The 144179-nt window shown below is 39.1% G+C and overlaps 1 protein-coding gene across 3 annotated transcripts; it reads right to left on the reverse strand.

The window, feature by feature from the left end:
- Positions 1 to 1289: 1289 nt before the first annotated feature.
- UTP20 (UTP20 small subunit processome component) lies at positions 1290 to 96634 on the reverse strand. 3 transcript variants are annotated; one of them, XM_007165813.3, is made up of 62 exons: positions 96407 to 96634; positions 95420 to 95500; positions 93364 to 93430; positions 93108 to 93240; positions 92464 to 92652; positions 89102 to 89183; positions 88294 to 88431; positions 87517 to 87672; positions 86810 to 86956; positions 86591 to 86725; positions 84952 to 85029; positions 83070 to 83248; positions 77623 to 77778; positions 77391 to 77479; positions 75335 to 75440; positions 71850 to 72000; positions 71123 to 71185; positions 70157 to 70315; positions 68963 to 69039; positions 68121 to 68200; positions 67633 to 67876; positions 58143 to 58328; positions 54667 to 54757; positions 53499 to 53584; positions 52791 to 52916; positions 48937 to 49103; positions 47056 to 47264; positions 42163 to 42306; positions 41486 to 41565; positions 38402 to 38619; positions 37742 to 37886; positions 36422 to 36509; positions 35405 to 35548; positions 35158 to 35208; positions 34901 to 35053; positions 33421 to 33576; positions 32955 to 33095; positions 32228 to 32365; positions 27706 to 27845; positions 27370 to 27452; positions 24219 to 24508; positions 22855 to 22994; positions 22485 to 22641; positions 18885 to 18983; positions 17971 to 18138; positions 16494 to 16660; positions 15658 to 15799; positions 14736 to 14852; positions 13301 to 13471; positions 12935 to 13066; positions 12412 to 12522; positions 10503 to 10582; positions 10000 to 10069; positions 9683 to 9865; positions 8827 to 8958; positions 8316 to 8448; positions 6251 to 6438; positions 5422 to 5493; positions 3638 to 3901; positions 3308 to 3434; positions 1899 to 2044; positions 1290 to 1618 (listed from the first exon to the last, which is right to left on the reverse strand). In XM_007165813.3, the coding sequence occupies exons 1-62, from the start codon at positions 96449 to 96451 to the stop codon at positions 1463 to 1465; spliced, it is 8346 nt and encodes a 2781-aa protein (XP_007165875.2). In that variant the 5' UTR covers positions 96452 to 96634; the 3' UTR covers positions 1290 to 1462. The 3 variants fall into 3 exon arrangements, with proteins under 3 accessions (XP_007165875.2, XP_057411869.1, XP_057411870.1); XM_057555886.1 differs by having other exon boundaries at positions 24219 to 24535; XM_057555887.1 differs by lacking the exon at positions 77623 to 77778 and having other exon boundaries at positions 24219 to 24535.
- Positions 96635 to 144179: the final 47545 nt, after the last annotated feature.

A 144179-nucleotide genomic window follows, 5' to 3' on the forward strand; every position in this document is an offset into this window, starting at 1 on the left:
CCTGTGTCACCCTCAGGTAGATTATTTAATCCGACATGAGATTCCTCATCTGTAAAATAATGAGTTTTAGGAAGCTCTCAGGAAGACTATGAGAGTTAAATAAAATGTAAAGCATAGTATAGATTCTTTCATCCCCCTCCCTTCCAAATATATTGGGCACTAAAGGATATTGCTTCTACATCAAGTGTAGAGAGAGGCAAAAGATATGGTTGAACAAGATAATGCCAAATTGTTTTCCAAAGTGGTTTACAAGAGTGCCCTTTCCTCCACCATGCTTGCCAACATTTGGTATTGTCAGCCTTATAAATCTGAAGGGTTCAAAATGGAATTTCATTCTGATGTTAATCTGCATTTTCCTAATTATTAATGAGGCTAAATACAGGAGGAGTGACTCAAAAAAATATTTAACAAGTAGACATAGCTGATGCAGGAGGACCCCTACCAGTCCAGGTATTAGTCCTTTAATTTCTGGTGTGGGGAGACATGGAGTCTAGGGACTCATATAGACAGGGTGGCACTTGGGGGGGGGGGTCTCAAGATAGTGACTACTTACTAACCAGTACATAAGTACTTTAATATCTAATATTGGTATAGCCATGTTTGCTAAATGTTGAGCTTTAAGGGCCATTTATATTTCCTCTGCAATGCCTATTTCTCTCTTTTGCCACTTTTCCTACTGTATTATCTTTGTTGATTCATAGGTATTCATTATATAGCCTGGGTGCTACTAATCCTTTATCAGTATATGGTACATACTATGTCCCAGTTGTGTCTTTTTGTAAGTAGACGGTCTTAATTTTAATGAAGTAGAATTTATCACATTGTCCCTCCACAGACAGCACTTTTGGTCTTATTTTTCATATCTGAGAGGGCAAGCCCCTCACCCTATTCTCCTTTTTTAAAAGCATCATGGCTAATCTCGATTTACTATCTTCCATATAAATTTTAGAATCAGCTTGTTGGGATAATATGAAGAACTCCTTTGGGATTTTGCTCAGATATGCATTTACCCAGTGGGATCCAACTGGGGATGAACTAGCAACTTATGATACTGAATCTTCCTACTCATGAACATGGTTATACTTCTCCATTTGTGCAGATCTTTCTTAATGCCTTTTGATAAAGTTTTATAATTTCCTCCATAAAGGTATTGCAAATCATTTGTTTGATTTATTCCTAACTTCTACATGTTGTCTTGCTATTTTAATCTGTATTTTTAAAAAGAAAAATACATTTTAAGCTCTTTATCACTAGTGTCAAATGCTTTTTAGACAGTGAAGATACAATAGTAGTATGAAATATTTTAATTAAAAATAAGCACGAATTATATTAAACTGTATAATATACAACCTATGCCAAAGTTTAAATTAAATAATAAAACCTATGATTTTAGACCAGCAGATACACTAGAAAGTTCATGTTTCAGGGTAAGTTGGGACACTGTATTAGCACAGGGAGCACTTTACTCCACCATTGCTAAATCTTTCAAGTTGTGGCTCTTTTGTCTCTTGGCCTTATAGCCTGGACGCAGGAACTCGATCTTTCTCTTCTTTGCTTCACTTTTATTTTTGTGTTTCTTCAGCTTTTTCTTGGCAGCGATATCAGGATTAGTTACAAACTTGAAAAAAGAATAGAAATGTTATACTACTTTTAAAGTAAATGTTAAACCAATAAAAATCAAATGCAGAAATGGACCATTTTGTTCACCTTAAACATCACAAATGCAATACATGCCCATTAAAGAAAATCTGGAGCCCCAGTTATAAAGTCCCAGTTCTCAAATACATCCAATTCCTCTTTCCTCCCTGGGTAAGTCTGACACACATGCATGCACACACCCCTGGTTAAAAATAGTTAAGCCTAGTGAACATGCCAATTTTTTCAAAGAGCAGGCCTACCTCCAAAGCCTTCCTCTTTTTCCGGAGTGCCCTTTTCTCAGTAGCCTGTTTCTGTACAGAGGCAAAGGCTAAGGAGAAGCTCTCGAGCCCAACCAGCTTCTTCAGTAATTCTATGATTTCCTGGGATAGATTCTTCAGCGAAGGATCTAATCACACACACAATAATAATCAGAAACACGTAGGAAAGGACACATTTGAATATGTACAAAATTAACAACACGCAAAATTTAAACTCCTGAGGCTTTATCACTTTTATCACTTCAACATTAGACACTGATCTAAAACTAGCCTCTCTGTTTCTGAGATGGGAGAAGAAGCAGAAGTGCTGGACACAGCACTCTGGGCCACACCTCATCCAGGATGCAGCAAGAGATCAGAGACCATGAAGCAACTTCCCAAGGGAATCCCGGCTCAGAAGACATTAAAGTAATTTGAGAACTTGACAAATGTTTTGGGTTACCTTTTTTAACCTCTCAGCTCTGTGCAGATGGGGGCAAAGAAAGGTAATTGTGTTTCTCTAATTCCCAGGTCATAGAGGCTTGGCTCTGGTTGTATCCTCTTTTTTTGGATCAAAGACTCCTTTGAGAAGCTGACAAAAAACCATATTCTCCAACCCTTCCCTCTCTTCCAAATGCAAATAGTCCAGGATTTCTGCATTCAATTTCAGGAAAGCTCATGACACCTACTGTAGATTGCAAGTTTCTTGAAGATGAGGACTGGGCCTTTCCCACCGCTGAACCCTTATTAGGTGCTCAATAAATGTTGGCTGAGAACCAAAGTCAACCTGACCTCTAAGAAGGAAACTCTCTCTCCAGGACTAAAACAGCTTCTGTTTTGACATTCACTTCAATTTTTGTTTTATTTAAAATTCTTAACATCCACTTTACCTCCTCTCTTTCCAACCCCTAATTCCCACTTTTCCTAATATCAAAAGAGATAACTTAGGATCAGTGAGGGAAATGTACCAAATGTACCAGGTAAGAAAAAAAAATTGGAAAATTTAAAATATTTGAACTAAAAACTATTATTTGAACTAAAAACTATCTCATATTTTTGCCTTGTAATTTTTGAGAATATAATGACATTTGTTCATTATTTTTCACAGCACTATAAGGTTTAGAACCACCCCAAATTATTTTTCTTTGAATATTTAATCTATGCTTAGGAGTAAAACATCATCTTTTAGGAGAGAAACATTCACTCTTAGACACAAGAAAGCATATAGGAGAAGACAGTCAAAAATAACACAAATATGCCTTATTTGCTTGCTATTAATTGCTTAATAATTAAGCAAGTTTTCTTTCTTAAACTCTGGCAGAGAGGGAGGACAGAAAGGACGAAGGAAGCATTCAGGAGAGAAGACAGGAATCCTAACATGCAAGTATTCAGAAGAGAGGCCACAGAATTACCCTGGTCCGAATAGGTGCTGTTCAGTTCTCGGAACAAAGGAGCTATGATCACTGGGAGGTACGGCTTCACCTTGTCTATTCCAAGATCCATTGCTACAGCTCCGAGAAACTTAAAGATGCATGTTCTCTGAAAGTACAGATCATTTTTCTTTTATACTTGCAGCTACACAGGGTTAATTTAGAAAACAACGTCTATTTGGGGGCAGATGTTATTGCTGCAGTTCTGGGTTCAAAAGTTCCTAGGGACTTAGGAGGATAACTAAAACCATTAAAATACTTTAAAAAAAAAAAAAAAAGACTACTTTCAGTCATTTTGCACATGCATCGCACCTTTAAGGGGTTTCTAGGTGAATAAGCAGCTTCCAGTTTTGCGATCCGGGACAACTTCTGGATCAACCAGAGCAGTGTGGCTGGCTTGCTCTGCTTTTCCTTCTCATCTGCACATGCCTTGTGTTCTTCTACATCCTCTCTGGCCATGCCATCACCTAAAACTTCCTGTTCTTCCATGTCTTCTTTTATGTTACCTTGCTTATCCCCAGAATCAGGTTCCAGTAAATATAAGACTTTGGCTACAAACAACAAATTCTTAACAACCTTAAAAAAAGGGGGAGAGGGGAAGGGTAAGAATTGGACTCTGATTTTGAAATAAATATGGCTCAGTTAAGCAGAAGCTAAAATAGGTATCCTACAATTAGAAAACAGAAAACTGGGTATTGCACTGTTAAATTGATGATCGAGCCTTTTTTTGGATTATTCTTCAGTTTACCTTACAGTGTGTCCAAACCTATTTCCATGTAACTTTTATCCATTTGGCCTACTTCTATTCTTTAAGGTTCCGCTGAGTAAATAATTTCATTCTGGACCATCCATTTACATTTTTCAAGAGAGCTTTGATCCTCATTCCATTAAATTCCTTCATCCATTCTTCACCGAAATAACAGTTTCCCTTTATTGATCCATTTACTGAGCACTGACTAGTTGCCTTGTATACAGCGTTCCAATTCAACTTTAAAATATCCCTATTAGGTACTATTATCAGGAGAGAAAACCAAGGCTCAGAGCTGTTAAATCTCAGCCAAAGACAAAGTGAGTGGTCAGTCAGGATTCAAAGGTCTTTAGAATTCCAGCCCAAGTTCCTAAACACTGAGCTCCTCTTTCCCGCATATACCATCTGATCCAATTGCCCAGGGGTGATTTTTTAGTCTTATAATAATGGACCCATTTATTGAGTCCTAACTCTACAACATACATGAAATCTCTGACGTGGGTATTTCACACCCGTTATGTGAAGGAGGAAACCAATTTGAATTTGATTTCCTTCACCATCCTGGCAACTCTGCTGGAGGAGCTGTGTACCCAAAGTTCCCCCAAATGTGGTACTCAGAATACCACACACTGTCCAAGGCTAGCCTGGCCATCAAGAGTTAATGCCGGGCTTCCCTGGTGGCGCAGTGGTTGAGAATCTGCCTGCCAATGCAGGGGACACGGGTTTGAGCCCTGGTCTGGGAAGATCCCACATGCCGCGGAGCAACTAGGCCCGTGAGCCACAATTACTGAGCCTGCGCTCTAGAGCCCGCGAGCCACAACTACTGAAGCCCGCGCGCCTAGAGCCCATGCTCTGCAACAAAGACAAGACACCGCAATGAGAAGCCCGCACACTGCAACGAAGAGTAGCCCCCGCTCACCGCAACTAGAGAAAGCCCGCACGCAGCAACTAAGACCCAACGCAGCCAAAAATAAAATAAATAAATAAAAATAAATTAATCAAACCCACCCGCCCCAAAATCATTGTCCTTCAAAGCTTCAGTTGCAATGTGGAGTAGATATGTTAAAACTGAAGACGAAAAAGATAAACAGCCAGCCTCCCACTGCATCATCTTTATTGGGAATTTTAAATGGAGCCAGGAGTAATCCCGCTATGGACACCAGAGTCAATTAGATACATGTGCCTAATTGAACAGGTATTTAAGTGTCTGTTTATATTTCATTTAATTCCCCAAGCTTTAACTAGGGAAAACCAAACCAAACCAAACCAAAAACCAAACGTGAGCTTACTCCTATAATGTTGGTAGAGTAGGTCCCTTCTATTTAACTGGGAGGCTTACGATACTTACCTGCTCTCCTAGAGACTGATCCAAGAATTTGGAGTGCAACTGATGGCAAGAGGCTAGGGAGATACTTTTCATCTGTGAAAAGAAAATGGACATTGGCAGACACAATGCAGGGTATTTCTGACTGTTTTTAAAAACTCCAAGTAACTACAATGATACAACTAAGGTAGGAGATTTTGCTCTGAATGACCACCTGTGTAGATCTGGAGAGGGAGGGTTCATGACCAGAAATTGTGTAAATGTTCCCTTCTATTTGCCATAAGAATTTTAGCTCAAGGACATGGGGAGATATAGATCATAATCCTTTAGATTATTGGCAGACAACTTTACAACATTCAAATACTTTTCCCCCCTGTCTTCTTCCCTTCCACTCTCTGCTCATTCAATGTTTATGGAGATCCCACTATAAGCCAGGCGTTGTGCTAGGCCCTACGAAATCGGAGACAGATAAAACATGGTCCCTACCTAACATTTTCAGGAACATGATCTCATTAAGTCATCAACAAGGTTATGGAGGCAGGACAGAAGGAGGCAGGACAGACAGTATCTTATTTGCCAGTACTGATAAAGAACTTAAATATATGATGGAAGATAAATATGCTAAATAAGCAAATCAAAAGTCTGACTAGATCAATGGTCTAAAAATTATCTTTGAAAAATCTTGGCCGTGAGGGTGACCCCTCTCTAGTTACTAACACTCCTATGGATCCACATGTGCATCAAGTTGTTGACTGGAAGAGTTTATCCCAAGGCCAACCCCAAGACAGTTACAGGAACCAGAATGAACATCTCATGTAGATGAGAGAAGGAAAAAGTCTTAGAGAAAACTTACCTTTTGGTCAAGGTCACTTGTTAGGAAGCTGATTGCTACAGGTTCTGAGAGTTTCTTTTTAGTTTTTTTGACATTCCGTTTTCTGATAAGTTCCTCTGGTTGGCAAGAGGCAAAGAGCAATCCAAAAATCTGGGCTGCGGTGAGCCACACCCAGTTGTGCGGATGTCTCAGATGAGAGTGCACGTGACCTAAGGGAGCCAAAGTGCATCCTCAGACGTCAAGGTTTTCCTGACTCTGTGGTGCTGAGCGTGACTAATTCAGGCATTCCTTGAGTATCTATTATGTGCTTGGATTTAGGAATCAAAGATGAACAAAATAGTCCCTGCTTCCCAGAAGTGACGTGGAGAGACTGGAAACAACTAGAGAACCAACTCTACCATGGTAAATGATACGAGAGAGGTTCGAGTTAGCCTGAAAACAGACCGGTTTCATAAGAACTAGCTGAAGACTCAAGGAGATAAGGTAGCATTAACAACTACAATTTCTAAACTAAAATTAAGGTAAATATGTACATGGGTACATACTCTTTTCTCATAACTATTGAAATCAGTGGCTCCAAGTAGCTGACTGGAAAGGTATCATTTATTGAGGTGTTCTAGGTGCCAGGCATAGGCTAAACGTGTTACACATATTACCTGATTTAGACCTCACAACAGTTCTGTGAGGTTGGAACTGTCATTCCCATTTTATAGTTCCAGAGGGAGCTAAGTAACGTGCCAAGCTGTAACAGGCAGAACCAAGCCTGGGCCACAGCTTAATCTGGCCCCAAAGCTCATATTCTTAAACACGACCCCTTAAACTATCTTAAGGATGAGCCGTTAAAGATCACACTCTTGGCTTCCCTGGTGGCGCAGTGGTTGAGAATCTGCCTGCCAATGCAGGGGACACGGGTTCGAGCCCTGGTCTGGGAAGATCCCACATGTCACAGAGCAACTAAGCCCGTGAGCCACAACTACTGAGCCTGCGCGTCTGGAGCCTGTGCTCCACAACAAGAGAGGCCGCGATAGTGAGAGGCCCGCGCACCGCGATGAAGAGTGGCCCCCGCTTGCCACAACTAGAGAAAGCCCTCGCACAGAAACGAAGACCCAACACAGCCAAAAATAAATTAAATAAATAAATTAAAAAAAAAAAAAAAAAAGATCACACTCTTATGCTACAGGGCCATTCTCCATATACCACACTTGGAAAGTACAGTAGAAAAGCCTTGTGGTTACAGACTAAAATGCTAAATGAGCCATCTCATATCTGAGTTTTAGTCTCTGCTGCTTTATTTCATGAAGATGGTTTTACTTTTTTTTCTATATGAACCTTTGCAATTATCTCAGTGGAGCCATACCAGAGTAGGCCATAGAGTAACTTAGTAACTGGATTATTTCTCATAAAATCATATGAGTTCTCTTAAAACAAGTGGGTATTTAAAACATTCATTGCAATGTCTATTTCCTACTGATTAATCAAAACTAAAACATTAAATTAAAAATTCCAGGATCTTATTTTTCATTTAAAGAAATGAATTTTATTTCATTTTATTTCATTTAAATAATATATAACTTAAATATTCCCACAGAAGTGAAACGGTTTAGTAAATTATGGCGCATTTACACGATGGATTATTTATAGCCATTTAAAAGGATATCTACTAAGTATGTTATAGTACTATAATATGCCTACTTAGGTATAAACAGGATATAAAAGTTTATATGGAATTATGCAACCTCAAAAAAAAACAAAACAAAAAACCTATGGTTATTTGACAAAAGGAAGACTGGATGGAAATGTATAACAAATAATCATCAAGTGGCAAGGAGGACTTTGGGAAATTTTTTCCTTTCTTTTACTCCTCCATAATTAATATTCTTTCTTATTTATAAATGAAATATATTATTTGTGAGGATACATATATACATACATATATTATTTGTTTGTTTTTTCCCCCAGAAAGAAATATTTTCACTGTAATCAATCTGCAAGGGCCTTTTAAATCTTTTTCTCATGGACTTTTCCCCTGACATTATATATTTCTAAAGAGTTTATTTTTAGATTTAAATAAAAAGGAAATACTTACTCCAGATTTTACTCAGAGTCTCAGAGGGCTTGATAAACTGAATAATATTACATCCCTTGATGAGTTTACTTATCAGTGTAAGAAAACTAAACAGAAGGCGATCTGCAGCTTTTTCTTCAGTCTCTTCCATGATCTAAAATTAGGAGGGATGTTAAATCAATTAAGACAATAATTTCAAAGTATTTGATGGACATTTTTACTCCAGGATGTACATCTATACCGGGGTTTCTCAACCTAAACACTGCTGACATTTTGGGTCAAATAATTCTTTGCTTTGGCAGGCTACCCTGTGCACTGGAGGATGTTAGCAACACTCCTGGCCTCTACCCACTGGATGACAGTAGCATCCTTCTACCCTCCAGTTGTGACAACCAAAAATGTCTCCAGACATTGCTGTCTCCTGGGGGGCTTAAGAAACTTTGATCGTCATATACTATGGAAGATAACTTACTTTAATCTTCACTTTAAAAAGAAGATAAGCAAGAGTTTTACTCCCTAGCAAATAACTTACATTTGTAAAGTTTTCAGGATCAATTTCCTTTTCAATCACACGGAGAACAGTTCCAAGTCTTCTCTCAAAAGCGACTCCTTCACTTTCCACAAACAAGCCACAGATCAGGGCAGCTAGCTGTCTATTTAAGCTCTACCGAAAATAAAACCATCACAAGACAATATCAGCACAACTTGGGAAGCTGTTTCCAAAATTGTAAAATGAAGGTGGGCGTGACTCTGCCCTCAGTAGTTCTTTATGATACCAGAAATCAATAGAATGTGGATTTTTGGTGGCTAACATGAAAAATATAGAGAAATCTTCACCACCCAGAACAACATTAAAAAAAGTGGTATCCACTGAATAATACATTTTTTCTCATTTTTAAATTTAAAAAAAAAAAAAGGAAGAAGTTTCAGCCCCCCGACCCCATTCTGATTTTAATACTTAAAGCCAATATTAAGTTATGACGTGTGTTGTTTATATTCCACAAAGATGGGCCAGTGATGATGAGGGTAGAGTCAGCAAGTGGTTATAATTATTGGCAAAAGTTACATCCTATAAATTGTATAAGCAAAATTGGAAACAAAGATATTCATCAATGGGGATTGGTTAAGTAAATTATAATACATTCATGTACAGTAACTGGGTGACATTGACCTTGTAGTGGGACTACAGGTGATATTTGTTTCTCTCTGTAACTTCTTATATTTTCTGAAATTTTACTGTAAGAATATATTATTACCATAATCAAGTAAAAACAATAAAGCTATTTGGGAAAAATTAATTCAACAATGTATAATATGTATTCCTATTTAAAGTATGAACACCAAAAGCTCAGACTTTTCTTTGCAATATGACTAAAAGCAACCCTAACCTTCTTTGCCCCAAACCAGGTGGTAACCATATCGAAGAGCCAATCTTTTTTCTCAAGGCTGATTTTACTGAGTAAGGATTTGATTGCCATGGATGCCATCTTTTTACACATGGCAGAGTCATCATTCACCATCATTAGACAAAGAGGAATAAAGAACATTCCACAGTTCTCGTGGAGCAGTCCCTGAAAGAAAACAGACACTTATGAGCGCACTCAGACTGGAATTCTCACAGATGTCCTACAAACAGAGGACCCTGGGCTCCCGGGAGCCACAGCTTGTTAACAAACACAGAGTTTGTCTTTGTGGTTCACGGTACCTGAGGGAATGTGTCAAAGAGATAAGCGATCATTTCCAAGGCGGACTCTCTCCCGGTCTCATGTTCATAACTAGGGTAAGAACATTAGAAGGACTTGTTAGTAACTTTAAAATTTACCAATAATTATTTTTAAGAATTTAAAATGTTGTCTCAAGGTGCCAGTCTATTTCTTAACAAGTGGAAAAAAACTCCATTTTCCCAATTTTAATACATGTACTTACCATGCTACTATGCAGTTATAAATGTAATTTTGTTAGATTTTTACTGTTCTCCTAAGTGGACTCTAATGGCAATCGATGGTCAGAGTGAACTGAAAAGCAGCTTGCAGAACTGCTCTATGAAGCCATGCCCAATGCTTGACACTCAAGTCAGTGATTCACAGGATAGCATCCTCAAAGAACGTGCCATTACATTTCGGCTTTGTTCTTTGCAAGACAGTCCACACGTTAAAAGGAGAGAAGAACCTACCCCACTGCCTTGTGTAGTTTATGGCTTCAACTTACTTCAGTTGAGCGAGCATGAATTCCAAGTTTGGTCGCAATTTGTCACCCAGGGGATAGTCAAGAATGTATTTCAGAAAAACCTAGGAACAGAAGTCGCACAAGAGATTATTTGGATCCTGTCCCTCCAGGATTCCTCTTTCCTAAGCTGCTTTCTGGGACACACTGGTCGGCTACAAAGACCTTTCAGAAGGGTGATCAGTTAGGTGAAGTCCACCTCTTGAGTCAATAACTGTGCCCCTCCTCTCTCCTCCCACTGCACTTCCTCAGGTCTCGCCTGATCAAGCGTCAGGTCCCGGCCCACCATTAGCATGGTTGTTAAGGGCTCCAAATCTCAGCTCACACACTGGCAGCACATCTCTGCGATAGGAGGCTGTGCTGAACTGAGTATGGACTGTGGTTCAACCCTGTATTTCCCCTGAAATAAGAATAACAATAATAGTGATACTACTACTAACTTTTGCATTTACTAAATAACTTCTTTGTGTTAAGCACTGGGTTAAGTGTTTCTTGGTTGGTTTTCATTACTTCCTTAGGAAGCAGGTAATATGATCCCATTTTAAAGATGAAGAGAATGGAGTTGGCACAGAAGGTAAGCAACTTGCTCAGGTGACACTGCCAGAATCCCATGCCTAGCCTATCTGCATCCAAAGGCTCTGCTTGCAAACTACTGTATTATTCAGCTTCCTTTGTTAATAAACTGTGAGAACTAAGCACATCATTTAACTTACCAAGGCCTGTTTTTCCCCAACCATAACACGGTGGTACTGTTTCTTTTGAAGGATAGTTACAAATAGAAGTCACGTATGTAAAATGCTGGGCATGCAGCTAGTGCTTAATAAATAGCAGCTGACCCTCCTTCTTCCTAAATGAGTTAACTTTTTCTAAAGATGGCCTCCGCAGCCCAAGCCCTCCTTTAACTCCGAGTTCATATTTCCAATTCAGACCCTTCCATTTCCTGGGTTGATATGCACTCATAAGATCAGGACAAATTTACGAACACAAATCTGCTAGTGTCACTCCTCTGTCTACTGATTTCGCTGGCTCTTTGTTATTCTTAGAACAAAGCCCTACATCTTTAACAAGACCACAAGGTCTTGCCTGATCTGGCCCCCTGCCCTGTCATTCACCTTCAACAAGCTAAGCTCTTACCCACTTCAGGGCTTATCTTCCTTAGCCTGCAAGGTTCAGCCTTATTCTTCCTCCAGACTTTGCTTATATGCCAATCCTCAGGAAAGCTTTCCCCCACTATCATACTAGGGTGGTCCTCCACCATGTCATATGCTCTTATCATATGCTCTTCCATACTTTGTCAATTTTAAGAGGCACAGTTTTCCACATTTTAACATATCTGAAATTGGGATGTCTTACAATTGATGCCATCTTACCACTGTCATAGTTTTTTTTCCTTCCTTTGAGGTATGTAAGTAATGGTGTGTCTTGTAAGTGATGAAATACAACAGTACTTTCTTCCTCCTGGCACTTAGGATGTCTGTAATTAAATAACTGCTTGTGGGATTTCTGCTTTGCGCATGTCTGCTATAGGATAGACAGGGACTATACAAATTTTGTTAACCACTCTTCCAGCAATACCAGGTACACAGTGATACACATTAAGTGGTCAGTGTCTGGACCACTGGAAGGAAATCTTTGCTGCAGGTTATCATGCTGCAGAAGGAAAATGTATTTCTTCATCCATCTGAAACATGCCACATACGGGCTATATTCAAAATGCTCTTTATACTGAAAAATGGCCTTACACTTGGTATGTGAATGGGCTCCTGAGTCTTAGAATAAAGCAACAGTATGACACAAAGTCTTCAGAATTCAGTGTTGACATCTCTCCACCCAAAAACCAAACAGAGAAGGCAGGGCCCAACCCTTGCCATGGGAATAAGCTCTCTCTACAAACCTGTCTGCACTGGACTCTGACAGGTTCGTTTTGTGCAGAAATTGCCAGCTTGGACACTTTGCGCATGACATCATCGATTTCTGGAACCAACAACTTTCTTGATAAAATGGCCTAAAATACAAAAGGAAAAGACATACTTATTTCAGTTTTACTGCAGATGGCCTGTTGTTTACTAAGCTGACCTGATGTTAAAAGCAGTCACAGGCAGTTTTCAAACATAATGAAAGTATCTCCACAGGAAAAAGAACATAAACTTAAAAAATGGTTAAAATGGTCAATTTTATGATACATACAAGCAGACTACATGCATTTGTACAGAATTCCCTGGAAGTTTAATATAGAGCTCATGTTCAAACATTTTAATAAGCAGTTAGCTTATAATTAATCAACCAAATCATAATCATCTTTATAAATTAATTTCAGAACTATCTACAGCTAGTCAGAACGCTATGTTCCATGTTATTCTAAATATCTGACGTGAGGCTCATTCACTGCACAATCCAACATTCTGGGGACACCATACCTTCAGAAGACCAAATGCAGTGGCTTGTCTTGTAATATCATAAATGTCCTCCTCAGCATATGCTAGTAGAACTTGAAGCTGCTTCTCAGTTATCTGGTAAGACTTCACTTTCTTCACAAGTATGGTCACACACTGCAAGTTACAACAGCGAGGTTAACAGCCAGGACATCCCACAAATCAGCATACAGTGGAATGATAAGGACTAGATACAACAGCAATGCTTTTTCACACAGGACACCAACACTCTGGCCTTAGCAAATTAATCTGGAAGAAATTTGACCACGACCACAAAGGATGATGAGGAAAAGTAACTCTGATGTTAATCCCGGTCCTGGCTTTTTCTAAGTGCAAGTGAAAACACCTCACCTTGAAACAATTTACCACCAGGTGGAAATTCTGGCCCCTGGCAGCCCCGAGTTTTGCATAGTCCTTCAGCAGAAGGAAAAGGTGCTTCATTAGCTGTTCCGCTTTTGTTTCTGTGGAAGGCAGGGGGAACCTCAAGATCCAGATCAGGCATTGTAAAGCACCTGTAATCACCTGAAAAACAAAGACAGACAAAGCCAATCAACTGATGAAGTGACCGAACTCAACAATCCAGCACCTAAGGCTGTGTAGACTCTGAGCAACTGAGTTGAAGGAATGAAGCGCTCTGCCCGTCCACTCAGGAAGAACTGTGCTCAGAGTGTAAGAAAATAGGGAAGCTTCCTCTTCCCTGTTGTAGAACTTACTGCTTCTCCATAGCAAGTGAAGGTATATCCCAAGCAAGTGAGAAAAGGTGCTCATATTCTTAACCTATTATGGGTAAATAATTAGATGGGCTGGCTAATTTTAGCATTTTTTTTTCTGAAAAACACATTATAAATGCCTTTCCAATTTTCTAGAATGGTACTTCAATTTAATCCATTCTTATTAAGTTTGTATTATGTACACAAGGCACTCTACAGAGTGTTAGAAATATGATGATAAAAAGGATGCCCTTCCGCATTTAAGGAGCAGATAGCTGAAATTAAGCACGGGAACTATGACCAATAATTTAATATAGTTAAGCGCAGTGCCAAAGGTATGAAAAAATGTGTTGGGACCAAGTGACTACAAAAGAATCCCTGAGCCTCCAGGCCAAACCTTCTAGATTACCTAGATCAGCTGGTTCACCTCTACCTAACAGACCCCTACACTGTGGTTGCTGGGATGGCCTTATTGGGCTGGATTAGACGACGATAAAGGAAAAGAGCTCAGGTGTCAAAAAGACCAGGGCTTAAAACCCAGCTCTGCAACTTATTACCTGTTTGACCACAGAGATGTTAAATACTTAACCTCTTGGCACCTTTGCTGTAAAATAGGCAATCTGAGAAAGTGGGAAAGGTGTGGGCTTCGGAGTCTGAAAGGCTGAGGCTTACATCCTAGATCTGTGATATGGGGCAAGTCACTGAGCCTAAGGCCTGGATTTCTCATCTGTGAAAGAGACACATTACTAATATATGCTTCATGGGTTGTTACGAGGATTCACAGCAGGGAGCAGTCGCAACAAGGATGATGGTGATGAGATGACGATTACTGCCATGGGGACAGCACCACTCACCCTCATGAAGTTGTGGTGAGGATCAAATGAAGGGCTTTTACAACTGTTAAGCGCTATCTATTATTAAATTGCTGTGAAGGGAGCAATTTAATGCAGAGAACAGAGGTGGTTCATGATGTTGTAAATCTCTTTAAAAACTCAATCATCTTGTGAAGCACAAGCCTAGAAACAAATTCTAGGTATACTGCACAACACAGCTCCCATGAAGGAACAGATGCTCACCTTCACGTCCATGGAACCCAGGCAGTCTATGAGGAGAGGCATAAAAGGATCCAACATTTCCAGAACATGTTCACTTGAAGACTTGATCTTGGAAGTCTTCAGACTAAGATGCAACAGCTAGAAGATTTAAAAAGATACTTCACATCAGTTGCCCCTAAGACCAAATGAGTGAGGTAAAGGTGAAATGATTTTAAGAGACCAATGTGAAATGTTAAGATGCTTCTATTTGAAATTATAAAAAGTGTGAAGAAAGGGGAGCCACCTGGGAGAGTCTCAGTAAGTGAAGAAGGTGGGAGCTCACTGTGCAGCTGAGATTCCAAGTTCATTTACCAAATGGTTATTACTCAGCATCTGCTTTGATTCCAGGTACTGGCTTGGCGTGAAGGACACAGCAGTAACCAAGATGAGCAGGGTCACCGCCCTCATGGATCTTAGCCAGGATGACAGACTCTAGGGAATAATTCGCTAGAAATGCAGGGTGCTTTGAGAGTTCTGTGGGGACCTGGGCAGAGGGAGGAATAGATGGTGAGGTCCTGGGGTGGGAAAAGTGGGGTGACTTTAGAGAGCTGAAAGGAAGCCACGTGTACAGGATGAGGCTATGCCCTTGTGGCCCAAATGAAGGACAGGGCTCTCTCCTGGGAAAAAAGGGAGCCAATGAAGGATTAAAAAAATATATACAATAAAACGATCAAATTTGTGCTTTCAAAAAATTTAGAGTAGTTCAGAGGTGCACACTCATGGGCAAAGCAACAGTGAAAGCACTGTAAATATTAGGTCAGAATCATTAATTCTGAGAACGTTATATCATCAAAGTAAGTACCAGCATTTCCAGCGGAAATGAGCAGTACTGGAGATTCAGTAGAGGATTAAAAGGCACAGACTCACTGTGTGCAGCAAGTCTCACTTTAAGGTTAATTCTTACCCGAAGTCCAGACTCAATAAATATGTGCATGTTGGTTTTCTTGCTCACAACAGCTTTCTGCCCGCCTCGAACTGGAGTTGGGGGGAGCAGAAGACAACTCTGGGGTGGCAGACGTGGATCTGGTGCAGGGGCTGCTGGATTTCTGTCAATCAAGTGGAATGAAAACTAGTAGAAAGTACACTATATGCTGCATCCCCGGAAGCTACTACGGCCCCTTCCGGTGCGGTGAGTCCAGTACCAAATAATGTGCTCTTTGCTGTGGTTTTTTTTCCCCCTTAACCTCAAGACACCGAAGAGATGATTAGGTTGTTGATCAAAGTTTCTAGAACCCCAGAAACAGAGGTCAGAGGGATGAACACATTTAAATGAAGAGGAACAGCAAGGGGACACTCCCTTCCTTTGATTTCTGAAAACAAATGCCAAGGAGTCTCTTTCAGAATACAGAAGCAAAATTCAAAGGAAGTTTACAAATAAGGTATTTAAAATCTTTGGAGGTCTAAATCTCTGATCAGAACAAGAAGTATATATTTTAAGTCTATCCCAACTTTGATTCAATAAATATCTAAAACAAAAGTGGTATCAAGTAAATGTCAAAATAATTGGTTGCCTTCACAGCTACCGCATTCAGCAGAAACAATCTTGTGTTGACATGTATTACTTGGAAGGACCTCAGCCCAAACACCACAATGTAGTACCATCTTACAACTCAGATAAATATGCCTTTTTTTCCCTACTAAAGCAAATTATTAAATGAACCCACTTAAGAGTAATTGAGTACTGAATGGCTTATTAGAAGTATGAACCTAAAGGATAGTTGTTTTTTTTTTCAAACTTACTTTTCCTTCTCTGTTAACAGGGGTAGATTTTCGCTGACCAAACCGTAACTAAGCAACAGAATGGATTCTGCCGTCATTTCCTGGTTTACAAGTAATCCTGCTATGATTCGACGTAAGGTTTCATGAACTTTCCGGGCCAGTTTTAAACTCGTGGTATTTTGCAGGATCTAAAGGCAGACATAAATGCATGCTGAGGTAACACAGAACTGCATTTTGATTTGTTCTAATAGTAGTTCTCTTTTATATATTTACTTTTTAAAATATGCTTTTTGCTAATTAAAAAAGAAACACATTCTTAATAAAATTTCAAACATAGATATAACATATAAAGTCAAATATACCCACGACCTCAGCCCCAGAGATAACCACTGCCAGCTGTGTATGCTGCTGGATTTCTTGTGCCTCCTTGGCACTCTCTTTGTTGATGAGGTCTGGGCACAGGGCTGGAGATAGGATGTGACACTTGGAAGATGTCAGCCTTCCAAGTGCATTAAATGGGGTGGTTTATAGGCAAGCACATACACATAACACAACATCAACAAAATGCAGTCACTACTCGCAGGAAACCATGCTAAGGAAGTGGTGTGACGGCCAGGCCTCAGGGTTGGGTATTAGTTATTGGGCCAAATCAGAGGAACTTAATGGGACCCCAGCACCATCAACCCCAGTACAACCCTCAGCATGTCATAGCTATTCCACTGCACAGGACATGGATTAGTAACTTTGATTACCTTGGAGGGACTTGATAATTTACATAGAAAATACATGTGCTTTGTCAACTCTTCTTCATCCTCAAAACATATCTAACATTCTTAGATCAGGCTCAGATAAGCTAAATGCATTCTAGGAACAATTAGGGAGTTAATCTAGCACCAAACATGTGGAATTAGCACACAGAACTCTATGAAGGTAGGTAAATGACAGTCCCTGCCCAATAGGAAAGGCAGAATGAAAATGGTGGAAAGAATGTGAGATTTGGATCAGAAAGATCTGGAATTAAATCCTGACTTTTCTCCTTAGCCATGTTCCTTTCTATCTTTCTAAGCCTGAATTTTCTCATCTGTAAGACGGGAGTACTGTCAATCTCAGGGGACGGTTGTGCAGATTAGAAGAGATAATGAAGCACAGTGCTAAGAACATGGGTATCTGTTCAATAAATGCCAGTTCTCTTCCTCCTGGCAATCTGGGAGCAGCAGTCTGACTCCAAAGGCTATGTTCTTAGCTGCTGACGGGACCCAGCTGTACAATTCACCTGTAGTTCAATTCTTGTTGCCTTTCCTTTTGCATCTCATGGTTTATATCAGGGACTCTGATTCTTGGATCAGAATCAGCGGAATCAGAATCCACTGAGCTGCCAGCCACGTGGTACTGGTGCCCTTAGCACCAAAGCAAATCATGATGCTCAAGGCTCTTTTCAAGAGCTCATGATACTGTAAGTATGAATTAGGGATCCCCTTTATTACATTCAAGTCCTTACCTCTTTTAGTGGAAGGATAAGTTTTGTAACCTGATCTTTTCCTACAAACTTGCCCAAGATTTCATAAGAATCATAACTCTTGCTTCTTCGTGCCTCCATGACCTTGGAGAGGATCTGCTTTACTTCCTTCTCTTCAGCAATGGCACCAAACAACTCATGGTTAAAAATCTTTAAAAGAAAAAAAGCCAAATGGCAATTACGTGCACTCAGCAACTTATGCCAACATAAGCAGTCTTTGAAAATGCGTGGTATGTCCAAGTCAAGGATTAAAATTAGACAATAGGAATTTCTATTAGATTTCACTTTTTTCAATGTAGTTTAGGGATCAATTACTAAAAAACAAATACAGAAACACTTCAAGGTTTACACCAATGGAAAACAAAAGAAAAATACCAGGTAGATTTACATATATAGTTGTATAATATATAAACAGGCACTTCTTCTTTGATATTATCAAAGAGTAGCTTAATTTCTCTTTAAGAAATTCTCATATTTGTAACTTAATTATCAAAATTAATGCATTTAATGAAAAATGTAGTGTCTACATTTTTAATGAATAAACAAAAGATTGTGTGCCACATTTAGTGTCTTTCTAATCCTACCCCCCAAATTATCATATTATCTGATTTTAAATTGTTATTAATTTTTCACTATTCTAAATAAAGCTCTAATGAATATACTTTTGTACAAACCCCAGACCACACCTCTGATTATATCAACTCAAGACCTACTAGCAACAGCAGAGTACCCATCTCACATCACTTGAGTCTCAGCTTTTTAAACCTCTGCTAGCCTAAGAGATGAGATAGTACATTATTTTCATATTTATAGGCTATTATTTCTTATTTTGTGAACTGATTTCTGTTCTTTGACCTCTTAAAAAAAAAATTAGAATTCCTTTCTCTAAGTCTTACCTCAATCATTATATCCAAACAAGAGTCCAAATTCCCAACTTGCAGCTTGTTGGTGAGGCCTTGCAGCAACATGTAAACAGTGAAAGTTAGCACATGGACCTAAAACGAAATGTATGATAAGAATATGGATGGCTAAGAACACCACAGTAGAAAAAACAAGATTTAGAAGTACGGCAGGGGCGCACTCAGATTATATATCTGTAATTATTGCAGGGAGAAGCTTTGACGAATGACACATACTTATATCACTGCCTAAAATCCTTTAACCAGATGGTCCCTTTGTAGAAAAGATGCTCAGAAACACATCACCATGCTTAGGTTCTATTATTGTGACTAAATCAGGCCAATGATTTATAAAGAAGAGCACAAGTCTTGAACTTTTAAAAACCAACCTGTGAATTAAGGAGCCTGCCAACGTTGAATGCAGTCAAACCTGGTACAAAAAGTGATAAGAAGGAAACAAGTTTTTGCCCCTCACAGTGATCACAGCTAACATTCCTTAGAGCTTACTATGGGCTAGGCACTGTATTAATACCTCACATGTACTCAATCATTTAATCCTCACCCACTCTATCTATGGCGTAGGTGCTACATTATCAGCATTTTCAGATGAAAAAGCTGAGGCACAAAAAGGTCAATCAAACTTGCCCAAGGTTACATGAATAGGAAATGGTGGAGTCAGGATTTGAAACCAGATGATGCCAGAGTATACAGAGTACACAAAAGGGTATATTCTGTATACTGCTTCCGGTGCTGTTTATCAAGGTAAACATCAGATAATGATCATACACTAAGAAAATACACCTGGTTGTCAATATACAGATTGGATTTTAAAGGCATAATTTCATATGTATCTACTTATGATCTTTAAATACTTTTACATATATAAAATATGTGCTGAGGACTTTATATAATTTTTAAAAATCCTTTTGGTGGGGTGAAGAATGAAACTTGAAGAGTACAGTTTTGATTCTGTCTACATGATTAATACTAATACCCAAACTGCTGTTCTCTCATCCTTATTTTACTTACTTTAACGAATAATGAGACAGACTGGAAGAACAGGTGGTTAAAGAAAAAAGGGCTACTTGTTTAAATACCTCAGGTGCTCAATTAAATGTGTGAATGAATCCTCAAAGACAGCTGTACTGTATTCATCCTGGTATGCTCAGTGCCCAAGAGCACCTCACACAAAGTAGCCATGAAATACGGGCTGGTTGAAAGAATAAACATGGACACTGACAGGGGCTCCGGTTCCAGGTAAGATGGAAGAAGCACACTCTATCCTGTCTCTCCCACTGAGTGCAGCTATAAGCCCCAGACAGGATGCACAGAGCTGCAACTGGGGAAGAACACCAGAGTGCAAGTACCACCAAGCTCCCGGTGCGTTTACCCGTTTTCTATACAGTTATAGACGTGGGGACTGCAGCAGCCACAAAGCTGCTGGGAGACCTTCCTTTCCCACTGGGACTGCAGTTCTGAGAGGATGGGCCAACTAGCTGCTTTTCTCCTTCTCTGTCTTGCCGCCACTTAGCCTCTGTGTGGGTACAGCTGTGGGAAGTGCATGGCGAAGTGGGAGAAATAAAGCCCCAGCTTTCCAGCTGGGGGTGTGAAATAAGTGGAAAAATAATGTGTTAGCAAAGAATCAGAAGATATAAGGGACTAAATGGAAACTTTACAACTGAAAAAAACCAACAGACCAATAATTGAAATAATAAAATTTACTAGATGGGTCCAATAGCAGGATGGAGATTAAAGAGGAAAGAGTCAGTGAACTTGAAGATGAATCAATAGAAATTATGCTACACAGAAAGGAAGGAGACTGAAAAAGAAAATAAAAATGGAGCCTCAGGGATGGATGGGACCCCCCAAAAAAGTCGAACAGGAGTCCCAGGAGAGGAGAAAGAGTGCAGTGCAGAAAAAGTATTTGAAGAAATAATGGCTGAAAACTCCCCAATGTGGTTGAGAAGCTGAACAAACCTCAAACAGGGTAAACCCAAAGAAATCCACCTTCATAATCTAACTGCTGAAAAATAAAGACAAAGTCTTTAAAGCTGCCAGAGAAAAATAATGCATTACTTAGAGGGGAAGAACAATTTAATTATTCATCAGAAAGGCCAGAGGAAGTCGCATGACAGTTTTACAGTGCTGAAAGAAAAGAAATAACTGTCAATGCAAAAGTATATATCCAGTGACAACATCCTTCAGGAATGAAGGTGAAACAAAGACATTCACAGGGGAAGGAAAATGAAGAGCATCCGTTGCCACCACACTTGCTCTGTGAGCTTGCCTAAGACCAAAGGGAAATGATACCGGGAAGAAATGTGGAAATTCAGAAGTGAAGGAAGAGCAGTAGAAGTGATAAATATCTGGGCATATTTGAGGATTAAAAGCAAAAACTCTAACGCTGCTTGATAAGTTTTCAACATATAAGTTTCCAGCAAAGTAATACATAAACAACTTTTAAACAAAGGAAGGGTGAAGGGATCTATAGGGTAATAAGGTTTTTACATTCCACTTGAAGTGGTAAAATACGGATTCTAAATAGATTATTAAAAATTAAGTATGGATATGGTAACCTGGAGCAAGCACTACAACACTATACAAAGAGAGACAGTGGCAATGCATATTGATATTTTTAGTGTGCTACTTATAGCCTATAGAATAGGAACCTACCTCTGAACAAACGAGGACTTGGAAGGTCAAGCTAACTACCAGGAGTCTTGGCTGGGTACTTAAGAAACACAAGCTGCAGTGTTTCTCAAACTTTAGATCGCTCAGGGATCTTATTAAGATGCAGACTCTGTAGGTCAGGTGTAGGGTCCTAATCATACTTCTAACATCTCCCAGGTGCTGCTGAGGCCACTTGTCTGGGGCCCACACTTGGGAGTAGCAAGACAGCCAGGTAACTACTCAAAGAGCTTTGTATTCCACCTGGTGCTCTTATTAATTTTATGACATGTCATGCATTTCAACTCTTAAACAAATGTCTATGTTCTTTACTGTTCACATGTGTGGCTATACATTCAATATACAAGAATTTTATTAAGAACTCAGAGAATACAAAACTTGATATCAAGTGATTTGAGAGAAAAACACAGGTTATGAAATGCAGTTCTATAAGGATCTTTAAAAAAGTTAACTATAAGGGCTTTTTAAAAAACAGATTTTTAAAAATACTGATTAAAAATTTTTAAATATTCTTGCTTGTTCTCTCAGTAGATCAACTTTACAAAAGACAGACCCAAAGTATCATGACTTAGTGTTTAAAGTGCAACTATTTGAACCCCAACCCAATTTGAATATAAAGTACATGATGCATTGTTTGGTAATTGCAATCATTGTTGCTTTTGTTGTGGTCATCCATGTACAATGCTTGGTGTCAGTCTATCTATCTCTTGTAAAAATAAAATACAGTGTGTGTGTGTGGAAAAAAAAAAAAAAAAAAAAAAGAAAGTAGGCAGGATTTATAAATTATAAGTAATTATAAACAACTGTTAGGCAGCTATGTTCATTTTAGTGTTGGTAATATTGGAATGATAATTATGTCAACATTTAAAAAAAAAAAAAAAAAAAAATAAAGTACATGATGCAATTTACCTGATAGCCACGCACAAGGGTAGTCTGTAATTCTTTTAAAATATATTGTAGGTAATGCACACCCAGATCCTCTATTATTTTTGTGAGAGTGCTGCGAGCAATGTCTCTGATTTCCTGTGCTCTGTTCTTGAGGAGGGCACACACCTTCAGCAAAATACTAGAACATGAGAAATTAATTGACTAATTAAATTAACAGAACCAAATAAAAATATAAATATCCTTTTGTTTCTGAATTACTCATAACCCAAATTATGCCAGTTAGGATTCTAAATTACAGCAAATTGTGACAGTACTTCTCTTCCTGACAAAAGAGAAGATAGAACCAATTTTTGAGTTTCACTGAACTTTTCTGATTTGTCACACAACATACCTTGGCAGATTAGCTTCCATAACTTCCTGTGGAAGGGACTGCATTAGTTTAACCATGGCAAAAGCTAACGGAACTCGAACCACTTCCTCATCATTCACAACCTTTGATTTTATGAGTTTGTGTTCTTCTTCTCTTTTAGTCTGTAAGAAAAATTTAGGTTAAACTAAAACAAAAATAAATGGATTAGGGACCTACCAACACTACAACCTTACAGTTGAAAGATAAGCTCTTTTGATATATCTTATATCCATTTCTAAGTTTAATGTCTTAAAAAACAAACTCAATTATGCAATTTGATAATCTTCCAAAAATTATAAAAATAATATGAATAAGAATATTCTTTTCAAAGGAGCAATCAACCAATCAATAAATAAATAAAACCAAGTATTCACTGATGTGGGGTTAAGACTGCTGTGGAATATTTAAAAAGTGACATAAAATTTGTGTTAATTGGGACTTTCAGGTGTTTAAGTGACATCGTTGGTACATAAAAAAATATGGTGCCCCAAATAAACTTTATTTACAAATATACAAAATGATGAAGTCGGTATTTTACATCAGGGGTTGGAAAACTTTCTGTAAAGGGTCAGATAGTAAGTAATTTTGACTTTATGGCCGCTATTGAAGCTACTCAATTTTGCTATTGTAAGGCAAAAGGAGAATCAGACAATATGTAAATGAATGGGGTGTAACTGTGTTCCAATAAAACTTTATTTACAAAAACAGGCTGCAAGCTAGATTCAGCCCATGGGCCACAGTTTGCCAGCTCAAGTTTTACACTGAGTAGGAAAGGCTCTGGCTTCATGAGAATGCACTCCTAAAATGTTACCCCTATTAACCAAGAAAAAGATGTATTTTTGTTTTCTTCCTTTTTTTTTTTTTTTAAATTTTTTGGTCACGCTGTGTGGCATGCGGGAATCTTAGTTCCCCAACCAGGGATCGGACCCACGCCCCCTGCACTGGAAGCATGGAGTCTTAACCACTGGACCGCCAGGGAAGTCCTGAAAAAGATGTATTTTTGAATAGCAGAGAAGTGGCCAAGAAGTAGAAAAGGGAAACATACTCTAATTTTTAATAACCTTTTTTGGAAATGGGAGTCATCTTAATATCTACTTTGGAGATAGAAAAGCATATATCTACCAGTATCAAAATCATAATGAAGAAGAAACATTACTACCTTAGCTGTACGAGATGAACCTGAAGATGATGAGATAAGAGAAGGGAGGTGAACTGTGAAATGTAGAGATAAAAGAAAATCCAAAAGCTGATGTCAATCCACATAGTCAGGAGCCTCGGTCTGACAGGGCCCCACGGACACCCCACAGGGTCACACAGACCCGCTGGGCCCCAAACAGAATGATTACCGTAGATGCCAGACACTTATGGAGCCTGGGTAGGATGTCCCCAGTTATGGTTCCTTGGATATTTTTAATTGTTTTCTCCAATTCTTCCTTATTCCAAGGAAGGAAAGAGATGGACTTCGTGATACACTCGGATTCCTTAGCTGCTGTCCCTTCACAATCATCTGGGTCAGGGTTTTCTAGCTCTTCATTCTTGTCTGACAAAGTCTTGCATCCATCTTCCTTCTCATCCTCATCCATATGCTCTAATTCCATGGCTTCATGCTCTGGCAACTCAATCTCTTCTATGGTGTCTATGTTTAGTAAACAACAAAAATCACCTTAAATTAAATAAGGAAACAACACAGTTGTGTTAAGTAGTCTTTTCTACTAACATCTAATAAAAAATATCAACGACTATAAGGGCAAGATAAGGGCTGAGGAAACAGCAGTAAATGAGAGTGTTATGGTCCTTCATTTCCTTACAGTTAGCCTAATGAGGAATAGAGACAAGTAAACTGATAATTATAAAAAAAAAGTGTGGAATAGCAAGCAAGTACAGGGTACTTTGGGAACACATGGAGAGGCTAGGGGGAGGAGGGCTCTTAACCGAAAGAAAGCTTCCAAAGTACTGTGGTTGGAGGTTTCCAAAAGCAAAAACCTACATTCATGAACATGAAAATCATAATGGCAGCCAACAAGTCTCATGCAGAAACGTACCTTATTATAGGATTCAGTTTATTAAAGAAAACTGGGCAGTACTGTAGAGAAAGTCCAGACTTGGCTCTGCTAACAAGCCACGTGACTATAGTCACGTTACCTTAACCCTCGTGGGCTTTGGATTCTCCACCAGTAAACCGTAGATGGCACCTACTTGCAAGGCTATTGTCAGGATTAAATGTGACAAAGTCTATACTGTGCCTAAAATATATTTCTGACACTTCACTGACTTTCCAAAAAATGATAGCTATTAGTCTTCATTTTTTTGACTGGCCGTGTAGCTTTGGGAAAGTTACTTTACTTCTGAATCTCAATTTCTCGTATCAAAAACATGCAGTAACTAACACCTAAGGTTCTTGTAAGGTTCTTATGAGGACAAATGAGATAATGTCTATAAAAGCACATTTCACAGTAGATGCTCACTAACTGTTTCAAACTTCATTCATACCTAAGAAGAAAACAGTGAAGTGAATTAATATTTTAATTTTTTAATGTTTCTGTTTATGCAAAATTTCAAAATGCAGATTCAATTGACTGAAGATAAACTAAGGGGCTTTAGTACATTAATTATTTAAAACACAATTGGTTTCTACAAATTCAAAACAGTTTTTCTCTTCATCAGTGTGGCTCTGGAGTGATTTGATAATAAATCAAAGAATTAGATAATTTTGAGTAGGAACACTGCAGTAATGCAAACTAAGGGCCAAGATATTTCAATGTCTTTAGCCAAAACAATTAGAATAAATACCTTGGCCTACTTAAGTGTTTATTCTTTTCCTTATTTTTCTGTGATGGCTAAAACCTTTAGAGTCTGATGTTCAATATAAGCAGTAGTAGTAGGTATTCTTAGCTCATTCTGGTTTTAAAGCAAAGGCTTTTAATGTTTTACCATTGAGTATGATGTTTCATTAGGTTGTTTTTTTTTTTTTTGGGCCACGCCACACGGCATGCAAGATCTTAGTTCCCTGACCAGGGATGGAACTGGCGCCCCCTGCAGTGGAAGCGTGGAGTCTTAACCACTGGACCACCAGGGAAGTCCCATCATTTATTTGGTTGGTTGGTTATCTATCTATGTATCTATGTATCTATCTATCTATTTAGGGCTGCATCAGGTCTTAGTTGTGGCACATGGGATCTTTAGTTGCGGTGTGCGGGCTTCTCTCTAGTTGTGGTGTGCGGGTTTTTTCCTCTCTCTAGTTGTGGTGTATGGGTTTTTCCCTTTCTCTAGTTGTGGTGTGGGCTTCTCTCTAGTGTGGTGCGTGGGTTTTTTCTCTCTCTAGTTGTGGCATGGGCTCCAGAGCGCATGGGCTCTGCAGTTTGTGGCACACGGGCTCTCTTGTTGAGGCACACAAGCTCAGTAGGTGTGGCATGCGGGCTTAGTTGCCCCGTGGCATGTGAGATCCTAGTTCCCTGACCAGGGATCAAACCTGCGCAACCTGCATTGGAAGGTGGATGCTCTACCACTGGACCACCGGGGAAGTCCCCCATCATTAGGTTTTTAAAACACATCTTTTAACAGGTTAAGGAAATTTCTATATATTCCTTGTTTGATAATTGCTTTTATTATGAATGGATATTGAATTTAAGCAAATGTTCCCCCTGTGTCTATACAGATGATCACATTTTTTTGTTTGCTAATGTGTTAAGTTCCATTAACCAATCACCAACTTCATGAGTTAGTGGGGACTTCCTCTTTTTCAGTCACCTGAAATAGCTGATATAAGGTTGAATTGATCTATTCCTTGAGTGTTCGTAAAACTTGCCTATAAAACAGTCTAGACCTGGCATTTTCATCAGAAGAAAAATTTTAACTACAGATTCAATTTCTTTAATCATTAGAGATCTATTCAGATTTTCTATTTCTTCTAAAGTCAGTTTTTGTATTTTATTTTTCTAAGAATTTGAACATTTCACCCAAGTATTCAAATTTACAAGTACAAAGATCACAATGTTATTTTACCTTTTTCATTTAATTGTGATCTTTTAAAATTCCTAATATTTATTATGCCTTCTATTGTCATTGGTCAGTCTTGTCAGAGGTTTGCCAATTTATGATCTTTTCAAAGACTGATTTTTATTTTTGATGATCCTTTCTGTTGTATCTACTTTATATTTCATTAACTGTTGCTCTAATTTTTAATTCTTAGACTTTCTTTGCATTCACTGCTTAATGTTCTTTCCACACATTAAGGTGATATAATTGAATTTCTGTGTAAATAATCTACAGGTCAGATTTTTTCACCCATACAATTTAGTCTGGACTTCTCTACTGTTGAATAAGTTTTTTACAAAAATACTCAAACCATTCATTTTAACTTCCTCCTGACTCATTTACTGGTCACTGCTATAAGAGCAGAAAAAGGGAGTAAATTGAATTTTTCTATCTTTAATTCATGATCATAAAGTATCCAAGGATAGGAAGGAAATCTAGTTTAAGAAAGTTTAAAAAACTTACTCTCTTCACTCTGAAGTTTTCTCATTTGTTCTTCCAGAGTTTTGTGGTCAAAGTGGAATGCTTCTAACACTATCACTAGCAAACTGTTAAAAAAATTTTCACAGAAATGTTCATTTGATTAATAATATCACTTGACTCTTAAAAAGAGAAGAAAGTTAAAGATAAACATTAAAATTATTTTTTACCAGTTTTAGGTATTTTTTCAGTTTAACAAGTCTTAGTATCACCTCACTGATACAAGGTAAAAGTAAACTGAGATTGTACAAAGGTTGTTTCAGAAAATAATCCAAAATTTACATTTTAAAAACAAAACAAAAATAAGCAGTTTGACCATACCTGACACCCAACTTTTGATTGATCTGTCCCGCCTGTAAGACATGAATGAAATGTTTCAAGTAATATATATATGCCGACCAAGAGAGATGTTTGCAAATAGCTCCAATAACCTCTGTGGCAGCAATGGTTATATTTTCATGCTGTAAAACAAATCAAGAGCATCAATAAGAATAAGTATTTGCAAATAAAGTACACAGCTAACTTGGTGCATTAAAAAGCTTAGACAGTAGGTGATCAGCAATTATAGAAAGGAAAGAACGCCTAAACTATACTCCATTGTTTTCCCCTAGCTCTAGGAAAAGATGCTGTCAATGAAAGGAATGACATCTTCCTCTCATTAAAAGATATTAACACACTTTGCTTTCTATTCCACTCAGACCTCCGATTGGTTCAAGTCTACAGACTGAATGAAGTAAATTCAATGTGTAAAAGTTGACAAATGTCAGAATCAACTACAGATTGCACCGCTGAGCATTCGTGAGTACGACGCAACGGAGACAGCTCTTTCAGACCACAGTGGAGAACAGGAGCTGGATTTACCCTCACACCTTAAACCAGAAAAGTAGACAAAAATATATGAAACAGTTTTCAGACTTTGGACATCAAATAGTGCAGGACAGTGACTCCTGAGAGAAAGGAAACAAATGAAATGAGCTGTAGAGTTACCCCAATTCATTGTGTAGGGATAACTGTCAGGTCATAGCACATGAGAAGAAACCCAGAAAGGGCCCCATGTCTCCCTGAGTTAAGGGGGCAGAGCTGAGGCTGTGGAGCTAGAGTCCTCAGGGCAGAGAACCAGACAGAAGAGAGCTACACAGAGAAAAGCTGCCCAGAGAAAGAGCTCCTTAAGCTTCAGCTGAGAACTGATCAGTACACACGAGTAAGGAAGAGACAGGGAAAGAACCACCAAAAAGGAAAAGATGAAACACTCATCTAAGACCACACAGGGACAAGAATAGATCATGTTCCTATCAGCCAGAGTAAAAAAACCTCATGATACATGAAGCATTAGGTATTCAGGTACTCAGAAAGTTAGTGCCTCGGCGGTGGGTTCAAATAAGCACCAGACTAAAGGCTGCTCCTGCCTAAGAGAGCTTAAAAGCGAGCCTCAAAAGGCTGGACTTCCCTCGGGACACAGTGGTTAAGAATCCGCCTGCCAATGCAGGGGACATGGGTTCGAGTCCTGGTCCAGGAAGATCCCACATGCCGTGGAGCAACTAAGCCCGTGCACCACAACTACTGAGCCTGCGCTCTAGAGCCTGCAAGCCACAACTACTGAGCCCACATGCCACAACTACTGAAGCCCGCTTGCCTAGAGCCCATGCTCTGCAACAAGAGAAGCCACCGTAATCAGAAGCCAGCTCACTGCAACGAAGAGTAGCCCCCGCTCGCCACAACTAGAGAAAGCCCGCATGCAGCAATGAAGACCCAACACAGCCAAAAATAAATAAATAAATAAATTTAAAAAAGAAAAAGGACCAGACTACTCACAAGTAGCCCAACTGCATCTGAAAACAATTCTCAGGAACACTTAAATACAAAAACATCCAGCACCCAGCAAAGTCACATTCACAATGTCTGGTATCTGAAAGATAGCTACCAGGCATACAAAGAAGCAGAAAATAACTCTAATGAGAAGAAAAATCAACCCATCAAAATGGGCACAGAAATGACACAGATGATACAGACTTAATAGTAGACACAGATATTAAAACAATTGACATAATTATTGATATATTCCATTCGATCAAGAAGGGAAAGGAAAGCATGGGCATGTTAAGGAGAGACATGTAAGAAAAAGGCCCAAATTGAACTTTTAGAGATGGAAAAGACAATTCTGAGGGAAGATACACTAGATGGGATTAACAGTAGATTAGACAGAGCAGAAGAAAAGATTAGTGAAGTTGAAGACATGGTAATAGAAAAATGAAACAAAATGAAACCCAGAAGGAAAAAAAAAAAGACTATTTAAAAAAAAAAAAAGAGTGTCAGTGAGTTATGGGACAACTTGGAATGGAATACAATGGAATCTCCAAAGGCAAGAATGGGAACCAAAAATATCCTTGAAGAAGTAATGGCCAAAAATTTCAAAGTTTGACAAACACTATAAATCTATAGATCCAAGAAGCTCAACAAACCCCAAGCACAAGACACCAAGGCACATCATAATTTAATGGCTTAAAGTCAGTGATAAAGAGAAAATTTTAAAGCCAGCCAGGAAAAAAAAAAGATATATTCCACTCAGAGGAACAAAGAATGACTTCCTTTAGAAACAATATAAACTGGAAGTCAGTAGAGTAGTATCTTTAAAGTACTGGGAAAAAACTCAAAACCTGTGAAATTAGAATTCCATACCTAGAAACATTATCTTTCAAAAACAAAGATGAGAAAGGACAAACCAGGGCTTCCCTGGTGGTGCAGTGGTTGGGAGTCTGCCTGCCAGTGCAGGGGACACGGGTTCGAGCCCTGGTCTGGGAGGATCCCACATGCCGCGGAGCGACTGGGCCCGTGAGCCACAATTGCTGAGCCTGTGCGTCTGGAGCCTGTGCTCTGCAACAAGAGAGGCCGCGATAGTGAGAGGCCCGCACACCGCAATGAAGAGTGGCCCCTGCTTGCCGCAACTAGAGAAAGCCCTCGCACAGAAACGAAGACCCAACACAGCCAAAAATAAATAAATAAATAAATAAATAAATTAAAAAAAAAAAATTTAAAAAAAAGAAAGGACAAACCAAAGCTGAAGGAATCCATTACCAGTAGACCTGCAGTACAAAAAATTTAAAGAAAGTCTTCCTGTCAAAAGTAAAATGATACAGGATGAGTATCTGCATCTACACAAAGGAATGAAGAGCACTGGAAATTACTGATATAAATATGGAAGCAAATACAAAAGATCTTTTCTTTAGTTTTAAGGATCTCTTTAAAAGATAATTGATGGTTTGAAGCAAAAACAACAACAGTGTATTGTGTGGTTTAAAACTAACACACAGGTAAAACTTATGAAAAAAAATAGTACAAAGATAACTAATAAGCCAACAGAGATAAAATAAAATCATTAAAGGATATCTAATTAATCCAATAGAAGAAGAAAAGGAGGAAAGAGGAAAAAAACAGAACAAATGCAAAATAAATAACAAGATCATAGATTTAAACTCAACCATATTAATAATCATATTAAATGCAAATGGTCTAAAACCAATTAAAAGGCAGAAACTGTCAGATTGGATTAAAAAAAGCAAGATTCAGCTATATGCTACCTACAAGAAACCAACTTTAAAAGTAAAATCACAAATAGGTTAAAAATAAAAGACTGTAGAAAGGTATACCATAACAATACCAATTAAAGCTAAATATAATTTATTTTTTCATCTATATCTCTTTACTATTTTACTGCCATCTAAATCTGAGCTGCTTACTGGCTCTTCAAACTGGAATTTAGGGATGCATTCTTTTATCCACTTAAGAAATTCTTAAAAATTTTTTGAATATCCTGAAATCATAGAGGAAACCTATCCTTGAACAAGATCATATAATCAACAGTATAAATTCAAGTCACAAATCCTGATATTATCTCAATTAGACTTAAATATTTATCAAGTCTTTACCATGTGCCAGGCACTGTTCTTAGGCACTATGAGGTATAAAAGTGAAGACATTCTGAGTTCAAATACCAGTTCTGACTCTATATGTTTGTTTTTTTTTTTTTAATTTTTATTTATTATTTATTTATCATGTTTATTTTTGGCTGTGTTGGGTCTTCGTTTCTGTGTGAGGGCTTTCTCCAGTTGCGGCGAGTGGGGGGCCACTCTTCATCGCGGTGCGCGGGCCTGTCACTATTGCGGCCTCTCTTGTTGCGGAGCAGAGGCTCCAGACGCTCAGGCTCAGTAGTTGTGGCTCATGGGCCCAGTTGCTCCGCGGCATGTGGGATCTTCCCAGACCAGGGCTCGAACCTGTGTCCCCTGCATTGGCAGGCAGACTCTCAACCACTGCGCCACCAGGGAAGCCCCTGACTCTATATGTTTTTGAGAAAGTTCTATAACCTCACATATTCTCAGTTTACTCCCCTATAAAACAATGATAACAGTCTCTATCCCATAGGGTTGAGTTGTTGTAAGGATGAAATCAGATTACATATTAAACTACTTAGTATTGTGTATGTACCTGGTATAGAGCTAAAGAAAAGGCAGCTGTTGTTTTATTTCATTTCTTATGAGCCATTTGGGAAAACAATGAGAATTAAGGCCTATGATACAAAAATAATAGTATGCCATCTTAGTAATGTGATCATTTCTAAGCGAGGAAATATTTTGTGGTTGGCCTTTGTGAGCTAATAATAGCAAAAATAAAATAATAGCCACCATATTTAGAGCAAGTGCCAGGCACAATTTTAAGGGCTTTAGAACTATTCTAGGCCTGTAATTACGGTGACAACATCAGTATGGATGCCACCAACCCCATCTACATTTTGGAAAAGTGTGTCATGGTACGGGGAGAAGCTTACTGGTTTCTAGATCTAATGCCCTACCTTGATCATTTTCTCATCAAAAATTGGAGTCATGGCATAAGGCATGATGTAATTCTGAAGAGATTTAGAAGACAGCACAATTTTGCCTTCCATTAGTTGTTTTGCCAGTTTCTTCAAGGCTCTTGCTCTTCTGTGGATCTACGAGTCAGATAAAATATGAATTAGTTAATGAATAATCTCAACTACAACCAGCTCCATTTCAGTATCATGTTCCTCTTCCATGAAAAGATTAAAAGAGTGAAATACAGTCCATGTGTTACATGAGCAAACACTTGTGCCTTGATTTGCTTTCAGAGACACAATCCACAGTATTTCTTTACCAATGGATCCTAGAGCATTTAAACTTCTTAGGAAATGGCAGGGAAAGGTGACACTATTATTGTGGTTTGTGACACCACCAAGGAAATCAGACCCCAGGAAACAATCATCTCCTATGCAAATTTGATGATCACAAAGACCAAGGAATGAGAAGCTCAGAACTTTTGGGAAAATTCAAATATATCTTTTTCTTTTTTTTTCTTTTACTTTTTTTTTTTGGCCGCACCGTGCGGCTTGTGGAGTCTTAGATCCCCGACCAGGGATTGAACCCTGGCCCTTGGCAGTGAAAGCGTGGAGTCCTAACCACCGGACAGCCGGGGAATTCCCTAAAATATATCTTTTTAAATGAGACAGAACGGTTTGAAACACTTGTCTATAGACAAGAAAAAAAAGCAGAATTGTCTTCTACCTGAATGTGCTTCATATTCTCAAAGAAGTCCATTTCTGGATCATGGCAATCAGTTAGCTGTACCAAGTCTTTAAATTCTGGTTGATTTGGAAAGGTTTGAATTAAACAGGAAAGCAGCGTGGTATAATCTTGTTGAATACTCTGCAAACATCGAGTTGAGAAAAAAATTTTTTTTTAATTTTAAAAAGAATTTGCTTCTTAGGTAATACAAAGAAACACCAAAAAAGTCATTACAATTTTAAAAAAAGTAACACATTCCCACTGAAACAACAAACTATATAAAATCAGAAGTGACTGCCCTCTTTTCTGTTCCTACTCCCCTGTTAAAAGTTTGCTGAATATTTATACAATCAAGTATTTTAATTAAGTGTACTAAGCCTGACTGCTTTTCTACACAACTATAGCAGAAGTAGGGAAAAACAAACAAAACCCACAGATAGTAGCACTTAATTGCAAACCCCAATACCTCTGTCTGGCTCTTCAATCCTTTCCTCAGTTTCTCCAGGAGTGAACGATGAATGATTTCTCTATATTCTTTCTCTGTGACATTCATAGCAGCAAGCTTTTTGATGATATTCATCAAGCACATGCTTGCATTATCACTTAAAGACATGTCTCCTAACTGGACACAGGAAAAAACCCAAATTATTCTGTACAATAACTATAATATTGAATAGTATTTCCCAATGAAAGAGTTTATAATATTTAGCCACTGTTCTGTATAAAACTCTCTACTAAGAAATGTCCCACAGGTACTTCATACTTAAGGAAGAGCCAAACATAGGGTTGTGAGGAATACAGTAAGTGACTTTGAAAAGTCATGCTTACTGAGAAGTGTCAGTTATTTCAGAAAATACTGTGAGATGTACTATTTTTTTGTTACTGATTTTGCCTTTATTTAGAAATTTGGTATTTTATCCGTCATGGATTTTTTTTTCTTCTTTTTTTCATTTTTTATTGAAGTATAGTTGATGTAGAGATGTACTTTTTAACTAGCTTTATTTCTCAAAGCAAACAGAACAAAAGGTTCACTAAAGCCAGTTTTCAATATTCAAAATCAGGTGATCACTTACAATGACAGAGTTGGCTGGTATAATTCTGGTTAGCTGCTTCAGAGTTCCTGGTTTAAGGAATGTAGGTTGTGAGTGTAGAAAAAGTATTCCTAACTCAGCCAACCAGGCAGTGATTCAGGATCCCTCATGTTGAAATTTGATAAGATATATGAAGAATGAGCCCAAATGGGGAGATTACGTTTTCCTATATTACTTAATCCTTAGTATCAGATGAACAACCATAAAATGCCACAAAAAGATTACTGATACAACTACATAGTTAACTATTAACCAAGGGTTTCATTTTCCACATTTTTGAGTTTTAATTCATTTTAGCAACATGGCACTTAATATAGTTGTAAACCCCTTTTATTTCTACTATATCAATAAAAGAGGGCAAACTTAAATAATATAGTTACATAACTTAAAAAATTGATATTTAACTGACACACTATGAAATTCACCCTTTTATTGTACAATTCAATGGTTTTCAGTATATTCAGAAGGCTTTACAACCGTCACCACTATCTAATTTCAGAACATTTTCATCACCCCCAAAGGAAACCCATTAGAAGTCACTCTCCCCGTTCCTCCCGTCCCTCACAGCTCCTGGTAACCACTAATTTACTTTCTATCTCTGTGGATTTTCCTATTCTAATACACAGCTTTTTAACTTTTCAAAGTGCTTCCACATATATTATTTTATTCAAAATATCTGCCTTTCAAATCATGAGCATAACAGTATGGTCTTTGCCAAACAAAATATTCTACAACTAAAAGAAATTTTATATTAAAAATCCCATCCCCCTCCAAACCAAATTAAGAAATTAGGTCATTTAGTCATATTATCAAAACAATAAAAAAAATTCATAAATTTTTGCTATAAAAACCTACCTCCATGTTATAGAAACAATTATGCATAACAGGAATTAGGTAGTTAACGTCCATGGTTTGCATCTCTTTAATATAAGAGGTGATGGTCTGGAACGCTGAGAAGCGAACATCAAAGTTGATATCATCAAGATGTCTTTGATCAAAGGCGTTAAGCTACGAGAAATGCCATTGAAACCATATAAATGAAGGTATATAAATCTTAAATAAGGAATAATAATACTTTGGAAGCAAAAGAGACATAAGATTTTCTTTCTTACCTTGACAACATCAGTAATATATTTTAATCCACTATCAAAATCAGAAAGAGTCTAAAAGGAATGAAAGCAGTATATTATTAGGGAATAAAACCTTAACTTGTCTGCCCACCTCCCTTTGACTCCCTGCCGCACTCAAATATATATGGAAACATCATATCAGCACCAAGCAAGCTGCTAATATGCATTCCACATCATAGTTATCTTTTGAAAAAGGGGTGATTTTGGGGTAAAAATGAGTATTACAGACCTGGAAAACTGTACAAAGCAACTGTCTTGACAACTTGTTCTTAATAACTGAGAAGAGTTTTGCTAGAGGCTTGAGGAAGCTCGTAGGCTCCAGACAATGTTTCAACAGGTTTCGTACTGTCACCAGAATATCAACCTCTGTATCCTTAAGAAAAAATATTGAGAGACATCGTATTTCAGTAATTTATAAAACTGGTCAAATTGGCTTTAATATATTACAGCACAGAAAACAGGTAAGTATAAATAAGAAGTAAAAGTAGTAGTACTTACAAAAGTTATTTCATAGTCTTTTAAAAGTTCTTAGCATTTTAACTTAACCAAAAACCTATAATAGTGTCCATTAACAGTTTCTTCCTTTAATTCTAATAGGAAATATGCATGATTTTGAAAAATAATTTCTTCTATTTTCTAGTTAAAGAGCCAAGAAAAATGAACTTGCTGAGGAAAAATACACACTTCTGGTTGTTCACAAATCTGTGGTCTTCTAAACTGAATTACTATTGAGTAGGAGTCATTCAGTATAACTCCTAAGGCCTTATAAATGAGTGTGCAAAATGGGAAGACTCTTTTAATCAAGACTGAACTACGGTTTGAAAATCATATCAGAAACTCTAAACTATGCCTGAATATTAAAACAGTCTGACTTTTCATTCAGTTTGCCACTGTCACCATATTTAAGAACAATGCATGTCTCAGGTTGCAGATTTGTTATTGATCAAAGTCAGAGAGGGGAAAAAATCCTGAAATGGATTAGAAGCTAAACAAAGGAAAATAAAGGGTTTAAGACTTTTACTGTAATGGTAGATGATGAGGTCTCCACCTTCTCGCCTGACCCCATGCCTCTTTCTCTCCCAATTTTTCTCCTCTGTTTTCAATTCTATGTTTCTGTATGAAGTCTTTTCACAAATACTCTGGGATAAATACATCACAGAATCTAACCAATAAAATTATTGTTTACAAATAAACCTAATAATAAAGTGCCACTTCAAAGACAAATAAATGTGCTGTCAATTCATGCCTGAGCAATGTTGCCACGGTGGAGGAAAGGCAGGAGCAGTGTAATGAGCAGAGAACTTTGTTCTTTTTCTTTCATAAACTTGCTGATCCTGGAGAAGGAAAAAAAATGGGATATGTAAGGAAGATATATAAGTTAAGAGTATTTCTCCAAGAAGTTAAACTTTTCATAAAAAAACATCAGTGATGAAAGACCCAGGTGGCTTTTAAGTATGTGTGTATGTGTAAAAAGCTTAACTCAGTTATTTAGCAGTGCCCACTTTTATTTCCCTCCAACTTCAGGTTGGTGGCTACTATTCTATTGCTTTTGTAACATCTGATTGTGTAGGTGGGTTATAGTAAACTCCAATCCTATAATTAGTAATTGGTAATTACTTATTTCACAAGGAAACAATATTTTAAGTGCTGAGACTTGTTTTAGGCTTTATATACAACATTTCCATGTAACTCCCAAAACAGCCCTATAATGTAGGAATTATTAACCCCACTTTGCCCAGAGAAAACTGTGGCTCAGATAAGCTGATGTCACACAGCAAGGAAGTGGTAGAGCAGGTCTTTCAAATGTAGTCCTTCTGGTGCCTAATCACTCATCATCTTCTCACTATCACGTAGCCTATGATAAAATTTAGTAAGTATATTTCCTATGGTTTCCCGTTCTGCAAAACTTAGAAATACACTAGTATAAATAAAACATTTAAAAAGAAGTTCCTGGAAGATTCTAATATATCATTTTTTTATTGTTGCTGAAAGTAACAGAAAAGATAAACTTTCAACAACTAAGTCCTGTAACAATTTAGATTTTAAGATAGAATCATTTTGTGCGCTCAGAGTTACTAACCAGGCACTTTATAGAAATCACAATTGTATATTACCAGGTCTAGCAGTATGCAGAGAATCTTTAAAGAGAATCTTTAAAAACGCTTGCAAGATCTTCTCGACTCTTAGAAGAACAAACACAGCAACCTGCTCTTTAAAATTATTTTTATCAATCACACTTAAAAAAAAATCACAACTATGTGATCTCACACAACTCAAAATTTCAATTGAACAAAATATGTCAAGGCTAATAAACAAGCAAATCTATTAGTCTACCTTCGGAATTTGAAAAGTCTGTAATCTTTTATGATTAAATAAAGGCAGATGTCATAAAAGGTTTATTTCAGCAGAGAAAGAGAATTCTGCATTAACTTAAAAATGGAGGGCATTTAAAATACTGAAAACTTTTTTAGCTTATTACCTTGTTAAATGAAAAACCAAGCATAACTAAAAAAAATTATAACTACAGGTGGTAATGTTATCTTTTAAGGACCAATGTATCACTTACTTTGAAAGAATGCCCAGTTCCTTACTGACTTGTGCTCTATTCTTCTTCTTTTTCACCTTTTCTGCACTTATTGTGGTTTTGCTGAGATATTGGAGAATTGCAGGTACATGAGGTAGAATTAATTGTCCTCCTATCGTGATAGACTCTGAAATAGTGATAAATGTACTGATTTTAATTAACTACACTCTTAAAAGATAACTGTACAATATCTTCCTAATGACAGAAAAGGAAAGCACTCAATTACGATGAAAATTTAATACATTTCAACTCTAAATATTAAATAACTTTCTTCTTAGTCAAAACATCTATATCATTAGCTAAATTAAAATTTTATATGAGACCCTTGAGGATTTAAACCATTTTTGGTAGTAGTAAGAGAATTGTTAGGATAATATGGTAAGAATTCAGAGACATGACAGTGGAAATCATCTGATAATGTCCTGAAGGGTAGTTGAGCTTTCTGGAGCGTAAATAATCCGAATTTCTACCTACTGCAAAGAAAATTCAGCTTATAAAAATTGGTATTAATTCCTAGAGAAAAGAAACTCTTTTAATAGCGTAAGTTATAAAAAGAGTCAGATTCTATCAACTTTTCCATTCTGAGAGCACAAATGATACCTCAGAAGTATAAGAATCGTTTGCTCTATACAGCTTACATACCATCTGCACTTTCTGTGTATACACATCCTGTCACCGGTAAGCTCAAAACTGTTTCTGTGGGTTCAAAATCTGGAAGGCTAAGAAGGTCATCAGCTATTTCCATCACAATACTAGCTGTGGCTTCAGAGAGGTTCTTTGCTGAGAGAATCGCAAAAACATTGGTCAGGATATCACATTCTGGGTGCCCAGGTTTCTGTTTAGCCAGGAAAGGGAAATACCTGCAAGAAAAAACACTAAAATAGTCATCTTCCTTTTCAATACGTTTATTTCTAAAAACATGTTCCATATGAATTTTCATAGAGTTTAATGAATATATATGTGTATGTGTGCATATGAATGTTAATAAGATTACTCAGAAGGGAAATTACTTTAAAATCTAAAATTTGATGGATAATAATTCTAGGCACCATACAAACATATTATCTACATACTTTATGTATATTTCTCATTTAATCCTCACAATATCTCTATGTTAAGGTGGTATCCTTATCTCCACATTACAGATGAAGAAATTGAGAATTGTCTAAAGCCAATGAGTTAATAAGTCGTACGGCTGAGCTGTGAACCGCAGTCTAAGCCCTAGTTCTAAAAGGAATGTATTAAAGACAGGCATTTTTCAATTATAAGCCTTCTAGAATATGAATGTTTATATGGTCACATAAAAACCATGTACTACAACATGAAAATTAGGAGTACAGACCACAGACCAAACAAATATTTGCTGAATTAGGATATGCAACATTCAGATTAGGATCATTTGTCAAGGGAGGGAGATGAATCCATCCCCAGTAATGAAAGACTCACACGAATGATACCCAAAAAGGTAGAGAACACCATAGCTTTCCAGCCACGGGCAAACTAGCAATTGTTTTACAGCCAGAGATGCAATCCTAACAATCAGTAGGAAGGCCAAACTGAAAAAATTCATATAGTTTGGCTTTACCAATTCAACATCACTGGAAAAAGAGCTCAAGCACTTTAACATACTTAGTCCTGACAGACTGAAAGAAAAGTTCTAAGGGGTTATACTCATACATCTTTGTCCAACAGATACTGGGGATAGTATGCGCAGGCACCAAGCAAGATACTTTACATATTATATCTCCATTGTCAACGAGAGAGAAATTGTAGAAGAGAATGAGGTGGCATCCAATGATGTGGATCTATACTTGAGTAAGGACCCAACTAATATATAAACCAAGTCACTACTGTAAAGTCTTCTTGGATGAAAGTCCTTCATGGCTTATTTGTATAACAATGACACAACTATAAAACATTTCTCAAGTATGCCTATGAAGTGCTGCTTATAAACGTCCAATGAAAAAACAAGATATGAAATTGCTTTCTCAAATTGGGAAATAAATGAAAAGAGCCCTTATGACAGTAAAAATAAAACAGGCTTTCCTGAGGAAGACAATGGCAAGGTATTGTTTTTGAAGACTAATGACACAGGGAAATGTTCATGACATAATTTACATGAAAAAAACAAAATCAAAAGCTAGCTATATGGTATGATCCCAATTCTGTAAAAACTGATGCCAAGATTTTAACATCATTGAATCAATAATAAACACATTTTCTTTTATTCTATCTTTCATTCTTCAAAATAGATCAGGGCAAACTTAAGTCTGTTTCCATCACTGAGATAAACAAAATAGGTTTCCCACATTCCCACTTTACTGAAAGTTCCCACATTCTTCAGTAAATATGCATTTGGTCTGTAACACAGCATCTCTGAACCATCAGTAGATGAAGGTTCTGTAAATGGCTCATAATGTCCACAAAAGGATATTGACTTGTGACCATGAGCGCTGTATGCATATTTAGATGGAATTTTACAAAGAATAGAAGACAATGACCTAGAAAATCCAGAAAGCTTGTGAAATTTTTAAGTGGGAACCGGGAAAAAGACAGAATGCAAATTACAAATCAGCTTTTATTTTTAAGCAAACATGCAAAATTGTAATATTTGGGTGATGATATAACTACCTAGTGTGTTTCACATCTGTTTTTCCCTTTGCCAGGTCAAATCAAACTGTTGATACAATCACTACACATTGGAAGAACAGCCATATCAATCCCAATACTACTAATTTTCTTCTTTTTAAAAAAATTTATTTAGTTTTGGCTGCGCTGGGTCTTTGTCGCTGTGCGCGGGCTTTCGTTAGTTGCGGAGTGGGGGCCACTCTTCGTTGTGGTGCGTGGGCTTCTCACTGCGGTGGCTTCTCTTGTTGAGGAGCACGGGCTCTAGGTGCGCGGGCTTCAGCAGTTGTGGCTCACGGGCCCTAGAGTGCAGGCTCAGTAGTTGTGGCGCACGGGCCCAGTTGCTCTGTGGCATATGGGATCTTCCCGGACCAGAGATCGAACCTGTGTCCCCTGCTTTCGCAGGTGGGTTCTTAACCACTGCACCACCAGGGAAGCCCCCCAGTACTACTGATTTTCAATTTTCAATTTTTTTTTTTTTGGCCATGCCACGCAGCTTGAGGGATCTTAGTTCCCCAACCAGGGATGGAACCTGGGCCCGCTGTAGTGGAAGCACAGAGTCCTAACCACTGGACCACCAGGGAAATCCCTAATTTTCAAGTTTTAATGAAATTGTAAAAACAGCAAAAAATGTGTAAGTCTTGATATAATATACACTCTACAATTTTAATTTATATTAAATTGCAAAATGTTGTTTTATCTATTTTTTCCTTTTTTTATTGTTGTAAGTAATTCAAACACTCCGAAGATATATCATGAAAAGTCTCCCTTCCCCATTCCAGCTCACCAAACCTCCACATGCTATGGTGACATTGTTTCTCATGTAGCCTTGATCCATTTTCTATTTCATTTTGTATTTATACACACATACATACACATATAAAAGCATTTTTCCTGGAACACACTACACCTATTATTCAGCAACTTGTATTTTTCTTCAAACTATGTATTTTGAGATTCAACTGCCTTATTCCTTTTAACTGCACTGAAAGTAGGTCACTGTGTGGAAAGAGCATAAATTACATTATTAGTTCCCTTGACCAGTTAGTCTAAAACACTGCCCTTTTTAAAGGCAAAAAAAAAAAAAAAAAAAGATTATACCTTGCATTTCTGCACCAGATACTAATTAGTTTCAGCAGAGGAGTAGGAGAATACTGACTCTCAGATCCAAGCCTGCTGATCTAGGACACAAAATAAAAACAGAATACAAAATAAGAACATACACAGAATTGTAGAAAAAAACCAAACAACTAAAAAGCAGAACAAGAACAGAAATCACACCAGAGGATAAAAGAGCCAAGAGATAAACATTTAAAGGACAAACTGAGTAGTGAGAAATCTTTCGTAAAATCAAGTCTCTCCTACAGTCTTAGCTATAACTACACCAGTTATCAACACCAAGTGGGGACAACCAGAGATATCAAACAAGGAACTAAGTAACAAAAACCCCTGTGTATTTTCCCTCATGCTTGTCAAAACCCAGAGGCATACTATGTGAGGTGCTACAGAAGTTAGGTTACCTTTGCTTAAGAGACAACAGTCATATTCAAATTAGCCTTAAGTATAAACGCTATGGTATTGGAGAAACTAGCTCTGGAGCTTTAGGTGGTAGTGGAGGCAAAGAAAAGTGTTCTAAAACTTGCAGAAGCAAAGAAAGGCTTGATGTGAAAGAAAAGACCCGGATTAGCATTCGTGGCTGGGTGCAGACTGTGCTGGTGAAGCAGTATTAAAGGAAAAAGCAGAAGGTATCCAGGCAGAACACAGAAATCAAGCTTTACCTGGGGCCAAACTGCACCATGAAATACAGCATCAATTTCTTCTGTTCTGAACTGATAGGACTCCCAATCCAAAAAGATATCAGTTACCATTTTGATTCCAAGACGTCTTAAATTTTTCAGTGGGTTAATAAACCTCAGCTGTATCTGTAAAATAAAGATCTTCTATTAAAAAGATACCGCTTTTGGGCTTCCCTGATGGCGCAGTGGTTGAGAATCCGCCTGCCGATGCAGGGGACACGGGTTCGGGCCCTGGTCTGGGAAGATCCCACATGCCGCGGAGCAACTGGGCCCGTGAGCCACAATTACTGAGCCTGCGCGTCTGGAGCCTGTGCTCCACAACAAGAGAGGCCGCGATAGTGCGAGGCCCGCGCACCGCGATGAAGAGTGGCCCCCACTTGCCACAACTAGAGAAAGCTCGTGCAGAAACGAAGACCCAACACAGCCAAAAATAAATAAATAAATAAAAATTAAAAAAAAAAAAAAAAAGATACTGCTTTTATTCTTGACTCCTCAGGGAGGCACTCCTGCTCAGGTGGTGAAGAATCAAGCTGGGATCCTGTTATGAAGCTCTGATCCACATGGAAGTGCCAACTGAGTAAGTCATATTGCTTTTCTTATTGAACAAGAGGGGAAAGCATACTTAAAAAAACCAGGTGGTGGGATGTGTTCTATTATCAGGCCCAGTAAAATCACACTAAGTGTCCTCAGGCAAAAACAAAATCTCAGTGGGAACAGCTGCTTTGTATTCTACGTTGTTTTACTTTTCTGAAACTGTACATTTTAAATTCAAGAGAATATGAACAAGGATGCCATTACTTTGCTATGCAAAAGTCTGAGGAATCATGATAGTTCACATACCCATCAAGTTTCTACCATTCATTTTTAGCTAATTATCTCATTATACGAGTTACAAAGAGAGGAGATGACTGGCAAGCATAAGAAGGTGACACAATTACAAGTCATTCTGTTCTGCTTCAATTCTATTGGCAATATTTTCATTATCTGCTAGATTATGTTTAGTGAAAAATAAAAACTATTACTGATATTTGAAAAAGCATGGTATCATGATCCCCCAGAGGAGTAAGAAACTAACCTTGGCAAACATGACACCAAATCAGACCCCTCCCTTTCCCCTATTCCCATCCAATCAAGTAGGATCTACATGTACTCTTCTCTTTTGTAATCAGCTGCCCAGACTTCTCACTAATTGTTGAGTAAACTGGAGAAAAATCCTGAAAATGAGCAACTGCAGACTTTAATTCCTAGAGGAACAGTCCATATGACTGAGTTTATGGACATTTACGATTACTTCATTGCTTAAATGTACAAAAACAAAACAAAAACAAACACAAAAAACCAAACCCAAACCAAAAGGACCCTCAAGAACCCTCAAGACACCTATTTCAGTGTCAGTCAATGCCCTGGAGGATCTGAAAGATACAAAAAAGTAAATGTGTAACTTAGCTCAAACACACAAATGTAGAACTTTAACTCACTTGAGCATATTACCATGCAATAATTCATTACAGAACCTCAAAGAATTCCTTGAACTTGTCCAAGAATTAAAAATAAAATAAAAAAAAGAACAGAACAGAAAAGAAAGCTCCTACGTGTCTGGAAGGCTAGCACCTCACTGTCTAATGAACTGTGAAATTGCATAAATGATCCTTTGAGTTACTGATTGTTGACTCAGGAGAAAGGCTGCATTCTTGAATAACATCTTCTAAGTTAACCAGAAAGTCAGAGGACTTACAGAGGGCTTATACAACCTGTAATGTTTCATGACTTAACACAGCCATATACAGGTAGTCACTATCCCTCACTATAAGGTAAAAACTAAAATTCTCACACAATTCTCCCTATGGCCCTGAAGCTCTCATGTAACACAGACAAAAAAACTTCTAAGACCCCTTTTCAGCTTCCACTCCTGGCCCTACACAGCCTCTTTCCGCCAAGCAAAGTGATATTTTTGAAACATCAAACTGACCGTATCATTCCCTTGCTTTCAAACCTCTCAGAGGTTTCCGAGTACACTTCAGAGTAAATCCAGCTCCTCGTCATAGCCTACGAGGCTCTACCCACCTCTTGACGTCATCTTACATATCCTGCTCCTTGTGCTCTAGCCACCTCAGCCTTCTGTCTCTTCTCAGGATGTGTCAAGAATGTTCCACCTCAGGACTCTGTACTACTAGTCATTTTCTCTGCCTGAAATGTTCTTCCAGCGGCTGGGGAGGTGTAAGCTCAAATATCACCTCTTTAGAGATGGCCCTGAACACCCTAGTAAAAGCAGCACCCATCCACCTCCAGATGGGTCACTTCCTACCACATTCCCTCATTTTATTTTAAATTCTTTACATCTTCATGTCTTTCCCTAACATGTTCATGCTTTCCTCTACTTTTGTGAATGTATGGAGTGTATTTCTAACACCTGTTTTAATGTCCTTGTCTGATTCTATCACCTGTGTCATTTCTGGGTCTGCTTCTATCCATTGGTTTTTCTCTTCATTATGGGCAAAATCTTCCTCTTTCTTTGCATACCTGGTAATACCTGACTGGATGTCACTGTGAATTCTAGTTTCATTTAAATCATCTAAAAGTTTCTGAACAGGGATGCAGTTAATTAGGAAAAGGTTTGATCTTCTTAAGCTTTGTTAGGTGGTGTCATAGCAGCCTTTATGCTTGGGCTAATCTGGCTCCACTACTGAGGCAATCCCCTTCCAAGGACTCTCCCTGATGCCCCAGGTCTCATGAGGTTTCTGCTCTGGCTGTTGGGAACACGAGCTGTTCCCAGCCCTGTGTTAGTCAGAGGACTGTTCTGCCTTCTCCTTTCACATGGTTTTACTGCTTCTAGTCAAGATAGAGTGACAGGGACCAGATTTTATCCTCGCCTCTCAAGACACTAAAAAGCTGAACAGAATATATGAAACAACGATTTCTGGACACTGGACAGCAGGCAACAGAGGACAGTAATCCCTGAGAGAGGGGAAACAGATGAGACGAGTCCTACACATTCCCCAGCTTCCTGCCTGCGGAGTTTCAGGCCTTGGTGTGGGAAGGAAGAGCCCAGGGAGAATCCAACAATCTTCTTAAAATGAGGAGACAGTTGTGCGACTTGGGGAGGCCAAGGTGGCCAGAAGTCACAGGGCAGAGTACTGGAGAAGAGACAGCGACAGAGAGAAGGATTTTAAGAGATCTGCAGAGGAGCCTCCTGAGTTTATTTTCCTCTTAGAACTTACCATCTGGCATTATTCTGATTATTTTTGTATTTATCTATAATCTTCTCCCCAAGATACGGAGTCCTTACCATCTCGTTCTCCACCTACAACAATGCCTGGCAGATAGTAGGTGTGAAATAAGTATTTACTATATAATTAAGTGGACAGGAACTTTTGTTTGCTGCTTCACCCCAATGCTTAGTACAGTGCCTGACAAACAGTAGGGGTTCAATTAACATTTGTTGAAGGAATGAATGAAAGAATGATGAAAATAAAATAGTGCCTACCAAAATGGAAGGTATATTCTAAATCTGTAGATCTTGTTAACCAGAGAATATTATTTCATTACTAAAGCAGATTCATATCCATGCATAGCCTGAAAAAGCAGTGTAAAACTTTGGCTGTCAATTTTTAGTTATGACTGTATTTGAGAGGCAGTTCATCAGGCATATCCCTAAAACAAATGAAATGAATTTTAGCCAAATTAAAACTGTGCCTATTTGTCATGAATTGAGAATCGACAGCAGACATCTGAGTCTGGGTTTTCACTTCAAGTCCCATTTTCTCCAAGAAGCCTTCAGTCAGTCCATAAAAACATTAAGTTTTCCTAAACTCCAATGAGTATACTTATATCCACATACGTGTTTCAACAAGACATAAATATATTGTCTTGAATATAATTCAGAAAACATTTCCTAAGCACCAACTCACGAAGCCTCCTGGCAGTTAGCTAGCTGACTTGTCTTGCCCGATCTTGCTACTTACCTTTATTTAAAACATTGCACTTACAATAGGCAAGCATTTACCTTTAAAAGAGGTCTGGGAAACTCTGGCTCAAAATAACAAGGACAGTGCTAACAGTATTCGATTCATTCTCCAACCACTTTGAATTAAATGAGAGTTAGAAGATGTCCTACACTTTTAGGTTCCTGAAATTAAGATATAAGAAACATCAGCTCAACTACCTCGGACTTTGTTCTGAGACGTATACAGAACTAACTCCCTCCCTACCATTTCACCTCCTTTTTAAATAGACGCTTGCTATAATCTGCATTTTCTAGCTATTCATAAATATTTATAACAGTGAAGATTCCCATTATAGGGAAGGCCATTTTAAAGAGATGCTTGGGCTTCCCTGATGGTGCAGTGGTTAAGGATCCGCCTGCCAATGCAGGGGACATGGGTTCGGGCCCTGGTCTGGGAAGATCCCACATGTCGCAGAACTAAGCCTGTGCACCACAACTACTGAGCCTGCACTCTAGAGCTCGTGAGCCACAACTACTGAGCCTGTACTCTAGAGCCCATGAGTCACAACTACTGAGCCCACATGCCACAACTACTGAAGCCTGCGCATCTAGAGCCCGTGCTCCGCAACAAGAGAAACCACTGCAATGAGAAGCCCACGCACTGCAATGAAGAGTAGCCCCCTCTCGCCGCAACTGGAGAAAGCCTGTGCGCAGCAATGAGAACCCAATGCAGCCAAAAATAAATAAATAAATAAATAAAATTTAAAAAAAGAAAGAAAGAAAAATACTTAAAAAATAAATAAATAAAGAGATACTTTACATAAGAAAGAATTAACCTAGAAGGATGTTAGATATTCAGGCCCCAACCAATTTCCCAAGTAAGACACAGACTTTTACCCGAGAAGAAAACGTGTAAAGTGAATCTCTCTCACCTTTTCTCGTTGATCAAGGATGTGGGATACAGTTGCGGTCATGCAGAGCAGTATCTGCAAAATCTTTGGTAAGTATGCACTGATCAGATGACTAATGTTCTTTAATACTATTTCAAGGCTATTTAAGATACCGTGCTGACGACCCAAAGGGAGAACTTTAGACAAATCCAAATCGTCTATTGCTTGAATGACAGCAGAATGGCATTCTCCTAGTGAAACAGAGAGAACCAGAGATAGCATGTGAAGGGAAATATTAGTTTGTTACTATTTATAATTATAGCTTCCTTTCACTTTCCCTCAATAATACAGCATTTTCTACTGTTATAATGATTTACAGATGATAATGTACTTCACTTGTATTTTTTCTTCTTTTGATTCTTACCCAACATTCAATGAGCTAGATGTGGTAGCTTTTACTACTATCATTTTATAGATGAGGAAACTGGGTAGTAAAGGCAAGTAAGAAACTTGTGACAGAACTAAGCCTCTAAGCCCAATTCTCACCCTATTTATACTATTCCTCAAAACCTAAGGAATTCCATTTTATTCCATCTATCAACTTTCCACACATTTTCTCCCTCTCAACTTTCATGGACTCTGCTATTTTCAGCAGTTTCAAGGAAAATGTCTTGTTACATTATAAGCTCCTTTAAGGCTGAGAATCAAGTGTTTTATTTCTCTTGCAGCTCCTGATAAATAAATAAAACAATGGTCCTTTATAAACAGGTACCATACTGATTTCATAATTTACTTAAAAGACTTGAATTGTTATTGCTTGAGCTTTACTTCAAACCAACTGGTATGAGATCATGAGCTTACTGATTCATACACCAAAACAGTCTATCCATAAGGGTATCATTAATAGCTACCCTCTTAACAATAGAGGCTATTACACTGAACAAAAACTCTTCTATTCATTACAGCCAACTTCCTTCACAGGACTATATTATACTGAATGAAAACCTTTTAACAGCTATATCTATTATCCTCTCCCCTCCCCCACCCCCCAAGGGGGGGAAAAAAAAGCAACACATTACCCTATAAATAAATATCTATGTTTGCCCAAAACAAAGCAATTTTAAGACTGGAGCAGAGGTACTGTAGTCGGGAAGATCTGTGTACAAATACCAGGTTCACCATGGGCAAAACACTTACCTCTCTAAGCCTCAGTTTCCTTATGTATAAAATGGGGACTATCAAGTACTGAAACCTAATGTGGCTGTTTTAACAGTCAACTGAGTTGTACGTAAAGGGCCTGTCATAATGTCTGGCATGAAGTAGGAACTCAGTAAATGTTAGCCATTATTATTACTATTAATTACTAACATTGCATACTGGAGAACATACCACAGAGCAACACAGCTCATTGTATACACTTACTAATCCACTTTGTTTAGACCATGAGGTTGAGAGCAGGGATTATAAATACTCATTTTTCTATATTCAACGGAGTGTCTAGGGTGCAGGAGGTATTCAACAAATCATTACGCAATAGTTGAATGATTCAGTGAATGAATACGTGCCAAGACAATTAAGATTAATTTTGCAGCATGCTTTAAGTTTCTAAGGAGAAACTTATTCATCCTATACGGATAAGTATCATTTTTCAAATGGCCTAAATGTACAATAACAACAAAAAATACACATTTTCTAATCAGGGGCTTATTAGCACAGGGGTGATGATAATCCCCAGGATCATCTGTTAGCTCCACCTAATTCAATCAAAGTTTAAAATAAACTGCATGTCAGCAAAAAGACCACCTTCGAGATTAGGAAGAGTGACCCCCTTAGAAAGATGCCCAAGAGCATGGGAAACAGCCTGAGACAGCAGAGGTCTGAGCAGACAACATGCATGCAGAGCGGCAGCTAGTTGATAGCTACCATTCTTGAAGTGCTTCACAGGCTCAAATAGCAGGTCCAAGAATATCTGGATCTCTTCAGGCTGGGTCCCAGCGAGGAACCTCAGAATGATGGACATGCGGGTGCCAGAAGCAGATTTCCCCTGAGTTTTACTCCCAGTCTTATTCTTCATTCGGCCATACAAAATTCTAAAAAGTCCAAAGAATGTTATTTATTTGCACATTCATCCTAAAACATTATTTATCTGCACATTAACCCTAAAACACAGTTGTTTCGTTTTCCTAAAAGGCTAGACTAGTAACTCAACAGATTTAAATGGATACATTCTAAAACAAGGAAGAATGAAAATAAAAATTAGATATTTAATATGGAAATTTTAAAATAACAACAACAAACACAAGGCTAAGGGAAGCAGGAAGAAGGAAATAATAAAGACAATGGCCAGAAGGTGGTTCTTTGGAAGAGAAAAAAAGCAATAAAATAGGCAAGCCAGAGGTAAGTCTAATCAAGGAAAAATGAAAACAAGAATATATAGATTAAAAGGAAGTAAAATAAGAGCATAACTATAAGTAAAATAAGGAAACTGGAAAGATTTCAATTAAATGGGTAATTTTCTGGAAAAAACACACATATAAATAAGCAAAAGGAACTTAAGAAACCCTGAATAAATGAGTAAACTTGGAGCTCACATAGTTTTACAGATGAATTTTTAAAACTTTCAAGGAAAAACAATCCCCGTGATATAGTTTCACAGCAGAGAGAAAGAAGGAAACAGTCCTTTTTCATTTATGAAGGTGGTATAGTTGTGATATCAAGATGGATTAAGGAAGAGAAATAAACTACATACCAATATTGCCTAAAAACAAAAAACACAACATTTCTAGCAAATCAAAATCACAATGAGGTATCACCTCACACCTGTCAGAATGGCTATCATCAAAGAGTTTACAAATAATAAAATCTGGAGAGGGTGTAGAGAAAAGGGAACCTTCCTACACTGTTGGTAGGAATGTAGATTGGTGCAGCCACTATGGAGAACAGTATGGAGGTTCCTTAAAAACTAAAAATAGAGCTAACTTATTATGATCCAGCAATCCTACTCCTGGGCATATATCCGGAGAAAACTCTAATTTTTCTGAAAAGACCCATGCACCCCAATGTTGATAGCAGCACTATTTACAGTAGCCAAGGCATGGAAGCAACCTAAGTGTCCAGTGACAGATGACTGGTTTAAGATGTGGTGTGTGTATATAAACATATATATATATAGTGTGTGTGTGTATATATATATATACACACATATATATATATATATATATATATATATATATATATTACTCAGCCATAAAAAAGAATGAAATAATGCCACTGGCAGCAACACGGATGGACCTAGAGATTATCATACCAAGTGAAGTAAGTCAGACAAAGACAAATATTATATGATATCACTTGTATGTGGAATCTAAAAAATAATACAAATGAATCTACATACAAAACAAACAGACTCACAGGCATAGAAAACAAACTTATGATTACCAAAGGGGAAAGGGAGGGGGAGGGGGATAAATTAGGAGTGTGGTATTAACAGATAGAAACTACTATACATAAAATAGATAAGCAACAAGGATTTACTGTATAGCACAGGAAACTATATAACTGAATCACTTTGCTGTACATCTGAAACTAATACAATATTATAAATACTTCAGTAATAATAAATAAATAAATAACTGGGGGAAAAAACCCCATGACATTTCTGAAAACAGTACCCAGTGCTGCATTAAAACGATATTAAAGCTGAATAAGGATTATCCCAGGAATGCAAGAAAGAATCATTAGTAAAATCTATTAGATTAATACAGATCAATAGCTCATAGAAAAAAGTTAATATGATCATTTTAATACATGGTTAATAGTCATTCTAATAAAATTCAACATCCATTTAGCAGAAATACTAAATAACATAGTAATAAAAGCTACTTTCTTAGCATGATAAAACTACTGGCTTAACATTCAAATTTTAAAGACAATGGTTTTCAAACTCTTCAATATTAGGATCCCTTTTCAATCTTAAAAATTATTGAAGAGCTTTTGTATATGTGAGTTTTATCTATTGATATTTATCATAGCACAGGTTAAAACAAGTTAGCAAAAGTAACATTTTTAATAAAAATTAGTTATATATTCCAAACCCGTCCCTCCGAAAATTAGTGAGATTAGAGGCATTGTTTTACTTTTTTTTTTCCTTCAAATTTCTTTATTGCCTGGCTTATTAGAAGATAAATGAATTCTCATATCTGCTTCCGCATTCAATCTGTTGCAATATATTGTGGTTGAAGAAAATCCAGCCTTACACAGATATGTAGTTGGAGAAGGGAAAAATGTTTTACAAACTTTCAGATAATTCTTTTCAGTTAACTGTGGATATTCCACTTTGACACTACACCAAACCTCAACAGGAAGCAGTTTCTTAAAGGCTGGTTGCAAGGTGGAATCTGAAACCATATCAGTGAACTTTGTGAACTCTGTTACATTAAAATCCATCTGTCTATCTTGCACTTTGAACAGATCTTTACCCATGAATGATCCTGTAACATGCATCAGTTACTTGTAAACATGAAAAAAATTCCATGGGAACAAGTGAGCAGCAGAAGTGTCTTATGCATACCTCCCACTTTTGCATATAGAATAATAAAAAGACAAGTACTCAAGGCTCAAGATTCATCTAAGGGCATTGAATGAAACCAGCTTTTTATTTTATTTTTTTAAAACTCCAGGTCTGTGGCAATGAAGAATGGCTAGCACAGCTGGGAGCCACTGTCCTGATTCCTGCTAAGGCACCCAAAGTTTTACGCATCATTGCTTTTGCCTGGTGAGCACAAATGTTAGCACAATGGAAAAGGTAATGTCTTAGTAGTATTATGAAAAAAGTTTTAACCTCCTGGACCTCCTGAGAACATCTCTGGGACAGCCCACACCAAGAAGGAGCAGACCACACTTTAAGAACGACTGCTCTAGAAACATCACTGTTAAAGCCAGTAGCAAGACAAGGATAACCACAACCACTACTACCACAGTTAATTCTTCTGGCTCTGTAAGGAATATGTAAATTAAAAAACAGAAAAAGAGGGATTTATATCATACATGAGAACACAAAATTCATTTGACCACTATTTACTAAGAGCCATGGAGTTTGCCTTCTAGCAGGGGAGATACACAATAAGAAAAGAGGCTATGCTGGATGACTAAGTATTGTGAAGAAAGGTTGTGGAATGGGCTCTGAGTGGGGTGGTAAATGGAAGAGATGTCGTGAGAGAGGTGGGTCTGGCCTAAGTCATACCAGGCCCTTAAAGGCGTAGTAAGGATTGGATTCCCTTTGCTACTCTCAGTAAAATGGGATCTCAAAGGGTTTTGAAACGGGACTAACAACCTGACCGATGACTGTTATTCACTACTATTTTATGACCCAGAAAATCCAATGAAAACTATGAAAACTAGTAATAAAGTTTTGAAACGTGGATGGTTAAATAACACAAATCAATAGTTTTTATATCTCATAATTAGTTACATACCAAATGAATGAATTATTTATACTATTTCTCAAAAGCAAACCTTAGAGAAATATTGGATTTAATTTTAACAGTATTATTAAAATAACACCATGGCAAGATCCTTCCTCATGTTAGGAACAAAATATTTAAAATAAGTCTCTATAACAATTTGACTTCCCCAAAAGACCAATTTTAAAAGTAAATAATTAAATAAAATTCAAAATGAAATATTCCATTACAATTGCTGAAAGAATCATAATACGATACTCACAATTGTTTTTGTGACGAACTTTTAAAAAATCAGTTTTGAAAGTGTATAAATACCTCATCAGAATGGGAAACAGATCTGCTCGGTGGGCTGCTTTCACTACTGTATTATCTTCAGAAATGTTAAAATGCACTATCTCTTCCTTAAAGCTTCTGTCTTCAAGCAATCTTTGTAAGTTTTCCCTTTAAAAATAGAATTCAGCACAAATCATCACTTAATCAATAATACTTTTAAAAAAAATATAATTAATAGAGTACTATACATATATAAATGAAATAGGTATTAAGAATAGTTTATGCTGTAGTTGACATCCGTAAAGGAAAGTCTTCACACAAATACCTTCCAAAATGGCAAGTTTTCAAATTTTAAAAGGTAAAAGGCATTATAAGGAGTTAGTCAATAATTCAGCTGTTTAAAAAAGCATAATATGAAAGCTTTCTTCAGTTCTTAGAGTGTGATTATGATGACTCCCTAAGTAATCACCAAGATTTTATGACATTGTATAAGCAAGAAGAAATGATATAACCACCTCAACACATACTTTTCAATTAATATTCTCTCTCCTACCTTATTATCTATGGAGAAGCACTCTTAACAAACAAATATACTTCCAGTTTTCATTTCTTACCTGAAAATAGCATTACGATCACCTTAGAAAAGAGGGAAATTTCCTAGGCCTTTATAAAATTACTTTATAAGAAGATGTCTGGTAGAAAGATTAAAAATCAGCCCCCCAAATATCTCTTTAGCTTCAAATAACTTACCTGTAAGGGAGGATATGTGGATGTTTATATGTCATTATGCAATCCAGTGTTATTTTTTGCACCATTTGATCTTGGTGTAGCAACAACTAGGAATGATATTTTATAGAATAAATTAATGAAGTCAGATATACACATACCATGGGATCATAATTTACTCGTACTAGTTTGCTCAACTAAAATTCTTAGAATCTAAATTCTTAGACGTGGGTTAAGGATGATTCCTGATAATAGCTTTACATTTTCCTGGAGGTAAAGGAAGATGAACAGAATATATGCAAAGAACAAAACAGAAACACAACTCTGACACCTGCCTCCCACATGCAAGATTCTCAGGTCTATCTGTCTTTTGGCCAAGGCCAATTCCCTACATGAATCTAGGTTTACACCAACTGGGCTGGTCCTGTGATGAGACAGAGCTCTTCTAATACCGTGAAGGTAACAGCAGTCAGGAAGATGCCAGGAAAGAAGACCTGGCTCTGAAGCCTCTCTGATCAGTCAGTTCAGAATTTTGTTTCCTGTGGACAACTGAGAGTTTTGAGCTCTGGCTCTATAAACAAGTTATATCTGAATTACGGGCAAAACAAGGACAAATTCTGATGAAATAATATGTTTCATTTAAAAAACATCCAAATGAAAAGAGAAAATCTCGTTTCCCCAGATGGTTTAGAATGACATCCAATGCTTACTCTGCTTCTGACGTTAATTTTTTTCTGCAACGTTTTTTGGAATTCAAGGCCATATATTGTGATTTCCATGGACTATTATTCTATCTTTTTTCATTCAGTCGAAAAGATCCTGAAACCCTGACGCTCCATAAGGCTAACTTGCCTAGCAGTGAAAAGTAGCAGCTCTCTCGGCACAAACCCTCGCTCCCTTCTAAAAACGAATTCTCACGAGACAACTAACGCTTTGTTATACTCACTGTTAATACAGCCGATCAATGTTTAGTCACCCCAAATTTCTTTAAAAATCCGCTAAATTAGTGGTCTAAAACTGTTTCTCAAGATACAGAAAATATCGGTTAATTACAAAAAAAAAAAATTAGACTTAAAGTGTAGATATGGGCCCTATTCCAACAATTATTGAAAACCTACAAGTTATTTTGGCAAAGAAAAAGGGAGAGAAAAGTTCACAAGTAACTGTAGTGGCAAGAATTTATTTTACTTACCTGAAGATACAGCTCATATAATTTGGATTCTAGATATAAGGCTCGTGGATTCGAAAACTTAGAGAAAACTTGCAAATGAGCAATTAACTGCCTGAAAAACAAACAAAAAACCCCCGAGAAAAACAGAAAAAACAGAATTAAAGAATAGACATTATTTTCTTGAGATGATAGTACCCACTAATTTTAGTCTCTGACAGGTACTCTGAACACCTTGACTATAGTTTCACTGTTAATTACACAGACAAGTTTTAATTATTTGCATTTAGGAAATCATTCTCCAGGAATTCCAAATCTCAGGCAGGTCCTCCCCTGAAATCTAGGCTCCCCACCCCAGAAAATCATTCAGGATGTCCTCAGAATGGTTTAAATTAAACCAAATGTAGAAAGAAAGTAATCAAAATGGTAATACATTCCAAAATTGAACACAGATAATTCTTGGAATGATTCCTTATCTAGTTCCTATGCAGTAGACAGGAAAGTGGAAAAATATACACTTCCTCACTTTTATATAACATAAAAACTGATGTCAGGCAACAGAGGTCCAAGTTTGGGTAACCGTGGCTCTTGCTTACCAAGAAGGAGGAAGAAAGAGCAATGTTCTGTGGTAAAAGTTAAATCTGAAGATGGGGTTGCCTCAAACAAACCACATCATCTACCAGGACAGAATGAGAAGAGCGCTTCTCCTGCATTTACATGCTCAACTTTCTAATCCATAGACTCTACAAGGCTTTAAAAATACTTGAGAAAAAACTGTTTTCTCTCTGTGTATAATTTATAAGATGTATTAGAACTTAAAAAAAAAAACCTGAATGAATAAATTATTAAGATTTGGAGAGATTTCATTTGCCTACTTCAAAAACATAAGCAGGGAGAAGCGAAGAGAGGTGGAAACCAAGCTGCATGTGTGGTTCTGCCATTCTGAGTTGTTGACTTCGGGGAAAGTCACTGAATGTCTCAGAGTCTCAGGTTCCTCATCTCGACAAAGACAAGACCTCCCAGATTTTCTGCGAGGATTGAATGAAAGACCACAAGTTGTGGTGCTTCCGCTCCCAAGGGTTTAGCAAACAATGCATTTCTCTGTTTTAGGCAAAAGAAAGCAAAACTGTGAAAGCCCTACTAGTTAATATAGAGAAAAATGGCTGGAAATTATGACCTCTTTAAGATATTGTAGAGAAATAGGGGTAAGGGAAGCACTATTATTTATATTTAGCTTAAATGCCTGTCATGATTAGTCTTATGTGTCAACCTAAGTTACAGTACCCAGTTATGTAACAAAACACTAATCCAGGTGTTGCAATGAAAATATTTTGTACATGTTGTTAACATCTACAACAAGTGGACTTTAAATAAAGGAGATTACCCTCAATAATGTGGATGGGCCTCCTCCAATCAATTGAAAGCTATAAGAGCAAAAACTGATGTTTCTTAGAAAAGGAATTCTGCCGTAAGAATGTCACACAGAAATCCTGCCCTACGAACTTCACATTCAAGACTACAAGCGTCAAATCCTGCCTGAGTTTCCAACCTGCTATCTGCCCAACAAATTCTGGACTTGCTGGCTCCTATAATCAAGTGAGCCAATTCCTTAAAACAAATCTCTCCACACATACCCCCTCCCCATATATATCTCCATTCTACTGGTTCTGTTTCTCTGGAAAGCTCTGACTGATACAATGTCTCTGTAATTACTTATCACTGAGCCTTTGCAGTTTTACAAATAAATTGTTAAAATCTTCTGTTGAAACATACACTCCTTCCCTCAACATTTATTATTTTTTATGTGCCATGTAGCCTTCAGGAGACAAAGAGAACAGGAGCTAATTTTCACGTTCTCATTAAATACTTGCCAGTGAGGAAGGTGTCCCATGGATTATAAAATTGGGCTATGAATATACTGAGATGGCCCCAAGAGTGTGATTATCCATTTACTTACATTTTCAATGATGGGGAATGCTAGCAACATTCTAGGTTTGGCTACAGGGGCCAGGAAAATTAATTGAGACATGGAACTTATCTTTAAAGAGTTTTTAATTTACATGGATGATTTATGAAAGAATTAGTACCCAAGGCAAGGAGCAGCACCTGATTACAGGTATGAAGAGCTGTTATCAAAGTTTAAAGGTGGGTAAGATAACTTCTAGTTTAAAAGCCAGGAAGCGCTTCAGTGAAGAAGTAGAATGAGAACTGTGCCTTGAAGTATGACTAGAATTTCACTTGGCAGCGATGAGGCAAGGGGACTGCAGAAAGGACATAGCAAAGGTCCAGGGGTGGGAATGGAAGAGGTATGAATGCATGAAGAGCTTATTCGTTTATTCAACAAATAAACACAAGGACAAACCTTTGGATAGCTGTTATGCTGAAGGATACAAAGATGAAAACAGCAATCTCTGTCTTAGAGGAAGTAGTAGGGGATAGAATGCTCAGAGTTGTGAGAAGGTAGGAGCAGAGAAGGAACTATGGTTCCACGAAGCTTAGCCATGATCTTAGTATATAAACTCCTGTGCTTTGTACACTATTTCCATTAGCTGGCAAGTCCTTCTGTGCTTGGCAAACTTTCGTCTTTCACCTTCAAAGGTGCCCTCCCCTTTGTGATAGAATTAAGTCATTTTTTTTTTTACTGTGCTCCTGTAACTCCTTTAAAAATACTTCTGTTAAAATATTTCATCAGGCATTAGACTGAGCTTCTAGCTCTGCAGAAGCTAGGTACCATTCATCTCTGTTGCCCAGCACTTAGCAAAAGGACCTCGATACAGTTGCTGAATGATGAGCTAACAAATGGCTCATGGGAAAGACTCAACAAATGTACGTATCAGATTGAGATGTAAAGTGTTAAAATAACACAGCAGCGCCAATCTGGTGGATCTCTGACACCCCAATTCAGACAATATTCAAGTAAGCTGGAGTACCTTCTGAAAGCAGAGTCACTTCTTTTTTCTAACGTTTCTAACAATTTAGGTAAATGAATAATCCAGAGAGTTAGAAAGAGAATGTAACAGCATGGAAAAAAAGAAAGCCAAAAGTAATCAGGAAAAGAAGTCAAAAGGCAAAGTTAAGAGTGCTGATGCGCTTATTTATAAGGGAGAAGATGTTCCATTCTGTGTTGCCCCAGCACACAAACATAATGTCACGATGCTATGAAAGTGAACGACAAAGGTCAAGGGCATTTAACTGCTCCAGGCCCCAGTGCTCTCATCTATAAAAAGGCGCTACAATCAGATGACTCCAAAGTCCCCAAACTCTAACATTCTGTGGCTAAACAAGAAAAAATAAATAATAAGCAAGCGAAGAAAAAACTCAGAACACTGGCAGTTTTCTTCAGGTTGTAAAAGAAAATCTCAGGAAGATTCAGCACTTTGGAAAATAATTATCTGAGTAATTCATCTTGTCCCAGACTATTTCACAGGAGGTCACAAGAGGTCTCTTCCTGCTCCTCCTGGATTCGTGGATCTGTAATCTTTCAGCAACGCTGAACTTACTTGGCCGCAGCTCTTCTTGTCTTTTTCTTTTGTGAGGGTTCATCTTGGGGCGCCAGCTCTTCCCCCAACTGTTCATCCTCTCCAGCAACAGGTTCCTCTTCTATTTCCTCTGCCCCCAGCCCTCTGCCTTTTCTTCGCAGATCCTGGGTTGGTGCAACTTGCAGATCTGCTGGGTAATACTCATTGCTACAGTGGAAAGAGAGTGATATGAAACAGATGAAGCTAAATATCCTAAATGTTTATGACAGATGTATGTCTCCAGTTCACAGACTCACACACAGAAGAGACATCAGAGGCACCTTAGTCAAGCATCTTCTTCACCATTTAAACTCAGACCCTCTTAAGTACCTAATTTGACAAGTCAATCACTAACTGCAGAAGACAGCCACTTCATTGTTACACTGTTGAAAATATTTGAAATGTCTACTTTGGACTAAGCTGATATCAGCCTCCCTGTCTCTGGAACCACAACTTGGGGAGGAGGGCATAGGGGTAGATTATTAAAGTATAGTATTCAGCCCTCCAGGTATGACCTGGTAAGACAGGTGGGACTATCAATTCATTGCTTTTGAGGGAAGTCACAACATGACACAGACTCAGACTAAATGTCCAGGCAATGAAAATCAGTAAGGCTTTATGCTTTGGCTCCTCTAAACTAAGTTTGTGCAGTTGGTATTCACATTTGTTCTTACTGAATTCCATCCTTTTAATTTTGGTCCATTGTTGTAGGTAACTAATGTTATCTTAAAGGCTATCATTCAGTGCTTTAGTTTTGTGTCACTTTGGTTCATTCATCCAACAATTATTACTTTGTTGTCTGTTTTGTGCATGACAGTGGGCTATAGATATAAGGAAACTGATCAGATAGACTTTAAAGTCCTCACTCAAAAATACACTGATAGGGACTTTCCTGGTGGCACAGAGGTTAAGAATCCGCCTGCCAATGCAGGGGACACGGGTTCGAACCCTGGTCCGGGAAGATCCCACATGCCGCGGAGCAACTAAGCCCGTGCGCCACAACTACTGAGCCTGCACTCTAGAGCTTGTGAGCCACAACTACTGAGCTGTCGTGCTACAACTACTGAAGCCCACATGCCTAGAGCCCGTGCTCCACAACGAGAAGCCACCGCAATGAGAAGCCCGTGCACCACAACAAAGAGCCCCCACTTGCCACAACTAAAGCCCGTGTGCAGCAACGAAGACCCAAAACAGCCAAAAATAAGTAAATTAATTAATTAAAAAATACACTGATACAATACATATTTGAGGATAGCATCCTACCAGCACACCTGGAAGAAATACACTATAGGTTAATACACAACACTATACCTAGAGGGCTGAGACACTACCATACTCAATGCTGTACTCTTAGCTAGCAGGATCTTACCCTTAAAAAATAAAAAATAAATGAATGAATGAAATGAGCAAAGTTGTCCTTTACAAACTGCACCATTATCCATTTAAAAACGTGTGTACTATACTCTCAGCCCTCAATTAACCACATGACATGTTAACTTTTACCTCCATGCACAGCATGTTCACTCATTCACTTATTACATAATTCATACAAAGCACTTATAAGAGTGTTTAACACACAGCAAGTACTCACTAAATGCCACCTATCACTGAGATACTGTTGCTATTGTTAGTCATTCATTTCTGCTTCTGGTTTGGTTCTTCTCAGAGAATGTTTACAAGGGATTCACAATTAGTCCTAATATCAAATTATTTGAAACATATTTAGAAGTATACATTTATAACCCCCCCAAATTAAAAGCCCATAATATATTTCAAAGTCAGAATTAAAGGTGACCTTTGGGTTTTTCATTAGTTTGGATCATTTACAAAAGTATTAGTTCTAGGTAATCAGTGCCAATTAATCTTCAACATTTTAAAAAAATTGTGTCTTTTCAGTCTTTAAGTTTTCTTAAACTCAGAGACTCACTTCCTGTTACAGGCTCCTCTCTCCATCCCCACCTCACAGCACCTTGTGCTAGTAGAGGAAGGTCTTTACAGTAGGTTAAGGAGTAATTTATTTCTTTGGGGAAAAACTTGAAAAATTAACATGATAGGAACTTCATATCCTACTAACACCGTTAATACCAGCTTGCATACGTACAGCCCCTTGCAATTCACAAAACAACTGATAAACACTACATGATCTTCAAGACAAGGCAAGGAAGCTGAACGTCACTGCTCTTGTTTAGACATAAAGTCCAAAGGGTTATGTGAAAAAGAGAAAATCATTACTCTTCCACCACCATATCTACCGACCTGTGTGCATCTTTGCTTGTAACCTTTCCCAGAATGAATTATCCATGCAAACCTCTTCACTTATGCACGCAATCCTGTCTCCTCCTGCCTGTTCAAAGGCAGGGCTCTCGCGATCTTATCCCCTCTCTTGCATTACCCATTTCCCCGCCCTTCCGCATCATTCATGCCAGCATCGCCTACACACAGGCCGTTTAAGCTCAAGGTCAACCCAGACAACAACGACTCCCCTCCTGCTCCCACACCTCCTTCCACCTATGTCTGCTTCCTTTTTTCAAGAACTGCCCATACTTGCTGTTTCCATTTTTCTTCTCCATTTTCTCTTAAGCCATTTTAATCAGAATTTCATCCCTATCAGGTCAACCAAAACAACTCTTATTAAGGTCACTTCCAAAGCCAATGGTCAATTCTTTTTTTTTTTTTTTAATCTATCATGACAAGTGAGGTTTATTCCAACGATACAAGAGAGGTTTACCTTTCTAAAGTCAATCAGTATAGTTAATTACATTAAGAGAATAAAGAAGAAAAAAGCATACAATTAACTTATTAGATACCGGAAAATAATTTGAAAATTTTCTCACAAATTAATGATAACCATTTTTTTTTATACAGCAGGTTCTTATTAGTCATCAATTTTATACACATCAGTGTACACATGTCAGTCCCAATCGCCCAATTCATCACACCACCCCCACCCCCCCACCCCGCGGCTTTCCCCCCTTGGTGTCCATATGTTTGTTCTCTACATCTGTGTCTCAATTTCTGCCCTGCAAACCAGTTCATCTGTACCATTTTTGTAGGTTCCACATATATGCGTTAATATACAATATTTGTTTTTCTCTTTCTTACTTCACTCTGGATGACAGTCTCTAGATCCATCCACGTCTCAACAAATGACCCAATTTCATTCCTTTTTATGGCTGAGTAATATTCCTTTGCATATATGTACAATCTCTTCTTTATCCATTCATCTGTCGATGGGCATTTAGGTTGCTTCCATGACCTGGCTACTGTAAACAGTACTGCAATGAACATTGGGGTGCATGTGCCTTTTTGAATTATGGTTTTCTCTGGGTATATGCCCAGTAGTGGGACTGCTGAATCATATGGTAATTCTATTTTTAGTTTTTTAAGGAACCTCCATACTGTTCTCCATAGTGGCTGTATCAGTTTACATTCCCACCAACAGTGCAAGAGGGTTCCCTTTTCTCCACACCCTCTCCAGCATCTGGTGTTTGTAGATTTTCTGATGATGCCCATTCTAACTGGTGTGAGGTGATACCTCATTGTAGTTTTGATTTGCATTTCTCTAATACTTAGTGATGTTGAGCAGCTTTTCATGTGCTTCTTGGCCATCTGTATGTCTTCTTTGGAGAAATGTCTATTTAGGTCTTCTGCCCATTTTTGGATTGGGTTGTTTGTTTTTTTGATATTGAGCTGCATGAGCTGTTTATATATTTAGGAGATTAATCCTTTGTCCATTGATTCATTTGCAAATATTTTCTCCCATTCTGAGGGTTGTCTTTTCGTCTTGTTTATGGTTTCCTTTGCTGTGCAAAAGCTTTGAAGTTTCATTAGGTCCCATTTGTTTATTTTTGTTTTTATTTCCATTACTCTAGGAGGTGGATCAAAAAAGATCTTGTTGTGATTTATGTCAAAGAGTGTTCTTCCTATGTCTTCCTCTAAGAGTTTTACAGTGTCTGGTCTTACATTTACCTCTCTAATCCATTTTGAGTTTATTTTTGTGTATGGTGTTAGGGAGTGTTCTAGTTTCACTCTTTTACATGTAGCTGTCCAGTTTTCCCAGCACCGCTTATTGAAAAGACTGTCTCTTCTCCATTGTATATCCTTGCCTACTTTGTCATAGGTTAGTTGACCATAGGTGCGTGGGTTTACCTTTGGGCTTTCTAACTTGTTCCATTGATCTATGTTTCTGTTTTTGTGCCAGTACCATATTGTCTTGGTTACTGTACCTTTGTAGTATAGTCTGAAGGCAGGGAGTCTGATTCCTCCAGCTCCGTTTTTTTCCCTCAGGACTGCTTTGGCTATTCGGGGTCTTTTGTGTCTCCATACAAATTTTAAGATTTTTTGTTTTAGTTCCGAAAAAAATGCCACTGGTAATTTGATAAGGATTGCATTGAATCTGTAGATTGCTTTGGGTAGTATAGTCATTTTCACAATATTGATTCTTCCAATCTAAGAACATGGTATATCTCTCCATCTGTTGGTATCATCTTTAATTTCTTTCATCAGTGTCTTATAGTTTTCTGCCTACAGGTCTTTTGTCTCCCTAGGTAGGTTTATTCTGAGGTATTTTATTCTTTTTGTTGCAATGGTAAATGGGAGTGTTTCCTTAATTTCTCTTTCAGATTTTTCATCATTAGTGTATAGGAATGCAAGAGATTTCTGTGCATTAATTTTGTATCATGCAACTTTACCAAATTCATTGATTAGCTCTAGTAGTTTTCTGGTGGCATCTTTAGGATTCTCTATGTGTAGTATGTCATCTGCAAACAGTGACAGTTTTACTTCTTCTTTTCCAATTTGTATTCCTTTTATTTCTTTTCCTTCTCTGATTGCTGAGGCTAGGACTTCCAAAACTATGTTGAATAATAGCGGTGAGAGTGGACATCCTTGTCTTGTTCCTGATCTTAGAGGAAATGCTTTCAGTTTTTCACCATTGAGAATAATGTTTGCTGTGGGTTTGTCGTATATGGCCTTTATTATGTTGAGGTAGGTTACCTCTATGCCCACTTTCTGGAGAGTTTTTATCATAACTGGGTGTTGAATTTTGTCAAAAGCTTTTTCTCCATCTATTGAGATGATCATATGGTTTTTATTCTTCAATTTGTTAATATGGTGTATCACATTGATTGATTTGCGTATACTGAAGAATCTTTGCATCCCTGGGATAAATCCCACTTGATCATGGTGTATGATCCTTTTAATGTGTTGTTGGATTCTGTTGGCTAGTATTTTGTTGAGGATTTTTGCATCTGTTCATCAGTGATATTGGTCTGTAATTTCCTTTTTTTGTAGTATCTTTGTCTGGTTTTGGTATCAGGGTGATGGTGGCTTCATAGAATGAGTTTGGGAGTGTTCCTTCCTCTGCAATTTTTTGGAAGAGTTTGAGAAGGATGGGTGTTAGCTCTTCTCTAAATGTTTGATAGAATTCACCTGTGAAGCCATCTGGTCCTGGACTTTTGTTTGTTGGAAGATTTTTAATCACAGTTTCAATTTCATTACTTGTGATTGGTCTGTTCATATTTTCTATTTCTTCCTGGTTCAGTCTTGGAAGGTTATACCTTTCTAAGAACTTGTCCATTTCTTCCAGGTTGTCCATTTTATTGGCATAGAGTTGCTTGTAGTAGTCTCCTAGGATGCTTTGTATTTCTGTGGTGTCTGTTGTAACTTCTCCTTTTTCATTTCTAATTTTATTGATTTGAGTCCTCTCCCTCTTTTTCTTGATGAGTCTGGCTAATGGTTTATCAATTTTGTCTGTCTTCTCAAAGAACCAGCTTTTAGTTTTATTGATCTTTGCTATTGTTTTCTTTGTTTCTACTTCATTTATTTCTGCTCTGATCTTTATGATTTCTTTCCTTCTGCTAACTTTGGGTTTTGTTTGTTCTTCTTTCTCTAGTTCCTTTAGGTGTAAGGTTAGATTGTTTATTTGAGATTTTTCTTGTTTCTTGAGGTAGGCTTGTATAGCTATAAACTTCCCTCTTAGAACTGCTTTTGCTGCAACCCATAGGTTTTGGATTATTGTGTTTTCATTGTCATTTGTCTTTAGGTATTTTTTGATTTCCTCTTTGATTTCTTCAGTGATCTCTTGGTTATTTAGTAACGTAGTGTTTGGCCTCCATGCATTTGTGTTTTTTATGTTTTTTCCCCTGTAATTCATTTCTAATCTCATAACGTTGTGGTCAGAAAAGATGCTTGATATGATTTCTATTTTCTTAAATTCACTGAGGCTTGATTTGTGACCCAAGATGTGATCTATCCTGGAGAATGTTCCGTGCGCACTTGAGAAGAAAGTGTAATCTGCTGTTTTTGGATGGAATGTCCTATAAATATCAATTAAATCTATCTGGTCTATTGTGTCATTTAAAGCTTCTGTTTCCTTATTTATTTTCATTTTGGATGATCTGTCCACTGGTGTAAGTGAGGTGTTAAAGTCCCCCACTATTATTGTGTTACTGTCGATTTCCTCTTTTACAGCTGTTAGCAGTTGCCTTATGTATTGAGGTGCTCCTATGTTGGGTGCATATATATTTATAATTGTTCTATCTTCTTCTTGGATTGATCCCTTGATCATTATGTAGTGTCCTTCCTTGTCTCTTGTAACATTCTTTATTTTAACGTCTATTTTATCTGATATGAGTATTGCTACTCCAGCTTTCTTTTGATTTCCATTTGCATGGAATATGTTTTTCCATCCCCTCACTTTCAGTCTGTATGTATCCCTAGGTCTGAAGTGAGTCTCTTGTAGACAGCATATATATGGGTCTTGTTTTTGTATCCATTCAGCAAGCCTGTGTCTTTTGGTTGGAGCATTTAATCCATTCACATTTAAGGTAATTATAGATATGTATGTTCCTATGACCATTTTCTTAATTGTTTTGGGTTTGTTTATGTAGGTCCTTTTCTTCTGTTGTGTTTCCCACTTAGAGAAGTTCCTTTAGCATTTGTTGTAGAGCTGGTTTGGTGGTGCTGGTTTAGCTTTTGCTTGTCTGTAAAGCTTTTGATTTCTCCATTGAATCTGAATGAGATCCTTGCCAGGTAGAGTAATCTTAGCTGTAGGTTCTTCTCTTTCATCACTTTAAGTATATCATGCCACTCCCTTCTGGCTTGTAAAGTTTCTGCTGAGAAATCAGCTGTAACCTTATAGGAGTTCCCTTGTATGTTATTTGTTGTTTTTCCCTTGCTGCTTTCAATAATTTTTCTTTGTCTTTAACTTTTGTCAATTTGATTACTGTGTGTCTCGGCGTGTTTCTCCTTGGGTTTATACTGTATGGGACTCGCCACGCTTCCTGGACTTCGTATTTCCTTTCCCATGTTAGGGAAGTTTTTGACTATAATCTCTTCAAATATTTTCTCAGGTCCTTTCTCTCTCTCTTCTCCTTCTGGGACCCCTATAATGCGAATGTTGTTGCATTTAATGTTGTCTCAGAGGTCTCTTAGGCTGTCTTCATTTCTTTTCATTCTTTTTTCTTTATTCTGTTCTGCAGCAGTGAATTCCACCCTTCTGTCTTCCAGGTCACTTATCCGTTCTTCTGCCTCAGTTACTCTGCTATTGATTCCTTCTAGTGTAGTTTTCATTTCAGTTATTGTATTGCTCATCTCTGTTTGTTTGTTCTTTAATTCTTCTAGGTCTTTGTTAAACATTTCTTGCATCTTCTCTATCTTTGCCTCCATTCTTTTTCCAAGGTCCTGGATCATCTTCACTATCATTATTCTGAATTCTTTTTCTAGAAGGTTGCCTATCTCCACTTCATTTAGTTGTTTTTCTGGGGTTTTATCTTGTTCCTTCATCTGGTACATAGCCCTCTGCCTTTTCATCTTGTCTATCTTTCTGTGTTGCTCAATTCTTATTCTTCATCTGACTGATGTCTCAGACACATTTGATTCCACTGATTAGTCCCTCCTTGAAATACTTCCTTCAAGGGATATTAAGTGGTCTTGGTTCTTCTATCACTCTTTCCTGGCTTCCTTGGCTGATTCCTTATCTTCCAACCTCTGAATATTGCTGTCAGTCCTTGGCAGTTTTCCCTCTCTACATTTACACCCCCAGGTGTGATTTCGTTCCCTGTCTCATAATTTTAAAAACCATCCATATACTGATGAGTCTCAAATTTACTATCTTTAAACCAAACCTTTCCCCTGAACTTTAAACTCTATATTCAACTGCCTACTTGAGGTCTCTGCTTAGATGTCTATTCAGTATCCCAAACTTAACATGTCTTTAAAAAATGAACTCTTGATCTTCCTCACAAGTCAGAAAACTTCTGCATTTTTGCCAATCTCAGTAAATGGTAACTCTTTTCTTCCAGTTGCTCAGGCCAAAACCTTACAGACATCTTTGATTCCTCCCCTTCCTCCTTTGTGCACCCCCCAAACCCCCATCCCACGAGTGATCTGTTGGCAAGTCTCACAGGCTAATCTAGTTGCAATTCTTCAAAAATATATCTTTTTGAATTGAAATCCTTCACAAGGTGTCCAGGATTCAACTACCTCTCATCATCTACACTATTCCCGCCTTGGTCACCATCACTCCTTGCCCGGATTTTTGCAATCTCCTCCCAACGCTACCCTGCAGTCCCTCTGCTCTCACCACTGCCATCCCACAGTCCTTTCTCAACATGGCAGCCAGAAAAATCCTCAAGAAAACTTAAGTCATGTCATCCTTCTGCTTAAACCTCCCAATGGTTTTCCATTTCACTGACAGTAAAAACCAAAGTCCTTACTATCACTTAAAGGCCCTACACATATTCAGTCTCCTGTTAATTTTTTGCCCTTGTCTCCAACTACTTTCTTCCTGGATCACCCTGCTGTAGCCACGAGACTCCCTAGCTGTTCCTTGAACAAGCCTGGCAGGCTGTGGTCTGTAGCCTGCCTAACCTAATCCTACAGCATTTTCCCATGTAATGAAATGATTCCAGAGAACATAACTTTTATTGATTGACTAGTACTGTTCTATATACCGCATCCCTTATCTTTAGAGTTTTAAAGCAATCTGACTCTCACACAGCATACCTAGTCAAAATAAAACAGTGCTCCAGAAAGTTCTTGTTATTCTTTGAGAGCACATTCCTCGGCATCATGGGAAACAGTCAAGAGGTTCAAAACAGAGTGGCTGAGGTTGAGTTACTGGAAAGTACTTTTAAGCCCCAGGCAGGCAAGAAAACAACCAACAATAGGGCAAGAAATAACAAGGTCACTGTACACCGATCTAACTCAGTACGGCCTTTCTTACTTTGCAACCTGCAATTTTTTATTAACATCATTTGTGGGCTGGTTAAATTTTGATTCATGTAAGATTAAGTGGTAAACAAAAGTAGTTCAGTTGTTATCTGATGGAGCCAGTGCTTTAGAGAGGTGCCAATGATTTGAAAAGATGACAGATATAAGAAAAGAACTCAGCCGATCTGGGAATTTAATACTTTGCACCTTCTCTTCCTCACACCCTACGAGAGACATATTCCTAGGCAAGAACACTTACTTGATAAATCTCAAGAAAAGCGGGGAAAGCTCCCTGGACCGTGGCTCTACCCTTTCTGGGAATTTTGCCAGAGCTCGCCAGAGCAAAAACCGAAAATTGGTATGGTCCAGTCTTTCCCGAAGGTCGGTTTTCAATGTGAACTGCTCATGATAAAGAGTTCCAACGTTTCCTTCCTGAGTCTGCTCCCAACTTGCATCTCCAGTGGACCTCTCCTCATCTCTTGTGTCATTTTGCAGTTCTTTCTCTGAAAGAAAAAAGGTCATCATAACCACTAGAGAAATGTTAACATCTACCCTATGTGTTTCTGCCAGTAATGGCATTGCTTTCTCTAGTAATACAAGCAAACGATAACAGTATCCAAAGGTTATCAAAGATAATACATTTCTCATTTCTGTTTCCCAATTTCATGTGTAATTAAGCAATAGAAATTAAATAGTTGAAACAACCATTTCCCCCCGCAGCCCCCTCTTTCATATCCCTTTACATACCAGCATGTGTAGCTGCTTTTTCTAGATGTTCATAGTAGACTTTCCAAAATTGCTTATTTTCCATTTCGTGTGCATGAGAACTAAGAGTAAAGATCATAAAACAAAACATGTGGTATGGACCTTATTTTGAGATATCTCATACAAAAAAAAAGTGAAAGGGTATAACTAAAATACTAATTAAGTTATCCCTGAATGTGGGGTCATAAACAACTTTTGTACTTTATTTTTCAAAATGCCTGTTCTGCTAAGGTCTAATATTTAGGGTTTTGAGAGGCCACACATAATATATTTCCAATCTGACAAAAAGCCAGAGTAGCCCCTCTGAAGACAAATGCCTGCAGAAGGACAGATTTCTATAAATGAGGCACAACATATGTATTTTTTATGTGATTATGAAGGTCCTTTTTAGAGCTAAAGGGTTTTGGATACTAGACAGCAAGGGTTTTAAATTTTTTAATTAAATTTTTAATTTTTAAGTTAAAGTTTGGCTCAGTGACTCAATATATATAAATAAAATTATACAATTATTATACAGTACTTATTACTGTAAAAAAAATTCAATAATACAGGTGTATAATATAAATTAAAAAGAGAAAGTTCTCCAAAGTTATTTCAAAGTACAGAGAAACATATATAAAACACTTGAATTGTCAAAAACTTGGCATCAGATAGAATAATTAACGTTTACTTTTTCTTCACCTTGTCCCACAAAGGCTTTAAGGTAGCTATAAATACCATACACACCCATTCACTTAAATCACACCCCAGAGTATAATACTGGCTCCATCATCATTCTGCAGTAGTGAAAGCACAACAGCTTCATCCATTTCACCCAGGCTTACCTTATGAGTTCAATAACAGGATCCCAGAGAGCACTGAAGTTAACATATAACATGCCTAACAGATAACGAAGTGGCATCTGCAAGCATAGGAAATTAGTTTAGATCAGCACCAAAATGCAACGATCCTGACTCAGACAACCTGAGGTTTGGAAAGGAGCTTCTGCTTTAAGAAAAAACTTGCAGGTGCCAATCCAAAATTCAGGTACAGTAATTTTCCTCCTCTCCCCAAAATGTCACTCGCTATTTAATAGAGAAGAATCACTTAAGCAAACATAGTATTCAAACTCACTCCAGATGTTCACGAATAAAGGATATATTTGAATAAACAGATTTGACTCATGATTAAATTCACTCCTAACAAATACTGCCATCACCTGACAAGACAAAACTTGAATGGTAATCAGTAAAGCACAGGTGCCAAAGAACCCAGCAAAGCACTATGTGAATGGCAGCTGAGGCTTTATAAGCAGATGTGTGAGTTCTCAAAACTAGGCATTAAAAGAGTTCAGTTCAGAGGGTCTGAAGTTTTCACAGTTGCCTTTTGGAATGACAGTCACTGTTACTCGCATCCCCATGCGCTCAGGAAACATCATGTAAAGTGGTAGTTCTATTATTATTTGGGGGTGGGGTGCTTGTGTCTACTTTAGCAGCAGAGCCCTTTTCCAAATGAAACATAACACAGGATGCTAATATACAGAAGAGGTTAAGAATAGAACTGCTCTGCTTGAGAGGAGAATGCCTCCTCCACTGGGCCTTCTTCCCAAAGGGATAGTGATGTATCCTCAAGGGTCATGGACGGAAAATCCCTGATACAAAAGGTAGAGGGCTGACGTAATTGCAGCAGTGAACAAATCTGGAGAAGAGTATCAGGCTGTCAACTTGACCTTGTTCCTCCTGCTGCCACCTACTACCTACCCTCACATACTACACACATACTCAGGAGAAGGGAGGATAGTAAATTATTTCTACTGTTGAAAAGGCTGCAGAGCCATTTAACTCAAAGCATTGAACAGAACTGGGTATTTACTTAGTTTTAAATTCTTTTTTTATAATTCTTGCTTTTAAAAATTCTTTCTCTCTCTCTCTTTTTTTTTTGGTGACTATTTAGTATGCTTCTTTTTTTTCAAATGCCAGCTAAACAGGTCTTAAAGTATAAACTGAGTTTAAAAAAACCCAAAAAAACACTGTTTTTACCTCCTGTAATGGCCCATCAGGGACTGCAGTCTGTACCACATCATGTCTTAGTTTTCTCAAATGAAGAAGCTTCTCTCTGTAATCATTCACAGTTGCTGGCACAAGTTCTGCCTGGCGTAATATAGCAAAGACAGACTGACGCTCTGAGAGCCCGTCATCCTGAACAACCAGAGGAAACCAGGAGGCAGGTCAGTATTTTGATTTTCCATAAAGAACATTAAATGTGAACAGAAGTCTAAAAAAGAAAAACTGGCATATATTAATGTTTTAAATTAAATAAGTAACACATTTTTTGAGTAAATGATTCATTCTTCCTCACATCATTTACTTTTTGGTAGATAATTTAGGTTTAGTATCTAGCATAGACATGACAAGTAAAAAACAGGACAGTAATTCTCAAAATCACTCAAGTTGATTGGCAATATTTGTTGAAATAAAGAAAATGTATATATACTTTCACTGCACAATTCTACTTCTAAGTAGAAGTAATTTCTACTTCTGGAAGTAGTCATTTGCGTTATTGAAATGTTTCCCTGAACAAAGATATCTGTGTAAGGATGTTCACGGCAGTATTATTAGAAATGCTGAAAAACTACCAACAACCCACCTAAGCATCCATCAAGAGGAAACTGGTTAAATACAATATTTTAAACTGTGGGGCACTATTCAAACTTCAAAAGAAATGAGGTAGGGCTAGAGGTACAGATATGGAAAAACTTGCATGACACCATTTGTTTAAATTATGTGTATATACACAAAAAGTCTGAAAGAATAGTCACCAACTAACTGTGGATTTTCAGTGGTGGCCTTGATGAGGGGATGGGAATAAGAATTGCAAAAAATTGTTTTCAAACTTTGTGATAGTTATTTACACTGTATTTGAATTTTCTGCAAAATTATCATTTTGGAAAACAATATGTCAAGTTACATTTTTTAAAAGTTACCCAAAATGAACAGTTAAAATACCTCCATTAATTCCGGAAGCCGAACCTCAAAGTGGCTTAGGATCCTTATTGTCAAAAGCCGAATCTAGAGAAATTAAAAGGCATGTTTCAAACTCCAACATTTAAACATAAGAAACTGACTAAGAGTCAGTGAGACCTAAGTTTCATGGAATTATGAAAGATATACCACTTGTCAGAGTAATACATGTTTATTCTATTCCTTATTTCATGTTCAACACCAACCAACACCTTATTCAAATGGTACTTGGAACAATTAATGACCAGACTAGACTGAGAAGATAAGGTTGCTCATAAAACCGTGTTGCTTCTTTGAACTATGACACTATAAGCATCTCTGTAAATAAGCGCAAAGAATCTGATTAAGCTTACAATTCCACTGAAATTAATGATTTTTATTTCTAAATAACATGTTCAGGTATTTCTATACACCTGAATGAGCAGCAGAATCACCTACAGAGCTTTGAAAAATCATGCAGATACGTCACTTCCACCCTATGCCTGCAGAATCAGAATTTGGGGGTGTGGGGACCCAGAATTTATATTTTTAGTAAGCGCCCCAATTAATCCTGCTGCAATCAGTTTGTAGGTCAGTGTTTAGGAATCACTGCTTTAAATAGAAACCACCCCAAAGCAGCATTTTCTGATTAAGGAGCTCTGACAACCACTGGCAATACACGTATAGAAAACAAAAGATGAGAGGCAGAGAACACACCACAAAACCGTAGTACCTTGGATACGCCAGTTGAAATGTTTGCTCGTAACTTGGGAAATAATTCCATTAAAGCTTCCTCTGAAAGTGGCCCCCTGCAGCCACATAAGGATAATCTCTGATAATAGAGATCAGCCAACAGCAACACAGACGGCTCCAAAGGAAACGCTCTGCAACGAGATATTTATTAGACCCCAACTGTACCATACACCACAGAGAACTTAGGCTATACTAGAAACCACAGAAAATTATCACTGATGAAGGAAACGTAAGAGGGAACAGGTGAAAGTTTTACGTGGACATTTAGCATCACTTGAGACATGAAGAATCTGAGGTCCAGCAACAGTGAGCCACACACTCAAGGACAGACACACAGCCAGAGGCAGACGCAGGATTATAATATGGTATTTTGACTGAAGTCAAATGCTGTCTTTTCAATCCACATACTCACAAGTGACAGTGACATAGGGGGGATATATAATATTCACTGAGTGTTTTCCATGTGCCGGGTACCGAGCTATGAGGGAAGCAGTACGGAGCAGAGGGCCGGCACGTCAGCTCCGGGTTAGGGCAGCCCAGGCTTGAAGCCAGCCCATCATCGTCATCATCCATATAACCGTGGACAAGCCACTTAACCACTATGTGCTGTCCTCCAACAAATATTTACTGAGTATCTACCATGTGCCAGTGACTTTTCTAGATACTGGCTAGAGCAGGAAACCAAGGAAAAAGTCCCTATCCTCCTGGAGCTTATATTCTAATAGGGGAAGGTCACCCACAAATAAACAATAAATAAGTATGACAGTGACGAGGACAATGGAGAAAAGTGAATCAGGAAAAGGAGGCTGGACTGAGAGACTGGTGCTGGGGGGGAGAGGGGGAGAGGGCGAGGGGGTGAAGAGGAGTGCTGTTTGACATGGGGGTGGTCACGGAAGACAGAGACTGAAGGAAGTCAAGAAGTGAGCCAAAAGGCACCTGGAAGAAAAGCATTCCCGGCAGAGGGAGCGGCGATGCCAAGTCCCAGACAGGTGTGCTTGCCTATGTGAGGAGAATCGAGGAGACCGGTCCAGTTGGAACTGAGTGAACAAGGAGGAGCGGCCGGGGATGAGGTCAGAGGCCAGGGCCTAGATTACACGGAGCCCTGAGGAACATGATGAGGACTGCGGGTTTTACCCCGAGTAGGCTGGGTACCACGAGAGCAGGGTTTCTCAGCAGTGGCTCTGCTCACGCGGGCCAGGGGACTCTTTGTGGTGAGGCTGTCCAGTGCACAGCAGGGCGCTCCCACCACACTCCAGTAGCAGCCCCCAGCTGTGATGACCAAAAACGTCTCCAGAATGGCCCCTGGTTGAAAATCACTATTTCGGAGGGTTGTTGGCAAGAGTGACATGTTCTCTTTCACGGAAAAGAATCATCCTTGTTGTTGGGTACAAAACAGACAGCAGCAGGGCAAGGCTGGAGGCAAGGAAACTCGTTAGGAGGCTACTGCAGTCATCCAGATAAGAGATGGAGGTCGAGACCAGGGTGGCAGCGGGTGCTGAGCAGCTGGGCTTCTGGATTTATTTAAGAACTCGAGTTCCCCCTTCTACAATGTTAACAGTACCTATACCTCAGGGAGTTGTTGTGAGGATTACAATAATAATGTAATAATAATGTACGGAAAGTACTCACAAGAGTGACCGGCACGTAATAAAAATACAATAAATGCTATTTGTGTATTGTTATTACTGCACGCACAGTCTAATTCAACCTCCACGAGGGAAGTACTGCTACTCCCTTTTGAGAGAGAATAGAGTTGAGATTAACTAACTTACTCAAGGCTATCTAGCTAGTAAGTGATGAAGACAAGGTTCAAATCCAGGTTGTTTTGGCTGTGAAACCTCTGGCGTAACCAGTAGCTAGCGCAGCACCCAGCACAGAGGCCTCCATCTACAACTTTCACAAATGAAAACTTGCACTGCCACCCTCCAAGCCGATTCGCTCCTATTAGAGGTTTCTGGGCCTCCTAGGTTAAAAGCACCTGCCCGGGAGGCCAGCTGGCCTTCCACAGGGGACAGACAAATCCCACTCTGTTATGCGTGCTTTTCTGTTTCAAAACCTCCAAAGATGCCTTAAATTGTTCCCACCAAAGAATACAGTGTGAGAAGTTTAAACAGAATGATTTAAAAAAAAAAAAGGGAACACATACGGAATATGGTAAGTAGGATGACAACAAAGAAAAACTCCTCCTTAAAAAAATTTAAAGCAATTCAATTAACAATAGAGAGACAGTAGCCTTGTCCAGATTGGGGAATGTACAGAGATTCTGGATTACTGCACTAAGTCTCCTAACTGGTCTCCTTTATCCTCCTTCAGTCTCTTCTCGATATAGCAGCTTGAGTGATCCTACTTTGGCCTACGTCACTCTCCTGCCCAAAACACCTCCTGTGGCTTCCCCTTTCACTCACAGTAAATGCCAAGGCCCTACAATGGCCAAAGTCAAACACTGCCTGCCACCACGCCCCCCATATCCTCCTCTCCTACTACCTCTCCTCACTCCACTCAGCTACAATAGTTCCTTGCTGCTCAAGCAAGGCGCCCACACAGAGCCTCTGCACTCACATCTTCCCTGGGTTTGGGACAGAGTGCCCCAGGTCCCAGATATCCCATCCCCAGGGCTTACTCCCTTGCTGCTTCTGGGTTTCTGCTCAAATGTCTCCTTGGTGAGGCCTTCCCTAGTTAAACTCCTATTTGTCCCCAGCCTCCAGACTCTCCCTGTCCCGACTTTACTACTGTCTAACATGCCATATGTTTTACTTGTTTATTTTGTTTAGTATATCTTCTTGCTAGTGTGTTAGCTCCATGAAGGCAGGGAATTGTGTGTTTCATTTACTGTGTCTCCCAGTGCCAAGAATAGGGCCTGGTACCTGAGAAAAGCAATGAATACTTATTGAATGAAGTAAATGAGCAAATCTGTTGTTAAAAGCATGTAAATAAAACGGACTAGACTCCAGAAACAGAAGCAAACTACTTTACAAGATTTTTAAAACGCCTGACCTTTAGAAAGGGTGCTATGCCGAGCAATGAATGGCTCCCAGTAACGGTCCTGTGCTATGACCCAAACCAAAATAAACTTAAAAAACCCAAAAACTGGATTGTTTTGGTATGTAGTAAAAGGACCACAGGAAAGTCTTCTGAAGTGCTAAGTGTGTCAAGCTGAGAAACACTGTGAAAGCAGCAGAAATGTGTATGTTGGAGCCATGGTGCAATGTCATGTGACCAGCATTATATACCCACTTCACTCTGCAGCACTAATTTACATACACAGTAAAATACCCTTTCACAAAGATGAATCTGTATTTAAAGACTGTATCCAAAAATGTTCTTATTTTAACTGGAGGATTTAAATCAATAATAAATTTCCTACGGGAATACAACTCAGGTAAAAAATAGATCCAAGATTTTGCCAACACAGAAGCCTTTATATTTCATTCATTATTAAGCTGAATGTAAGATATGTTTACTCACAATACTAAATTCTTCACACGTTCCACAGAAACCAGATGAAGAAGTTCAGAAGATTCTTCCAAACTTAGCAGAGTATTTACAGCTTGACAAAGAACAAATAAGTTTCCTTAAGGCAGAAAAACAGGAGAAACCACATTATTTCTTTGACACAATAACTATAGACATCTCATTTTATCTACCACTTGGTATTTATACAGAGTTCTTAAAGTGAATCTGTGCCTTCTAAAGGATTATCTGTCAAATGTCAGAATATAACAGAAAGGAACTGAAAAGAGGTTCCAAGTCTTATATTTTAACTTTCTTAAGAGAAAAATATATTCAGAAATAGAGAATAAAAATGTATGTTCCCTTCAACTGAGATGAGGAGAAAATTCAATGGTTCTACCAACTGGTATTATCAAAATTAGAACTTTTGAGAATAGACTTAGACTTTTCAGAAGCTAAGAAATTATCTTTGTGTAAAACTCTTGTTGATTTTATGATTCCAATTTATAAGAAATCACATATCCAATGGCTACTACCTATAATTGACTCAATTTATATTAACTAGATAATCATTTAATCCTAGACCAGAGGTTGGCAAACTATGGCCCACAAGTCAGATCTTGCGGGTAGTCTGTTTTTATATGGTCGGCAAACTAAGAATGCGTTTCACATTTTTAAAGGGTTGTTTAAAACAACAAACAAACAAACAGAATATGCCACAAAGACTGAAGACTGAATGTGGCCCACAAAAGCTAAAATATTTACTGTATTGTCCTTTACACAAATATTTTGCCAGCACCTGCTCTAGTTAGAAAAGGGCTATCCAACAGAACTTCCTTTCTGCAGTGGTAGAAAGGCTCTATACTTCTGCCAAATGTACTCACAATCCAATTAGGTAGCTACTAGCCACACGTGGCTACTGAGCACTGGAAATGGGGCAGGTCTACTTTATTCTCTAACATGTCTGCTTAGTATCTAACACAGAACCTAGCAATTAATATCTAAATGAATGACTACTATACACGTGTTAGGAAAAAAAATACCATGCTAGAATAAAACAAAATACCTACTATTATTTGTTTATTTTTGTAGCCAAATTTTTTTTATTAATCTTATTTTGATCAAAATACCTACTTTTAAATTGCTGTTCTCAGCTAGTTGGGGGAGATGGACGAGTATACAATAGGAAATGGTGTTTGGGGCAGGGCAGTCTAATTCTGCCTGGATGAGTCATGAAGACCTTTCCAGAGGTACTGTGTCTGAGCTGAGTTTTTTTTTTAATTTTATTTATTTATTTTTGGCTGCGTTGGGTCTTTGTTGCTGTGCGCGGGCTTTCTCTAGTTGCAGCGAGCGGGGGCTACTCTCTGGTGCGGTGCGCGGGCTTCTCATTGCGGTGGCTTCTCTTGTTGCGGAGCACGGGCTCTAGGCATGCGGGCTTCAGTAGTTGTGGCACGTGGGCTCTAGAGCACAGGCTCAGTAGTTGTGACGCACAGGCTTAGTTGCTCCGCGGCACGTGGGATCTTCCTGGACCAGGGCTCAAACCCGTGTCCCCTGCATTGGCAGGCAGATTCTTAACCACTGCACCACCAGGGAAGCCCTGAGCTGAGTTTTGAAAGCTAAGTACGAGTTCAACAAATGATGAAAACCCTAGAAAGGACTCCAGGCAGAAGGGACACACGTGCAATGGTAGCCAGAGGGACATACAAGAAAGTGTCTTGCTCTAGGTAAGCAAACGCCTGGAGCACAAGTGTATACCAGGGCTAGACCGGGCGTGGAAGACAGGAACAAGACACAAGCTGGGACTCGAAGTTGAGTCTGATTTCTTTGACCATGGCAGCCTTCTACTACTTCACCTTTGGACTCAGCAAATGTTCAAGCTGTCCTGACTTTGTCACCACATTATGAGGTACAAGGGTAACGCCTCCATCTCAGCCTCTTTTTTCCCTATTTACATACAGGGGGTTCTGCCAGAACACAACGGCAGTACTATTCTCTGGTATCCACGTGTTTACAGTTACTCTGGGTGTGCCAGAAAAGACAGACAAGAGAACAAATGGTGATTGTAACTGACCTTTTCCAAAGCTCCCTCTGTCAACAGTCATGAAGAGTGACTCTATGAAGCAGGTGACTAGGGGTATCACCTTCTCTTTCTCCAGGGGTCTGTCCAAGAAGTGGGGAGAAAAAGGGAAATGCTCAAACTAGCATTCAATGGCTTTTTCATGAAATGGCAAAAAATGGCTAATAAATGTTTTCATCAGCTTGCTAAAACACCTTTCACAATTAAACACAGTTGATTTTCTCACCTAATATGAGGTAACACGACAAGGGCCGCCCAAGACCATGAAAGGTAAGTAGTCTCTTTATTTGGGGGTAACTGAATTATAGATAAAAGATGATCTAATACTGAGATCTGTTCCTTTCCTCCCTTGGATCTGGTCTTCTTCTGCCTTATATTGGATCTAAAGGAAGAAAACATAAACAAATACTTAAAATAAGAGAGGATATAATCGCTCTTGCCCTCTTAAGTTTGAAATAAAATTGGTTCCTTTCCATGCATGGAGCATTAGCGGGAAGGAAGGAACTGGTGGTGACAGTTGAATACAAATAACTAAACAAAAGTGACTCATTACTGATTTTTCAGTGACAGACTTTTTCAACCGCATTGGTTCTACTTTCTTCTATTTTCTATTTTAATTTGCTTCATAACTTAAGCAACTCTCTTCCAGTTTTAGGTATTATTTCTGAATTTTGTGCTGATGGACATGTGTTTAAGAACTGGAGAGGTAATTTATTGGCATGAACTGACTTCCTCCATCCCCCCTTTCCTTTCTGACATGAATTTTACTGCTTTACAAATGTGTAGAATGATGTTGCAAAGGAAACACAGTGAATTTGACAAATGTCGCTAAAATGATTATGACTTAGAAGTAACTTTTGGACTTCCCTGGCGGTCCAGTGGTTAAGACTCCACTCTTCCATTGTAGGGAGCACGGGTTCGATCCCTGGTTGGGGAACTAAGATCCTGCATGCCATGCGGCCAAAAAAAAAGCAAGCAAGAAGTAACTTTCTCTGAGGCTTTAATCTGATAAGTGGTTACTCAACACTATTTTCTAATATGACATTCAGTTTTAGGTATCTGTTAACTTTGGCAGTATTCTTGTTTGCCTCTATTTTTGCCAATGAAGTGTACCTTACCTCAGTCCTATTTAAAAGACAGAAATCCAGTGGCAAGAAAAGTCATAGAAACAATAAGTAAATTGATCTGTTTTTATAATTAATTCTCCATGTCCAGTTTGGTTAACTTATTATGGAATAGAAGTAGAATATCAGGTTTTTATTCCTGTAACTTTTTATCATTAAAGTTAACCAAAAAAGTTGCATTCTCTTTTGTTTCATACTTATCAGGATACTGAATGCTTGGAAATTATGAGAGATAACTAAGTTAATTTTACTGGTAATTTCTAAAAGTCACTATACCTTGATATACTGTCTTTCTAGTATTAACCACGACTCAATAATCGGCAAAAATCTTACAAATAAAATATTGAGATGCTTTATAGAGATGAGTCATTAGTTGCCATGTCATTCCCCTGCTTCGTCACACCTGCCAATGAGCTCCTCCAATAAAATCCATACTCACCTCATCCTGTAAGGCCTTGGGTGATCTGACCCTCTCCTCCTTCACTCACTTCCTCTCATTCCACTCTCCTCCTTACTCAATGCTCTTTATCCACACAGGCTTTCCTTTTGTTCCTCAAACATACTGGGCTTATTCCCATCCCAGAGCCTTTGCAGGAACGCTTCCCTCTGCCTGGAAAGCCTTTCACCCAGCCTTTCTTTGCCAGGTTGGATCCTTCTACCATACAATCGGACCAAAGGTCCCCTTTCTAGACAGGAGTAGTGCTGCCTCTCTATCTACTCTGTCTCAAAACCCTGTTTTATTTTTCTTTTTATCACTATCTAAAATTAACTTGTTTGTTTATCTGCCTCACATGCCTGTCCCCCCAAGACTGTCATCTCCCCCAAAGAAGAAACCTTTTTCTTTTTCATTATTATATCCCAGTGCCTAGAACAGTGTCTGATACAATAAATATCTGTCAAATGACAGAATAAATTTATCTTCTCAAGAGTCTTTTCACATCTATTATCCCTTTTTTTTTTTTAATTTATTTATTTATTTTTGGCTGTGTTTGGTCTTCGTTTCTGTGCGAGGGCCCTCCCCGGTGGCGGCAAGCGGGGGCCACTCTTCATCGCGGTGTGCGGGCCTCTCATTATCGCGGCCTCTCTTGTTGCTGAGCACAGGCTCCAGATGCGCAGGCACTAGTTGTGGCTCATGGGCCCAGTTGCTCCGCGGTACGTGGGATCCTCCCAGACCAGGGCTCGAACCCGCGTCCCCTGCACTGGCAGGCAGACTCTCAACCACTGCGCCACCAGGGAAGCCCCTATTATCTCCTTTTATTCTCACAATAAATCTGTGAGATGAGTGGATGGAGTGTGATCAGGAATCTTCAGACACAGGTGACCATTCACGTCTTATTCTACGGGGTGATGAAAGTTTTCTTAGAGAAAGAAACACAGAACCTGTGGCACTCGCCTTAAGTTAATATGCTTCCATTTATTAGGAATGATAAGGGAACTGGTTTCCTGATCTATAATTTCTAGAAGCACACCCACCCAACTATTTGAAAAACAGTAAGCAGAATCCTCTCAAATATTTATATAAACTTTGTTTCGACTTCCAAAGAGTATGTACTGTTTTTAATGAAATTGAGAAAGTAATCCATAGACCTTTTAACAATTCAAACAATGCAAAGGTTTATAATCTAAAAGCTAATAGTCACTTCTTTCTTCTCTTTACCATCCTCTTGTCATAAACAAAGGTAACAGTGTTGTGTCTCTTTAGGGAGTTGTCAATTCTCCCCAAATTGACCTACAGATTTAATGCAATTCAAAACAAAATCCCAGCAAGGTTTTTTTTTTTTGTAGACATAGACAAGTTTCTTCTAAAATTTATACAAAAGGGCAAAGGACCAGGAATAGATGAAACAATCTTGAAAAAGAAGAATACAGTGAAAGGATTTTTTTTTAAGATTTCCAGATTTGTTTTATGCTACAGTAACAAGATTGTGGCGTTAGAGGAGGACAGACACATAGATCAATGAAACAGAATAGAGAGCCAGAAACAGTCCCACACATTTATGCCCAGCTGATTTTTGACACAAAAGCAAAAGCAGTTCAGTGAGGAAGAACAGCCTTTTCAACAAATGTTGCCAGAGCAGTGGACATTCAGAGGCAAAAAAGGAAACTTGACCTAAACTTCACACCTTATATAAAAATTAACTCAAAATGGATCATGGACTTAAATGTAAAACATAAAATGATAAAACTTCAAAAAATAGGAGAAAATACTTGGGACCGATAGTTAGGCAAATAGTTCTTAGACTTGACATCAAAAGCATTATCCATAAAAGGAAAAGTTGATACATTGGACCTCATCAAAATGTAAAACTCTGATCAGTGGGACTTCCCTGGTGGCTCAGCAGATAAGACTCTGAGCTCCCAATTCAGGGGGCCCGGGTTCAATCCCTAGTCAGGGAACTAGATCCCACAAGCATGCGGCAACTAAGAGTTCGCATGCCACAACTAAGGAGCCCAAGTGCTGCAACTAAGGAGCTGGCGAGCCTCAACTAAGGAGCCCATCTGCTGCAACTAAGACCTGGAGCAACCAAATAAATAAATACTAAAACAAACAAACAAACAAAAAAACTCTGATCAGTGAAAAATCTTGTTAAGCAAAGGAAGACAAGCTACAGACTGGGAGAAAATATTTGCACCATCACGAAGCAGACAAAAGGACTTGTATTAGAATATATAAAGCACTCTCAAAACTCAACAGCAAAGAAACAATCAAATTAGAAAATGGGCCAAGGAAATGAACAGATATTTCACTAAAGACGATATGCAGATGGCAAATAAGCACATGAAAAGATGTTCAACATCCTTAGCCGTTAGGGAAATGCAAATTAAAACCACAGTGAGATAGATATCACTATATCCTATCAGACCGGCAAAAACAAAAAACAGTGAAAATAACAAATGCTGGTGAGAATGCAGAGAAACTGGATCACTCATACTGCTGCTGCTGGGAACATAAAATGGCACAGTCACTCTGGAAAACCATTTGGCAGTTTCTTATAAAACCGAACATGAAAAATAAAACGAAGCAACAAACAAAACTACAACAACAACAACAAAAAACTGAGAAACAAAAACAAAAACCCTAAAACTGAACATGCCCTTACCCTATAACCCAGTAAGTCCACTTTGGGGCATTTATCTCAGAGAAATGGAAAGCTGTGTACATGAATGTTTATAACAGCTTCATTCATAATAGCCAAAAACTAGGAATGAACTAGTTATTCCTTTTAACAAGTTAATGTTTAAACAGACTGCTACATCCATTACCATGGAATACTACTCAGGAATAGCACACCAAGATGCTCAACATAAAAAGGAATGGATTACTGATGCACACAATAACTTACATGGGTCTCAAGGGAACTGTGTTGAGTGAAAAAGCCAATCTCAAAAGCTGTACTGCATAATTTATATAATATTCTTGAAATGACAAAATTGTAAAAATGGAGAATAATATTAGTGGTTGCCAGGAGTTAGGGATGGAGTGGGGAGTGGCAGGGTGAGTGTGGCTATTAAAAAGTAGCACGAGAGATCCTTGCAGTGATGGTATAGCTCTGTATCTTGACTTTGGTGGTAGTTGTGAATAGACATGAGATAAAATTGCACAGAACTATATATCCATATACATACAAACACAGAGATGAGTGATGTAAAACTGGTAAATCTGAATAAGGTTGGTGGATTGTACCAATGTCAATTTTCTGGTTGTGATACTGCACTAAGCTTTTGTATTGGGTTAGCCTAAAAGTTCATTCAGGTTTTTCCATAACATCGTGCAGAAAAACCCAAACGAACTTTTTGGCCAAGCCAAATAAGATGTTGCCACCGGGGGAAATTAAGTGAAAGGTATATGGAAACTCTCTGTCCTATTTCTTATAACCACACGTGAATATACAATTGTTTTAAAATAAAAGGTTAAGAAAATTAATAGTGACCTCTTTCTTTCACTTACCATCCTCTTGAAGTTAAATAACCTGTTTCTGTATCCTTTCACATGTGTTCCTATGCTTACATATACTTTTGGTTTTAACTTTGCAAAATGGGATCATGTGCTCTTCTACAACTTGGTTTATTTTTTTAAATTTATCTATCTATTTTTGGCTGCATTGGGTCTTTGTTGCCGTGCGTGGACTTTCTCTAGCTGCGGCAAGTGGGGGCTACTCTTCGTTGTGGTGCGCAGGCTTCTCTTGTTGCAGAGCATGGGCTCTAGGCATGCGGGCTTCAGTAGTTGTGGCTCACGGGCTCAGTAGTTGTAGCTCACGGGCTCTAGAGAGCAGGCTCAGTAGTTGTGGTGCACGGGCTTAGTTGTTCTGCGGCATGTGGGATCTTCCCGGACCAGGGCTCGAACCCGTGTCCCCTGCATTGGCAAGCGGATTCTTAACCACTGTGCCACCAGGGAAGTCCTACAACTTGCTTTTTTCACATAACAATGTATCACGGACATCTTTCCAGTTAATACATGTAGATCTTCAGTTTTTACAGTATTCTGAATGCATTATTTTTAAATGGGTAATCCTACCAAGAATACAGGGAATAAAGACTTAGAACTTACCCCACTGTCTGTTCTGAGAAAAGCAGAGGGTACTTCTCAATCGCCATGGAGCCAGTGGTGGGAGGTGCTGCTTTGTTCAGAATGAGTTTGGCCAGAATGGCCAGAGCTTCATCTTTGACTGCAGCGTCATCAGTCAGGAAGCAATTCTCAATATACAAGAGAAAGCTGGGTAGAAAAAGCTAAAAATAAGAAAGAAAATCACACTTATTAACAACAGATATAAATTTCAGAACACCTAATGAAGAGAAGATTCTAACACTTCCACAGAGAAAAAAAAGAGATCATAAATAAAGGCTCAGGAATCGTAATGACATCAGACCTCTGCAAAGGAACAGTGGAGGCCAGAAGACAATGGAGCAATGCCTGAAAAACTGAGGGAAAACGACAGAATCTAGAATGCTGTACCCAGCGTACTGGTGATGTAGTTTGAGGAGAGAATAAAGACACTTACAGATGCACTAAATCTCAAAATTTTACTTCCATTCACCCTTTCTCAGGAACCTCTGGAGAATGTGTTTCATCAAAATAAGAGGAAACTACAATAAGAGAAAGACACGGGACCCAGGAAACAGGAGAGAGGCAAGTCCTAGTATGACATCTGTGCAATGGGCAGAGAAAGTAACCTGTTCAGACTTGAATGGCTCTAGGAGGAATGTCTCCAAAAAAGAAAAAAGAAAAAAGAGTTGCCAAATGATCTGCCAGTGTGCCACGTGAAAGGCATTCTATGATGCTGTTGGCAGACTCACCAGCAATTTCAAGTTTTGAAAGAATGAGGCAATTGGTAACTTCAGGAAAAACGAAAGGGTATACAAAAAAGGAAATGTAATTATAAAATACTCCTTGATTATAGGGATTAAGTATTTGATGAGTATGAATTCAACCAAAATTTATGATGTAACTCTGTTGAGAAGATGAGAAGCGTAAAAGAACTAGAAATCCACCTACCAAGGAGGAAGCCTACAGATGAGGACTAAAACTAATGAGTCAAGGAAAATCAGTACGTTCAGATGATTTAAAAATATAAAGTAAATACTAGAAAAAAATAGCTAAAAATCATTAGATGTGCTTGTTCCTGGTGAGGAAGATGGGGGTGGGAATCAAGTGAGTGCCTTTTAGCCCCGTGCAACCTTTTAAACAACATACATAGAGTACTCTGATAAAAATAAGTTTTTAAAACAAAGACCACAGGGAACAGGGGAGATGGAAAAGATGCAGCTGCTAAGAAAACCAGAGAGAAATAAAGAGCCCTCACTGGGCAGGAAGCAACAGGACTAGGACATATATAAAGAAGTGTTTTTCTGAGACAGATGAAAATATATATTATTAAAGACTAAAGGGAAAAATGAGAGAAGACATACAGAGATTTCCATGAAGTATATTGTAGAATCACCAGTTAGAAGGAGTGGCAAATGTTTAATGAGGGTGAGGGGCAAGGATAAAATAAACTCAGGATTTGTTGAGAAAGATTTCTACCTCATTCTATCAAGTAGCAATTCATTCTGTAGCAATGAAATGAATTCATAACTCTCCTCCTATGCAAACTGTTTCAGAAACTATTTTCTATGCTTCAAATTCACAGTTTAAGTTCCTTAAGCCATTTTTTTTTCAAATTTATCACGTGGTTCTATAACTTCCTAAAAGATTATTAAAAAAACAAATTGGTTACCTAGTATCATTTAAAATGCTTAGCATGTGGAATAAAGTTTCACATATGACCTAGAACTGGAATATAATTACTTTAAAAAAAAATACATGAACTAAAACATCAAATACTTATTCTGTTCCTTTCAAAAAACAAACAAAATCACAGGAGTTTTAAATTGATTATTTTATCGTGACAGATTTAAAACAAAACAAATCCAAGACTTAATATCTCACTCACCTGCTCAAACTGCTTCATAGCAAACATGACTTCCGAAAAACCCAAAATTAAGCATCTTTCAAATCTGCTCTCAAAAATCTGTGGACCACAGGCAAAGAATAGTAATGTAAATACAAAGAGAATACTTTCCCATTCCTGAAAATAAAAACATCCGAAACCTTCAAGGTCCTCTAACTTGCAAGCAGGAAGTGTGGGATGCTTGATACAAGTTAAAATAGTCATGGAAGGCAAAAAGAACTGGATTGTTGAATTTGCCACTGTGCAGATGGACACACCCGGTGTGAGACACAGGCACTGGGCCTTCCTCCTCGGGAAAGAAGCTACTAGAGTAAAGGTATGGTGGGCACACTTCAACCGGTATTCTAAGTGCTCGGCCTTCTCCAAAGGGACTTACTTAGAAATGCGAAGGGTACTGTGTTTCTAGTGATTACCCAGAGCTTTGCCTAAGAGCTGCTCCATTCTTTCCCAGCTACAGAGAATTACAAAAGGGCAAGTAGCACGACTTTACACCTTCCTCTAAACTTTATACTGTTGCACTACATGAAGCTAGGAAGAACCTAGCTGATCTATTTTCAATTCCACTTCCCTCCAATTCATCTTCTAAACTCACTAAAATGCCAATCTCATTAAATCATTTCCCTGCTTAACATTTTTCCAGGGCCCTCCACTACTTGGAGGATAAAATCCAACCTAACTTTTCAAAGCCAAGCAAAGCCTTGCTGATATACATCACACTTCATGTGTCCATGTGCCCAGCAACACAGATTTTTGAACACATTTTTGCAATTCTCTCTCCTAGAGTTTTTAACACCTTCTCTGACTGGCAGACTGCTATTTAACCTTCAAGGACTGTCCAAAATATTAGTCCTTTGAAAAGCTTTCTCTGTCCCTCAACCCCAGACAGAATTAACCTTTATGTTTCGATGTGACATAAATAGATTGATTCAACAGATTTTAACTACATACTCCCAGGGCCCCACTTCCCTAACAATAAAAAATCACAGGCAGGACTTCCCTGGTGGTGTAGTGGTTAAGAATCTGCCTGCCAATGCAGGGGACATGGGTTCGAGCCCTGGACTGGGAAGATCCCATGTGCCGCAGAGCAACTAAGCCCGTGCGCCACAACTACTGAGCCTGAGCTCTAGAGCCCGTGAGCCACAACTACTGAAGCTCGCGTGCCTAGAGCCTGTGCTCCGCAACAAGAGAAGCCACCGCAATGAGAAGCCCGCGCACCGCAACAAAGAGTAGCCCCCGCTTGCCATAACTAGAGAAAGCCTGCACGCCGTAACGAAGACCCAACGCAGCCAAAAATAAAAATTAATTAATTAATTTAAAAAAAAAAATCACAGGCAAAAATAAATAAGTAAATAAAATAAAAGTGTACACTCTACAATATCTAGTCCATAGCCTGAACTTGGTTAAGTAAATATTTGCTTGGTGAATATTTGCTGAACAGATTTAGCTTTTATCACATTTTGTTTTGCTTATTTCCATTAGAGCACGGGATTCACATCTTAACAAGATTATAAATTCCCTGAAGACAGAGCCTTTGCCAAGCTTCATTTGTATTCCCCAGAAGGCTTACTCAACGCTAAACATAGTATTAACTACTCAGTTAATATTTGCAAAAGTAAATTACTTTTTCTATGGTTTCTTTGATGAGGGTCCCTGGCAAGGAAACATTTTCACCTAGGATCAAAGCAGAAATTACATCCAAGAGGGTCTCCCGGCAAGATGTGGAGAGATGGGCTATTTGTAATGTTTGAGACAATACCTGTAAAATAAAAGGAAAAACAATGCACACTTAGCAATCAGCTTCTAATGAATAGGCTCTAAGCAAATTAAGTTGGGAACTCACTTTACAAACGTCAACAGGTTTGGTTATCTTTGATCCATTTCCATGTTTTACAAGTATCAGATATGTTTCTAACAACCTTTTAAACTGTTCAGAACTTTCCCCACAGTTAGTCTTGGTTACTTTTGTATGTAGATCCAGGAGTGATTCCTGCAAATGAAGAATTTATAAGAAAGAATAACTACCAAAGATCAAACTCATCTGTTAACTTAATAATGAAAATATTGTGTGAAGCAGTTCAAATTTTTACATTCTTTTTCTGTGAAAGAAAAAGACACATTTACTGGGAGTCACTAATGATAACCGCTAGCATTTCTGAATGCACTGTTGTAAGTTCTTTACAAGTATTTCCTCATAATCCTCACTGGCAGGGAATACTACTATCCCCATTTCCCAGATGAAAAAACTGAGGACCAGAGACTTAAATTTTCCCAAGTCACACTAGCAGTAAGTGACAAAGCCAGGATTCAAACAGAGGCCTCTGGCTCCAAAGCCTGTGCTCTTAACCACTATGCTCTACTGCATCTCAAGATATCAAAGCAAGTAAAAATAGTACAGGGGAGAGAGGGAAGGAAAATCCTAGTAAGTGTATAAAAATATGATGACAACAATTATAAAATACAATCTCCAGGAGTGATCTGCTAAATTAAGAACAACAATCAACTCTTAGACTCCTAATTACACACAAATACTTAAAAATCAGAACTCACTTGCAAACATTCAAAAAATACACCAAAATGTTCCTTGTAGATGTAGAACGCTGTGGATTTGACCATGTTTTTGAGGGTTTCTCCAACTAAAATCCATGGAAGTTGAGTTTCTGTTTCAGTAACTGGTCCTAGCTTTTGCAAAATTAGCTTCACTGCCTGTGGGAATCCAAGAATCATGAAAATGAACATGCACACTCTTATTCTCAAGTATTACATTGGTATTTCCCTCTCTGATTACTCCCCACTCTGCTCAAGCTACCTTAAAATCTGATCCAGGATAATCAAGGATATGGCAGCTCTGGTGGTTAACTACGTGTCCCAAAAGAATTTCCAAACTAGGATGGGGAATTTTATCACACAATACTCCCCCGCCCTGCATCGATCAATTTATGTCACCTTCTAGCATCCAGGATGAAGAAGAGAGCAGTGATTTTTTAAATTTTTTGATTGACTGATTGATTTTTTGGCCATGCTGCCCGGCACGTGAGATCTTAGTTCCCCAACCAGGGATTAAACCCGTGCCCCCTGCAGTGGAAGCACAGTGTCTTAACCACTGGACCACCAGGGAAGTCCCGAGCAGTGATTTCTTTTTAAATGAAAAATACCTAATGACCCAGGGCCTACAGTAGGTAAGCATTGTTTTTAAAGCCCTAACGCGCCCCATTGAATGTTTTCTATTTATTCTAGGCAATCCTCTCTCCAGGTGTCTGTGTAAATCTATCTATTTTCTTTTAATCCCTTTCACATAGATTCAAGGAACTCCTCCCAGTTATTTACCGTCTCTGTACAGGAGTGAAACATATTTCTAACTCCTTTGCACATTTCAAAGAGCAACTGTCCAACTCCTTCTACTTTTGCCGGATGTTCATCAAGATCAAGAAACATTAAATTGAAAAGTGCATTTTTATCGGAAACCTAAAACACAAAATGCAAATGGAAAACTGTATTTACAACATAAACATATCCTAATGAATAATTATTATTTGCTATTCTAAAGATTATATTTAAACGTTATTAGGATAAAAATTCTAAAAGGAATAGTGACACTTGTAATGATTTCAAACTGCTACAAGAGTATATTATCACTTGTAACGTCACACAAAAGAGTGATTAATTCATTGGTATAATATGAAGGTATGTACCAAGAAAAACTACATAAGGCAACATTCTATCTTTTAAAGTAAATAGTATGCTTATATTTTATGAGTATAAAAGAAATTTAATAGCAATGTTTTTGTTTTATTACAAAAACTCTATTAAAAACAAACACAAATGACACTATACAATCAGTTCCTTCCAGGATATTTTTATAAAAATTTCTGTTAATCTCACTGTTCATGCATAGACTGACTTGAATTAGAGAATATATATATATACACTAAGTAAGAATAAAAGATTGACCCCAATTATTTCACACTAGTGAGCAAAAACCACCTTATGGTGAGATAAACTCAAAACAGTAACAGGTTTCTCTTTATATAAAAAAATATTAGTCCATAATAACTATATTAAAAAAGATATCTGCTTCCGTTCATCAGATTCTTGAGGATTAATGAGCAATAAACACATAAATGATCAAACTAACCTTTCTCATCAAAAAAGTAAAGCTTTCAGCAGCAAAATTTCTTATATGTAGTTTTCTATGAGCCAGGAGTGTACTATACATGCTATAAATGAGAAAACAAAACATGTTTAATTAATCATCATTTTAATAAAGATGTACTACATGTTAACTATATGCCCAACACTGTGCAAGGTATGCAAGAAAGATGTAGCAGGTATAATAACATAAGCAGTTTAAAATCTCATTCGATTACCACAACACCCACATGTCAAACAGAAGGCTGAAGGTCATAGACATTAAGAATCCTAGGATTGGTGGCACTGGTCTTATAGGAAAGACTATGAAAAGTTGAAACTTGTAGTGATCCCTGAATGACAGGAAGAATCCAGGTGGGGACTGGAATGCATATTACCAGAGATCAAAGCAAGAGCAAACACGGGGTGGGCAGAAGTGATCACAGTCAAGGGATAACAGAGAGGGACTTCCCTGGTGGTGCAGTGGTTAAGAATCCACCTGCCAATGCAGGGGACACGGGTTCGAGCCCTAGTCCGGGAAGATCCCACATGCCACGGAGCAACTAAGCCCGTGAGCCACAACTACTGAGCCTGCGCTCTAGAGCCCGCGAGCCACAACTACTGAGCCCGCATGCCACAACTATACAGACCCGCGCCTAGAGCCCGTGCTCTGCAACAAGAGAAGCACCACAAGGAGAAGCCCAGGCACCACAATGAAGAGCAGCCCCCGCCCGCCGCAACTAGAGAAAGCTCGTGTGCTGCAACGAAGACCCAACGCAGCCAAAAATAAATAAATAAATAAATAAATAAATAATTTTTTTTAAAAAAGAGAGAGATATCAGAGAGGCTGGTCTGTCTAAAGGAAGAAGGATGATATGGGTGGGGAAGGCAGCTCCAGATAAAGCTGCTCAAGTCAACAGGCGGCTTTGAACACTAAGCAAAGGATTGGGGACTCTAGCTTACATTTAAGTAAGCACTTACTATGTTACTTCATCTAATCAGCACAACGACTCTGTGGGGTAGGAACTATTATCCCCATCCTATAGATAACAAAATAGGGGCAGAAAGGCTACGCAATATATTCAAGGTCATACAGCCATGCAGCTATAACTAAATAATGACTCATATAATCACATTGTTTCAACTGGTCTCCCAAATGAAAGAAGAGCATGGAATATATCTCTCGTATTTCTGCCATATTCCCAGCACCTAATTGTTCCTTGGTCATGGCAGGTACTAATAAGTGTTGGCTGAATAAGAAATGAATAGTTTCAGAAAGAGACATTGGGCGCCAGTATAGGGTGATATAAAGGAAGAAAGAAGAGGCTGGCAGTCCAACTAGTAAGTTATTCAAGTCATAAAAGCCTGGGCAAACAAGGGCATGAAAGAGGGCCAGTGGCAGAGGGAAATGACAATGGAGGAACCCAAGAGACATTTCAAGAGTCCCTGCAATGAAACCAAAGACCTTACAGTATCCACAAGGCCCTTTATGGTCAGGGCCCCTACTACCACATCTCTGACATCGCCTGATTACTCTCCCCCTGTACACGCTGCTGCACCACCCAGGCTTCCTCGCTGTTCCTTGCTCATGCCAGCCCCATGCCCAAGATGTTCTCCCCCGATAAAATGCAAACTTCATGAGAAGAGGGATTTTTATCTGGTTTATTTGTGAGTGCATCTCAAGCCTGATACACAGTGTACAATAAATAGTCACTGAATTGAGTACGTGAATAGCAGAATCAAGAAGATGTGAAGTCCTTGAAGACAACTGGGTCAAAGATGCCGCTAAGTGGCCAAATCTCAGTGATGGGAAGAATGATGGTATCACCGTTAGAAACTGGGCGACCAAACAAAGCCTGGCATTGAGTACATATTTACTGAACATACGAATGAATGAGAAGAGCTGGCTTGAACAGGAATGTGCAGACTTTGATTTCAACAACAGTCAAGTGAAAATATCCAGGCTGTTGAAGATGTCATACTGAAAGCAAATAAATTTATAACTGGAGAGCCTGACTCAGGAGATATAAAAGTAACAGCAGAAGTCATGAAACCAAATAAACTATATATCCCCCAAGATCTTGCTGGTCTTTAATGAAGTAATCTCGGTTTCTAATACATTTTACCAAAATCTTCATAAAGAACTAGTAAAGGTCAGAAAAATATTTCTTTCTCATTCCGTGTTTAAAGGAGGGTAGAGTGAAGGGAGGTGGTACAAAAACAAAATCGACAGTCCTATCCCATATCCATACTTATACTGGGTTGGGGTAAAAGGTTAATCTTATGTGTTCCTGTACCAACTGAAGTATGTAGAAGTAATCAGGACACCAAGTAGAAAATTCCATTAAGTCTCAGATTGAAATAGATTACAAACAATCTTTGCCTTACTTTAAACAAAAAGCTGGTACAGAATTCATTCTCTTTCCCTGTCCACACTTACTTACAAATACTGAGTGTCTCTTTTGGCTTAATCAGTATTTTAGGGGCTAGGAAAATGCAAATATTTAAGATGGGGTTCTTGAAGAGTTTATAGGTTTATAGAGGACACCATTACATTAGAACAAACGATTATAACAGAAGTTGTGTGACATAAGTGGTATAGAATGCCAGACGTGTTCAGAGTACAAAGCTCTGATTTCTGGACAAGGTGCTCGGGCATGTATGTGGAAGCTATGGATTCAAGTCAGGCTTTGATGGTGGGGGGTTTGATTTCAATAGCTGGAGATAAGAGAAGGTCAGGTCAATGCAGACTGATGGAACAGACTATGGACCACTTTGGCTGGAGAACCAACTTTTTATAAGAAAATAATTAGAGACTGAGCTGGAAAGGAAGTTTGGCGTCAGACTGAAGACAGGGAAAAGGCAATTAAAGAACATATTAATTAAAGTTAGGCAGCCATGTCAGCAGGTGCCAGTGACAGGTATTATGCATGTTTTCATTAAATACAGATGGGAGTCAGAAAGTCTCTGCTGGTTGTCAGTATCAATAAAAGCTGCCCTTGACCAAAAAATTAAAAATTAAAAACTTAAATGCTAAAAAATATCATTGTAGAAGAGGATCATTCTACTTAGGGGATTCAAGCACACAGTTGTTTCCACAGAGGCGATCTTGACTATTCGACATATGTGTATTGCTTTTGCTTTCAAAACTGATGCAGAAGGGGAGCAGAACTGACTGCAAATGGGCATGAGAAATCTCTTCGAGATGATGGAAATGTTCTTAAACTGGATTGTGGTGATGGTTGCATAACTTTATAAATTTACTAAACAGCACTGAATCATATATAAAATAAAATAAAATTTTAAAGCAAAAAAAAAAAAAAGAAGAAGAAGAAAAGAAAAACCCATGTGAGACAGAGAAAAGGTCACCTGTATATATTGGACATGTCCTTCACCATTAGTCTCCACAGGTACTTGTACAGATAGGAAAGCGAGGTAAAAGCCCATTCTAACAACTCTGTGTCCTGAGTCTCCAGGATTGAAGTGATAGTCAGGAAAAAATCCTGAAAATGGGGATAGAAGTCCGTCTGCAGATCTCGTGCCAACTGTACAACTAAACTGGATGAAAAAAATAAGGAGAGGTAACTGATTCTGATACATGTAGATCAAAAACCAAATACTACAAATCTGTTTCACAAATGATAACCTATCACCTATGATGAAAGGATTAATTAAAGCTACTAAACCAAGTCTCAAGAAAGGTATAAAATTTTTCACGTTTTAAGAGTTGAGCAAAGAAATCAGGCTAGAGCTTGTACCTTCCATCACAAGTTATAGTCAATCATTCCTATAGTGTCAGAGAAAAATCAGGTTCTTGTAAAAGTATAAAAAGCAAAAAAGTATACCTCTAAGATTCTGCTTTACAGTAATGTACTAATATTTTCATCTAACAAAAAAAGGTGAATTCTTGTTTCTAAATCACAAACACCAGATCTAAAGCATATGTAGCTATAAAACAACTTTTATTAAAATTCAGATAAATGTTGTTGCCTTTCTTTCAACATGCTACTTACTCCAAAAGGGGTTGATAGGCATAACTGTTCTTGACTTGCAGGTGAGTCTTCAAACTCTGAACTATCTCATTTTGATGATAGACTAGCTGATTGAAAGACTGGCATTTGTTAATAACTTCTTTGTAAAATTTCCCTGGGTGGGGGAAAAAAAAAAAAAAGAATAAGTTCTGCTTTTCCATCACACCAATATTTAGCTGTTTTGACCATATATCGTACAAATGATGGGTGAATAAAATAGAAACAAAATAGAAAATACCAAAGTGCTCCGTAAGGTTCAGTTCTCTCCACTTCAGTAGACCCTCAAAAAAGTAGGTTTCAACTTCCTGCCAAGATTAAAGCAGTCCATTAATCAGACAACTCAAAGAAAAACTATAATCAAAGTAAATAAGAATAATGATATATTAATACCTTAAGACAGTGATGATAGTCAAGAGTTGAAAAACTCCTCTTAGTTTTTTTTTAAACAGGGCATTAACTAACATACCTAAAAAAGCAATCAGGTGTAAAATATGGGCAGAAGATTTAAAACTATGTAATAGTCACACTAAAAAAAATTTTTTTTCTGTTTTTCACAATTTTAGGCCAAGAAAAATGTTGACTCTTACAGTTCTTTCATTCTGCTTTTGGAAATATGAATTGCTACAACCTTATAGAGAAGTAATCTGGCATTTCTATTAAAATTAAAAACACGTATGTCCTTTGATCCAGCAATTCCCTTTTTGGAGATATTTCTTATAAAATTTGTAAATATACAAGTATAAAGACATTCATTCAGCTTTACTGTAGTGGCGGGGGGGAAACATAAAAAAGCCTAAATATCCAACAAAAGGAAAATGGTTGGTATACATATTATGGTCTGTATATAATAAGGTATATTATGTGGCTATTAAAAAGAATTATATCTATTATTAAATTAGAAGGATGTTGATAGTATACTTTCAAAGTGAGAAAAGCAAGTTTCATAGTGAAGTATATGGTAGGAACCAATTTTTCTTTAAAAAAAAAAAAAAGACCTCTATAAGTGTTTGCACACATTTATACGAGAGAAAAGTTCTTACTTAGATGACTACCAAATCATCACAACTGGTTACCCTGACTCCAGAGCAACTGGTTGTTCTTTCCTCCACATTAAAGCCAGAGAGATCTAAAATTTACAACTAATCATGTCACACATTCCCCTGCCTTATAATCCTAGAATGACTTCCCATAGCTTCAGGATAAATCCAAATTTAGCTTGACATATGAAGCTCTTCATGGTCCTTGATTATCTCTTCAGATTTATCTCTCACCAGCTACCCCCTTCTCCCATCTGCAGTCACCATCAACATAAACAAACATCCCACATGCAATTATAACCATACTGAAATGCTTTGGAGTTTCTTGAATGTGACATGCTCTCTTTAGCCTCTGTTCCTTTATAAAGGCTTCTTCCTCAGCCTGAAACAGCCTTTCCTGTTCTCTTTGCCACGCTAAAACCTATACAAACAAGATTCAATTCAGGTATCACCTTGTCTACTTCACTTTTTTTGACACCTCACCTTACACCCTCAGAATCTAGGTTAGGATCCCTTCACGGTGAGTTCCCAAAGCATTATGTGCCTACCTAGATAACATCATTAACACACTGAATTCACATACTGGAGACAAGGCATTCAAAGAGATAGTGAGCGGAGTCTGACTAGAGTCAAATGAAAAATAGTAAAAACTGACATTGAATCCCTAATTTAAAGGCACGTTATACAGGACCTTAAAATGCTGGCAGAGAAATAATGACTTGATGCAGCAAAAACAAGATTTTTGAGTAGAGGTGTGACTGAGTTACAGCATGGTTAGAACTGGAAAAAATTATGTGGTTTAGCTCCCCCATGTTTTTTAATAAAGGAGGAAACTGAGCCCCAGGAAAGTGACTTGCTCAAAACCTCTTTAAAATTGTAGTTTCAGGAATATGGACCTGTAGCAGTGCTCGGAATGCGCATGGGAAGGGAGTGGCTGGAATCAGAAGCCACCTGAGAATCAAGTAAATTTTCTAACACCACATCACCCAACAGAACTTTCAGAAATGATGGAAAATGTTCCATATCTGCACTTGGTCAGTATGGTAGCAACTAGCCACATATGGCTACTGAGCATTAGAATTTTTAATTTACTTTACTTTAAATCTAATTTGTTATGTGTGGCTACTGTTTGAGACAGCACAGGTCTAATGCATTTCATGTTCATAAAAGAATGGCTTGAGAAACAATTCACTTCAAAGAGAATCTAAAAAACCAACTATGAATACTTGAAGATCAGCTCATTTAACATTCTCTTACCTCATCATAGCTTGCAGTTCTATCAATCCGGTGAATAATATCGATATTCACATTTCCCAATCGTTCAGCAAACGTAAGAAACTGCGGGGGAGAAGTATATTTACAATACATCCACATTTCATACTTATCATATCTTGAATATCTGTTTGAGTGCTGTATAACAATCATATGTGGACAATTTCCTTGTGGAAGTACAAAGTTTATAGGTTCAATGTGCCTCCTTACGTTCTATCATTAGAAATAATGTTATGCTTCGCTTTCAATTTCAGAGTTGTATTTTCAATCAATCATAAAATGTATAACTGAGTTTTACAACTAGAAGTAGACATCGCTGATAAATCACAAAAGATAACTTTAAAAACAAACTGAAAGACAAATGCACTGCACTACTGTACGAAGATAATGAAATATTTCTATGGATATATTTGCAAAATGTCATTTCAAATAAAATTTCCAGGCTAGACTGGTGGATTGACCTAGGTAAAAGCTAGCAACGTGGCCTCACCAGATCTACTGCTAGGTTTCATACCCTGCTGCAAGTACAGGATCTGGCTAAAGTCGTCGCAACAACAGTGTTTTTAAACATATACAGACCTACGGCTGTAGAGTAACAAAGAAACCCTCAAGGAGCAAACCGGGAAAGTGGTGTAGTAGCCAGTAGCTGGAAATCACTCACCTCCTCCCACCGGCCCGTCCCCCATTCGGTCTTCAAGGATAAAAGAGCAGGAAAGAATTCCTAAGCAGTTAGTTTGTGACACTGAATTTAACTCTGGCCTGAAGAGAAGTCTCAGCCAGGCCAGACGCCACAAAACATGGGCGAAATCTGCAGTTGAAGCTTCCTTCCCCATCCCATATTTACTACAGCCGGAGAGAGAGAGAGGCTCTTTTGCTAGAGCCTCCGGACCAATGACTTCCGCTCGGCCCAGAGCTCTGTAGCCCCGGGAGTCCCGCTCAGAACTAGTCCCACGGCCAAGTTTCTTCACTCACCCGGTAAGTGTTCTCGATCTTGTGGGAAACTGGCTTTGGCTTCATGGCTGCAGAGGGGCGGCGGCCCGCGAGGATCTCGGGAAGGGTTGAAGGGATGCTACTGACTGTAGACAAGGGAAACTGGCTCCCACACTTGCACTCCCACGCTTGCACTCCCACGTACTCAGACTCTTTCTCACGTGCGGCTTGAGTCCCTGGGCGCCGCCATGTTGGAGACGGGGAGCAGGCTGGGCGGGTCACGTGGGCGGAAGAAGCGGACGGAGCAGGCGCGCCCGCCCCCTGCAGCCGGCTGGAGACTGGGAGGCTCTGGCTGAGTGGGTGTGTGCGTGCGGAGTGTTTTGAGCTCTCTTCAGTAAAGGTTTATACGAAAAATGTGTATTTTTATCATAAAAGAAAACATGCCTGTCATCATTAACAGCCAGCAACTACTACCTCTCACTATGTATACTGCACCAGGCAAAGCTCTTTACATTCATAATTTCACAGTAAAGCGCATTGTGAACGTTGCATGACTACCGATGAGGTACATATTTCTAAGTCCCTTTGGCATACGGAGAAAGCAAGGATGTGCAGCCGGTAAGTGGCAGTCTGGCAGAGGTCACTGAGTTCCAATGTCTGATATTCTTAACCACTATTTTTCCATTTAAAATTGGAAAGGACTTTTAAAGAAAACTCATGGTTTCATGCACAACCAGTTAACGTTTTGGTATTTTCCTACTATTCTTATGTCCTGTTGTTAAACGTAATTATACGAACAGGTGTGTGTGTGTGTGTGTGTATATGTTTTTTCACTTACTCAACAAATATTTCTTGACAGTCTGCTATGGGCCATGCTCTGTTCTGTGAGCTGAGAGACTAATAATATTAATAATAATTTTGTTTGGAAATGTTTAGTCTGAGGTGCTTACATCTTAGATAGCCAAGAAGAGATATTCAGTAGACGAATTGAATATATTCCTGCCTAGAGCTCAGTGTAGAGGTCAGGGCCGGAGGTGTGACTTAAATACACTTTACAGAAAGTGTGAAGTTATTTAAAGCCGTGGAACTGGATGAGATGTTTTAGGGAGAGAGTGATGAAAAGGAGGACGAAGAAGAGAAGAGGACCCAAGTTGAATGTTGGAATGCTCCAACATTTAGCAGTGACCAGAAAGGTGACTGGGAAAGAGAGCCAGTGAGGTAGAAACAGATTAGTCCTGGCCTGGAAGCAGAGCCAGTGGCCAACTATAGTGAAAACTGAGGAGAGAGAAGTAGCTGCTGAACCTGACAAGGTGATGGTCACTGATGACCTTGACAAGTATGGTCTGGTGTAGAGGAAAGGAAGCGAAATACGTATGGATTGAGGAGGGAATCAGGTGAAGAAGTAAAGTAGATAAAACACTTTCATATTGTTATTGGCATTACAACATCAATGTTTTTATGTTGTCACAGGGTTGCTGTATATATTTTTAATGGATTCATAACATTTATGGATTTTATTTTTTAATAATAAAATATAGAAATGCCCAATGTTTGACTGGCTTCCAGTAAGCTAATTGGCTTTTTTTTTTTTTTTCTTTCTTTAGGTGGTTCTTCACCTTGTTGGGTCACAGAGCCTTCAAGGAGTCTAAGAAAGCTGTAAACGTTCTCTTCAGAAAAATACTAATAAGCTCATTCACACTAAAATGTATAGATGATTTCAAAGAGAAGTCTGCAGTTACCTGAGGGTAAGAGCCCCTACTCTAAGCAATGTTCCCAACCTATTGCTAAAATTACCCCCAGATAATTGTGTCCTTTTACTTCTCTGTTATTTATTTTTGGTAATGGAGTTAATGGGACAATAAGGAGTAGAGAGAAACATGAAAATCAAAAAACTGACACAAGTTATATATTGCATTGTTACTCATTATATGATCCTTATAATATTGACAGCTCTGGTTGAACAATTTATCAATACAACATGGTGGTTAAGAGCATAGATGCTAGAACCAGATTGCCTGGGTTTGAATCCTACCTCTGCCATTTATTACTGGTGTAGTCTTGGGGAAGTTACTTACCCTCTCTGAGCCTCAGTTCCTTTTATGTGAAATGGAGCTAATGAAAGCACCTACCTTATAGGGTGTTGTTGTGCAGAGTAAAGAAGCTAATGAATGAAAGGTGCCAGGTACCATAACTGCACAACCTTTGACAAGTTACCTAACCTTTCTGAGACCCAACTTCCTGATCTATTAAAAGGAAGTGATAATAATACCAGTTTTTCAAGGAATTGTATTGGCACACAGAGAATGGTATAAATGTTTACTGAATGGATAAGTGGTCTACTGTCGGGCTACCTGACAAGTTCCTTAAGGGTAGAAACCATGTACTTTTTCAACTTTGTATCGCCAGTGTATCCCGTGAACTTAAGAGTTTAATGAATGTTTGTTGAATTAACAAAGCGTGCAGTACTTTGTTTAACCCTGACAAACTCAAGACTAATGTAACTCCTGCACTGGATGCGGGTTGTGCCACAGGATTTTTAAGGTTTCTCCCAAAGCTGTTTCTGAGGTTCTGTGGAATATCCAAAGCAGCCATGAAAAACACCACTGTTTACTTATGAATCTTCTTGCCCCCCAGCTTTTGCCCTCCATGCCAAGGCCTTAAATACCCCTTGCAATCCTCTGTTTCTTTTTACCACAATGGTTCTGCCTGCCCCATCCATTCCAGCTAGTTCACTTAGACACATAATTCTATCGTTCCTTCCTTCTTAAGCTTGATTGGGAAGTTTTGCTTTTTAATCTTTGTTTCCTTAGTGCACACTCTAAAGCCCAAGGGACTACAAGAACACATGAGAAGTTTGCCTAGCCTAGACATGGAAGGCTTCTAGCTGGAGGTGACATCGAAGCTGAGATCTGGAAGATGGATAGAAGAAAACCAGGCAAGGGAGGAGCATGGACATAAATGGTGTTATCTAGGTAGAGGGAACAAGGGAGGGAGCAGTATATGCAAGGGTTCAAAATAGTCAAATAGAAATTTGGTTATTTTTAGCTCTTAATCCAAAGCCATATCCTCTCAAGTTAGCACTGGGCATTGGTATCATCCTTAGTATCTTTGGGCTAATAAAAAGTACAACAAAGAACAGGGTGAAACTCAGAGGTAGGGAGAGCCTCAGTTTCCTTAACTGTGAAGTGGGGACAACAGTAATCCAAGGCTCTTGAAAGATTAGTAGGATGTTGTACGTGATGTCAGGAAGGGGGCAGGTCTGCATGGTGGGGCTCAAAAGATGCAATATATCAAACGGGAAATGATTCTGACTCAGAACAAGGGACCAAGGAAGTGAGATCTCAAACCAATAGAGGGGAGTGAAGGGAAAAGAAGAAAGCGTGGCCAAGGAAGATATTTTAGTAACTCTTAATTACGGTAGTTAAGAGAAGCTGACCCAAAGATCGTTCCCTTCTTGTGAGAACCATGTTCACTGTTGTGTATAAATCGGGAGGCAGCAATAGCATGGAGTTTGGATTCAGAAGAACGTTTGGATCCCAATTCTAGGATTTTCCATGTATTAGCTGATAATTGGACCAGTGACTTAATCTCTGAGCCTCAGTTTCCTCACCTTTAAATAATAACCAAGTCTGCCTTTTTACTTGCTGGTTAGTAAGGAGATCCTTTGACATAAAGCAGGTCAAAGTCTCTTGTAACTTATACATGCCTATATGAACAGTCTTTCTCATTTTTATTGTTTCTTTTTCAACCGTGTGATCACTTTTTAGCACTGAGACCATTGAGCTGCTATTCTCCTTTCCTGGTTTATGCCTCAGGCATCAGAGACTTTAGACCAGAAATTGCAAAGTGGTAGGCCTCACCAGCCCAGTGTAGCACACAGATACATTTTGCTTCCCAAAAATGTTCTTGAAATATTTTAATTTGTAAAAAATCTGGAGATTTCAAGTGAAAATCCAGATTTCTAGCTTCTCTTGAAAAATTTTAAAAATCCACAACACTGGGCCCACATTTGGAAGAGCAGCAATCACTCCCTGTAGTCCAAGCCCTGACCCCCTCGCTGGTTTATGTCTGAGGCACCCACCTGGCCCCCTTAGGCATTTCATTTTGCAGCATCTGCTCAAGAAGAAGGCTGCTGTTGTCTTCGGTTTTAAATATGTCTCTTCCAGAGAGCAGATCACTGACGCTGCTGCCATTTTTATTATTTACTACAGTGAGTGACTCAGCATTTTACAGGGGAGTTGGTGCAGTTTTTCTGTCGGTGTTAAAATATTTGGAACACCCTTCCCCACCTCCTGAAACACACATACAGACATGCACACACGCTATTGCCTTCTATGTTCAGCTTGTTTTCCTTCCCCACTTTCACTCACCATTGGCATTTCTGTTGTGAACTTTAAATTCCTTATTTTCTTTTAAGAGATGTCAGAGGATAACCTAGATTAACCTGCTTTTTGAACAATTTAAACACCTACATATTTTTACATACCCACTTTCATGATTTCTACTCTTTATTTTTATCCTTAACTTGACATCTTCTGTAGGAAGGATAAGGGTCTCACAGTTTGGATTTATCTCCCCTTCTCCATTTTCCCACCCTCCCCTTGGTTATATCTTTGCATCCGAATTAGCTTTTGTCCTATTACATCTTAGTTGCTTCTTTGAAGGAGAGGAGAGCTTGGACTCTGCTGCCAGGTCTCCCAGGCTCACACCCTTGTCACTGCTATGCGAACCTCAGTTTACTCACCCCCAAATTAGGGGTAATACTGGTGCCCCTCATGGAGCTGTTCCGAAGAGTCACTAACCTAATACTTTGGTTATCAAAGTGTGGTCCCCAAGCAGCAGCATCTGCACCGTATGGGAACTTGTTAGACGTGTGAATTCTCAGGCTTCACCCCAAGCCTGTTGAATCAGAAACTCGGGGGATGGGGCCCAGTAATCTGTACTTTCACAGGCCTTCCAGGTGATTCTGCTGCAGCCCCAAGTTTGGGAATCACTGACCTCCTGTATGTTAAAGCACTTAGAACATTGTCTGGCACACCCCATGTGCTATAGAATGTGTTTACTATTATTACTGTTTAGTCTTTCATAAGTATTTGCTATTATCACTATTTTGTTCTCCTATCCACATCTGCAAGGTAGGTTGTATTATCCTCACTTTAAAGATGAGGGATCTGAAGTTCGGAGAACTTCTAAGTGGTGGAAGGACTTGAATTCAGGTCTTCTCATTTCAGTTTGCCTTTTTGCAAACCCCACAGCTTAAGAGTGTGAACTAAAAGGGACAGGTTTAGAGAAATAAATGCTTGGATGTTAGGGTAGACATTTGTTGATTTCTTGACGTCTTTGTTCTCTCTTCCTCTGGAAGCAGCATCCTTATTTTCCTTCGAGGAATCACTCTTCCCTCATTCTTAGTGTCTGAAGTTCAGACTAGACACCTAGGAGGGCCTGTGTCCTAAGCTGTATTTCTTTGGCCAACTAACTGGTTCAGAGGTAAGCATGTGTCCCAAGCTGGGCCAGGGACCCTATCTGGAAGTTTTGTGAGAGCTATTGGGAAAGATGTGCTTCTTTTTCTTGGATTTTTGCAAGATGATAGGAGCCTGAAGCTGTTGGTGGCCATTGTGTCACTTCATGGAGAGGTCTGCCTGAGAATGAACTCTGTGCAAAGTAGATGAGAGACAGGGAGGGAGAGAGATTGATTGAGATGAGCTTATGTGAGCCAGTGGATCCATCCACCCAGTCCTTGGACTTTTCAGTCACCTTAGTTCACTAATTCCACTTTTGTATGCTTAAGCCAATTTTAATTGGGTTCTGTCACTTTCATCCAAAACAATACTTATACAGCTGACTTAAAATTTTTGTGTTGGGGCTTTCCTAGTGGCGCAGTGGTTAAGAATCTGCCTGCCAGTGCAGGGGATATGGGTTTGAGCTCTGGTCCAGGAAGATCCACATGCCACGGAGCAACTGGGCCCGTGCACCACAACTACTGAGCCTGCGCTCTAGAGCCCGTGAGCCACAACTACTGAAGCCCGTGTGCCACAACTACTGAAGCCTGCATGCCTAGAGCCCATGCTCTGCAACAAGAGAAGCTACCTCAATGAGAAGTCCGCGCACTGCAACAAAGAATAGACCCCGCTCGCCACAACTAGAGAAAGCCCGCGCACAGCAATGAAGACCCCACACAGCCAAAAATAAATAAAATTAAAAATAAATAAATTTATAAAAAAGTAAAATAAAATTTTTGTGTTGCTGATAAACAAGACTGGAAACTTAAGCCTTCCTCTCGACATAAACATTTATATGGTGAATAAGAGTTAAAAGAATCAAAGACAAAATCTTGATAATAGGAGTCAATGTGATGGATTGGAAAGAATATCAGACCAGGAGTTATAAAACCTGGGTTCTAATCCTAGGAGGTTCACTCAGCTGTGTGACTTTGTAAAATTAACCCTGCACCAAAAGAAGTAATGTACACATATATGCTTTGAATATTGTATTATGTGAAGTCAAGTAGTTATGAGTTGCTCCCAAAACTTCATATGTATATACAGTGGTATGTTTTCAGTATCAGCTGGGGAGGCCGAGAAGGGGACGCTTCTCAGTTTCTTATATATCACTCTTTGATCTGGGTGATAGAATACCTTTAAAGATACACTTAAAAATACATCTTAAGGGCTTCCCTCATGGTGCAGTGGTTAAGAATCCACCTGCCAATGCATGGGACACGGGTTCGGGCCCTGGTCTGGAAAGATCCCACATGCCACGGAGCAACTAAGCCCATGCACCAGAACTACTGAGCCTGCGCTCTAGAGCCTGTGTGCCACAACTGCTGAGCCCGTGTGCCATAGCTACTGAAGTCCATGCGCCTACGGCTTGTGCTCCGCAACAAGAGAAGCCACCGCAATGAGAAGCCCGCGCACTGCAACTAAGAGTAGCCCCCGCTCGCCACAACTAGAGAAAGCACACACGCGGCAATGAAGACCCGACGCAGCCAAAAATAAAAATAAAACAAAATAAATAAATTTATTAAAAAAAATACATCTTAAGAGAATGGAAAAAAGCTACAGACTGGGAAAGATGCTTGCAAGACACATATCTGATAAAAGATGTGTATCCAAAACATGCAAAGAACTCTTAAAATTCAACAATAAAAGGAACTCAATTTAAAAATGGGCAAAAGATCTGAACAGACACCTCACCAAAGAGGATATACAGATGGCAAATGAGCATATGAAAGATGCTCAACATTGTATGTCGTTAGAGAGTTGCAAATTGAAAAACATTAAGATACCACTACATACATGTTAGAATGACTAAGCTCTAAAATACTGACAACACTAAATGCTGGAGAGGATGTGGAACAACAGGAAAACTCATTCATTGCTGGTGGGAATGCAAAATGATACAGCTACTTTGGAAGACAGTTACCTGTTTATCATAAAGCGAAACATTGGCTTATCATATGAGCCACTTGTCACTCTCCTAGGTATTTATCTAAATGGATTGAAAACTTATGTCCACACGAAAACTTGCACATGGATGTTTATAACAGCTTTACTCATAATTGCCAAAACTTGGAAGCAACCAGGATGTCCTTCAATTGGTGAATGGATAAACTATGGTATATCCATACAATAGAATATTATTCATTGATAAAATGAAATGAATCTGAAAAAGAATGGATGTATGTATATGTATAACTGAACCACTTTGCTGTACACCTGAAACTAACACAATGTTGTAAATCAACTATACCCCAATATAAAATAAAAATTAAATTTAAAAAAATGAAATGAGCTATCAAGTTTCAGAAAAACATAGAAGAAGCTTAAATGCATATCACTAAGTGAAAGAAGCCCATCTGAAAAAGCTACATACTGTAGACTCCAACTTTATGACATTTTGGAAAAGGCAAAACTGTAGAGACAACAAAAAGATCAGTGGTTGCCAGGGGCTGGGAGGAGGGGACAAATAGGTGAAGCACAGGGGGTTTTTAGGGCAGTGAAACTATTCTGTGTGATAGTTTGTGTAATGGTGGATACAGGATTTTATGCATTTGTCAGTACTTATAAAACAGTACAACACAAAGAGTAAACCCTAATTTAAACACAGACTTCAGTTAGTAATAATGTATCAACATTGGTCCATCCACTGTAACAAGTATACCACAGTAATGCAAGATATTAATAATGGGGGAAATTGTATGGGAAGGGGAAGGGGGTATACAGGAATTCACTACACTTTCTGTTCAATTCTTCTGTAAACTTAAAACTGCTCCAAAAATAAAGCCTATTAATTTTTAAAAATTACATCTCCTCCTAACTCCTTCTCCTTTTAAACCAAAAAGTTCTTTGGAGAACATCATGGCTACTTGAGATGAGATCTAGAAAGACAACACCCTGCTTTTGAATCCTGGGAGCTCCAAGAGGAAGTAGGACCAGAATCTCATTAACACTAGAAGCCAAGAAAATTGGGATCTGTGTGATTCAGAGTGAATCAGAAAGAGAAGTGAGTGACTCAGAACACCAGCTAGGAAAAAAAAAGATTTATTTACATACTCAATGAATCTTTATTGAGTGCCTACTGTGTGTCAGGCACTGATCTAAAGGCTTAAGAGACAACAGTAAACAAATGAATTCCCTGCCTTCATGGGGCTCATATTCCAGTGTGGAGAAACAAAAAATAAATATGTAAGTCTCTAGTAGACCATCAGATGGCAATAAGTGCTATGGAGATAAATATAGCAGGTAGATAGAGAGTGTGACAGAAACTTTTAATTATTCCACAGAATTCATTCCCCTTTTCATTTTTTAGAAAAAGAACCCCTATCTCAACCACTTATACAGGTCAACATCAAAAAAATAACCCAATCAAAAACTTGGCAGAAGAACTGAAAAGACATTTTTCCAAAGAGGAAATGCAGATGGCCAACAGGCACATGAAAAGATGCTCAACATCAGGGAAACACAAATCAAGACCTCAATGAGGTATCACCCAACTCCTGTCAGAATAGTGATCAACAAAAAGAACACAAATAACACGTTTGTGAGGATATGGAGAAAAGGGAACCCTCGTATACTGTTGGTGGGTATGTAAATTGGTGCAGTCACTATGGAAAACAATATGGAGGTTTCTCAAAAAACTAAAAATAGAACTACCATATGACCCAGCAATCCCACTCCTGGGTATATAACCAATAAAAACCAAAAGCACTAATTCGAAAAGATACATGCACCCCAGTGTTCATAGCAGCATTATTTACAGTTGCTAAAATATGGAAGCAACCTAAGTATCCATCAACAGACTACTGGATAAAGAAGATGTGATATATATACGTGTGTATATGTATATATACATACACGCACATATGTAGTGTAGTAGTATTCCACTGTGTGTGTGTGTGTACACACACACACACACACACACACACAGTGGAATACTACTCAGCCATAAAAAAGAATGAAATTTTGCCATTTGCAACAATATGGATGGACTTGGAGGGCATTATGCTAAGTGAAATAAGTCAGACACAGAAAGACAAATAATGTATCATATCACTTAATAAAAAACACAACAAACTAGCAAATATAACAAAAAAGAAGCAGAATCACAAATATAGAGAACAGACTAGTGGTTACCAGTGAGGAGAGGCAGGGAGAGGTAATATAGGAGGGGGAGTGGTAGGTACAAACAATTGGGTGTAATATAGGTTACAAGGATGTATTATACAACACAGGGAATATAGCCAATATTTTGTAATAACTGTAAATGGAGTGTAACCTTTAAAAATTGTGTAAAAATTTTTTTAAAAAAGAACCCCTATCTCAACTTTTAGCTGGTAACATGACCATGCATTAGAGACTACGTTTCCCCCCCACCCTCCATTTTGCACCTGGATATAGTGTTGTGACGAAGTTCAGGCCAAGGGGATATGAGTGGAAATGTTTTGTGTAACTTTCAGTCATGTCATTAGCTGAAGGATAAAGCCACTTGCCTTGTACCCTTTCTTTCTCCTTCCAACTGGCTAAGAGATGGCATTGACTGGAGCATCCCTGGAAGCCAAGTGTGGAAGATGGCAGAGCCCCCAGCTTTGGACTGCTCAATTCTTGACAGTTACACAAGAGGGAAATAAACGTCTATCTAATATAAGCCACTTTGGGTTTGGATTTCTTTATTATTGCAGCTTAGCTGGTACTTAATTCAGGGAGCACCAGAGCAAAGTGAGAAGGGTTTGCTATGTTACATAAGGTAATCAGGGAAGCAGAAACGTGAAGGGAGGGAGGGAGGGACCTCTGGAGATGAAGATAATTCCAGGCAGAAGAACAGCAAGTGCAAAGGCCCTGAGGCAGGATTGAGCTTCAGTCTGGTCCAGGAATAGCCAGGAGCCCAGCATGTCAGGAACACAGCAAGTAGGAGGGGAAGTCAGAGGGTTGGGGAGCAGATCACATAGGGCTTAATAGACCATACTAGGAAATTGCTGAAACAGCCTCTTAGAAAGAGCTGCTGTGGTCCCAAGGCAAGGACAGTGGAAGAAGGTCCATGGAAGAGGACATCACCAGATACCTTGTGGGACCAGAGAAAGGAAGATTGCTATCCTCTTCTTGGTCACCTGTAAGATGATTTTTGCTTATATTCGTGGGAAATTCTAGAGACAAAGACATTGTGATTTCAACATATACTCTTGGATGTATCCTCTTAAGCAAATACTGTATTTGTAATCAAATACTGTCTGGGCAGATGTGTTTTCCAGAATTTCAGTGGGGATTTAACCTAAGTTATGAGTAATCCTCCACCAAGAATGACCACATCCCAATGCCCAGGAACATCTCTGTCACAAGAGCTATGCAGTCACAACGTTATAAACGTTCCCCATTTTACAGACTAGGGAAACCCAGAGAAATCAAATGACCCACTTGAGATGGCACAGTAAATTAACAGCAGAATTGGGAACTAGAATCCAGGTGTCCTGACCGCCAATTTAATACCCTTTCCATTACAATTAACTTTACTTCAGGCTAGGTATAAAAGGTGATGGTGAATATTAAGTCACAAAACAATCCCTAAGGACATTTGCACTGGGTTTGGTTGGGGTATCCATTATTTGTCAGCAGCAGATTTTTTCCCCTAATGATTCTTTGCGTAAAGCAGTGTGGGATGAATAACTGCCTTGATTGCACACAGTCAGATAGTCTAGATGGAGGTAATTAGTGTTAATAAGGCCTTTTATTGTAAAGGACTTCGAGGTTTTTAAAGAATTTAGCACCCATCAACTCCTCTGATCCTTATGGCATCCCTGCAAGGTAAGCAGGGTAGATATAATTTCCGTCACATTATAGATGAAATAAAGTAATCCCAGAGGCAAGAAGTGACTCCGCTGAGGTCACGCATCTTTGATTGATGGTGCCAGACTTTCTTACTCCAGGTTCAAAAGACTTGTTGCCACATGTGTCTGCCCAGATGATTAATAGCTAACACTTTATAGCTCTTACTATGTAGCAGATACTGTTCTAAGTGCTTTGCATATTATGACTCATTTACTCTTTCTACAAGGTAAGTTCTGTTATTATCCCCATTTACTGATGGGAAAACTGAGACTGAGTTATCCAAAGTCACATAGTTTCATAAAGCAGTCAGAGCTGGAACCCAAATATACATAGACTGTATCCAGAACCTGTGCTTTTGGCCACTGCACTATGCTACCTCTCCAGTTAGGACTTGCAAGCAATTTTATGATTCATGGGCACACATCAAGAGTCTTTGAGATCAAGTTCAGATGCCTCATAGTTCTAATGACTATCCTAAGACCTTCCTTAATGTGTATGCCACTTGATATTATCTACTTATATGATAGAGAGATGTGATCAAGATTTGATTTTTAGACATTCATCTGGGTGAGGTGGAAGAAAATTGTGCATAACAATAGTTACTTTGGCATGAATGTTGAAAAGTTTCTACAGGTAACAGTGAACAGCCTCCTGTTCTACAGAAGAATCAATGCTGAGAAGTCACTGCTTCACTCTCTTTTTCTTTAATTCATTAGTAATATGGAGGAGTATAGAAGACATGCATAGTTTCCGTATATTCTTTTGGTAGCACTACTTTATTTTCTTTCAGGGAATCCCCTCTTTATTTATTCTCAGTGCATGTGGTTTAATACCAACCCATCTCCTATCTCCAGGGTTGGATACATGATCTAGACCCAGGCCCAGTGTATCTCCCTGAAAAAACAAAGTGATTGGTTTGGGGATAGGTCTGTGATCCTAGTCAGTCCAGTGAATGTTGTCCCTAGGACTTTTACTTGAACTGTTGGGAAACAGAAACCCTCTTTCTACTTAATGACTAAATACGATAGAGCGTAAACTGGAGGCTACTGGTGGCTGTCTTGACCTGTGAGGGAATATTTGCATTAGAATGAAGCTAAGACAGATAAAAATAGAATGAAGAGATAGAATCAGGTTCCTAATGACAAATTTGGAGCATCTAAATCTAGCTGTGTCTACCCTTGGACTTTTCAATAATATGAACCAATAAATTCCCTTGTGTGTTTAAGCAAATCTGAGTCAGATTTCTGTTGCTTGCAACCTAGATTAATTTTCCTGATTGATTAATTAATTGTTCTGATTAATACAGATATAATTCATATGCCAGACTTTCTGCTTTGCCTGAAAGTGAACTGTATCAGTTATCGCCACAATAAAGCTGCATAAAAAACAACCACAGTGACATGCAACAAGTCTATGGCTGGGTGGTTCTGATGTTCTGGGGTTGTTTTGGTTGATCTTGGCTGGGCTTGCTGGCATCTGTGGTTTGCTGACCAAGTGGTTGGGGGCTGGCTAATCTAGCATGGTCTTGGCTTGGATTACTTCGCTGCATAGCTCTGCTTTGTGTGGTCTCTCATCCTCCAGCAAGCTAGCCTGAGCTTTTCTCACAGACAGGTAGAGGCCTGGGACAGCCTGGAAGAGAGCAAGACCTAGGCTCAGGACTGTCACAGACCACTTTGACCTTATTCTATTTGGCGAAGCAAGTTACAAGAATAACCCATATTCAGTGAGTGGGGAAATGGTCTCCATCTCTTGATGGGAAGAGCTGCAAGTTCTCATTGCAAAGGGCATAGCTATAAGGAAGAGTGGAGAATTAGAACCATTTTTGTAATCAGTCCACCACACTCCTCCTTGTTACATTTATAAAACAGTGGTGGTAAAGAGATAAAATAAGCAAATGGATACTGGAAATTACCAGTTGCTTACCAAAGGTAGCACGTTCCTTCAGTGCAGGATATGATGCTTACCTGTCCTTATTTCACCCATTTGACATGTGTGATTTTTCTTTAAGTTGGAAAGAGTTATAGAAACTCTGTTCCAAAAAGAGACTTTGAAGGTCATCTGGCCCAACTGCCACATTTTTTCAGAAGAAGAGACCAGACCCCAAAGTTAGGGAACTTTCCCAGGGCCATGCAGAGGTGGATCTGGACCCTTACCTGGTGACAGCAGGCTTTCCATCACGCCAAGGCAGTGCATGCTTGAACTTTGGAGTCAGTCAGCCTGGGTTATAGTCCAGGCCTTATCACTTATGAGCTATGAGACTTTGGACAAATTATTTAACCCCTCTCTGGATGATGACAGTAGCACTTATCACATAGGGTTGTTGTGAGGGTTCAATGAGAGAAGGTAAATAAAGCACATAGTAAGTGTTCAATAAATTTTGCCTGTCATTGTTTCTTAAAACACAGCATTTTTCTATTTGGCTTATTCCTGTCTACGTTTAGTCTGGGTTTAGGAGTTCAGGGGAACTGAACTTATCACAACTCCTAATATTTAGATATCAGGGAGTAAATTAATCTTTTAAAATTATACTAGATTACAATTCCACATTTTCTTATAAAAAGAGATGCTTGTAGCCTAGTTCATCTGCTTATTTACTAACAATCATTTCCTGAGGGTGTACTCAGAGTCAGGCATTGTATTCGTTTGCTATGGCTGCAACGTATTACCACAAACGTAGTGCCTTAAAGCAGTATGGTAAAGCAATTCAGTCCTGTGTTCTTTCTGGAGGCTCTAGGGACAATCTGTTTCCTTGCCTTTTCCAGTTTCTTGAGGCTCCCAGCATTCCTTGGCTCGTGGCCCGCACCACTCCACCCTCTGCTTCTATCATCACATCTCCTTCTGTCCCTCTGCTTCCATTGTCCCATTGCCTTCTCTGAACCTCCTGCCTCCCCTTCAGACCTCTCCATGTGGCTTGTGCTTCCATACAGCATGGTAGCCTGGAGTAGACAGAGTTCTTACATGGCGGCTCCGAGCTCCTAGATGAGTGTCCTCAGCAAGCAAGACAGAATCTTCATGGCCATTTATGAACTAACCTTAGAAGTCACATAGCTTCATTTCGCCATGCTCCTTTGGTTGAAGCAGTCAGAAGCTTACCTAGACTCAAGGGAAGGGATCACATGCTTTGGTGGAAAGAATTTCAAAGAATTTGTGGTTACATTCTTAAAAATGGACTGGACTTCCCAAACATGAATTTTTTTCGGTAGCCACCGCGTTTCACCTGCCTTGGACTGTGGAGGCCTCTGAAGTTGGCAATGGTTTCCTGCACACTTCTGAGTCAGACGGCAGCAGATCTCTGGCTCAGAGGCAATGAAGCTGAAATCTAGTGGGGATCCCCCTGAATTTTGCTTCTCAGGTCTTTCTACCAGTTCCATGAGCACCTAATTTCCTGTATTAAATACCCTTCTACTTGAAATACCTAGAGTGATATCTGTTTTCCCTATAGGAATCTGACTGATACACCCTTCAAAGTCTGCTCTCTTAACTGCTGTCTCTCACATTATTAACCTTCACCACTTCTCTCATGCTCCTGGCCTGCTCCCCCACAGCCCACCCACATGTCCACACACCCAGCATGCCCCTAGGAAGACGACTCTGTTTCATATTGCTCAGAAAAAAGAATACGTTGGGTATGACCTCCCTCAGCTATCCTCTCTACCCAACTGGAGCTATAGCTACTGTTTTTGTTTCCTTCTGCTCCATCTTAAAAGAATTCTTCTGTACTTCTGGAAAAAAAAGAAGATAAGACTTTTTATGTGGTACATGACACCTTTTATTTACCTTTTCAACCTAATTTTCTGCCACTTCCTCATATGTTCCTGTACTAATTACAGTAAACTAACTGCCTTGATAAATAAAAAAGGTGGAAATGTTGCTGTAACAAAAAAACCAAAAATCTATAGTGGCTCAAACACAATCAAAGTTTATTTCTTGCTCAAAGAACAGTGCTGGACAGGTGAATAATCAATGGGGCAAGCCCTCCTCTTTTTAGGGACCCAGACTGATGGAGACCCAACCGTTTTCAACATGTGCTTTCCAAGGTCACCTTTCCAGACATCCAGGAGGGGAAAAGCATATGGGGGATATACATAGAGGGTTTTTATGGGTCAGGCCTAGAAATGTCTTTTCTGCTCCCATTCCATTAGCTAGAATTCAGTCACATGGCTGCATCTAACTACAAAGGAGGTTGGGAAATGTAGTCTAGCTATGTGCCCAGGAGGAAGGAAAAAAATGGGTTTTGGTGAACATCAGTCTGTGCCATTGTGCCTTAAACCTTGGAAAACTTAATTATTCAACAGTTTAGCTTTGCCACTTCTAAATTAAGGATAATAATAGCATCTCCTTAGGGCTGTTATAAAGATTAAATGTACTGTACTATAAACCAACCTTAGAACATGGCCTGGCACATAATCAGCATCCATCCATAACCGTCAAAGTTAGCTGTTGTTGTTATTATCATTACATCATCATCATCCTTAGAGACTCAGCTTAAGTATTACTTCCTATGTAAAGCCTCGGTTCTCCCTTTCCCCTCCTGCCCATTTCTCTCCCAGAGTTATATTGTATTATAACTGTTGTATGATTGGTCCCTCCTCTACATGCTACTTGAGGGCAAGGAGTGGGTTTAATTATTTTTGTATCTCAAGTACCTAGCATAGTCCCTGGGATATGATAGATGTTCACTAAATATTTATTGAAGGAGGAAAAAGGGAAGTTATGGAGGAAAGAAGGGGACTTCCCTGGTGGTCCAGTGGTTAAGACTCCACGCTTCCAATGCAGGGGGCATGGGTTCGATCCCTGGTCAGGGAAGTTCTGCATGTCATTAAAAAAAAAAAAAAAGTCTATGGCGGAAAGAAGGAAGGGAAGAAAGGAGGGAGGGAGGGAGGAAGGAAAACCATGTAAGGGTCAACATCTTGTCATGGGTAGATTCATGAAAGGGCCGCCTGGTAAACTGCATAGTGGCTTCAGTCATCGCCATACCCCAGCTCCCAGAGGGTCTGAGCTCCTCCCAGCTCAGGGGCCAAGGCTGTTTGCATGCCCTTCACACCCTTCATTGGCTGCCCTTGTGCACCGCCTCACATCCTCTCAGCCTAGCTTTACTCCAGCCATTGCTGCATGAGCCTACGGTCCCTCACCTCAGGTGCCCGCATCTCATTCTGCCCTGGGGCTGCTCTCACTCCACTTCTTTGGACACCTGCAGAAATGTGTTTTGACTTTCACACATGCAAACACGAGAGTGCAAGGAGTTGGCATCTCATGGGGCAACTGAACCAGTGAAGGACAGGAGTTAGTGGATAAATGTTCCTTTTTTCCAGCTCTTGGGTAGATGATTCTGGTAGGGTGACCAACCCATCCTAGTTTTCCTGGGACTTTCCTGGTTTTACGCCGAGAGTCCCACATTGCAGGACCCTAAATTCTGAAAGGCGTTCTACAAGACTTCTCATGAGGTTCCAGTGGGGGTCAAGTCCCAGCTGCCCAGAGCTTAATAACACACCAGGATTGCCTTTCCCTACCTACTTCCACGCGAGGCCCTGTCTCAGGCTCTGCTTTCTGTTTGTCTTTGAATTGGGAAGCTCTGAGCTTCCCTGTGCAGTGATGAGTGTTTCCAGCTCTAGAAAACTAAAAAATGCAGAGGCAGAGGAAATGAGTCAGGGCCCCAAATAGCCAAATTATCACTTTCCTGATGTTGCTACAAAATTAATTTGGAAGATGGTATCTTCATTTCCTGATAATACCTTTAAATGGTATCATTTAAAGGTATTATCAGGAAATATATCCACAGTACCAACTAGACAAGATTTCAGGACCAAGAAGATTTGCCTTTAACTTTCAAGAAAGATCTTCATAAAAACTGAAGAACTTGAAGCCATGACATGACAGCCAGTGGTGTGCAAGAGCGCCTTGTACCTGCTTGTGAGAGCTGATTGCTAAATATTCAGGAATTTTGCAAGCCAAACAACCATTGGTAGCTTGAAACCAGCCTTGGGAAGAGTACTGACACCATAGAAATTGGAAAACGCTGAAATTGGGGCTCCCTCTACCGCTGGAGCTGGTTTACCAGCCCATCACTACATCCAGCTTTGATCACTGGTAGCTTCTTATCCAGGACTGTGGCTAAATTAAGTATGTGTGTCTTAAAAAGAATTTTTTTTTTCTCCCCTGCTTTTTGGATTGTGGACACAACAATCAGTCATTAAAACCTGTCTTGGGGCTTCCCTGGTGGCGCAGTGGTTGAGAGTCTGCCTGCCAATGCAGGGGACACGGGTTCGAGCCCTGGTCTGGGAAGATCCCACATGCCACGGAGCAGCTGGGCCCGTGAGCCGCAATTGCTGAGCCTGCGCATCTGGAGCCTGTGCTCCGCAACAAGAGAGGCCGCGATAGTGAGAGGCCCGCGCACCGCGATGAAGAGTGGCCCCCACTTGCCACAACTAGAGAAAGCCCTCACACAGAAATGAAGACCTAACACAGCCATAAATAAATAAATAAATAAATTAAAAAAAAAAAACCTGTCTTTCTCTCTTCCTCCACAGAGATTTTCTTTACAGATTCTATGAATCTGAAAGATGCAAATTCCTGTAGAGATCTTTGGCAGGATTACACACCCCCAAGCCCTCCAGGTCCTGCCAGGGGCTGGGCCCTGCCCAGAAGCTCTCAGAACCACATCAAGGTGTCACGCTGCTGTTTCAAGGGAGTTTATCCTCATGAATTGCCTCTCTGGGGACTTCGGGCAATTCTGGAAGGATTTTGGAAGCCTGGTTGGAATCCTTGCTGTGTCACTTGGTAGCTCTGTCACTGGGCAAGTTACCTAACCTCACTGAGCTTCCTTATATGTAGACTGAATAATACCTACTTGAGTTTAACTTCTGGGTTTAACCAGAAGCTAAGGAAATTTAAGCGTTAAGGCACCTCACTTGTATGAGCCCCTCATGGGAGGGGGCCTTAGGCAGGTTTCATTTCTAATCTTATAATCTAAACGTCACCCCTCACCCCCACCACAAAGTATATAATCTTCAGAGACTCAGACAACTTGGATCAGCTCTGCTTGCGGGAATGAATCATATAACACGTGCAAAACGCTTAGCCCAGGGTCTGGCCCATTGTAAGAGCTTCATAAATAGTCCCTGTTGTAATGCAGGTAATTTCCCTCCCTCACCACAGGTCCCACATCATTTTCCTCCACTCCCTAAGTGTCAGCACTTGTCCATGTTCTCTTCATAGTTTGCTTCTCCTCCACCTACACTGGCTTCTTGCCAATCACTTGCCACTTGGCCAGATTTATTCCAAGAGGTGCAGCATGCAGAGCCTCACTGCCTTGATTTTAATGATGGGAAAACAGTGTTCAGCAATTATGTTCTTCATCTCCTTGTGATGTGACAGCAAGGAGAGACTGTAAATAAATTGCCCGAAGCTCCTTGGTGTGACGGGGAATCAAAGTCATATTAACACTTAACAAAACACCCAACAGGACAGGAAAACAGGGCAGTTGAGGCAACGCTGTGATGCTTTGCCAGTTGTTAAAATAAAAGGCCAATTGTCCGTCATCCATGATGTAGAGATACTTCCCTTAAGAGCATATGTATCTCAGAATTATCAAAAGGCTCTAAGTCACCCTAATAATGGGTTTTTACCACAGGCAGAGGGAATGTAAGCCAGATTTAGTGCACTTGGCACTGCAGTTGTAACAAGAATTTCAGAGCCATTCGTCTTTACTCAGGCTGAGTTAAGGGAGTGAATGGCATGCCTGGGAGCCTGACGTGCACTCCTTTCCTGAGCTGTAAGAAAAGACCTTGACTCAGATGCAACTTAGGTGCAGCCCTTACTGACAGAATGTTGTATACAAGGCACCCTGAGTGGTGATGAGTTAAACCATTTCTCTGGTGCTTTCTTTTTATTTATTTTTTATGTTTTAAAACATCTTTGTTGGAGTATAATTGCTTTACAATGTTGTGTTACTTTCTGCTGTATAACAAAATGAATCAGCTATACATATACATATATCCCCATATCCCCTCCCTCTTGCGTCTCCCTCCCTCCCTCCCTGCCCCACCCCTCTAGGCGGTCACAAAGCATCTCTGGTGCTTTCTATTACACAGTGCTGGAAGCTGTCCAGTCAGGTGGAAGGAGTGAGGCCATTGGGATCAGATGAATCTGATTTAATCGTGGCTCTGCTTTGTACTGGTATATGACTTAGACTATTTATGCAACCTCTGATCCTCAAGTGTCCTCATCTATAAAATGGGAATAATACCACTCACCTGCAGGATTGCTGAAACGTAGCAAGTACATAATATGTGTTCATTTTCTTACCCTATTCTGAAAACGTAGAATCCAAGTGCAATTCTGGTATTCTTAGAAACTGTTTATGTAGCTTTTCTGAATCTTGCATTATTTTAGTAGTTGAAACATTTTGTCTTATTACAAAAGCAATATTTTTTAAAATAAATTTATTTATTTATTTATTTTTGGCTGCACTGGGTCTTCCTTGCTATGTGTGGGCTTTCTGTAGTTGTGGCGAGTAGGGGCTACTCTTCGTTGCAGTGCGCGGGCTTCTTATTGAGGTGGCTTCTCTTGTTGCAGAGCACGGGCTCTAGGCACGCAGGCTTCAGTAGTTGTGGAACACGGTCTCAGTAGTTGTGGCTCGTGGACTCTAGAGCACAGGCTCAGTAGTTGTGGCGCACGGGCTTAGATGCTGCCTGGCATGTGGGATCTTCCCAGATCAGGGCTCGAACCCGTGTCCCCTGCATTGGCAGGAGGATTCTTAACCGCTGTGCCACCAGGGAAGTCCCACAAAAGCAATGTGTTTTTGTAGCACAAGGATTAGAATATTTAGATAAGCAAAAAGAAAAAACTAAAAAGATTACACATAATTCCAATATGTCGTTATAGCTTCTGTTAAAACCCTTGGAGGTATCCTTCCAGAACATTTTTTTTTTTTTTCATTTTTTTTTTTTTCCACACACACACACTGTATTTTATTTTTACAAGAGATAAATAGACTGACACCAAGCATTGTACATGGATGACCACAACAAAAGCAACAATGATTGCAATTACCAAACATGAAACACACTCATACTATGTCATAATATTGACATTCAGTCCAGTAATCCTCCACTGTAACAGCTCCTTTACTTTGCAGTGAAAATTGATTTGTATATTCTTTGCCTCTGAGTCCTTGTGGGATTTTTTTTTTTTTAATTCAGACAGAAAGTCACAAAAATTATACTCATCCTCATCAGTTCACTCAGTCCCATGTAATTAATTTTTTTTTTATCTTGATCTTTTGTTAGCACTTTTATGAGTTCATCAGTTTTTCATTAGAGTTCTGAAAATGCTTATTCATTCAGTTCAGCAGTACAGTCAGTTACCAGAAACCTGTACTTGTCAGAGTCTTTTCCATGAATTTCTTGAAGATGAAACCCTTTTATAGGAACATACTTGCAAAATCATCAGAGTACACCCAGAACTGTCTGTAAATGACAGAAGACTTAAAAATGACCATGGTTAAAGATTTGATGAAAGTTCATAATAATGCAGTTGACAAGAAAATTAGTTATTTCTGAGATATACATTTTAAAGTAATAACTAGGATTATTACTTATAACCTTATACCAGAACATATAAGATTTTTAGAAGTTTCCTGTAATGTCTGAAACATTTATATTAACATATTTCCATACATATTTCCATACAAATACAAATATAAGATTTTTAGAAATTTCATGTAATGTCTGAAACATTTATATTAACATATTTCCATACATATTTCCATACAAATACAAATATAACATTTTTAGAAATTTCATGTAATGTCTGAAACATTTATATTAACATATTTCCATACAAATAACCCAATGAAAGTTTAGTATTAGTTGTTTTGTTTGTTTTTTTATACTGCAGGTTCTTATTAGGCATCAGTTTTATACACATCAGTGTATACATGTCAATCCCAATCGCCCAATTCAGCACACCACCATCCCCACCTCACCGCAGTTTTCCCCCCTTGGTGTCCATATGTCCATTCTCTACATCTGTGTCTCAACTTCTGCCCTGCAAACTGGCTCATCTGTACCATTTTTCTAGGTTCCACATACATGCATTAATATACGATATTTGTTTTTCTCTTTCTGACTTACTTCACTCTGTATGACAGTCTCTAGATCCATCCACGTCTCAACAAATGACTCAATTTCGTTCCTTTTTATGGCTGAGTAATATTCCATTGTATATATGTACCACAACTTCTTTATCCATTCGTCTGTTGATGGGCATTTAGGTTGCTTCCATGACCTGGCTATTGTAAATAGTGCTGCAATGAACATTCGGGTGCATGTGTCCTTTTGAATTATGGTTTTCTCTGGGTATATGCCCAGTAGTGGGATTGCTGGGTCATATGGTAATTCTATTTTTAGTTTTTTAAGGAACCTCCATATTGTTCTCCATAGTGGCTGTATCAATTTACATTCCCACCAACAGTGCAAGAGGGTTCCCTTTTCTCCACACACTCTCCAGCATTTGTTGTTTGTAGATTTTCTGATGATGCCCATTCTAACAGGAGTGAGGTGATACCTCATTGTAGTTTTGATTTGCATTTCTCTAATAATTAGTGATGTTGAGCATCTTTTCATGTGCTTCGTGGCCGTCTGTATGTCTTCTTTGGAGAAATGTCTATTTAGGTCTTCTGCCCATTTTTGGATTGGGGTGTTTGTTTCTTTGATATTGAGCTGAATGAGCTGTTTATATATTTTGGAGATTAATCCTTTGTCAGTTGATTCATTTGCAAATATTTTCTCCCATTCTGAGGGTTGTCTTTTTGTCTTGTTTATGGTTTCCTTTGCTGTGCAAAAGCTTTGTAGTTTCATTAGGTCCCACTTGTTTATTTTTGTTTTTATTTCCATTACTCTAGGAGGTGGATCAAAAAAGATCTTGCTGTGATTTATGTCAAAGAGTGTTCTTCCTATGTTTTCCTCTAAGAGTTTTATAGTGTCCAGCCTTATATTTAGGTCTCTAATCCATTTTGAGTTTATTTTTGTGTATGGTGTTAGGGAGTATTCTAATTTCATTCTTTTACATGTAGCTGTCCAGTTTTCCCAGCACCACTTATTGAAGAGACTGTCTTTTCTCCATTGTATATCTTTGCCTCCTTTGTCATAGATTAGTTGACCATAGGTGCGTGGGTTAATCTCTGGGCTTTCTATCTTGTTCCATTGATCTATGTTTCTGTTTTTGTGCCAGTACCATATTGTCTTGATTACTGTAGCTTTGTAGTATAGTCTGAAGTCAGGGAGTCTGATTCCTCCAGCTCCATTTTTTTGCCTCAAGACTGCTTTGGCTATTCGGGGTCTTTTGTGTCTCCATACAAATTTTAAGATGATTTGTTCTAGCTCCGTAAAAAATGCCATTGGTAATTTGATAGGGATTGCATTGAATCTGTAGATTGCTTTGGGTAGTATACTCATTTTCACAATGTTGATTCTTCCAATCCAAGAACATGGTATATCTCTCCATCTGTTGGTATCATCTTTAATTTCTTTCATCAGTGTCTTATAGTTTTCTGCATACAGGTCTTTTGTCTCCCTAGGTAGGTTTATTCCTAGGTATTTTATTTTTTTTGTTGCAATGGTAAATGGGAGTGTTTCCATAATTTCTCTTTCAGATTTTTCATCATTAGTGTATAGGAATGCAAGAGATTTCTGTGCATTAATTTTGTAACCTGCAACTTTACCATATTCATTAATTAGCTCTAGCAGTTTTCTGGTGGCAGTTTTAGGATTCTCTATGTATAGTATCATGTCATCCGCAAACAGTGACAGTTTTACTTCTTCTTTTCCAATTTGTATTCCTTTTATTTCTTTTTCTTCTCTGATTGCCGTGGCTAGGACTTCCAGAACTATGTTGAATAATAGTGGTGAGAGTGGACATCCTTGTCTCGTTCCTGATCTTAGAGGAAATGCTTTCAGTTTTTCACCATTGAGAATGATGTTTGCTGTGGGTTTGTCATATATGGCCTTTATTATGTTGAGGTAGGTTCCCTCTATGCCCACTTTCTGGAGAGTTTTTATCAGAAATGGGTGTTGAATTTTGTCAAAAGCTTTTTCTGCATCTATTGAGATGATCATATGGTTTTTATTCTTCAATTTGTTAATATGGTGTATCACATTGATTGATTTGCGTATATTGAAGAATCCTTGCATCCCTGGGATAAATCCCACTTGATCGTGGTGTATGATCCTTTTAATGTGTTGTTGGATTCTGTTTGCTAGTATTTTGTTGAGGATTTTTGCATCTATATTCATCAGTGATATTGGTCTGTAATTTTCTTTTTTTGTAGTGTCTTTGTCTGGTTTTGGTATCAGGGTGATGGTGGCCTCATAGAATGAGTTTGGGAGTGTTCCTTCTTCTGCAATTTTTTGGAAGAGTTTGAGAAGGATGGGTGTTAGCTCTTCTCTAAATGTTTGATAGAATTCACCTGTGAAGCCATCTGGTCCTGGACTTTTGTTTGTTGGAAGATTTTTAATCACAGTTTCAATTTCATTACTTGTGATTGGTCTGTTGATATTTTCTGTTTCTTCCTGATTCAGTCTTGGAAGGTTATACCTTTCTAAGAATTTGTCCATTTCTTCCAGGTTGTCCATTTTATTGGCATAAAGTTGCTTGTAGTAGTCTCTTAGGATGTTTTGTATTTCTGCGGTGTCTGTTGTAACTTCTCCTTTTTCGTTTCTGATTTTATTGATTTGAGTCCTCTCCCTCTTTTTCTTGATGAGTCTGGCTAATGGCTTATCAATTTTGTTTATCTTCTCAAAGAACCAACTTTTAGTTTTATTGATCTTTGCTATTGTTTTCTTTGTTTCTATTTCATTTATTTCTGCTCTGATCTTTATGATTTCTTTCCTTCTGCTAACTTTGGGTTTTGTTTGTTCTTCTTTCTCTAGTTTCTTTAGGTGTAAAGTTAGATTGTTTACTTGAGATTTTTCTTGTTTCTTTAGGTAGGCTTGTATAGCTATAAACTTCCCTCTTAGAACCGCTTTTGCTGCATCCCATAGGTTTTGGGTCGTCGTGTTTTCATTGTCATTTGTCTCTAGGTATTTTTTGATTTCCTGTTTGATTTCTTCAGTGATCTCTTGGTTATTTAGTAACGTATTGTTTAGCCTCCATGTGTTTGTCTTTTTTACGTTTTTTTCCCTGTAATTCATTTCTAATCTCATAGTGTTGTGGTCAGAAAAGATGCTTGATGTGATTTCAATTTTCTTAAATTTACTGAGGCTTGATTTGTGACCCAAGATGTGATCTATCCTGGAGAATGTTCCGTGCGCACTTGAGAAGAACGTGTAATCTGCCGTTTTTGGATGGAATGTCCTATATATATCAATTAAATCTATCTGGTCTATTGTGTCATTTAAAGCTTCTGTTTCCTTATTTATTTTCATTTTGGATGATCTGTCCATTGGTGTAAGTGAGGTGTTAAAGTCCCCCACTATTATTGTGTTACTGTCGATTTCCTCTTTTATAGCTGTTAGCAGTTGCCTTATGTATTGAGGTGCTCCTATGTTGGGTGCATATATATTTATAATTGTTATATCTTCTTCTTGGATTGATCCCTGGATCATTATGTAGTGTCCTTCCTTGTCTCTTGTAACATTCTTTATTTTAAAGTCTATTTTATCTGATATGAGTATAGCTACTCCAGCTTTCTTTTGATTTCCATTTGCATGGAATATCTTTTTCCATCCCCTCACTTTCAGTCTGTATGTGTCCCTAGGTCTGAAGTGGGTCTCTTGTAGACAGCATATATATGGGTCTTGTTTTTGTATCCATTCAGCCAGTCTATGTCTTTTGGTTGGGGCATTTAATCCATTCACATTTAAGGTAATTATCGATATGTATGTTCCTATGACCATTTTCTTAATTGTTTTGGGTTTGTTTTTGTAGGTCCTTTTCTTCTCTTGTGTTTCCCACTTAGAGAAGTTCCTTTAGCATTTGTTGTAGAGCTGGTTTGGTGGTGCTGAATTCTCTTAGCTTTTGCTTGTCTGTAAAGCTTTTGATTTCTCCATCGAATCTGAATGAGATCCTTGCCGGGTAGAGTAATCTTGGTTGTAGGTTCTTCCCTTTCATCACTTTAAGTATATCATGCCACTCCCTTCTGGCTTGCAGAGTTTCTGCTGAGAAATCAGCTGTTAACCTTATGGGAGTTCCCTTGTATGTTATTTGTCGTTTTTCCCTTGCTGCTTTCAGTAATTTTTCTTTGTCTTTAATTTTTGCCACTTTGATTACTATGTGTCTCGGCGTGTTTCTCCTTGGGTTTATTCTGTATGGGACTCTCTGCGCTTCCTGGACTTGGGTGGCTATTTCCTTTCCCATGTTAGGGAAGTTTTCGACTATAATCTCTTCAAATATTTTCTTGGGTCCTTTCTCTCTCTCTTCTCCTTCTGGGACCCCTATAATGCGAATGTTGTTGCGTTTAATGTTGTCCCAGAGGTCTCTTAGGCTGTCTTCATTTCTTTTCATTCTTTTTTCTTTAGTCTGTTCTGCAGCAGTGAATTCCACCATTCTGTCTTCCAGGTCACTTATCCGTTCTTCTGCCTCAGTTATTCTGCTATTGATTCCTTCTAGTGTAGTTTTCATTTCAGTTATTGTATTGGTCATCTCTGTTTGTTTGTTCTTTAATTCTTCTAGGTCTTTGTTAATCATTTCTTGCATCTTCTCAATCTTTGCCTCCATTCTTATTCCGAGGTCCTGGATCATCTTCACTATCATTATTCTGAATTCTTTTTCTGGAAGGTTGCCTATCTCCACTTCATTTAGTTGTTTTTCTGGGGTTTTTTCTTGTTCCTTCATCTGGTACATAGCCCTCTGCCTTTTCATCTTCTCTGTCTTTCTGTAACTGTGGTTTTTGGACCACAGGCTGCAGGATTGTAGTTTTTCTTGCTTCTGTTGTCTGCCCTCTGGTGGTTGAGGCTATCTAAGAGGCTTGATGGGAGGCTCTGGTGGTGGGTAGAGCTGACTGTTGCTGTGGCGGTCAGAGCTCAGTAAAACCTTAATCCACTTGACTGTTGATGGGTGGGGCTGGGTTCCCTCCCTGTTGCTGTGGCGGTCAGAGCTCAGTAAAACCTTAATCCACTTGACTGTTGATGGGTGGGGCTGGGTTCCCTCCCTGTTGGTTGTTTTGCCTGAGGCAACCCAACACTGGAGCCTACCCGTGCTCTTTGGTGGGGTTAATGGCAGACTCTGGGAGGGCTCACGCCAAGGAGAACTTCCCAGGACCTCTGCTGCCAGTGTCCTTATCCCCACGGTGAAACAGAGCCACCACTTGCCTCGGCAGGAGACCCCCCAACACCAGCAGGTACGTCTGGTTCAGTCTCCCCCAGGGTCACTGCTCCTTCCCCTGGGTCCCGATGCACACATTACTTTGTGTGTGCCCTCCAAGAGTGGGGTCTCTGTTTCCCCCAGTCCTGTCACAGTCCTGCAATCAATTCCCACTAGACTTCAAAGTCTGATTCTCTAGGAATTCCTCCTCCCGTTGCCGGACCCCCAGGTTGGGAAGCCTGACGTGGGGCTCAGAACCTTCACTCCAGTGGGTGGACTTCTGTGGTATAAGTGTTCGCCAGTCTGTGAGTCACCCACCCAGCAGTTATGGGATTTGATTTTACTCTGATTGCGCCCCTCCTACCGTCTCACTGTGGCTTCTCCTCTGTCCTTGGACGTGGGGTATCCTCCTTGGTGAAGTCCAGGGTCTTCCTGTCAATGATTGTCCAGCAGCCAGTTGTGATTCTGGAGCTCTCGCAAGAGGGAGTGAGTGCACGTCCTTCTACTCCGCCATCTTGGTTAATCTCCAGAACATTTTTAATAAATATTTTTATTATTAAAATATAATTATATGATACATAATATTTTATAACCTGCTTTTTAAAAAGGCAATAGATCTTATTTATAGGAACCCTCGGGAAAAATCTCTTTCCTGACAAGCCAGGCAACAACTCTTCCTTGTCATGGGAAGCAGTTGAGATTAACACACTATTACAATTGTCTATTGTTATCAAATTAGTTATACCAAAACTTCAGTGACTTTTTCCCAGAGAAAGGCCAGATAGCTGCTATAACAAAAGAAAAGCAAATGACTTTTACAGATCCCATTTTTGAAGCTCCTTTGTTTAGAAATCATGTTTGTTTTCTTTTAACAGTTTTATAAAAACTAGAAAGAAACTTATCCCTTTGTATTCAAAATAAGGCAAAAAGAGATTTGTGATTGGATGTTGTCTAAGATTGAGCTGCTGTAAGAAAATACCATGGACTGGGAGACTTAAACAACAGACACTTATTTTCTCACAGTTCTGGAGGATGGAGGTCTGAGTTCAGGGTACCAGCAGATTTGGTTCCTGGTGAGAACGCCATTCCTGGCTTGCAGATGGCTGGCTATTTTACAGCTATGTCCCTACATGGTGGAGAGAGAGTGAGCTCTGGTCTATTCTACTTATAAGGACATTAATCTTATCATGAGGCTCTACCCTCATGACCTCATCTAAACTTAATTACCTCCCAAGGCCCACCTTCAACGTGTGAATAATGGAGGGAGGGTAGAAACATTCAGACCATAACAAATATTGTTACAGGCCCATAACATCTGCCCTAGAAAAGATAATAAAAGGGGGGGAAATACCGCTACCTTCCATGATCTGTCTTGTTGGAAAAAATAATTGAATTGAACAGGCAACCAGGCTACTATTTAGATGGTTGAGGAATCTCACCCCTGGCTGAGAGATAGAAGCAGTACAGGTTACATCTGTATATTAGTGAAGCATTTTGTAGGGAACCAAGGTAGAATGGTGCCCAGTGGTCCACCTACTATCTCTTGTATCCTCAGTATCTTTCTTATTAAAGAAAACAAGAATCAGAATAAAATCTTGCCAAGAGAGGGGCTATATCCCTAATTTGGGCAAGCTTTAGACTAATCCAGACCATCTTTCTATAACCATAGATACAATATAATATTTGCATAGTATGCAGTTGTATATACATTGTTTCTCAATTTCTCAGATGGAGATGGGGATTAAGAGACAGATCCAACTATTTATAAAAGGCCTACTCCAGGTATTACCTCTTACTATCATTCAACAAGTATTGTTTGAGCTCCTACTGTGTTCAAGGCACTGTTTTCTGTGCTAGGGGTACTATGGTAAACAAGACAGGACTTCCCTGGCGGTCCCGTGGTTAAGACTCAGTGCTTCCACTGCAGGGGGCATGGGTTTGATCTCTGGTCGGGGAGCTAAGATCCCACATGCCACGCCACGTGACCAAAAGAATAAAAAAAAAACAAGACAGGCAGTGTTTGTCTTCCCATGCAACTTACATCCTGCTGTTTGCTGAGGTAAACCACCATAAAATACATTTATAAACTTATTGCTGATGACTCTAAGACTTCCACTTGGTGACACATCAGAATGTCAATTTCACTTGAGAATTTAAAGGGGAAAGAACATCACTTTTTAAAATGAAAACAAACCTTAAACATTTTGTGAAGTTGAAGCCTACATTTTTAACGAAATTATAGAGGAAACATGAGGCCGCACGAATATTTCTTGTTCTCAGCATCTGCTCACACCTACAGCCCCGATCACACAGGGTTGAGAGCTGGCTCTCCTCTGCATGTTAAGGGCATGTTGGTGGAATTGCTTGAGAAGAATTGCTGTTCAGTGTATATCTCCTTCATCGAGTGGTTGAGAGAATTAGATGAGGTGACCCATGTGAGATGCCTAACACTTAGCACTTAGAAAATGCTCCACGCGTGTTGGAGTCACTGCCCTCGTTCCTCACGACAGTGATAAGAAACATCCACAGGCTTTGGAGTCAGACAGACAAGGGTTTGAACACTGGCTTATCACTTATTTGTTGGAGCATCTCCAAACCTCATTTTATGTATGAAGATGTCCTTTCCTGGGAGAGGGTGCCTAGCCACACTGCTTTTAGGGTTCTCGCTCCTACCTCTAGGATTTAGAAGAGGGAGGAGGGACAGAGAGAGCAAGCGAGCAAGTTTTTGTTAAGAAGAGGAGAAAAAATTAAGACCATTTGCATACCAGAGCATCTGAGCAGGCCAATGTGAGCAGGCAATTGATTTGTTTGTGAATGTTTCTCTCTGAGGCTGGGGATGTCTCCTTCATCCCCATCACCTAAGCAGAGGTCTTGAAGCCCCTTTTCTTCCTCACCCAAAGACTGCCCCTGGCTCTGCCAGAGGGAAACTGGATGGCTCTAATTTACTATTCGCCTCAGTCATAGTCTAGAAAGTGAGGCCTTGAAGTATAACAGAGGGACAAAAAGATTGATGAGAATTTGGGAGAAGGAGGAGAGAAGGCATCCAGAAGGAAGGGATTCCCTGATCCCAGTTCAGGAGGATGTGGTGTGGACTAATAGATGGGGAAAACCTCTGTGCCTGCTCAGTGGAGAGTACCCCAAGTAAAGAACCCGGTGAAGAGGTGGATGGTAACACTAACCGCCTCCCTCTCCACTCTCATCTCCCTTCTTAAAGGTTTAAGACCTAAGCACTGAGAATGCTAGGGTGCCGCACCACCCACCTGCCTACCACTTCTGTAACTGTGACTGGTTTACTGAATGAGCTGAATTTAGTGGCATAAAACTTCTAGCCAGTGCCATGTTCTGGTACATTTAGTAATAATTATGACTGCCCTGAACATGCTTTCCTTTACCTGGAATGTTTTCTTATCCTTCTTTTCTTGGTGAGCTCTTACTAATCCCTCTAAAGTCAGATGGGACATCATCTCCAGGAAACCTTCCTTGACCCTACCTTGAGCTTCCATAAGACATCTCTGCCCTATGACTGTGTGAGTATGTTAGGCTCTTTGAAGGGGAGGAATGGTCTTATTCATCTTTTATCCCCAGGATCTAGTCCAGGCCCTGCCTAACATATAGTAGCTGTTATGATTTTGGTTTTTATTGCCCCTCTTATCTTTGGTCAAAAATGATAGTAGAAGCACCTCCGACTACGCATATTTGCAGATTGAGTTCCCTGGGAAGCAGGCTCTGAGATGGAGTTTTGTGTGTAAGAAATTTACTGGGGAGGGCTGTCAGGATCAACACCTCTAGAGTAATGAATGAAGCAAGATGTGGCAGAGGAAGAAGTTGGACTACAAGGCTGCCACAACGAAGGCCTAAGCTAATCCCTTTGGAACAAGGATGGCCCTGCAGAGTGGTTCTGAGTTGTCTTGAATTGGAGCAAAGGACCAAGCCTTTTCACCGCAGTATCAATCAGTCAAAACATGCAGGCTGCCCCTAAGAAGGGGGCATGATCTTTGATGAAGAGGCTCTCTTCAGCTGAGGGCAGTGTGAGCTGTTGGGCATCTTGGCCTCCACAGCTGAGGGAATGCGTGCTTCAGTCCTGAGATTGAATGGGGCATGCCGTGTCTATCATCGTCCACACCTGGCTGCTTTGTATTTCGATTCATCTGCTTCGTATAAAGGGGTTCTCCTGAGTAGCAAATGTGAGTACGGTCTCTCCTAAAAGGTCTGTACCCCAACATGGGTAAAGAGCTCGACATTCTGGTTTATACATCAGTTTTCATTAGCTTGATGAGCATGAGTTTTGTCTAGGTAGATTTCTGAACCTAAAATTAATGAAGAACAAGACTGGAATCTTAGAGAGCCTGCCAAGATATTTAGAAGCCCTTGGAAAGGCTCTCCATTCAACTATCTCTCTATAAATTTGGCATTTCCTGAGCAATAGAAATTTCTCAGTTACCTGCAGAGAAAATTTTAAATGAATATGCAAAAATCTGAGGTTGCAAGTTTTGTTTTTTCAACCCCTGCAAAGTAGATCCTAGACTAAGGACCCCCTTCTACCCCTGGCCCTCAAGTAACTTCCAAAGTCCTGCCTGAACAACAAGCAGCCTCTCCTTCATTGACAATATTCAATAGTTTTAAAATAATTGATATCTAAAATAGTTGTAAAATCGAAGATGGTGACCTAAACAAAGTGAAACTTTGTGAATTTAGAAATGAAGCCTCGGATGTCTGAGGGGGTATTTGAAGAACACTGATGTTTCAGTGGGTGGTGAGAGAAGCAGGGAGGTTTAAACCAAGTTTCTGTGCTTAGCTCTTTAGTGAAATTAGAGTTGGCACAGTTTTCTTTGGCCCTGAATCCCAGCTATATTCTGAAAACAAGGTGGGGGACATTGCCAAAAATAACCTGCCCTTTGTTTGACCGTTGCATATAAGGTAACTTAATACGTTTTAGAAGTCACAGGACTTCTAGCCTCAGATGGGCCTCCTACTGTTATAGGTTGAATTGTGTCCCCCTAAAAACGTATATGTTGAATATGTTGAAGTTCTAATCCTCAGTGTCTCAGAATGTGACTTCATATGGAGATAGGGTCTTTACAGAGGGGATCATGTCAAAGTGAGGTCATTAGGGTGGGACGCTAATCCAATATGACTGATGTCCTTGTATAAAGTTTGGCGATTTGGAGACAGACATGTGTACAGAGAGAACACCAAATGCACATGAAAATGGCCATCTACAAGCCAAGGAGAGAGACCTGGAACAGATCTTCCCTCACAGCCCTCAGAAGGACCGTCCCTGCCAACATTTTGATTTTGGACTGCTAGCCTCAGCCGGTTTGTGGTACTTTGTTACAGCAGCCCTAACAAACTAGTATACCTACCTAGACGGACTCTTTCCCATTCCCCACTGAGGCAATTATAGACTGTATGGGAGCGGTCTTCTGGTAGCAGGTAATAGAACTTAAGTGAAAAGTGGGAGTCTGTTGTAATGGCAGATGGTCATCTGAGAAACCCAAGGGCAAAGGTGTGGGCTGGGCCTCAACCAGGGACAAACTGGAACCAGGGGCTCATTTATTATCAGAGCTGCTCATATCTCTGCAGATGGACTGGCTTTGGGTCTCCAGACCTCATAGTAGGACAGACAGATAGGTTCCCAAGTTTACATAGTTGAGGTCCAGTTACTTGCGAATGACCAAAACAAACTGGGGGAAGGGACATTGGCTCAGCTGCCATCGCTGGTTTTACTCCTGGTGTCCCTGCCTCAGAGCAATCATATACCAGCATCTCTCCAGAAAGCATTCTCTGTAACCATGTATAGATCGTGGAGGGAAAGAGTTAGGCCAATTAGTTTACTATGGTGTAATTTCCTAGGGCTGCTGTAACAAATGATCACAAACAGAAATTTATTCTATCACAGTTCTGGAGGCTAGAAGTCCAAGATCAAGGTGTCAGCAGGGCCATGCTCCCTCTGAATGTTCTAGAGAAGAATCCTTCATTACCTGTTCCTAGCTTCTGCTCGTGGCCAGCAATCCTGACGTTCTTTGCCTTGTAGCTGCAGCACTCTAATGTTTGCCTACATCTTTACATGTGCCTACATCTTCTCTGTGTCTCTGTGTTCAAATTTCCTTCTCCTTATAAGAATACCAGTCATTGGATTAGGGCTCACCCTAATCCAGTATCACTTAATCTTAACTTGGTTACATCTGCAAAACCCCTATTTCCCAATAAGGTCACATTAACAGGTTCTGAGGCTTAGGACTTGAACATATCTTTTGCGGGCGGGGGTGGGGGTGGGGGGGTAGGACACAATTCCACCCACAACCAATCAGTATCCACTGCACAAACTTCTAACAATTTTACTAGTTCTCTTCCTGCTTTGACTTTTCTACCTCCTGAGATTCACCAGAGACCTTCGTGAGTCAGCAGCCTAACTTTTTATAACTCCACGGTCTGTTATGTATCGTCAGTCACCTCTACCTTCCTCCTTCTTATCTTGGAAGAAATGTCTGGATAGGATTGTCAGATAAAATATAGTACACGTGTTTAAATTTGAATTTCAGATAAACAATAAACTTGTAGCGTATTTCCTAAATATTGCATGATGTCCCGAATTTTTATTTGCTAAATCTGGCAACCCAAGCTCCTGCGTCTTACAGATCTGGAAGTTCTTTAGATGAGGCGTGTGCTCCCCAGTTTGCCGCCACACTGAAACATCTACACCTGACCTATTTCATTTAGCTATGTGCCTGGCACCTGTAGGCATTTCGGTTTGTAACACCTATTCTGGAGTTGGAGGCCAGTTAGAAGGTCGAAAGTCAGGTGAAAGATGACCAGAGACTGAAATAAGGCAAAAACATAAAAGTGAAGAGGAGAGGGATGGATTTGAGAGCTGATAGGATGCAGAATAAAGTATTTGGTATCTGTTTGAATGACTCTAGTTTTACAACCTGGGCTATCAAATGAAACCAGTAACTGAAATAGGAATACAGGAGGAAAGGGGAAAGTAGTAGCTTTGTACTTAGACATGCTGGGTTTGGGATGTCGTTTAGATGGTTGGATATGGGATGCTCAGTAAAGAGGTAGGAGCTGAAGATGTAAATTCAGAGCTATAATCATGTGGGCAGTAGTTGAGATATGAAAGTAGTTGGGACTTCCTAAAGAGAAACAATAGTAGTAAAAGAAAATAAAACCCTGTGGAAGACCAATATGTAAAGTGAAGAGTGGAAGGAATCCAGCAAGGAAACAGACATGGTTAGGAAGTAAATGAATCAGAGTCAGCAATTTGGACTGGGTTCTGTGGGGTGGTTCTTTTGCTGGCCTCACCTGGGCTTATTGCATCTGCAGTCAGCTGCAGTCAGCTGCTCTGATTCTGCAAGTGCTTTACAAGCATCTGTCACGTTTGATGTTGTGTCACATTTGCCTTTGTTGCATTGGCCAAGGTAAGTCACATAGCCAACCCAGACTCGAGGTGTGGAGAAACTGATTCCACATCTGTGTAAAGGCATAGATGGAGGGAGGGGAAGAATTCGTGGCCATCTTTACAATCTACAAGATAGTTTTATTACCTCCATTTTATAGAAGGGAGAACTGAAGCAGAGAGAATTTAAATAACTTGCTATGCTCACAGGGCTCCAAAGTGGCAAATCCAGGATTTGAACTCAGGTAGTCTATCTCTGGTCTATACCCTTAACTATGTTACACCACCTCTCATAATAAACACCTTGCAATAATAGACACTCAACAAAAATTGGCTCTGCTTTTTTTAACAGCATAAAGGGCCTCAGAAACCATTATTAATAGAAATGCTTGTGGCAAAATATTATGCATCCCTATCAGTGGTGATTGTCATTGATTGATATTGATGTTTTTTATGAACCAGGGTTAATCGTTATGAACTTTATTTAGCCAAAGGCATAGAGCAACAAATGTTGCTCTCAGAACCACAAGAGGTGGATAAAAATATAGAACATAAATTGAAACCAATGCTAAATTGAGGAAAACAAAACCAGTAACATTTTGAAGGTAAGTTGGTCATTTATTTATCCAGGGATCACTTGTGAGCTAGTCCTCATACATTAACTTGGAACTTGCAAACTGGCCAAATTGTAAATCAGTTAATGTGAAATGAAAACCTTAAGTAAATGCCACGTCCTAAGACTTACGGAATACGGCTCAGAGTTCAGATATGTATGCACTTCTATGTCACCGCAAAACAGTGAGAGGTAAGGCAGTGCTCTAAGTGAATCTATGGAAGATAAATACCAGTCAGGGATTCAGAGGAGGGAGCTCATGCCCTCAAAGGGGCTTCAGGGATACAGGCGGGACTAGCCACAGTGGGCACTTTGTGTGCATATGAATTATGACTTGAGTGGGAGGCACTTGTCTAGAATGCAGGATCCAAGGCCCCATTCCTGCATATTTTGATTCATCAGGCCTGGAATGGGCTCCAGCAAGCCACATTTTCTTATCCTTACCCCCATGGGATTCTGATACAGATAAGCCACAGAGCACATTTTAAGAAACAGATGGTAGTAGACCCTCAGCCTTGGGGGGAGTTGAACAGAAAGGAAGGAAGAGAAAGATAAGGCCATTCTAGATGGGTACTTGATCACAAAGTTCTTTCAGTATGTTTCCTATACATTATCAAATATAATTCTTTTTTTGAATGGAGGTCTTTGTTTATTAGCCACTAATATTCTTCCATAAGGTTTCCTTACACAAGTAAAATGATGAATGGCATGTTTGTACGTTGTAACATTGTAGGAAATAAGAAAATTATGGGATAGACAAATATTCATCAATAGGGCACTGGCCAAATATATTTTCCAACAAGCATACAATGGAATACTTTCCAGCTGTGCAATGAGGAAGCTTTTTATGTACTGATATGGAGGAAACTCAAAGACATATTAAGTGCAGAAAGCAAGGTATAGAGGGATGTCTATAGTATGTTGTGAATTTAGGTATAGAGGAGGGGAGATATATATTGGTATTCACTTGTATATATAGAAAAACAATCTCTGGAATGTTATTCAAGGAACTAGTGAGAATGGTATTTATTGGGGGAAGGTGGGAGCTGGCTGGATGAGGGGGGCAGAGGTGGGAGAGAGAATTTTGACTGTAATTATTTTTAGGGTTTTAGACTTTTTGTTCAGGTGAACACATAATGACATATAATCTCTTTGAAATGTTAAATGACTAGAAGGCAGGAAGAAAGAGCCATGTGTAGATTCCAGCAGGGTCTACTACACGGTACTAGGAAAGCCATTTGGCTCAGGGCATGACATTCAAAAAGGGTCTCAAAATTCTACCTCCAAATGAGATTTTATGCCCATTTACAAAGACTGCATTTACCAGCAACTTTAAACTGTGCCTCATTACCAAGTCACATCTTCTGTAGTATATTTTGAATTAATGTTTTTATAAACTGCAACTACCTTTTTTTTTTTTTTTTTTTTTGGCTGTACTGGGTCTTCGTTTTCTTCTTTGTTGCGGCATGCGGGCTTTCTCTAGCTGTGGTGCTCGGGCTCCAGAGCACGTGGGCTCAGTAGTTGTGGCACATGGGCTTAGTTGCCCTGCGGCATGTGGGATCCTAGTTCTCCGACCAGGGATCGAACCCGAGTCCCCTGCATTGGAAGGCAGATTCTTAACCACTGGACCACCAGGGAAATCGCCTAACTACCTTTTAAATAGCACAATTTGTACTCCGTATTATGTTCTGTTTAAAAATTAACTTGTTAACTTATTAACTTATAAATATTTAAGAAAACCTATGCATCAAGTAACCATGTGTTTGCATTTCTTTACTTTGTTATACTGTCAGGAGCTTCACAATGTATTGTAGTAACCTGGACTTCTTTCTATGTGGCTCTGTATCCGCCCTGACCTGTTTGGAGTTAACGCCTGCACTCAGGAAGGCAGTCTGGGGTCTTCCGTAAGTTAAATATGTGATTATTCTTCATAGTAGGATGTCAAACGAAGTCTGGTTCGTGAATTTCTATGTGTGGTTAGTATGTAAAAGTGTGTGTTTGCAAACTATTACATAGTTTGGACTGTGAGGTTTTTCTTCCTAATCCAGTTGAAAGAGACTATATATTTGTAAGTTCTGCAACCCTCACTGGATTGAAGAGAGTTCAGGATTTCAGACTGTGCCACCTTCACAGGATGTGGGTGTATGTTTACTGACACACACGTGGCCATATATATGTTCAAGTGTCTCTTTGTAAGAAGGGTACAGTATAAGCGGAACCTTTGCTTCTGCTAGATATGTCAGGTACTATGATAGGCCCTGGGCAACTAGAAAATGCCCATTTTCCATTTCCTTAAAAAAGAAAAGCTGACCCTTCCTGTTTTCTCAAGAACCTTTGTGACTAGGAATTCCCTGTAACTAGAGTGGGAATCCTGGGAATGTGACCAAGCTCTGTGGCTCACCTGCAAAGATCTCTGCCATTTAGCAAGAATCGGTCATGTGGGGATTGTATTGGGATCGCCCAATGCCAGCTCTTCCTAAATCTGCATCTGTATCAGCCCTGCCGCAGCCAGAGCTGCCCACACTGGCAGTATGTGGTGACATCATGTTGGGGCTTGGTGTGTGGGGACAGGACACACAGTTCCTGGAATTTGCCCTGTTGGCCTCGCATGAGGTGGCCCCTGTCCTACTTTCCCAAAACTTTCCTCCAGCTAGTCTAAAGCTGGGATAATGAGGCTACAAATTATTTACTCTGAAAATTCTGTCTCTCTTCCAGTTAAATCTTTAGTACATGTTAAATGATTTGCGTTATTAGGAGAGCCAAGGGACTCTAGCAGTGCATTTCTTTTTAGAACAGTTTTATTTTTTAATTTTTTTTAAACATCTTTATTGGAGTATAATTGCTTTACAGTTGTGTGTTAGTTTCTGCTTTATAACAAAGTGAATCAGCTATACATATACATACCTCCCCATATCCCCTCCCTCTTGCGTCTCCCTCCCACCCTCCCTATCCCACTCCTCTAGATGGTCACAAAGCACAGAGCTGATCTTCCTGTGCTATGTGGCTGCTTCCCACTAGCTATCTATTTTACATTTGGTAGTATATATAAGTCCATGCCACTCTCTCAGCAGTGCATTTCTTTTAATTTTAAGAGAAATTCATGGGGCCCTTTCACTTTGCATTAAGGATGAGAATGTGGAAAGGGGAGAGTGGGTAAGAGAACTAGCATTTATTTAGCACTTGCTCTATGCCAGGAAGTTTATATATGTTGTCTTTTGGGGAACCTAGACTCGACTGAGGTCTGCGAGGCCAGGGGCCATGCCTTACTTATCTGCTAGCACAGTGCCTTATCTGTAGCAGGTGTCTCATGTTATTGAATGAAATGAATATATATATGTATATGTTATGCGCCCATGTCTGTCTGTCTGTCTATCTGCCTATCTATCTATCTGTCTATCTAATCTTTGCCAAAGCTCAGGTCATTTAAAATTACATTGACCTTTGTCAACTGAAAAAAAAGTGCACAACGAGAGCTGTGAGTTCAGTTTTATTTGGGGCTTACTGAGGACTATAGCCGGAGAGACAGCCTCTCAGATAGCTCCAAGAACTGCCGCACAAAGAGGTGTGGAGAGGGGGAGGTCAGTATGTATAGATGACTTTGGTGAAGCGGGTCTATGCAATCAAGCATACAACTTGGTAGAAGGCTGCTGCTAGTTGCAAGGAGCAGATGTCTCCATTAATGATTTTAGTGTCTTTCTAGGAATGAGAAGATGCAAGACATTGGATTCATGAAATTTTCTCCTGAATATATCTAACTCTCTGAAGACCTGTTCTGCCCGTCTCTCCCAAATCACAGAGGGCCTCATTCCTGATCTCTGCCCTGAACTCCTTTCAGGGTGCGTTAAAGGTCAGCAACTGCAGTGGCTAGTGGCTTCATTCTTTTAGAACCAGATGGTGAGCGACATTCTTTAGTTTGCACTTCGGTCTGAGTTGAAGACCAATCCCATTATTTCTTTATGCAATAGTTGATTTTATACTTAATTTCATGGAACTGCAGAGCTAATTAACTTATTATTATAGTCTTTTGAACCTGAAGATGTTTTCAGAAGTGTAAATTGAATACATCTGTGGGTTTGATGAAACTATTACTTTTTAATTAAAAATGGTTACATTGACCTTATTTTCATTACCCATAAAACAGGACTCTCCAGTCTTCTTATGGTGAAATTTTGGCATTAAGAGCAGTTGAGGATGAAGCATGCATATTGGAAAGTTGAACGGGGAGGGAGAGAGAAAGTGGAGTCACAGGAGGGAGCAAATAGGCTCAGCTTTCACCCCTCCCGACACTTAGATATTTCGGTCACGATGTAGAATTAAGATGAGCTAATTGGAGACATCATTCTGGGAATTCTTTATGTCTTATAATACTTTAAATATATTAGGTCAGTGATTGATTCCCAAAGTTTAGTCATTCTGCACTGCAGGATGACTAAATTCACATTTGCTATACCTTTCTATTGCCTGTACGTGTATTGATTTGATTTTTAAATCAACTCACTTAAAATTAATTTTTTTTTGGAAAGGGGACTTCATATTGTTACCATAAAATTGGAGACAGGTATCGCTTGCTAAAAATTGAATGTAACTATAAAATTAAATCTAATGAAAACAAAACGTTAGAAAAAATTCTAACTAAACCTGTCTTCCCTGTTCTCTAAGCCCGAGGCTTGCCCCTTATTTAGAGAGCTGCTAAAAGGCCAGCAGCAAGCTGAGAGTTTACCCTGGAAGTAATCAGAAGGCATGAGGAGAATTTTGAAAGGAATAACTTAATTTAATTAAGTTAAATTAAATTTTAACTTAATTAAAAATTTTAATGCCTATCTGAGCTGCACCTAAAATTATCTCCAGTAATATACATCATCCCACACATTGCAAAACGTTTTATCACAGAAGAAACTTCTCATGATTTTGACGTTTGCTGCATATACACAAGTTTTTTTGTTAGAAACACCAGTCATGAAAAATGGAAGAAGTAGTCTTCCATGTAGAGGTTTAGATGTTTCAATTTAATGTGTCTGGTAGAAATTTTCCAGTTAAAAGTACGTTGGCCACAATGTCTCATCCTCCTTCTATCTCTTAGAAGGGAAGAAAGGCAATACTAGTCAATGGGAATAAGGGACCAATGGCCCATTGTAGTCCTAACAGCGCTACTGGTTTAGGAGGAAGTCCTCTTTCACAGAGGCATCTCCCACCTCTTGCGGGGAAAGAGCGGGAATGGTTAGATTGATCTCCTCTATACATCGGCTCACAATTCTGATGATGTTTCTGCCCTTGAGGGTTCTTCTTCCTAAAGGTTTTGCCAGCTGTGGTCTGTATCTGTTAGTGCCTTCTCCAGATAGGTCCTGGTAGTTCTCATTGGTGCAGCTCAGGTCTCTCATCTCTCCCTGCAGTTCACGGATACTTAAAGTCAAGGGCTGCAGACATTCACTTGATAAAGGATTACAGATTAGCTGCAACCACATACTTATAGTGGAGCTGCATTAAATGCGTATTTAACTTTTGCATGAGAGAGTACAAATTGGAAACTTGCCCAAATTGCCATGGTTGGTCTTTATCAAGGCTTCTTCCAAGGCTATCCTCACCTCCTCCTCGTAAGTTCCATCCTGTGGACAGTTAGGGTGTTGTGTGTGTGTGTGTGTGTTTGTGTGTGTGTGTGAATCTCTGTCACTGCCTTCTCCCCCAGATGGGGTGACTTGAACCCTATTCCAACTCCATTGTTTTACTGTCATTAGAATCCTGGTGGGAGGTCTCCATTCCTGAACAGACTGCATTTCTATCTGTGCTGATGATGCCAGCCCCGCCGCCCCCCCCCACATATTCTCCAGTTTATTACCACGAGGGAGCATAAATGTATATTCAATATATATCTATACCTGAGCTCATAAATGTGACATCTAGGAATCAGAATTGTTTTTCTTAAATGGGCTTATAAGTGGATTGGGTATGTATCATATTCTAAGTAAATGCTTCTAGATGCAATTTTAGATATCAACTGTGGATTTTCTTTCATGTGCAAAAATTAAAACATTGATTACACGCTAGCAGAAATAATAATAAGCGCTCTTTGTCACTCAGAAAGCACTTACTATGTCCTAAGTTGCTTTATAATTATTAACTCATTTTGACTTTATCATAACCTTATGAGCACCCACTATATGATTGTAAAACACTGTACTTTATTATTTTTTTTAAGCTTTTTTTTTTTTAAATAGATACACACACACTGGGTTTTTTTTTTTATTTATTATTTTTGGCTGTGTTGGGTCTTTGTTTCTGTGCGAGGGCTTTCTCCAGTTGTGGCAAGCGGGGGCCACTCTTCATCGCGATGCGCGGGCCTCTCACTATCGCGGCCTCTCTTGTTGTGGAGCACAGGCTCCAGACGCACAGGCTCAGTAGTTGTGGCTCACAGGCTTAGTTGCTCCGCGGCACGTGGGATCTTCCCAGACCAGGGCTCGAACCCGTGTCCCCTGCATTGGCAGGTGGATTCCCAACCACCGCGCCACCAGGGAAGCCCCTGTACTTGATTACATTACCTCTAATTCTCACAATAATCCTTGAAGGTAGTTAGTATTGTTCCCATTGCTGTGACTACTCCTGAGAAATGGCCAAAATTTGGTCTGGATGTCAAGACTGATGATGTCGCACACACACCAAGAGGGTGTGAAAAGGTTTATTACTCACATAATGAGGCTTTCTGGGGAGAGCAGAGTGGCTCCCGAACAGAGCAAAAACTGGCTTGAGAGAGGGCAAGGAAATGAGACTGGCTTGGGAGTTTTTGGTGGTTAGGGGTTGGGATCAGGGTGAGGGTTCCCACACATGGTTTGAACCTCCCACCAACACCAACGAGGGGCACCTGGGCTTTCTGATCCATTTCCCCAGATGCAGGGCAGAAGGGGAAGAGGAAGAGGTGAGGTTTAAAAGCTGTCAGTAGTCAAACATCAGAAAATGGAGTCAGACTCTTTATTATACCCATTTTACTAATGAAGAAATTGAGAATCTCTGATCTTAGGCTTTGAATTAGGCATAACTTTAGATCATGTGTTATTTAGTCCACATTGTTCTGTGGTCACATACTAGGTACCCATCTTGAAAATGCACACCCCTGATCATTTAGAGAAGTGAGAGACAAAGTAAAGCCAAACACCATCACAATCTGTCTATACTAGAGAGACTAGAAAAGCAGTGTAGCCTGGCATAGTGGAAGGCACATGGCCTTTAGAACCAGAGGTGATGGCTTATTATTTAGCTTTACCACTTACCACTTGTGGATCTTGGGCAACTTACTTAGCCTTTTTGAGTCTTAGTGAAACAGAACATCAGAACATCTCTAGTGATGTGAACTTTATGAGACATCCCATTGCATTTTGGGGAGCTCTGTTGGAAAATTGTTTCTTAGATAGTGGATTTCACTATGCTGTTTGTTTCTCTGAACAATGGCAATATCAAGGCAGGTTATCAGGAATTCTAGAGTACAAAGACACAACTGGCCATCTGGAAAAAATATTAAAAAGGACTTTGGAAAGTAGAAATTAAATCCAGGGACGTAAGGTCCAGCTCCTTAGCAAAGATGAGATGAAGGTCATCCTCCGCCTTTGGGGGAATCCAAAGGACACTACCCTAAGTGAGGAGAATGTTGAAGTGCCGAGGCCATTCATTCATTCATTACTGGCAATAATTTTGGTACAACACTGGGGTTTGCTCCTCAAATATTGCTTCAACCCTGTCCCAGGAGAGTTTAATTCTCAGGCTGGTTCTACATCCTACCATTTTACAAGCCCAAAAGTGAATGCCTCTTTTGGAATTGTTTTGGCAAAAGTCTCAGGGCTGACTCATTGATCTAAATTGGGTCACGTGCCCACGTTCCAAGCCATGAACCGGTCACTGTGACTCTGATTTGTTAGGTCTGAGTCACTCAACTGTACACCCTGGCGAGTTGTAGTCAGTCACCTGAACTGCATGGACTGAGAGTGTGGGAGAATATATATACCCAGGAAACAACAACAACAAAAAATTGGTACTGATGAACCTAGTTGCAGGGCAGGAATAAAGATGTAGACATAGAGAATGGACTTGAGGACACGGGTGGGAGGGGGAAGCTGGGACGAAGCGAGAGTAGCATCAACATATATACACTACGCAATGTAAAATAAATAGCTAGTGGGAAGCAGCAGCATAGCACAGGGAGATCAGCTCGGTGCTTTGCGATGACCTAGAGGGGTGGGATAGGGAGGATGGGAGGGAGGCTCAAGAGGGAGGGGATATGGGGACATATGCATGCATATGGCTGATGCACTTTGTTGTACAACAGAAACTAACACAGTATTGTGAAGCAATTGTACTCCAGTAAAGATCTATTAAAAAAAAAAAAAGAAAGAGTGAGGAGGTGACGCTGAGCAAGCAAAACAACAGGTGTTCATTACAGGTCTCCCCGAAAAGTGACCTCATTCTGTTACTTTTCATATATTTCTAACTGTGGGGAACTTAGGGTCTGCCCCAAAGGTAACATTCACTTATACTTTGATGGGAATGGAGACCCTGGATTCTTGCAGTTCTTTATTTTCCCCCTTTCTCCTTGCTACCGCTGTTCCTTTATATGCTGGTCTTATTAGGGTCTCAATAGATGGAATGGACATAGGACTCAAAGCACAGGTTTGCACAGAGATACTGGGACTTCACATAAGTCACACTATTGATGAGTCCCAACACTTAGAACCTAGTGCCAAGGTCTCCATGCTATTGATTCAGACCTTCCAGAACATACACAGGCTTTCTCTGTGACAGAAAACTGCTATAACTATATCTTCAGAATTGTTTCATATTTATCACAGGTCATGTGTACCTCTGATCATAACAGTAGGCACCATCTAATGAATGCTTACAAATGAGCTTTTGAAACATTGCCTATTTATAAGTTGGAAATTGCCTGTGAATTTGGGAATGTGTGCCAGCACTGAGCTGACTAGACGTGCTATATTGGACATGAGCCAACAGGGTTTTATTTTTTTATCCCTGTGTTTGACTGACACAAATTCCCTTGCACTAAACCACTCAACTGTAGATACAGCGATCTTTTTCTTCCATTCCTTCCCGTAATCTCAAAAGGGTGAAATTTGAACTGGAGGTAAGGTAGAGATAAAGAATGAATTTATAAACTAACAGGAAAACAATGTATCCTTTCTATCTATTTATCTATCATATAGATAATACCTAGGAACAGAATTGCTGCATCTTAGGGATTGCGTACGTTCAACTTTTGTTTGGTACAACAGTTTTACAAGAGGTTGTACCAATTTACACTCCCACCAGTGTTGTATGTGGATTCTGGTTGCTGTATATCTTTTCCAAGCCTTGGTATTTTCCATCTTTTTCATTTTAGCCATTCTGGTGGGAGAGTACTCATGTTAAATTAGGGCTTTAATTTGTAATTTCCTGCTGACTTATAAAGATGAATACTTTTATTTTTTTTTAAAGTCTTTCACATTTCCCTCTTTTTCTTTTTCTTGACATTTTAATTTTTTTATTTTATCTTTGTTTTTTTTAACATCTTTATTGGAGTATAATTGCTTTACAATGTTGTGTTAGTTTCTGCTGTATAAAAAAGTGAATCAGCTATACATATACATATATCCCCATATCCTCTCCCTCTTCCATCTCCCTCCCACCCTCCCTATCCCACCCCTCTAGGTGGTCACAAAGCACCAAGCTGATCGCCCTGTGCTATGCGGCTGCTTCCCACTAGCTATCTGTTTTACATTTGGTAGTGTATATATGTCAGTGCTACTCTCTCACTTTGTCCCAGCATACCTTTCCCCCTCCCCGTGTCCTCAAGTCCATTATCTATGTCTGCGTCTTTATTCCTGTCCTGCCCCTAGGTTCTTCAGAGCCATTTTTTTTTTTTTAGAATCCATATATGTGTGTTAGCAGATGGTATCTGTTTTTCTCTTTCTGACTTACTTCACTCTGTATGACAGACTCTAGGTCCATCCACCTCACTACAAATAACAACTCAATTTCATTTCTTTTTACGGCTAAGTAATATTCCATTATATATATGTGCCACATCTTCTTTATCCATTCATCTGTCGATGGACACTTAGGTTGCTTCCATGTCCTGGCTACTGTAAAAAGAGCTGCAGTGAATATAGTGGTACATGACTCCTTTTGAATTATGGTTTTCTCAGCGTATATGCCCACTAGTGGGATTGCTGGGTCGTATTGTAACTCTATTTTTAGTTTTTTGAGGAACCTCCATACTGTTCTGCATAGTGGCTGCATCAATTTACATTCCCACCAACAGTGCAAGAGGGTTCCCTTTTCTCCACACCCTCTCCAGCATTTATTGTTTGTAGACTTTTTGATGATGGCCATTCTGACCGGTGTGAGGTGATACCACATTGTAGTTTTGATTTGCATTTCTCTAATGATTCGTGATGTTGAGCATCCTTTCATGTGTTTGCTGGCAATCTGTATATCTTCTTTGGAGAAATGTCTATTTAGGTCTTCTGCCCATTTTTGGATTGGGTTGTTTGTTTGATATTGAGCTGCATCTGCTGCTTGTACATTTTGGAGATTAATCCTTTGTCAGTTGCTTCATTTGCAAATATTTTCTCCCATTCTGAGGGTTTTCTTTTCGTCTTGTTTATGGTTTCCTTTGCTGTGCAAAAGCTTTTAAGTTTCATTAGGTCCCATTTGTTTAGTTTTGTTTTTATTTCCATTTCTCTAGGAGAAATGTCATAGAGTGTTCTGCCTGTTTTCCTCTAAGAGCTTTATAGTGTCTGGCCTTACATTTACGTTTTTAATCCATTTTGAGTTTATTTGTGTGTATGGTATGAGGGAGTTTTCTAATTTCATTCTTTAACATGTAGCTGTCCAGTTTTCCCAACACCACTTATTGAAGAGACTGTCTTTTCTCCATTGTATCCTTGCCTCCTTTGTCATAGATTAGTTGACCATATGTGCGTGGGTTTACCTCTGGGCTTTCTATCCTGTTCCATTTATCTATATTTCTGTTATTGTGCCAGTACCATACTGTTTTGATACTGTAGCTTTGTAGTATAGTCTGAAGTCAGGGAGTCTGATTCCTCCAGCTCCGTTTTTTTCCTTCAAGACTGCTGTGGCTACTCGGGGTCTTGTGTGTCTCCATACAGATTTTAAGATTTTTTTGTTCTAATTATGTAAAATTTGCCATTGGTAATTTGATAGGGATTGCATTGAATCTGTAGATTGCTTTGGGTAGTATAGTCATTTTCACAATATTGATTCTTCCAATCCAACAACATGGTATATCTCTCCATCTGTTGGTATCATTTTTTTTTAATTAATTAATTTATTTTTGCTGTGCTGGGTCTTCGTTTCTGTGCGAGGGCTTTCTCTAGTTGTGGCAAGTGGGGGCCACTCTTCATCGCGGTGCGTGGGCCTCTCACTATCGTGGCCTCTCTTGTTGCAGAGCACAGGCTCCAGACGCGCAGGCTCAGTAGTTGTGGCTCACGGGCCCAGTTGCTCCGCGGCATGTGGGATCTTCCCAGACCAGGGCTCGAACCCGTGTCCCCTGCATTGGCAGGCAGATTCTCAACCACTGCGCCACCAGGGAAGCCCTGTTGGTATCATTTTAAATTTCTTTCTTCACTGTCTTACAGTTTTCTGCTTACAGGTTTTTTGTCTCCCTAGGTAGGCTTATTCCTAGGTATTTTATTCTTTTTGTTGCAATGGTAAATGGGAGTGTTTCCTTAATTTCACTTTCAGATTTTTCATCATTAGTGTATAGGAATGCAAGAGATTTCTGTGCATTAATTTTGTATCCTGCAACTTTACCAAATTCATTGTTTAGCTCTAGTAGTTTTCTGGTGGCATCTTTAGGTTTCTCTACGTATACTATCATGTCATCTGCAAACACTGGCAGTTTTACTTCTGCTTTTCCAATTTGTATTCCTTTTATTTCTTTTTCTTCTCTGATTGCCATGGCTAGGACTTCCAAAACTATGTTATATAATAGTAGTGAGAGTGGACATCCTTGTCTTGTTCCTGATCTTAGAGGAAATGGTTTCAGTTTTTCACCATTGAGAAGGATGTTTGCTGTGGGTTTGTCATATATGGCCTTTATTATGTTGAGGTAGGTTCCCTCTATGCCCACTTTCTGGAGTTTTTTATCATAAATGGGTGTTGAATTTTGTCAAAAGCTTTTTCTGCATCTATTGAGATGATCATATGGTTTTTATTCTTCAATGTGTTAATATGGTATATCACATTGATTGATTTGCGTATATTGAAGAATCTTTGCATCCCTGTGATAAATCCCACTTGATCATGGTGTATGATCCTTTTAATGTGTTGTTGGATTCTGTTTGCTAGTATTTTGTTGAGGATTTTTTCATCCGTATTCATCAGTGATATTGGTCTGTAATTATCTTTTTTTGTAGTATCTTTGTCTGGTTTTCGTATCAGGGTGATGATGGCCTCTTAGAATGAGTTTGAGAGTGTTCCTTCCTCTGCAATTTTTTGGAAGAGTTTGAGAAGAATGAGTGTTAGCTCTTCTCTAAATGTTTGATAGAATTCACCTGTGAAGCCATCTGATCCTGGACTTTTCTTTGTTGGAAGATTTTTAATCACAGTTTCAATTTCATTTTATGTGATGGGTCTGTTCATATTTTCTATTTCTTCCTGGTTCAGTCTTGGAAGGTTACAGCTTTCTAAGAATTTGTCCATTTCTTCCAGGTTGTCCATTTTACTGGCATAGAATTGCTTGTAGTAGTCTCTTAGGATGCTTTGTATTTCTGTGGTGTCTGTTGTAACTTCTCCTTTTACATTTGTAATTATATTGATTTGAGTCCTCTCCCTCTTTTTCTTGATGAGTCGGGCTAATGATTTATCAATTTTGTTTATCTTCTCAAAGAACCAGCTTTTAGTTTTATTGATCTTTGCTCTTGTTTTCTTTGTTTCTATTTTATTTATTTCTGCTCTAATCTTTATGATTTCTTTCCTTCTGCTAACTTTGGGTTTTGTTTGTTCTTCCTTCTCTAGTTCCTTTAGGTGTAACGTTAGACTGCTTATTTGAGATTTTTCTTGTTTCTTGAGGTAGGCTTCAATAGCTATAAACTTCCCTCTTAGAACTGCTTTTGCTGCATCCCATAGGTTTTGGGTCGTCATGTTTTTGCTGTCATTTGTCTCTAGGTATTTTTTCATTTCCTC

This window comes from Balaenoptera acutorostrata, chromosome 11 (assembly GCF_949987535.1).
Source record: "Balaenoptera acutorostrata chromosome 11, mBalAcu1.1, whole genome shotgun sequence".
Lineage (NCBI taxonomy): Eukaryota > Metazoa > Chordata > Mammalia > Artiodactyla > Balaenopteridae > Balaenoptera > Balaenoptera acutorostrata.

Excerpts from the sequence above, each read along its gene's own strand:
- UTP20 (XM_057555886.1), bottom strand. The coding sequence starts at position 96,451 with ATGAAGCCAAAGCCAGTTTCCCACAAGATCGAGAACACTTACCGG. Across the intron at positions 87,673-88,293 it reads TTCACTCCTGTACAGAGACG|GCAGTGAAGCTAATTTTGCA; the intron begins GTAAATAACTGG and ends GGATTCCCACAG. Across the intron at positions 41,566-42,162 it reads ATGGTGCAGTTTGGCCCCAG|ATCAGCAGGCTTGGATCTGA; the intron begins GTAAAGCTTGAT and ends TTTGTGTCCTAG.